General features: G+C 43.5%; 4 protein-coding genes and 1 long non-coding RNA gene across 11 annotated transcripts in view; 2 read left to right on the forward strand and 3 right to left on the reverse strand.

Moving 5' to 3' along the window:
* LOC126998756 (phosphofurin acidic cluster sorting protein 1-like) overlaps positions 1–33274 on the forward strand; it is a 95108-nt gene extending 61834 nt beyond the window's left edge. For 2 of the 6 annotated variants that reach the window (XM_050860766.1, XM_050860767.1), the window contains exons 2-19: positions 11608–12375; positions 12574–12751; positions 13023–13148; positions 13488–13647; positions 15901–15990; positions 17025–17200; positions 17597–17690; positions 17869–18024; positions 20077–20133; positions 25064–25205; positions 25646–25790; positions 26386–26597; positions 26891–27045; positions 27546–27753; positions 28223–28462; positions 28890–29158; positions 29447–29557; positions 30007–33274. In XM_050860766.1, coding sequence (XP_050716723.1) covers positions 11711–12375; positions 12574–12751; positions 13023–13148; positions 13488–13647; positions 15901–15990; positions 17025–17200; positions 17597–17690; positions 17869–18024; positions 20077–20133; positions 25064–25205; positions 25646–25790; positions 26386–26597; positions 26891–27045; positions 27546–27753; positions 28223–28462; positions 28890–29158; positions 29447–29557; positions 30007–30125 — 3303 coding nt within the window. In that variant the 5' untranslated portion in view covers positions 11608–11710 and the 3' untranslated portion in view covers positions 30126–33274. The remainder of the gene's footprint in view (positions 1–11607; positions 12376–12573; positions 12752–13022; positions 13149–13487; positions 13648–15900; positions 15991–17024; positions 17201–17596; positions 17691–17868; positions 18025–20076; positions 20134–25063; positions 25206–25645; positions 25791–26385; positions 26598–26890; positions 27046–27545; positions 27754–28222; positions 28463–28889; positions 29159–29446; positions 29558–30006) is intronic. The other 4 variants (XM_050860768.1, XM_050860769.1, XM_050860771.1 and 1 more) reach the window with 4 other exon arrangements.
* A 9900-nt stretch (positions 33275–43174) lies between these two features.
* Positions 43175–46087, reverse strand: LOC126998757 (uncharacterized). Its single transcript, XM_050860773.1, has one exon. It carries the CDS (start codon positions 45860–45862, stop codon positions 43607–43609), a length of 2256 nt encoding a protein of 751 aa, XP_050716730.1. The 5' UTR covers positions 45863–46087; the 3' UTR covers positions 43175–43606.
* Positions 46088–54287: 8200 nt separating this feature from the next.
* Positions 54288–120212, reverse strand: LOC126998705 (von Willebrand factor A domain-containing protein 8-like). Its single transcript, XM_050860693.1, has 17 exons — positions 120188–120212; positions 119132–119181; positions 64538–64696; positions 63852–63980; positions 63376–63489; positions 62609–62812; positions 62228–62388; positions 61143–61425; positions 60690–60880; positions 60396–60597; positions 59915–60063; positions 59551–59707; positions 58713–58893; positions 58372–58577; positions 58129–58280; positions 57448–57562; positions 54288–56799 (listed from the first exon to the last, which is right to left on the reverse strand). Exons 1-17 carry the CDS (start codon positions 120210–120212, stop codon positions 54382–54384), a joined length of 4896 nt encoding a protein of 1631 aa, XP_050716650.1. The 3' UTR covers positions 54288–54381.
* On the forward strand, positions 94553–96180 carry LOC126998763 (uncharacterized). Its single transcript, XR_007752982.1, has 3 exons — positions 94553–95436; positions 95512–95610; positions 95644–96180. It is a non-coding gene; the product is annotated as an uncharacterized LOC126998763 (long non-coding RNA).
* LOC126998760 (uncharacterized) lies at positions 96318–106918 on the reverse strand. 2 transcript variants are annotated; one of them, XM_050860781.1, is made up of 2 exons: positions 106342–106918; positions 96318–100499 (listed from the first exon to the last, which is right to left on the reverse strand). In XM_050860781.1, exon 2 carries the CDS (start codon positions 99285–99287, stop codon positions 98496–98498), a length of 792 nt encoding a protein of 263 aa, XP_050716738.1. In that variant the 5' UTR covers positions 99288–100499; positions 106342–106918; the 3' UTR covers positions 96318–98495. The 2 variants fall into 2 exon arrangements, with proteins under 2 accessions (XP_050716738.1, XP_050716739.1); XM_050860782.1 differs by lacking the exon at positions 106342–106918 and adding an exon at positions 102327–104092.
* Positions 120213–124288: the final 4076 nt, after the last annotated feature.

A 124288-nucleotide genomic window follows, 5' to 3' on the forward strand; every position in this document is an offset into this window, starting at 1 on the left:
GTAGTAGTAGTAGTAGTAGTAGTAGTAGTAGTAGTAGTAGTAGTAGTAGTAGTAGTGTTGATGTGTTGCAGGTCGAAGGGAACGATATTCTCCTGACAGTGTAATAATTTATTTGTTTACTTATTCATATTACACACAGAGGTCGGACAGAAATGCATAATCAATGGTGGAATATTCTCTCTCTCTCTCTCTCTCTCTCTCTCTCTCTCTCTCTCTCTCTCTCAAATTCTCTTTTCTTCCTTGCATGTCAATAATTTAATCTGAAAACTTATTTGCATTAACTTTCCGGCGCATTCTTAAGCTAAATGCGGTTGAATGTACGTGAAATTAATGTGTTGCGAGAATCATGTCATATTTCTCATGATAAACAGCAAGCGTGGGTGTTAATCCATTAGTCAGATTGCTTTCATTATTGTGGTTTATTAAATTTTCACAGTGCATAATAATTCTTTCATACATAAAAATTCTTTCCCTCCCTCCCTCTCCCTGTTTTCCAGCTTGCTCCTTTTCTTATTTCTTCCTTTCCTTCTTACCCACGTTCCATCGTTTTTTTTTCTTCCTTATTTCTTCCCTTTTTCCATGTTTTCTTCTTTTGTTTTAGTATTTATTCTCTTGTATTTCTTTCTTTCCTTTTTTTCTTGGCCATTTTTCTTTCGACCGGTCTTTCCTTCCATCCTTATTTCCTTCTTTCCTTTCTCCCTTCCTGCATTCCTTCCTTTTTCCATGTTTTCTTCTTTTTTTAGTATTTATCCTCTTGTATTTCTTTCTTTCCTTTTTTTCTCAGCGTTGCTCTTTCGACCTGTCTCCTTCCTTCTTTCCTTCCTTCCTGCATTCCTTCCAACCAACATTTAATTTACTCGTGGTCTGCTTGTTATACTTTCTCCTCCCTTGCCTCTTCACTTATTTTCTTTCTCCGCATTTCTTCATCTCTAAATTGGTCCATTGTGTGAACTGGCTCCAGCGGAAAGTAATTGTTCTCCTTCACGTTCGTAATACAGACACAATACGCCTTCCTACTTCCTTCCTGGCCTCCTTTCTTTCCTTTACTTTCTTCCTCTTCTTTCTTTCCTTTCCTTTCCTTTCTTCCTCTCGTCCTTCTACTTCCTTTCTGGCCTCCTTTCTTTCCCTTCCTTTCTTCCTTTCTTCCCACTTCTTTTCCTTTCCTTTCTTCTTCTCGTCCTCCTCCTCTTCCTTCTTGACCTCCTCTCATTTATTCCTATCTTTTCGTCCTCCTTCCTTTCCTTTCCTTTCTTTTCTTCCTCTCCTACTTCTTATACTCCCTCCTTTCCCTCGTGGGCTGAGCTTTTATTCTATTCCACAGCTCCCAAGGGTATCAAGAGCTGCGGTGTTTATGTTTGTAAATTTCAGTGTTTTCAACGGCGCACGAGACTGGCTGGCTGGCTGGCGGGTGGGCGGGATGGCGACGCAGAGAGTAAAAAGAAATAATGTCCTTTTAATCGAACGTTGGATTGGCCGACTTTAGCGTGCCAGCGAAAACAACTTACGGTCGCGGTATTTTGTGAGACTTGCTTTGAATATATGAATGATAAAGTAATGTGGAGTTGTTTCAAGATTTCTTGTTCTCCCTTGAGGCTCCATTTTTTTTACGGTAACCAATACAATAAAGTAGAATAGTTTAAGGTTTTCCGTTCCCCCTTGAAGCAATGTTTTCATCATAAGTAAAAACAATGAAATAATGGAAAATTGTTTAAGATTTCCCATTTTCCCTTGAAGCTTCTTTTTTTTACCATTACTAAAGCGAAACCCGAAATTGACCTCTCTTTTCGCTACCCTTTACTGTTATCTTTTATGGGAGCGGCGAGTAGCGGGCTTTTTTTGTACTCTTTTTGTTGCCTTTGAGCCGTGTCCTTTGATGTAAAAAAAAAAAAAAGATTAATATAAAGCTGTTTCAGAGTTTCCATTTTCCCGTCAAGTTATATTTTCACCACAGCTCAACAACAAAGCAGTGGAAAGTTGTTTATTTCCGTTTTTCCTTAAAGGTCCATTTTTCACATCATAACTAAAATAATAAAATAATTTAAAGCTGTTTCAAGATTTCTCGTTTTCTCTTTAACATTTTTTCGCCTTAACTAAAGCAGTAAAGTTGCTGAAGATTTCTCGTTTTCTCTTGAAGCTCCACTTTTTACGATAACTGTAACAAGCTGACGCAGACGTATTGAAGCTTTTTTTGTACCATAACTAAAACGATATATTAATGTAAAGCTATTTCAGAGTTTAAGTTATATTTTCACCACAGCTCAAACAACAAAGCAGTGGAAAGTTGTTTAAGAATTTTCCGTTTTTCCTTAAAGGTCCATTTTTCACACAACTAAAATAATAAAATAATTTAAAGCTGTTTCAAGATTTCTCGTTTTCTTTTTAACATATTTTTTTCGCCATAATTAAAGCAGTAAAGTTGAAGATTCCCCGTTTTCTCTTGGAGCTGCACTTTTTGCGGTAACTATAACAAGCTGAGGCAGAAGTATAAAGAAAAAAAAACTCCTTCCTTAAATGTCCCGTCGTCGAGGTGTCCTACGTAAGGCTTTTTAAATGGGCATGTTTTCCTCGAACTCGCTGTTAAGAGAGGGAGGTTCTTTCTTTCCTTCTTTTTTCCTTCAGGGGGCAATAACATTTTCTCGTCTCCCTTCCTCCCTGCCCGCTATCCCTTGTCTCTTTCCTTGTTTCCTCTTTCTGGTCACATGTGAGGGCGGGTACGTAGCCTAATGCGTCGTTGTGACCTCTTGACATCACTAGCGGTCGTTACTTGGCCCAGTCACTTACCCAGTTCTCATGACTCTCTCTCTCTCTCTCTCTCTCTCTCTCTCTCTCTCTCTCTCTCTCTCTCTCTCTCTCTCTCTCTCTCGGTATCGTTCCATTCACCAGGACGTCACTTTGTTCTCCTTTTTTTCCCGCTCTCGGTTATTTATTGGTCTCGAGCTTCGCCATACGTCTTCCTCAATAGATCGAACGCACAGAAATATTCCTCCCCTCCTGCTGCTGCTCCTTTTTACAGCGTGTTGGTGCATCGTTCCCTCCCGCCCGTTCGTCTTACTCTTGCCAAGGTGCCTCAGACTAAAGAGAATGGAAGAATGACTAAATGCTTTCCCGGAGACCTTTGTTCGGTTTAGATTCTTTAGAGGACAATGAACCTTATGGACACCTCACAGAAACTTGGTTATTCGCGAGATAGATAGATATATAGATAGACAGAGATAGATAGAGGGAGGGAATAGAAATAGATAGGAAGACAGAAAGGCAGATGAAAAGCAGATATATAGATTGATAAATAGATAGACAGGCAAGAATGCGGAGAGAGAGAGAGAGAGAGAGAGAGAGAGAGAGAGAGAGAGAGAGAGAGAGAGAGAGAGAGAGAGAGAGAGAGAGAGAGAGAGAGAGAGAGACAGACAGACAGACAGACAGACAGACAGACAGACATAGAGCCACTATTTTATGATTCAGCGCCAACTTTTCCTCATAAACTTTCGAAAAAGACTGATTCTGCATAAACTTCTGGTAAAATTATTGGTTATTCTGATTCACCGCATAATAAACAAAGAAATTGAAACAGATGAGAGACAGGCGGGACAGCCGGCCTCCCGTGTGACTACCTAGCTGACAAGGCGGCTGGCTGGCTGGCTGACTGGTTGGCTCATAGACTAGCGGACCTGGTTGTTCACTTTCTGGCAAGCTGACTGGCTGGTTGGGTGAGTGGTTGTCTGGGTTTCTGGTTGACTGCCTTTCTTGATGGATGATTGGCTGACTGGCTTGTTTGGTGGCTGGATGACTGGCTTTCTGGGTGGCTGGCTGTTGTCGTGTTTAGCTCTTCTTGTTGCCTTCCAAATCTCATTGCATTGGCTCACTAACGCAGCGCGACCTGGAGCTCTTACAACGTCAGGCCCAATCAGAGGCAATTGTAGGGAGCCGTGTTCAGTGACTGCCTGGCCGCCCACGCCCTCGCTGCTGCTGCTGGCCGGGACGAGACTTGCGAGGCTTTAAAATAGTAGGATAGGAAGGCCGATTTATCTTGTTGCACATAGTCTGCTTTTTGTTCTGTCCGCGGCTTCAACATTCGCGACCATCGTTCCTCACTCGATACTCTGGTAATCCTGTGTTGGTGGGGCGTCGTGGGCGAGGCTTGCGAGGCGTGTTGTTTCATAGAGACTGACGTTTGTTTTGGCCGCTGCTTCAACACTCACTACTGCCCTTTACTCTGGTACTTCTGTGTGTGCGGGCGAGGGAAAGAGAGGGGCTTTTAACAGTAGGAGAGGAAGGCCAGTTCATCTTGTTTTATAGAGGTTGACGCTTGTTTTCGCCGCTGCTTCAACACTCGCGACTGTCCTTCATACCTTACTCTGGTACTCTTGTGCGTGTGGGCGAGGGGTTACGGGTTTCAAGAGGCGGGTACGCGAGGCCAGTTCGATGCGTTTTCCCCCCTGGTCTGATGGTTTCATTTCGCCCCCTATGCATATGCAGCGTGTAGGGGATGGGCCGCGTCCTCCTCCCCGCCTTGGTTGTGTTTCGCCCGAACTACAAAAGAGCATTTCTGAAATTGCTCGGCTTGCAGGGGCGGCGAGTCTGTCAAAGGTGGGATGAGCCCTATACTGGTGGTGCTGTTGTTGGTGGTGGTGGTGAGGGAGAGGAGGGGAAGAGAGTTTTAGTGGTGGTGATGAAGTAGGAGGGGAGGATGGTAGTGGTGGTGGTGATGGTTGAGGTTATGAGGGAGGGGAGGGAAGTGTTGGTAGTGGTGATGACGGTATAGTGGTGGTGGTGACGGTGGTGATACAGCTGGAAAGGACACCACCTCACTACCAAAACTCGTGGCGATGGTGTTAGTGGTGTTGCTGGTGGTGGTGATGGTGGTGATGGTAGTGGTGGTTGTGTGTCAGTAATTTGCCAACTGACTCACTGCATCCTTTCATTCCTTTTTCTTTCCTTCCTTCCTTCCTTCCTTCCTTTCCGATATGACCCTCCCGGAAGTTTCCTCAGACAATGATTTTGCAAGGCTTTTCAAAACAGGATTTCGTGATAAACAGCTCGTGAGGCAAGGAAGGGAGAGGAGGAAGGCACAGGGACGAAGGTGACTGTAGGAGTGTAGGAAATAGAAGGGGAGAGGATGGAGAAGGAAAGAGAAAGGAACAGGACGAGGAAAAGTGGGAGAGGGAGAGAGGGAGGAAGGAAAGGAGGGGGGAAAGAGGAATAAAGAAGTTGAATGGTAGAAGTCTTGGCAACGGAAGGAGGACGAAGAGAAAGAAAAAGAAAAAACAAAGAGAAGGAGGAAGAAGAGGGATGAACGAGCATAGAGACAAGATTATGCAAGGGAAAGAAAGATAAACAACCGATAAAGAAAGGTAGAAAGAAAAGAAAGCAAATAACATCATAACGAAAGAGAAGAGAAAGAAAACACTGGAGTGCATAACCAACTAACATACATACGTACATACATACATAATATCCTTCCTTCTCCTCTTCATTCTGGGTTCGTTTTCTCTTCTAATCTCAGTCTTTGGCTAAGCGCGCGAGTCTTGTTGGCCCGGGAATTATTGATAAAGTTTAGATTCTCTCTCTCTCTCTCTCTCTCTCTCTCTCTCTCTCTCTCTCTCTCTCTCTCTCTCTCTCTCTCTCTCTCTCTCTCTCTCTCTCTCTCTCTCTCTCTCTCTCTCTCTTTTCCTCTTTTTCTGTCCATGCTTCCTTTCCTTCCTCCTTCCAATTCCTCGTTCTTTATTTTTAACCTTCCTATTCTTCTTCCCTCTCCTTTATCCCTTTTCCTTCTCCCTTTTCCCTCTCTCCCTTTCCTTTTTTCTCCTCTCCTTTCCCCTTTCTTTCTCCTCCTCCTTCGCTTCTCCTTTTTGCCATTCATTCCTCCCTTTCCCCTTTCCTCTTTCCCCTTCTCCTCTCCTACTCCACTTTCCCTCCCCTTCCCTCTCCCCCTCTCCTTCCCTTTCCTCCCTCTCTCAATACTTTACGGTTCAGCCTCAGACTCAGCCTCGACACACGATCAAAAGGAGAAGCAGCAGGGCGTCTTAGGAATGCTGGAATTGCTTTGAGAAATTCGTATGTTATTGTTGATTTCTGGAGCGTCAACAACAACAACAGCACCACCACCACCACCACCTCCAACAGCAACAACAACAACATAGCCGAAATAAAAACAATAACATCATCACCATCATCATCATCAGGAAGTTTTGTTTTTGTTTATTTATTTTTTCTTGTGATTTGATAGTTGGGTTCTTGTTGTTGTTATTTTTTTTTGTGGTTAAATGAAATATGAGTTGTTTTTCTTAATATACGTGTTTTTTTTATTTTGCGTCCTTGGTTGTTTTTCTGTTTATTTTTCTCCCTTCTAATTTGCTCCTTTAGTTTGGCTTCTTGTCTTCCCTCTTATGACCTTATTTTCTTCCATCCTTATTCTCTTCCCTCCTACCTCCTTTTTTTTCGTTCTTATTCCCCCCTTCTTACTTTTTTCATCTATTCCTTTGTTTCCTTCTTCGTCCTTCCTTTCTTTCTACGTTCTTTCCTATCGTTCCTTCTTTCTCTTCTTCCTTTCCTTCCCTCATTCCTTCTGTCTTTCCTTCTCTCTTTCCTTCTTCCTTTCCTATCCTCATACCCTTTCTCCCTTCATTCATTCATCCTCTTCTTCCTTCCACCCACCTTCTCTCCTTTCCTTCCATTCTCGTATCTTTCTCGTAACAAACTCCGCCGCCGCGTTGTGATGTGTCTCCTTCCAGGTAATACTGTTAATTAAGACGTGTTTTTGGCCCCGGGCGTCGCGGGAGACAGCTGTATAGACTGAGGCCCCGCTGGTGCTCCCTCATTCACAGGTGCAGCAAAGTTGGCGTCACCTTCCTCACCTGCCGCCGCCGCCACCGTCACCTCTGTTTTGCTGTTGTTGTTGTTGTTGGTGGTGGTGGTGAGGGGGAGGGGGAAAGAAGGGGGAGGGAGGGAGAGGGGAGAAGAAGGGAAAGGGTGAAGGAAGGAGAGGGGAAAAGAGGAGTTGCATCATATCTATAGAGTTGTGTGGGAGGAGGAAAAGTAGAGTTGTGTGGGAGGAGGAGGAGGAGGAGGAGGAGGAGAGTTTGGGAGGTAGAGAGGTCGTATTTTTTTTTCCTTTTATTCCTTATTAATTTTAAGGACGAAATTTCTTTTCTTCATTTATTTCTGTATTTTGTATTTTTTTTCTTGTTTTCCCTCCTTAGCAATTTCTATATCTGCTTTTTTTCCCCTTTTATTTTGGACGGCATTTTCTGTGTATATGTATGACGATCGTTTCACACCCACACACACACACACACACACACACACACACACACACACACACACACACACACACACACACACACACACACAAATTTCCCAAACCTGGTGCGAAAGTTTAAACTGAAATCGGAGTTCAAGAGAAGCAACCTGCCTGTGTGTGTGTGTGTGTGTGTGTGTGTGTGTGTGTGTGTGTGTGTGTGCTTGCTCTCTCTCTCTCTCTCTCTCTCTCTCTCTCTCTCTTATAAGTCTCCTGCCACCCCCCTCCGTCTTCCCCTCCCTCTGACCCCCGTTCCCCACTCCTGCCCCCCTCCCGTCACCCACTCCCCCCTCTCACTCCCCCTAACACCCTCCAGAACTCCCACTTCTCCCCCTACTCCTGCCCCCTTTCCCCGTCATCCACTCCTGCTCCTCCCAACCCCCTATTCCCCCACTCACCCCCCCTCTTCCGCCTTTCCCTCAGTCCCCCCTCGCTGCGTCCTTGTTCTCTGTGAATAGTCTCATTAGTATCCCGCACGAAGAACTGAAAACGGAAATTGGGATAGAGTTAGACGGAGGCGAGGCACGGGAAGAGGAGGAAGAGGAACACAAAGAAACACAAACACAAAGGAAGAACAAACAACAGCAGACCTGCTGCTCCTTACGAGGCTGTTTGTGACAAGCTACACTAACTATCTAATTAGAGGTGGAAGATGAAGGATAGCAAAGGCGAAGGAGGAGGAGGAGGAGGAAGGGGAAGGGGGGAGGAGGAGGAGTAAGGTCTGATGATATAAACTTTGAATATCTTAAACTGGTAGATAGAAAGGAGACATAGACGAGGAAGAAAGTGTTTATTTATATGGTATTATGCTTTATTTTTATTTGTAAGTCTCTCCCCTCTCTCTATATCTGTCTCTCTATCTATCTATCTATCACACTCAGTAGATACATTCCATCATTGCCTCAGAATTACCTCGTTCCATCCACTGCCTTTCCTCCTCCTCCTCCTCCCCCCCCCTTCTCTTCCCTTCCTCCTTCTCCTCCTCCTCCTCACACGCTCGTCCTTGATTCTTCTTTTCCAAGGATTTTCCCTCTGAAAGCCGTGACTCAAGCCTTCATCAAGCGTCTTCTTATTTCCCTTCCTCTCAAGGTTATAGGTGTGTTGTTGTTGTTGTTCTCCCTTTCTTCTTCTTCCCTTTCTTCTTCTTCTCTTCCTTCTTCTTCTTCTTCTTCTTCTTTTGCCATCATGCGACATCTTCCTCCTCAAGCCATAAAGTAGGAAATACATGTTTTTTTTCTTGTTTATTTTTTTGTTTACCTGAAGTTGCTGAAGTAATAGGTGTTAGTGTTTTCTTCTTCTCCTAAAAGTTGTTGCCTTAGTGTATATGTGTCCCATCTTGTTTACTTGTTTATTTGAGAGAGAGAGAGAGAGAGAGAGAGAGAGAGAGAGAGAGAGAGAGAGAGAGAGAGAGAGAGAGAGAGAGAGAGAGGGGGGGGGGGTTGTCTAATTCAATAATGGCACCTCGATAATAATATAATTACTTCACGACAGTTAAGCTCGGGATGAAATTAATGATGGATGGAAGTGATTGACCGTAATTGCATTTTTCCCCTTGAGTGATTTATTCGTTCGGGACCTTATTAGTGATTTTTTTTAATGAGAAGACTCTACCGCTAAACTTTTTTATTATATTTTGAGAGGGGAGGGGTAGGGAGAGGGAGGCTTTTTAATGAACTAAGCTTATATGTTAACTATTTATAATCCTCTACTTCTCTCTCTTTCTCTATTTGTGTATTTTTATCTTTATCTTTCTATCTTTCTTTCTTCCTGTTCCTTCCCACCTCTCTCTATCTATTTATTTCTCCCTCCCTCTTCCTTTCCCCCCTTTTCTCTATATCTATCTTTCAATCTCCCTTTTGTCTCTCTTCCTTCTATCTCTTTCTTCCTTCCTCCTTGCTATCTATTTATCTGCATCTTTCTCTCTTTCTCCCTTTTTTCCTCCCTATTTCTATCCATCTATAAATCTCCCTCTACTATTTCTTCCTTCTGTCTCTTTCTTCCTTCCTCTTCCTCATCCTCCCCTGTCTCCCTATCTGTCTAGCTATCTATCTCCCTTCTAAGTCATTATTCCTTCATTCCTCTTATTTACCCCCCTCTATCTACCTATCTATCTATCTATATATCTACGGCAGCAATAAGGGGAGTCACTACTTTAAGCCTTGAGCAACACGAGGGGAAGTATAAGTGAGTGAGTTCGTCGTGGCCACAATGGTAATAAGGAGGAGAGGCTCGAACATCCGGCCTATTGTCTCGACCGCAAGTGTCCCGCGTCTTCAAGCTGATGAATAGGAGAAAGAGGACCAGGAGGAGGAGCCCAGGGTGAAAATGAGAAAGACGAGGACGAGATGATTATGATAAGAATGAGGAGGAGAAGGGAGACGAGGAGGAGGAGGATTAGGAGAAGGGGGAGACCCAGAAAGAAGGAGAAGGAGGAGGAGGTGAAAAGGAGAAAGACGAGGACGAGATGATTATGATAAGAAGGAGGAGGATTAGGAGAAGGGGAGGACCAGAGAGAAGGAGAAGGAGAAGGAGGTGCAAAGGAGAAAGACGAGAAAGAAATGATTATGATAAGAATGATGGTGGAGGAGGAGAAAGAAGACGAAGACGACGAGGAGGAGGAGGAGAAGGATCAGATAAAGGAGGAGGAGGAGGTGGAGAAGGATCAGATAGAGAAGGAGAAGGAGAAGAAGGAGGAAGAGGACGAAATAGTTACGATAAGAATGATAACGAAGAAGAAAGAGGAGAAAGACGAGGACAAGGATAAGATGGTGATGATAAGAATGATAATGATAAAGAAAGAAGAAGAAGAATGATGACGATAGTGATGTACCCAAGCTGCACCCCTCATCACCACACGGCCGTCCCCACCCCACCATCGTCATCACTTTACTCTGGCCTCATTACGCATTATCTTCTCAGCCCATCGTTAGTGAAAGGTTGCATCATCATAACCATCATCATCATCATCTTCTAGTTCACTGCATAACAAAGGCCTTTCCCAATGTACTCCACTTTTATCCTAGTGAACTCCATCCTCCTCCGACAAATGCTCTGAATGTGGAAGGAGAGAAGAAAGTGAGATTAAAAAGAGTGGAAAGGAGGAAAAGGGGAATATTAGCGGGCAAAAGAAGGGAAAAAGGTGGAAAGAAGATAGAAATGAAGGTGGGGAGGGCGGGAAGAGAGAGGAAACTGTCAAGGAAAGGTTAGAATCAGAGAGAAAAGGAGGGAAGGAAAGCGAGAGAGAAGGAAATAATAGACACGAAGCAGGAAAGAAGTTATGGACATGTAAAACTAAAAGATGGAAAAGGAAGTTCTGAGGGCGGACATAAGAGAGGAAAATAGGAAGGAAGGGTAAAAATCAGAGAGGAAGGAAAGAAGGGAGGAAGGAAGCTGAGAGACGAAGGAGAGGAAAGAAATAAAGAGCGCGTGAGATTAAGATAGAAAAGTTAGGTGGGATGGCGGGAATAAGAGAGGAAACTGGGAAGGAAGGGTAGGAATTAGAGAGGAAGGAAGGGAGGAAAGAAGCTGAGAGACGAAGAGGAGGATAGAAATAAAGGGCGCGTGAGATTAAGCTAGAAAGGAAGCTGTGAGGGCGGAGGGTAAGAATCAGGGAGAGAAGGAGGGAGGGGGGGAGCTGAGAGACAGGAGGTAGGAAAGAAGTCAAGGTCACGTGGGCCTCCCTTTCATGTCTTTCAGAGCTCATTATAAGACACTCTTTAAGGCTGTCAACGTGGATTTTCGTGAAAGAGAAAAGAAAAAAAATAATTTCAACGTAGGTACCTCGTAAAAGACTTGCTAATAACCTACTAGCTAATTGTGCTTGTGTGTGTGTGTGTGTGTGTGTGTGTGTGTGTGTGTGTGTGTGTGTTCTTTTCTCTGATTCTTCCTCCCTTTTCCTCTTCTACCTCCTCCTCGCCTTCTCTACCTCCCTTTCCTCCTTTCATTTCCTCCCCTTACATTCCCTCCCCTATCCTTTTCTTTTTTCATCTCTATATCTCTTCCGCTTCGCCTTTCGACGCCTCTTTCCTCCACGATTCCCTAAACGTTTCCACGAAAAGGAAAACACACCTCACATTTTCTGAGAGGCGCCGCTGAGGGAAGGGAACACGTGCTGTCTCCTGGACATCAACGAAGAAGCAATTCCAGTATATATATATATATATATATATATATATATATATATATATATATATATATATATATATATATATATACCTATATATATTTTTACCTAGCAACCATTTTTGTTGAGAGAGAGAGAGAGAGAGAGAGAGAGAGTCAACAGATTTTTTCTTCAATTCCCCATGTAACAGATATAAGAAACACAATAGTGGGCGTTATGTTGGAGCACAAAGCGTAAACCTTCCAGTGGTGCGGACACCTTAACATGGAAGCCCCGAACAGTGGCCGGACGCTATGGTAACTTTCTCGTTCGAGGCCAGCGGTGATAACGTCCCCACCATGGCTGGAGGCTTTCCCCGCAGCTGCTCCTGGTCCGTCACCCCCGCCACCCCGCCCGTGGCCACCCTCTCGCCCCCCGAGCAGCCTCCGCACGCCAGGGAGGGGGGCCACCGCAGCAGGTGTTACAATGACCTCTTCGAGAAGCGTGCCAGCGTGTCCATGGTGATGAGCGCCCTCCGCAGCCCCACGCGCCCCGAGGCCCACGTCCCGCGCTCGGACCGCAGCCCGCGCCGCTCCCTGGGCGCCGTGTGGCGCGTGTCCTCCTCCAGCCCCGCGCGCCAGCTGGGGGCCTGGCTGGGGCGGCGGCCGCGCTCCTTCGCCGGCACGGAGGACACGCACGTGGCGTCCCTCTACAGCAGCGGCCACACCCTCGCGCCGCCCACCTCGCCCGTACCGTCCCTCTGCTCCTCCTCCCCCGAGCCCCCGTCACCCCTGGACGCCTCGGGGGGGCAGCACCTGTACGGGGGGTCGGCCAGCACGGCGGCCTGCCTCAGCAGCAGCCCCTCCGCCACCTCCCTCGCCGCCCTCGCCAAGCCCATCACGCCGCGGCGCCCCACTCGGCTGGTCATTAGTGGGCGTGCGCGGCCGCGGCGGCCATATCACACCCCCTGCGTCACTAGGTAGCCACCCGCAACAAAATTACTAAGTCAGGAGTTAACGTACTAAAACCTCTTCCTTTTATTTAATTAGCCTTTAGTTATCTCGACTTTGATACATTTTTGTGTGTGTTTGTGTGTGTATGTGTGTGTGTTTGTGTGTGTGTGCGTATGTTTGTGTGTGTGTGCCCTTGTCTGACATCCTTGTTCTCTGTGTTCCAGGTTGTGCAATGTGACCGTGACCCGGCTCCAGGTTACGCTGCCCCTTGGAGGTGACCTGAACTCCGTCACCCTCGCCGTCAAGATGCAGTCCTCCAAGAGAACACTTCGCTCAAATGAAATCCCTGTCCCTCCCTGCGGCACGCTGGACACGGAGCTCCAGCTAACCTTCTCCTTACAGGTAGGGGGAGACTCAGACACAGTGTAGTGATGTTATCTAGTCAAGAGATTTCAGGGTATACTACTACATATCAGACCTTCAAACACTGTCTTCTGTGGGAAATTTGAGGTTAGAGTTGCAGAAAATCACCCATCTTGTTGTAGTGAAAATAAGCTTTAATTTTAAACACTGGCTTCTATACATAACATTCCATCACATATATGCATTACACCAAAAGGTATGCATAACCTCGCCTAGTGTTATAATTCATGCCACGTTCTTTCCCCTCAAGTACCCACACTTCCTGAAGCGAGAGGGCAACACCCTGCAAATCATGCTTCAACGGCGCAAGAAGTATAAAAACCGAGCATTTCTGGGGTTCAAGACGCTGGCTGTGGGGATCATCAACATGTCACAGGTAAGAAAATAATGATTGTGCCCATGATCTCATCCTCCGAGTCCTTACGTTGAATGAACAGTTTAGCAAGCAAGTTTTGAAAGTCCTCCATTGTTTCTCTATATTCTAATAAGCTATGACAAGCCGTATAATGTTTATATGACTGAGTTGTTGGTAGGCCATGAAGAGCTTAACTGCAACCATTCATTATTTAATCTGTGCATGCCTCAAAAACAGCTTATTTTAGCATGTACGTACTGTAATTTTGGGGCTAACTCATTGGATACATCAGTGTGTGGGATTGTTATTAGTGTAATTTTAGGACTGAATCATTGGCTTCCTTCCCGCCTTGTGCCCCAGGTGTTGCAGAGGCCTGTTGACCGTGACCTGGAGCTGTACAGTGAGGGCAAGGAGAAGGGCTCGCCCCTGGCCCGGGTCACCATGGTCTCCCTCTCCTCACAGCCGGTGGACACGGATGAGCCAGGAGAAAGAACAAAGACCTTCATGGCTGATAATCCTGGTGAGTCGTAAGAAATTTCACTTTTATCGTCAATGGAAACAGGTCAAGGGCATAGAAAAGCAGAACGTGATGAAAAAGGATGAAAACATGTTCTTACACTACATATACATCTGCATTAAAAGATTATTAGAAGTTTTGTCCTAAGTACTTATATATTGGCATTGAATAGATCGGCTAAGGTTCAGACATAACATGCCTATCATGTCACCCAACAAATTTTTTTTTCATTTGCCTATATTTGCATTTGCCATTGCTTAACGCTGGTAAAGAAACAACAAAGTGGGGTCATTCTTTGTTGATTTATACCATAAGGTGCTGCCTATCATGAGTTTGAAGATACCCTAAACTTAACCTAACCTAACCTAACAAAACCAAAACAAACACGATAGGCCTTGACTCAGAAAATTCATATAAGCTTCCATACTAATGATACTTTCTATACTACAAAGTGAGGTCATTCTTTGTTGATTTATACCATAAGGTGCTGCTTATCATGAGTTTGAAGATACCCTAAACTTAACCTAACCTAACCTAACAAAACCAAAACTAACACAATAGGTCTTGACTCCGAAAATTCATATAAGCTTCCATACTAATGATACTTTCTATACTGCAAAGTGAGGTCATTCTTTGTTGATTTATACCATAAGGTGCTGCCTATCATGAGTTTGAAGATACCCTAAACTTAACCTAACCTAACCTAACAAAATCAAAAACACAGAAAATTCATATATGCTTCCATACTAATGATACTTTCTACACTACAAAGTGAGGTCATTCTTTGTTGATTTATACCATAAGGTGCTGGCTATCATATGTTTGAAGATACCCTAAACTTAACCTAACCTAACTTAACAAAACCAAAACAAACACAATAGGCCTTGACTCAGAAAATTCATATAAGCTTCCATACTAATGATACTTTCTATACTACAAAGTGAGGTCATTCTTTGTTGATTTATACCATAAGGTGCTGCCTATCATGAGTTTGAAGATACCCTAAACTTAACCTAACCTAACCTAACAAAACCAAAACAAACACAATAGGTCTTGACTCAGAAAATTCATATAAGCTTCCATACTAATGATACTTTCTATACTACAAAGTGAGGTCATTCTTTGTTGATTTATACCATAAGGTGCTTCCTATCATGAGTTTGAAGATACCCTAAACTTAACCTAACCTAACCTAACAAAACCAAAACAAACACAATAGGTCTTGACTCAGAAAATTCATATAAGCTTCCATACTAATGATACTTTCTACACTACAAAGTGAGGTCATTCTTTGTTGATTTATACCATAAGGTGCTGGCTATCATATGTTTGAAGATACCCTAAACTTAACCAAACATAACCGAACAAAACCAAAACAAACACTATAGGTCTTGACTCAGAAATTTCATATAGGCTTCCTTACTAATGAGACTTTCTATACAACAAAGTGAGGTCATTCTTTGTTGATTTATACCATAAGGTGCCTTGTTATACAATATTATACAATAAGGTGCTTCTTATCATGTGTTTGATGATACCCTAAACTTAACCTAACTTAACCGAGCAAAACCCCAAACAGTAACTATACGTCTTGACTCAGAAAATTCATATATGCTCACCAATGAGACTTTCTATATAACACAGAGAAGGCTTTCTCTGTTAACTTATGCTATAGGTGTCGGGATATCATGAGTTTGAAAGGTCCTTAAACTTAATGTAACTTATTGGAAATACAATTTTTGTTGCTTAAAAGTTTTTAATTAATATTTATATTAACTAAGATTGGTTTGTTTATTAATACAAATACACATGTGAAAAATCTGAAAATACCCGAAAATTACCCAAATTCCCGAGCCCTAAAAAATCCCATGAACTTTCCTTGGAAAGTTTCTATTTTTCCAGAAACTTTCCCACCCTTTGCAAGCATGCTTTTAGGTACCATCATATGCAAACCCCTCACTACACCAGTGTATTTCAAATAACTTGTATTTTGATTCTTTCCCACATCTTGTTCTTCATCCTGTCTCTCATAGGAATCCGTGATGTTTCTTTATGTATTCATTTAACCCGTCCTTCTCACGCTCCATCAGCATATGACTAATAGCTAGTTGATCATCCTCTCAGAGGTATTTTGATAAATATTTGATTGTTGCCTGAAACATTTGAGATGCTATTGACAAAGTTTGATACAAAAGATTAATGGTGCTCCAGCTCTTGCCCCTCTATTGACTCTGATCTTGCGGAGACTCATTCAAGGGGTACCGCAAGGTGGCTGCTCTCCAACACTTTGTCCTGATAATCCTCTTGGCCAACTTCCATACCAACCCCGGATTCCAGCTCTTGCAGGTTCAGTAGCTATGGATTTGTGAACTACTACTTAGCCACCTGAATGAGGATAACACATAAACATCGTTCGAGTGAGACTCCACTGCTGAACTGTGTGCCTTGTTGAGTGTGACCTAACTTCATACCCTTTGCTAACATGTTCTGTGAACTTCACTATTAACTTCATGAGATGCTTTACCCTCAGAAATTCATTACCATGTGGAATACAGGATAATCACCATTACCAGAGTAAGACATTTACCAAGAAGAGCTGGAAATCCCAACTTGATAAAGTGGAAACTATGTGCATTTTTTTACAATGGACAGTCAGTATAGTTTATTATCAGTCAGTATAAGTACAGAACCATTATCAATATGATTAATGGGACATTCAAACATTTAAAGAGAACAATTGCAATAACCATGAAGCTCCAGTAAACATGAAGCTCACCTAAAAGCTGTGAGCCTGAGTCTCTCCAGGTGGTGTGCATTACTTAACAAATGCTGCACACCAATCAGCAGCATTGTACAGGCATAAGAAAGTATCAGTTGTCTTTTATATAATAGAGTTGCTCATATCCTTATAATATTTATCGGCAATGAGTGTTCAGAAAAAAACATCCCTTGAACCCCTCTAGAATGAGGAATATTCTTTCTCGAATTTAAAATTGTTCAAGAATCGCTAAGCCTTGCCTGTACCCATCATGATGCACAAGTCAAGAGCGCCAGTTTCAGTTTTTCATGTTGCAGGACATTTGTAGCATTGTGTGAAGTAACTATTCATTTTATTAGTTTGAAGTTTGGAGTGTTTATGCATGCACATTACACGTTTTCTTAAGCTAAGTGACATGTGTGTGTGGAGGGGGGGATTTACCAAGTGTTTCTCCCCTCAAACCAAACTGATGATCTATGGAAATGTTTAACTCTTCCAAATATTTTATCCTTTGGTCTTTAATTAGTCTCACACAGTTTAATTTTACTCTTCACAGTTTGATTTTGGATTTTTCTTTTCTTAAGAAATCAGTGTCAGACTGTCAATCCCTATTTTCCTCCAGACCGCTCCGTGGATCTTGTGGAAGTGTACAGTGATGATGATGAGGACTACAGCTCCCAAGATGAAGGGAGTGACTCTGAGCCCATCCTGGAAGACGGCACCAGACGAACTCACCACCACCATCACCACCACTTGAGATCAAACACTCGCTCCAAAAGTTTACCTCCAAATGCTCGAGTAAGGGATTCTGAGAGTCAGAAACTTCCATTGCACTCTCCAAACAGCTCACAGGTTGCCCATAGGTGCCAGGTTCTGCTATACACATACTCTGGGCTGTAGACTCATGGTTGACAGAAAAGCTGAGATTTTTACTAAATACTCAAGTGTTTTCAGAAACTTGGAAAATGCAAACAGTTAACATTTTTCCTTTGATTAAGTAATAACATGATTGTTTGTGTTCATTCATAGTATTGCATACATTTTCAAAAATTAAACATTTTTTTTTTTTTTTTTTTTTTTTGTGTGTGTGTGTGTGTGTGTGTGTACTGCATACATTTTCACAGGTGAAAATTTAAAAAAAATATATTTAAATTACTAGGATGTAATGTTTTTAAATTCTTTTGTTCTTTTCAGCAACGAAATCTAAAGCAAAGGTTTATTGCATTGCTCAAGAGATTTAAAGATCCTGAGGCCTTTGAACAAGATCAAGAGTTGGATCCTAGAACTGGTAGATATGGAGTGTTTTGATTCATAGTTTGAACTTTTAGTTAGGACCTATGCATCTTTAAGGGGCTTCAAGTCTAAATAAGTAATTATTATTCTGTTTGTTTGCAAAAAGAATAGACAAAATCATAAAGTATAATTATTTTTTTAGTGGTGTGTTTCAAAGCTACTTATCTCAACAGGTGCTGAAGTAGATGAAGCTGAAATTGAGGACTTATTTGACCAGCTGGAAGATCTGAGCGACTCTGGACCAGAAGTTGACACAATCTCCATCACCTCCACGCCCAAACCCTCACTCCGGCCATACTTCTCCTCGTCGCGCTCTTTACTTAATGAAGGTTAGTTTAGAGCTACATGAACATCCATATAATTTCTAAACACTTCATTGAAACTATTTCGTTCTATTCATTTTTTTTTTACGACAAAATGTTAATTATTCAGTGACATTATTTTTGCAATGAAAATAATAGAGATGTTCAAACTTGATAGGTTATTCTGGACGTAAATTTCTACCAAGTAAAATAATGTCAGATTTTTTTATTATTATAATTATTATTATTTTTTTTTTCTATTAATATACTGCAAGTTCATATAATGTATGAACATGATTGTAAATGACTGTAATTTTTCAGGATATCAGTTTCTATTAAAGATGCATTAAGGAGTCCTTGGCATTATTTAATATATGTTGATTCTTTAACGAACATGTATCATTAACATCTTTCGTAATTTGTGTTTGTAGTTTATAAAGAATACAGTAACAAGAATAATTCCATGTATCCTGTAGATCAATATCCTCAGTGTCATCATTTACTATTTCTTATAGGAGTATTTAACTCCACTCAGAGCCATGGAGCACTGGTGTGCATGAGCCTGAATGACAATTATTGATATACATATTATTTCTCATATTTAATTCTTATTGTAATTAGATATGCAGACCACCATGTTTGCTGCTCTGAAGCAAACATACCATTGTGTATATACATCATCAAATTGTCTTTTTACTGTGAATCATAAAATGGACTTGGATCAGTGCCATTCTGTGAGAGGAAACAATGACAGCCTGACAGGAGATTCAGATATCAGTTGTTTTCCAAATTCCATAACTTTCCTCTGATAGCTATGGGTTTGCATTAAAAATCCTAAAAAAATAAAAAAAAAGACAACAAATCGTAAACTAAGCTGAGTTTGATTACTTTTTGACGGAGCCGTATATTTCAGCCATCTAAAACATGAATTTCTTTGATACTGTCACTTTTGTAGTACATGATACCATTTGTGGCGTCATGCCACTCGCACATAGCCAGGTTAATCTAACACATGGATAGCCCCATCTGCCTCTACTCCAGTGAAAATATTTCAGTGATTTCAAAGTAGTAATGATTTTCCAAATGACTAAAATAAATAAACTCATTTAGTCATTACTCTTGAGTTTATTTGCCCATGGTTAGAGATGCCAGTAGCTTTTGTTGTTTAATCCATGTATATCTTGAGTGATTAAGAGTTCATCATGTACCAAGAAAGAAAGAAATGTTGATGAGAGTAAAATGGCAAATGCAAGTCAAGAATGTGAAAGTAGGAACTGATTTTAGGTGCAGTGAAGATACAGCAATAAAGAAAAATAAACTGACAAGCTGCATGGAGGTTGTAGAGCCTGAAAGAAGTTGATGCTACTGATTTTTTTATTTATTTAGTGTCACTTTATGGCACCAATCAGCTCAAAGTTATGTCTGGTCTTATGAGTGAATGCATTTTAGATCTTGTTTTCCAAAAGCTAGGAGAGGCACTGTGTGAATGATCTTGTATCCACTTGGTAGGCATTATATCACACTTCCTTACAGCCTGTATTGGATCCAGCAAATACTTTATTCATACATAAAATCTCTTGACAAGTAGAGCCCTATTTACAAAAAATTATATAGCTTTTCACTTCTTCTAAGGAAATGAGACAAACCTGCTCATTGACATACAGAATAATTTTTTTTATTTAGTGTTTGGTGCAATGCTGCTCAGTTTGTAAAATGGTGGTGAGGAACATCTATTACTAAGGTTAGGATAAGCCTGACACAAATTGCTTGTTTTAATAGAGGTTCAAGTAATGCCAGACTATACTAGTTTGTTAGTTTTATTTGCCTGAAGGTAGTGAACAGTGCAGTGCAAACAAGATAGCATTTTTTGCAAACTGTTCGCAGAAAAAGACCTTTGGGGTTGAGTATTTTATCTTAAAGTATAATATAGTTTATTTTAAAGACATAAATGTACAATTTTTCAGTATGTATTGGAAAAAGACCATCATATGATTATATTAGTAAAAGCATAAGTTGTACATATCCTGAGACTGTAGCTTGTGGTATTGTATCTAATGAGCACCTTAATGCCTAACACAGGGGGTCCATACCTGCGATTGAAGGTCCCAGGTGCGTTGCGTCCCCATGGTGTCAAAGGTGCCCTTGGACTGTTTTGTTTGGCTGGTGTGGTGATGCTGTCTGTAGCTTGAGTGACTAACTGTACCACTGGGACCAAACCTACTCTGTTGTGTATCTTGTATATTGGGCATGACAAGACTTGTTCCCTATGGAGTGATGCTTCCCTCTTGCATTGAGTGTAGATATAGACTGACTGGGTGAATGTTTTTTTGTTTTGTTTTCCTTAATCTACTCAGTACTAAATAGAATGTTTTTTTATCAAATAGTTTAGTAATTTCTTTACGAATAATTCTTTGTGTCTTACAATAATGTCTTACATTTCTTCGGGGTATTTTTTTCAAAACTGTAAACCTCATAAGAAGCAAGAAGAGTGTGGTTGCAGATGCGTCATGCATGTGTGCGCGCATATGTGTGTAAAGTGAGGTCACTTTACTTTGAAAAGTTATGTGAAAAATATATTCTCAGGAAAATTAGCATACAGATGAGATTTACACAAAAACAGGTGTCATTTTATTGACTATAGATTAATTGTGTATCATGGCACAATGACAGGTAATAACACACAGGCTCTGGGACAGTGTTATGCACCTGTCAAGGCACTTTCCTAGATTATGATGATAATTGTGATATTTACTCTTATTTTGCTTACAATCCACAATTTGTCATCACTGAAGACAATGAGAAGGAAACCAGCCACAACAATTAGATTTATTGATGAAAAAGATAAACATAAAGCATGTAAAGACTGTGCACCTTTAATTAGTATAATTCATGTAGCCCATCCTCGGACTACCATTTTCGTATTCAAACATTTCACTTGAGGGGCAACAGTGAGGTCCCTAATAGCGCCAGGTCAAATAGTGCAATCCTCAAGCAGTGTGTGCATTCAAATCCCACAAATGTCTGACTGTCTACAGCTGCTAATGAGAAACCAAAGAGTGCCAACATGCTGCCTGTCAGCTCTTTGAATTCATCTATAACTTTGATCAGCTTCATGTCATATTAAGTCCTGACTGACCATTGCATTACTATACCATATTTAGGGGCACCTATGATGCCTCATGCCAATTATAAGGGTTTCATATACCCAGAATATAGAAGGGCACAGTGCTGGCCTATTTTATCATCTGTAGCATGTTCTTTCACCTACAAACTGGACAAATGCCTCTTGGTTGGTGTCTTTTTAGATCATTCAAACCTTATACCTTCAAATGAACACCAGTCTTCTTATTGACACATTGAATCTTTATGCACTGGAGGAGGTGTTGGCTGGACCTTTTTCCCATTCGTGGCATTACTTCAGTGTTAATCATGAATATGGAAAACTACTGCTGAAAGTGATGACTAATCATGGCATTATTATTGTTAACAGCCAAACTGAAGGTGCATATCTAAGACAAGGCTCAGGCTAATGTTTTGGATCACACCCCACACAACTGGTGACTGTTCATGATTTGGTAATACTGAATATGTAATGTTTTCTGAGAATGTAGCCTTACCAAAACATTTTAAATGAGTGTATGTTACTGGTAAGAGTGCCACAGTTAATATGTGTATGTTGCATTCTAAATACTTCGCTAAAGTCCTTTCATTTATATTTTGCTGGCATGAATGGAGAGTAAGTGTGAGGGTGGCCCATTGTGATGAGTGACCTATCCCTTGTCCATCTCATGAATTATTTTTATTTTCATGGTGGGGGCAGCAAAGACCATCCCCACCCATTGTTACTAAGAAGCAGGGTCTTGCTCATGTATGTACGCATATAAGGGGGCCACTGCAATGCTGACATGAGTTGTGTACTGGGTGGAAGTCACTTGGCATCTTTATCAATGTGATGATGATATACTAGTTAAAGGCCAATTGCTTTATTATGAGTTACCATTGTTGGTCCTCAGAGACCGTCTCACATTTGAAAGATACAGAAATAGTTATGAAGCATTGAATGACTAGCACACAACACTTCATAGTTGCAAACAGTTTCCATGAAAATAATTTCTGTATTACATCTTCACCATGTTCTGATCACTTTGGGTTTGTTCAGTTCAGAACACACAAGAAGACATCAGTTCACCAGACACCAGATTATTGCCCCAGTGTATAGGAATAGCTGTTAAATGAAGCCAGGTGTTCAACAGACTCAAATTTTAACTCTCTAAGCCTCTTTTTATTAGAAGCTATACATTTTGCATAAGTTCCCTGCAGCTTAATCCTTCAGTTATTAAAAGTTGTAGTTATTTTTTCATTGAAAACATAGTTGCTTCAGAGTCAGGCACATTATTATATAATTGCACTATTCTGTACTCATTCAGACTTACAAGCTTTGGCCATGCATTGCATTTGTTTTGAAGGGGCAGAGCCAAGCTCCAGCCTTCCCAGATTTTGGCTTTTATGCAGTTGTAACGTTTTTATCCACCATGAAAAACTCCCAAAATTAGATACAGAACTGCATTTTTAATAGCAAAATGATGCAGAACAAGGATATTTTTTGCTAAAAGTGTCCACTAAATGCTTCTGGTTTACAAAAAATTATCTGCAAATAAACTATACTTTGTAAAGTGCATGTCTGTAGTGTTTTCTGCCAGAAGTAGGTTTCTTCAGTGGACTGATGTATTCAGCTTTATTTTGTTATATATATATTCCTGACTTTTCTACATTTGCCCCATTTTTGTTGCCTGACATGTAGCTGATTAGTCAGTCTATGTTTTCCTTCCCTCCACAGTTTTCCTTGCACAGTTAACCACCTGTTATAAGCAGTAATAGCTACCAATCCAATATGAGATTTACAAAGAGGAAAGATGTTTAACACTGAATTCTATCCCTTGACAACATTCAGGAAGCTGCCTCAGTGTGTGTACATGCATGATAGATTACAACACTGTTTCATTGTACTTCTGCATTATTGTCTTCATTTTACTCTGATGATATTACAAATGTTGTGTTGACTCCTGTTTAGTTTGTATGAGAGATCCACGGCTGGACTGAAGTACTTGCCTCTGTGTTGAGTCATCAGGTGCACCTAAGCCTCCACCTTCCTCATGCTGGAAACAAGGATGATGGTGCCATAACATATTTTTTGGTCTAGATTCAGACATATCAAAACTGTAGTCATGCAAGTTTTATTTACGTGATGCTTGTATGTATCCTGTTTCCTTTTCATTTGGTGACACTGACATACCTGTAAATACTTGGAGGAACTCTTTATTCTGCACGTCCCTGTGCCTTGGATCACTACATGAAAACCTTCCTGAACTGTTTTGTCTTTTGAACTGTTATGTATTTCTGTCATCCTCAAGTGCATTGTCCTCTTTGTCAAGGTAATGTAAGACTGTTCTGTCATTTTTTCTAGCTGTAAGTTCTTTTAGTGCTTTGTACTATGAGCCGGTTGTTTGTTATTGTTGACATCTGGCTGTGTTTACTGAATTAAATGTACTCTTGTTGGTATTTTCAAAGGATGATTAGCTCATGCCTATAGCCAGTGTCTACTAAAATCAAGTTCTTTGGCTAAACCAGAAACAGGATACCTTGCCTGTTCCTCTACATGTTTTCTCTTATGTTTTTTCAAGTTTGATTAATCAGTTTGAGTGATATATTTTCAAAAGAATTAATATATTTTCAGAAATGTCAAAAGCAGTTATGTTGTACCAAACTAACGCCTAACATCACTCAGTGTTATGGCTGTGTTAGCTTTAAATTTCGAGTTATCCTCACCAAACTCCTGTAACTGACTTAGGCTTCATGCTTTATGTTTCTGTAATTTATTTTTGTTCAGCTTATAGAATTCATTTAGGAAAGTGCCGCGTATTATCTAGCATCAGAATTATGTTGATTACAACATGTACAAAAAAATAATTATGCACCATGGAAGTGACCTTGCTGCAGTGCTAGATTTTTTTTATCTGAGGCTTCAGCTTTCCCTCTGCTCAGCCGTGAGGAAAATATTTTTTGTTCTGCAACTTTCCCCTGACAAGCCTCTTCATCCAATACAGCTTAGTATTCTGTATTTATAAATTTTGTCTATAGTTTAATTGTTATTATTATTATTATTATTATTATTATTATTATTATTATTATTATTATTATTATTATTTTTATTATCACAGTCAGCACTTCACCAACGTGGTTTTCACTGCTACAGATTCCACCACCACAATAACCCCAAAAATATCCAAATGAAAACCCTCATGTGGAAATCTGGGTCACAAAGTTTTTAATTATTTATTTGTATTTTTGTTTTGTTTTGTTTTGTTTTGTGTATGTCTTACAGGCTAATCTATCAAACATTCGTGGTCAGCCCTCAAGCCCGAATTGTGAATATCTGGCGAGTTGCTCTGATCTGGTCATTTTAATTCATCAAACGTTAAATGCAGACTGCAGGCAGTGCAGGGCAGGAGGAGCAGATTTTTCTGCCAAGGCTGACCGCAAGTGTTGCCAGAAAGTCGCCTGGTGATAGTAAACAAATTCCCTTGACTTTATTACCCTCATTAATATGCACTTAGTATAATATGATATTGATAGTGAAGAGAATTTGGTAACTCTTGACCAACATCAGCTCCAGCTAAGCATTTGATAAGGTACAGTGGAATGTCATCAAGGTGGATTTCACCGCTGTGGTCTGTACAGTGACGCCGCGGTGGTCAGTGTCTGATTGTATCGTTTTTATCACTTTTTGTTACTTTTGGTTATTTTCTTTTACTGTGCTGTCTTACTGCTAATTCTTCAGCATTGAAAATGTAATGTACTTGTTGAGCAGCAAAATGAATTGATAAATCATTCAATTTTATCAATTCATTACTAGCGTGATATGATGTAAACATAGAAATTACATGCCAGGTGGTTGACTGTGTGCAAGAGACTCATAAGGTTTAGCATGTAACGTTTGTATGCTAATTGTACACTTCATTTTGAGGATTTGTCAGGTCAGGGAATTAATGGCAGACTCATATTCCAGCAGACAAGGTGGGAGCCGACAGGTTAAGCGACGAGAGCAGCAAGAGGGCAGACAGCGACCACATGGAGAACTGGACCGACCAGGAGCACTCCGACCCCCAGTGTCTTGCCTCCTCGCCACCACGGGACGACAAGAACAAGAGGTGACCTTATTAAAACTTTTACATTGGCTGTGGATAAAGATAGAGGTGGGGTTTAGGAGTGTACTGTTAGTTGCTAAATGCTTCACCGGGTGGCTTGAGGTTGTCTGCTTCAGAGTCAAGTGTTCCCTGTAATATTTTCTTTGTTGTGTGTTTTTTGGCAGTTAAGTTAGTGTGATAAATGTTGGGAAGGTGTTAAATATGCATCTCCCTCCCCATCTGTCTTTGTCTGACTATTGTGTTTGTCATATTTTGTCTGTGTGGGGGTGTCTCTCTTGCTCTCTCTCCTCTCCTCTCTCTCTCCTCTCTCCTCTCTCTCTCTCTCTCTCCTCTCTTTCTCTCCTTTTCCCTCTCACGCATGCAGAGTTTATTAGCTATAGTCGCTGGAATTCTATCAACATTCTATTTAAAATTTGTGAATAGTATTTAAAATTCCTTTTCAGCAACAAAGCTAAATTGTTCAACAGAGATCGCAGCAACATGTCTCTGAAGGAACGGAAAAGCATCTCCTCCACCGGCGGATCAACGCCGCGGCAAGAAAAGACAGCCGTTGAACGTACCAATTCAAGTGCCAATGTTGATTCTAGTGTAAGTGACTCTCTATGCATTCTACCCTAGCACATATGTGGAGGCTTTTAGGAGTAATGATGAGATATGCAGCTTGTAAATATTTCAAGGTGGATGTGCATACAATACTAGGCATTTAATGAGTGTAATTAATCTACAGAGGGAGTTTATATATACAAACCAGAAACACTACATCCGACTAGTAGATATTTTCTCGTAGATACTTCTCTCGAGTGGATCAAAGTCTGTCAACCATCTGTGAAGTTGTTTATTCAATTCCTGATCTATTTACTTGGTATCCTAATATTTATGCAGCAGTAGCCTGAGTGTTTAGTTAATTGTCAACTTGTTTCAGTAAAAGTACTCAGGCCAGGCTAAAGTCAGACCACCATCAGGTTGCTTCTCTGCTTTTATAGACTGTGGCAGGGCTGACATTGTAACCTTTAAAAGTGCACTCCTTGAAATGAGGAAAGTACTCCTCAGGTACCCCAACAAAATTCAATGAGTGTAAATAAATGGCATAAATGGCATTAGCTGTCTAGCTTGATGGACAGCCACCCATTTGGAGATTAGATGTAAAGAGATAGAAAGAGAGAATTTTATTTTGTCATTGCAGCCGAGGAAAGTATTATTAGAGCAGTTGGCAAGAGTATTACCAGTCGAGGACATCCAGCTCCCCGACCACGTTGTTCTGGTCAACACAGCCGAGTCTCACGGGCCCCTGCTGGCGGCCCACCTCACCGACCACGGCCACCGCGTCATCACAACCATGGCCCTAGCAGATGTCAAGGCAACCATATCTCACCTTGTAAATAAACTACAAAAATTGTGAGTATTCTTTTTTGTTCAACTTGCTGACATAAGTTGATGCTCTGAAATTTTCTAGTTTACTCTGTAGGTCATCTGAGCAGCATGTCCATGATGGTGAGAGAATATGGAATGCTGAATAATGCAGATAGTGAAAGAATATGGAATGCTAATGATGCATATAGTAAGAGCATATGGAATGCCGAGGGAGTGATGTAATGTACATTTCTGTCATGAGAAACTATGATTGACTCTCCGATCAGTATGACAGTTTACCTTGCTGCTTGAAATACAGGTTGCTCTCATGTTTTCAGCTGCAATAGTAATCTAAAAGCACCGGGTCCAATGAAGGTGGTGGTAGTGGGCTCTGATCTGTACATAAGCTGTGTCCTGCGGCCATATGTTGATCAGTTCTCATCAAAACCTCCAGACTTCCAGAATCACATTAGATTCCTTATCATTCCTCTTGGTGAGTTGAGGGCATTAAATGTCTTTCTCATTTATGTTTTTGTTTGTTTAATTATAATGCTACTGTTTCATATACCTATTCCAGCATTTTTTACCTGAAGAAAAGGAAACTTTGGATAAAAATTATGAATAATTTATTAAATTTATAGCCTTGCATCTTTTAGACTTTTGATATTTCTTGCAAACGTAATTCTCTACCTTTATCACAAACCCACTTTACATAAATAAGGTGAGAACAGGGATTGCTACATGTAACTTTCCTTTTTGCCTTGGACTTTCTTTCTTTCACCTACTTTTGTCCTGCATCTCTACTACTTTTGATTGTTTTCTTCTACATTCTTTTGCCTGTTCTTTGCTAAGGGCACAGCGATCATAACCATGTGAGTAACAAAGATTTCATCATGTTATATAAAAAGTCCCTCAGGTTGAGGTGGTGGTAAATCCTTAAAAAGGCAACTTAAGCTTATTAAAATTACATTGGTATTTTTTTCCCTTCCGCAGGTGTAAATAGTTTAGCAAAGTACTTAGGGTCTATCGATTCCGTATACGGTGCAGCTTTTGTCAGTGAATCTTGGAGAGAGGTTGTGGAGCGGTGGGAGAAGCCGGACGTACAGGAAGTTGTAAATCGTGTTCATAGATATCTGACACAAGCACAGCAGACACTGCACCTGCCCATTGCTGAGGCCATGCTGACATACAAGGAAAAGAGGTAAGAAGATTGCACATTCAGATAACTTCATTATTAATGGAATGCATTAGCCATAGTTTTTATGAATACCATATTTTAGGTTTGGTACTTTTAAAAATATGCTTTCTTATATCCCCTGCACATCTTCCAAAAGCCCAAGCAGTGCAAAAAATATTCTGAGTTTACCTAAAACAACTTATCATTCAGATTAATTTTCCCAGTAACCACTTCAAGGAATCTTCAGTGAGCAGCCTTCCAAATCCTCCCTCCCAAATTAAATGTGTTCACCATCACCAATAATCCTTCCATGTCAGCTCCATCATCAGCCTTCTCAAGCTCTTTGAAAGCAAAGAATGTATTACTTTTACTACACGTCATCCTGTTTTCCAAAGTAGAACTCCGGTCTACACACCCCATATCTTTATTATGTAACCACCTTGTTCACCACAAACTGTCATTCATTATCAGAACCCTGTTATTTGTTTTCTAGTGGAGATGACGAGTCCTCACAGGCATTCGTACCGTTCATCATGGATGTGCGGTTAGGAAGTGGCGATGTCACCTCCACCTCTGTTGATCTGGAGGACCCTGCCCTAGCACCCACAGCAGTCATCCTTCCCGGGTCACCGCCAGCAGCCTCCACACCCACCACGGGGCTCAGCATTGACAAGACTCGTGAAAACACCACACCTCCATCATCACCCAACATCAATAGCTCACACTTAGCTAAGTAAGCAATATATAAATATTAGAGAGGGGATTTACATAGATTTAATTATATTTACATAGATGTTCAGACCAAACAGACCCTATTGTTTCGACTAGGTGGTCTGTCCTTAAACCGTATTGAAACACCATCAAATGGCAATCATGACGTTGCATATCAACACTAGTAAATATTAAGGTTTAGGAAGGTATGGTTGAGTTTGTTTTTAAATGAGTCACTTGTGATGCACTGCTGTACACAACACAAGACAGTTCAGCAACGCACAAATTACAACAACAGTATCAGGGTGTGATTTGTCCTGCAGCAGGAGGCTCGTGCCTTGATCCTCACAGTGAGGGAGCCAGACAGGGAATAGAGAGAGACTAAGATACATGGTACATTGCATAGAAAAAAAAAATCTAATACTTTCTCTCAATGTTTCTCTATCCAGTTACAAGATGCTTGCTGAAAGTGGATGGCATGAACCCTTGGACCTCCAGGTTGACTACTGGCTGGTGAGAGGCTCAGGCCGGGAGGAAAAGGAAAAGGACAAAGAGAAGGAGAAAGCCCGCATTGAGGGTGGAAAATACACTCTCAAAACAAGCTTCCGAACATTGCAAGTTGCTCGCCTGGCCCCCCTCGGAGTGACCCAGCCATTTGACCCCAGTTTTTGTCACCACCTAACCCTTTCATATGCTACTAAAGAAAAGAAACAGAGAAGTAAGTGATATTGTACTTCAGGTTACCATCAGATCCTTTATTTATTTTGTCATGATAAATATTAGTTTTCAATAAAGAGCATGGAGCTGCATAGTAACCCTCATCTTTTATTAATTCTTGAATACATAATGTCTTTACTTTTATTTATGTAAATATGGACAGGAAAGATTAAGTGATTTTATGTTTAGAATGAAATGGTCCTCACTCAAATATAAGGAAATGTAATGAAGTAGAAAACTGCCTTGAAAAAATGACACATTAATACATGTACCCAATTTTTTTCCCCAGTCATGAGACTTGGCAAGAAGAAGGAGAAGGAGAGGGAAACAGAGAGCCGCCGAGAGGTTGTTGACGGCGTGAGCAGGCTGCTGGGCAGCGCCAAGAACCAGCCCTTCAAAGGTTGGTCAATGGGAAAATTAGCTAGCAAAGTTTCCCTTGCTTTTTTGTTTATGTAAGGCTGTTTTTAAAACATCGTATCTTCAATGTATAAGATGCAGTTTTACAGAAGGTAAATTCTACCTCCCTCGACATACTATTCCTTATGCAGAAAGGACGAAGAACTAGCTTGACCAGTTTTTGCACTTCTCCCAGGCTGTTTTCCTTCTTGCAGATGTTGAAGAAAATAGGATATGAAAAGAAAATTCTAGAATGATGCTGAATTAGAAGGACTTTTCCCAAATAATATTATGTATTAAATATCATGTCATATTCGTGTTGCTTTGTTTGTTGATTATTTTTAATTGAGACATTTGTTTTTACTACCACATTGTGTGGCTAAGAAATTGATAATATGATGATGATGATAAACTAATGTATTCATATTTTTAATGTATAATGTTTATTTTCAGTGAGCATAGACTCTGCTGAGTGGATGAATGTAAAGTTCTTCCAGTTGTCCTCGCAGTGGCAGACACAGATCAAGTCCTTTCCCATCTCTCTTTTCACCCTGCAAGATTCAAATTTGTGACTCAGTCCTCCCAAGGATTCAGAAAGTTAGTCTCGTTTTCTTTATACATTGTTGAACACTTTAGAAATGGGCTAGAAATTTAGAATTGAAGCACAAAGATCAGGAACATCAAACAGTTGGTGTATTAAATAGTGAAAATTGTCAGTTGTGAAAAATGCAAGTTTCTCTAGCACTGTGTACTTAGGATTTTGTCATAAAATACTACTTAACTGTAAAGGACTTCATGTTGTAAGTCGCCTGGGAAGTTTTCCTTTCTATCAGTTTGTCACAGAGAATGAGGGCTTGAGGGCTCGTAAGAGGAATGTTACCACCAAAGAGCAAACTGTGGCCAAGGATTTCTTGTCCCCCAGAAAGGAAGGAGCAATGCACAAGGATGGAGAGAGCACTATACCATCCATTCCTTTAATAGATTTAAATAGGTACTTGTTTCTTGTTTCAGATATAAAGTATCTTGAAGAGATATGAATGTAGTTTTATATGCAGATAGAAAATACCTGAAGCAATTTTCATCTTCACTTGAAAAGATTACAAAGAATTTCTTTTTGCTGTAGATATGTTTGATGTCAACCTTGAGTCAGTTTGGCGAGGCACGGGATGTGAACTTTTGAATGCTCAAAGCCCTTTTCTGTCCACAAGTTAGTAGATTGCTTATTCAGGAGCAGTTGCTCAATAGAAGAGGAAGCCAGAAATATGGATTATGTTAATATTGCAATTTTCTAAGTCATAGCTTTTTTTTATGTAATTTTAAGTTCCATTTTGGAATGTGCTAGAATGATTTTTTTCATATTATTTAAATGTTGTCAGTGATTCTTGATAAAGTTCTCCGCCTCGACCTGTAGTGCTGGTGGAGGGTGATGGAAAGCTCTGTTTTATACTTTGCAAGACGCCAAGGGACTCTGGTGCATAAATGTAGTGGAATTGTAATCTCCAGTGAATGATAGACACATTTTAAGTTGTTTTGCATATCATACACAAAGAACACACACATGTGAACTACACGGTTCCCATATAAGTTGAATCAGTGTCCTCTTTAGAAAAAGGTATAGGTCACAATGCTGTGTTGATCATTCAAGCATCTTGGTGAATTCATACTCAGTAAAACCTTTTATTTATGAGTTAGTAACTTTTTTTTTTTAATGGAATGCACACTATTTTTTTCTGTCATATCACATCTAGGGTGAAAGTTCCTCTTAACTTAAGAATTATTTAGAATATTATTTTTGTAAAAAAATATAATTTAGCTGTGGCATTTCCAAAAGTTTTAGTAAGTTTAAATCAGTGAAATAAAAATAGCTTCAAAGGAACCAATTGTGGCTTCTAAATATTCAATAGTCTTCCTTTATGACTAAAAGAAAAAAAAAAATTGGCAAAAATCAAATAAATAATATATTTTACATAATGAGGATTCACAGAAAATGCATTCTTATATGACTGGCTTATTATTGTTATTATTACTATCATCAACATCATCATCGTGAGTAACACAGACTGTATCAAAAGAGATATTCCTTGCACGCAACAGACCGCCTTGTGGTGCGGTGCACAGTGAAAGCCCTCCTATTGGGACTCATTACTCAAAGCATTCCAACTAAATGAATCATCTTTGAACACCTCCAAAACTTACTTCATGCAGACGTGGTACTCAGCTTCCTGTAGTGCTGTCCTTCACGCTTCTCAGCCCTTCCCTCCCTGTTTTACAAACTGAGGCATCCTTAGGCCAGTGGTAAGATAAAGGGGTTGCAGTTTCATTTTAAGGTTTCTACACAAGTCTGCAATAAGTTTTTTTTCCCTTCATTATATGAAGCTTTCATATTGTGTATATATTTAGATATTTTTTAAGTGCTAAAATTGTAAGCTGAATAAAATAGTTTAGTCTATGATTTTCCAATAGTATTTTATTCACTGTGCAGTGAATGAAAACATTATTTTCATCATATTTGATGACAATTTGAGCCTGTCAAAACTAAGTCACAGATGGAGTCATCAGGATGGGCTGACCTTTGACATGTTTTTATGTAACTTTCTGTCTGGTTCCTTCAGTGTTCATGAGTGTAGGTCTGTGCACTGCTGCTTGTCTTGAAGAAGTTACATTCATGGCCTTTCTGGTGACAAGCTTTAAGTGCAGCAAAGTGCAGTACTATTCAGAAACAGTAAATGGCTCATTGCCTAAAGCAGCTGAGCTGAGCACTTAAATTTTAGTTTGGATTCAGTGGGCTGCATAATGTTCCTCCTTTTTCCACGTGTGTGAAGGCTTCATTGCCTAAGGATTACAATACCAGAATATTAATATCTATAAAAGATAATCTATAGTCATAAAACAAAACTATTAGCCAAGTAATGTATACCATGCTTAACCTCTCACACCAATTTGCCATCACTCGATGAAAACTGCACATCTCATGTTTAGGAAAACACTGCGGAAAGAAACCCTCCATATACTATTTTTGATTTGGCAGAACTTGGGTAAGCAACTAGTAGCTGATTTGTAGCTATGCCTCTAGAGGTAACAACTGGGCAATTATTACTCGTATTATTATCATTATTATGATTATTATTATTATTGTTTTTATTATTATTATTATTATTTGGATCACACACATCCCACTTTGTCTAGATGGAAAGGCTTTTAGTGCATTGCTCCATCCAGTGCACAGTGACCCAGACCTGAGGGGCCCAGCACACACCCAGCACAGGTGTAGATGTAAGGCAACAAGCTCTTGAGCCAGACATGACATGGTTCCATTCACTATTCTGTGCCTCACATATAGATGTTTTGCCAAGAAAAAAAGAATTTATATCACAAAAATTTCAAAGTTTTCTTTTACTTTGCCTTTCTTTTTATTTTTTTATCATCACCTATTTTTCATGTTGCCATCTTTTCACATCAACAAAAATGTGACTTGTGTCGTGCTTCTCTGTGCCACTCTCTTGGTTTTGCTTCAGTGTTGTCATGAAAGTCTTTATCTCAGCTTCCTGCTGCCACCTCCACACACCTGACCCTTGCTGCCACACGAGGTCAGTCACCAAGTCCATGAAACCATTGAATTGTTCATACATTGTTGTCTGAAAATTGCCTCCCAGTTTAGTGTGAGAGCAAAACCTGCCTGTTACTGTATTTTAATGTTGTAAATAAAGAACTTGAAACTGAAGCTCAAATTACTAATGCATCTTAGTAACAGAATACAAGATATATTATATAACAGCTTGTTAAGCATCCTGGTTAATGGAGAGAGGACTCATAATTTGTTGTTATTCGGAAAAGAGAACTTATGATTGGTTATTATTCAGTCTTCACAACACCAAGTAACTTTGCAAGGCTGTGGTGAGTGTTCTACTGTTGTGAACCGTCTGTGGGCTGCTTCTGTTTCCCTCATGTACTTCCTGGCTATGTTAAGTAGAGCAGAAGAAGGATGAATAGAGTTTTGGAAGTAAAAGAAGGAATATATTTTACTACATAACACAAAATATGATCATGAATTTATATGTAACATCTCTAACTGAAGAGGTAACTATTATTTACAGCTATCAAGCCAGCAACGGTAATCCCATCTGCCTAAGTATTCATGTTGGTGATCACTGACTCTGAGAAGTAAGAGGTTCATTTCCTCATGAGTCTGGCACCAAAAGTAAGACCACTGAAGCCCCTTACATAGTGTAATCTCATAGTTTAAGTGTTGATGAAGGGAATATGATCACTTCAGAGGGTTGCTCTCAAGAGAAATATATTCTGCTCATGTGAAGAATCAGTACTTTCCTGTAAGGGTTCATTTCTGTGATCCATTGCTTGATAAACTCATTATTACTGTTATTATTATCATTATTATTATTATTACTTGTAATTTTTTTTCCATTATCCTTATTTTTACTAAGACAGTGATGATGATAAGATTATCCAAAGCTTCAGCTACAAAACAGAATAACATTGTCATGTTTTATCATTCATTACAAATCCACATGTAGACTAGGCAGACATGACGGTGTTGAGGTTACTGTGTGTAGTACATTTACGTCTCACACGAATGTGTGATAAGAATCTGATATTTTTGTTGAGATGATAAGTACGTCATCAACCCAAACCCCTGATATTGGAGTCTGCTGATGACCGAGTATTAGTGGCCTTGTGGGGCCAAAAACCACTAGTCTTATGCTTGTCAGGGTCGGGAGCATCCTGTGAGAGTCTTACAAGAAATATCCGTCGGTTGTGGCGTGTGACCTGCGAGGAGAATGCACTGTAGTCACTGCCTTAGTTTTTTTATGATGTCATTTTGTAAATGCAAGCATCTTTTAAAACATAGTAAATATGTAGTTAATTTGGTAAGAACATAGTTACTGTTTTAAGAGGTAGAATTCAAAAGGGAATAAGCTAATGGTGTATGTTAAGTTCTAACAGGGCTTTCATTTCTTAGCTTCAATAATTCTTATTTTTAATATTTCTTTCTTTTCCTTTCATGTATTCACCTAAGGGATTCATAATTCTTTTCTAATGCATATAAATGTACACACATTGGATGTACACAATAAGAAATATTTTGCTGCTTAACATAAGATTAAGATAAGGAAATATTTTGCTCACTTCTTGAAGGGAACAACTAAAGTATGTTAACAAAATTATTTTGTTGGTAACTCTAAAAGTTGTTAGTATGACTTAGGTGCTCTGGAGAGGTGTGAGGGTGTGTAAGGCACATGCTCTCTCTCTCTCTCTCTCTCTCTCTCTCTCTCTCTCTCTCTCTCTCTCTCTCTCTCTCTCTCTCTCTCTCTCTCTCTCTCTCTCTCTCTCTCTCTCTCTCTCTCCTCCTCCTCCTTTAGTGTTACTTGTCCTGCTGTTTGGGAGAAATTCCACTCCATATGCTTGCACATAAAGATGATTTTATTTCAGGGAAATTGTCCAATATATAAAATTCTGTGGCTATAATGAATATTTGACTGTGTATTGCAAGTATAGTGCAGTCTGTGTGTGTGTGTGTGTGTGTGAGTCAGTGTGCGTGTGTGTGTTTAGTGTGAAGAGCCGTCTTGTGATTCGTGGTTCAGTGGATGATGCCCCATATCCCCGTTAAATATATGTGATGTGATCAATATGATTTTGCATTTGTAGGTATACATACTAGGTGACTAAGATAGCTAGACATTAAGATTAGAATGCTTGGATGTACGTACCAATAATTTTTTATACGATGTTGTTTATGAATTTTAAAAGTAACCGTTATGACATTTTCCATTATGTAAAAAAATTATGGACCATAACTTACAAAAGAAAGTACAGCATATTACCTATATTATACATTGCATAAATTTTCACTTTTGTAATGCTTAATATTGAGAAGTTTTATAGATGTAATATGTATTGGAGGAAACTACTGTACTGACCCCGGGAGATGTCAGGGGCACTTTGTTTGGAGGGTGTTTGTCGCCGCCACAGTGGAAGGCTAATGGTGGAGTTTGTCACCCTCACAACAGTGAACTGCAGAAGCTGGATGCCCAAACAGGGTGAGAGGACGTGTTCTGCAGATGAGTGGCTCTTGGCTGCTTTACAAGGACTGTAGAGGATGAGGCTAAAATTAAACCTCTCGTTGTAATACTGTCTCGTTTTTTATTTTGAAGACTAGCACTGGTTTTGAGGTGTATTGTTACATGCATCTTGGAATCACTCCTGTGTCCATTTGAGTAATGCTTTGCCAGAATTCTGACAGATGGAATCCTGCAGCATAAATAAGAATTTCATGTGATAGACTTAATAAGGAATTCCAGATTGGAAGTCTTAGGGGATATGAGAACAATCTCAAAAAACTCACTTAGTTCACAAGAATTCTTTTCAGCTTTCACATTAAATATGAAATTAAAATTTAATTAAACTTGCAGAAAGAGTTAAGTTAATAATCAAATGTTTTACAGAAATGTAACATTTGATTTCAGCTCTGGTTTTGATTTTGGCACTGCAACCTTGAGGAGCTGAATTTTAGTTTGACTTGTTGGGGGTAGCCCAGCACCACGATGCCTCTCTATGCTTTGGTGTCACCCTTCGGCAGTTTGTGAGAATCCATCAAAGCTGAACTCCCCGCCTGTCATATATGTGATCCCAGACATTTATTTTTCTGCCTTCATGACAGCCAAGAATATGATTTGGTACTGACAGCCTAAATTTTTGTAACATCAAGTCCTCAAACAATCACTATTTTAAGTGTGGGACTGTGAACCATTTGCTTGTTTAGAGTCACCTGCAGTTTTCTATGAAGGAGAAACATGTATTCAGTGAGCTGCCACTTTTATAACCTTTGAAACATATCAATTGTCATTGTGTTTTAAGTATTTTTTGACAATAAGTAAGAAGTAAGTGTATGAACTTTATGAGTATGTATTATGATATAAAGTCATGACACTTTGCTTCATTTACATGACTTACTTCATGTGCTTTAGTATTTGTTGTCAATTTTTCATATCAGTAAGGAACATTATAAGGCATCTAGATGTTTTCTCTACCTTCTATGTTTCCATAAAGTCTCTTTGCTACTTTTAACAACTCACATTTGGCTCAGAGGTATTGTACGCACAGTGCACAGTGCCACACAGGCCTCGTGAGCAGCTGCAAGTCATTAAGAGCAGCAAAGAGGCTTCTGTGCCGGCAGGGCCTTATTCAAAAACCGTCTTTGCTGTTTTAACAACTCGTAGTGGCTCACAAGACTTTAACTCTTAGGAATTCACAAGTTCTATCATCCACTATGGGTCTTTAATAGTGGCAAAGTGGCATCATGACTACAGGTCCTGGCAGAGCATCAGCCTCATTGCTACACATAATGGCTCATAGCTGTTCCCAAGGCTTGTGAGTCACCGTGAGTAAAAGTCTTTTGAGTGGCAATGAGTCGTTAAAAATAGCAAACTGGATTTATGCTACAGACCCATTTTTCCGTTAGCCTCAGAGCTGCTCACCCTATTTGGAAGAAATGATTGCTTCATCCATCATGCAATTATAATAATTATGGAAAAGGAGGAGGTTAATTATAAAGTGCAGAAAATGTCCTAGAAATTGGCAACACAGTCTTTCATTTACAGCCATCAAATACATGCATAGTAGCAAAAACTTGGCAATTTGTTATGTCTGTAGTGCTACACAGAGCTCATCAGCTTTGATAAGTATGTAAATTTCATTATGTCAAGATGTGACAATGAACAAAGTTCAAAGTCTGTTCCCTGAGTATCACCCAAGTCCTTTCACACACTGTCTGCCCAGCGGCACTCCCCACCGCAGCACAGTTCCCGGCAGAGAATGCATTGCGTAGCCATTTTATATTATACACTATACTTGATATGAAGTTAAACTGAATCTTTACAAATTAGAATTTTATTGGAAATTTTAATTTATTTTTTTGTCACTTTGTGAAGTCAAATAATGTTTGCAATTAATATAGGATCAAGTAACATTATTCTTGAAACACCAGTTGCCACACATTTATTAAGGTATATTTCAACAAATAGTAAAAATATTAAGGAAAACAAAAAGAAAACAAAACCTCACCTAAAATTAAGATATTTCAGAAAAAGCCTCAAAAGATTGTCAACCTCTTTACTCATTCCCGCAGCAGTTTTACCGTCAAGGCTGTACTTGTGTGTAGAGAGTAGATCAATATTGTGCTTCAGTTTGTTGTGTGGATGAAGGAGTATTTTTATGTAAATTTGATCAAATGTTTGTTAAATACTAAAAAAATTCTTTTGTTCATCATAACTGTAACAGAAATATACTGACCAAGAGGAAGGAGTCCATTCTAAATGTTCTCCCAAATGAGGGTCATGAGAGGACCTCATGTAGTATACAGGTTGGTTTGCTTCAAAGTAACTGGGTGGTTCGGATAATGTCATCTAGCGCATTACAAGAGTCAAGATACACATTTGTGGTTTATCGGTATTTATTCTACAAAATATTAATGTACTATATGAGGCAGAAAACTATAAAGCTACCAAACATTTAGTCTAAAGGTGTTCTCAAATTATTCGTGTTCATAGTGCATACTGGTCATTGTGTTCTATTGTCAGGTTCACTGTGTCCTTCCCTCGAGTGTGGAGAACACAGCTGCATTGCAGCCAACCGGCTTTGACTAGAGAAAAGTAAATCATCAAAAGACTAGCACTAAGAAGTCTTACACTATATGACAAGTGATTGGTAACACTGTCAGTCTTTGCTAACATTACAGATGAAGTCTGCAGGAATTCTGGCAATAAGCTGCATGAATCCACCTCTGAAAGAGCAATAAATCCTTGTAAGTATATTTGAATCACAAGTCTCACACTGTACTTCAGACTCAAACTCTTAAAATAGCTGTGACACTACTTTTGTCAATTATAATTGCTTTTTCAGAACGATGGGTCCATTATGATTACTGTAAAATTGTCTGATAGAAATGTGCTACATTTATGCATTGTCTCATATGTTATAACTTTTGTATATTATATATGAATATATATTAATTTTTTGATAGAGTTGAGAGTTTAGGTTCATACTTATATCAGAGAAATAAGATACTCATGCTTTTTATGTAAAGGATAGTTTTTGTACACACTACAGTAGGGTAAGTGTTAGACTACGACTAGTTCACTCTCGTTTCTCTTGTGTTCCATTCATACATGTCTGGAGGTCCCGTAAGAAGTCCTATACATATCACCACAAATTCTGGCACCAATGTTTTGTCAGCAAAAAAAGTTTTCTTGCTTTACAAGTCTGGCCTCATGTATAGGTACAAAATTGCAACCAAGTTCTGACAACTGATGGAACAGTCCTGCCTCAGTGTCTTTTGTTCATTCATGAATCTGGAAATATTGATAATATTTCTGCTGGGATTTTAAAGCTAAGTCATTTTATATTTGATACTTTGCTGTCCATTATTATTAATATTATTATTACCATTATCATTATTATTGTGTGGTTTGCATATTCATCATAAGAGGGATGTTTGTATGCTGTTTTTATCAGCCAAATATTAATCACTGATTTTCTTTTTTCTGTAAAATAGGTTTTCAGGAAGACTGTTAGCATTGTTTTGCACACAAAATCATGCTTCCAAACTGTAATTATGCTTCATGATGACATTTCCTTCACAGTTTCCTCCCTCTTTCCTCTCATAATTTCTACCATATAGTGAAGTTAGAAATTTGTATATTGTACTTTATGTGCCATGATATGTTTCTCTTCATATCTTGAAGCTTCATTTTTCTGAACTTTATCATGTTTGAGATTTTTATTTTCAAAATCTTATACATGTTATTCCATTTCCATATATATCACTGCACAATTTGTACCCAGCATTAGATTTACATTCATTATTTGTACATCCTGATAAGAATATCACCCATTTTATATCAACAAACCAGCCTCAGTAAAGGGCAGTGTAAATTGTGGTGACGGTGATGTCACTAAATACATGTTTGAATAAAATTTTCCTTTTCATTATCAAAATCAGCAAAAAGTCTGCAGTAGTTTTCAGGAGAGCGCGATCTCAGCAGCCATTCCTGTTGTCATCATGGAGAAGAGGATGGAGGGACACAGAGTATTTGAGAGACTAGCTAATGGATGCTATTTACGGCACCTCTTGCTTTCAGTCACTCTACCTTCCCAGCCACATCCTCACCCACCACCTCCTCTACCTTCAAATCTTCATCCTGAACCCAAACAACCTCATCCTCCAGACCTCAACCCCTCCACCTCCGCTATCTAGTCTCCTCCTTGTTTTGTGTAATGTCAGTTGATAAATTTCCTTTCTTCATACGTTCAGCCTAACAAACTCGGAATCATTTTTTTTTTTATTTGTTGATCGTGTGCTCCATCTAATTTACTCACGCGTGTATTTGTTTGTTTGTTGGTTCGTTTGTTGAGGGGACCAACTAGCTGCTGCATATTTCAGTGTTGATAAGTGTTACTTTTTTCATGTCTTCTTTATCTTGACAGCTTTATTTATGTTATGGGGTCGCTGTATTGAGGTTGTGGCTCGGGGTTTGAATTAAAGACCCGATTGCCCTTCCTAGTGTCACGCAGCGGCACGGGGGTTCGAACCGACTCACCCCGCCGCTTCACTTTCATGCCTCGATTCTCCAACCCACTTGACCACCGACACCAAGACCGCTATCCTCCTTCTCATCATTCATTAGTCACAGATTTATCAACTAACCCGTACCAACTGAGATTAGTGAAGCGAAAGGCAACCATAACGAGCTTGTCAAAAGGCTAACGAGAATTTACTGGAATAAGAGAGAATGAGAGAGGAGGGGAAGGAGGGAGGATATGGCAAGGTCAGCGGGCAACCCATATGGCAAATGTGCGACAATTACTGTTAAATATGGCACTTTGGTCCTTTGTACAATATGCGAGAATCTTAATCACGTGGCTTGCAAATGCAGTTCACACGGAAACAAGTACATCAGTAAAACCTGCCATAATAAGTTTGCTCTGCGACAGAAATCGTTTATCTAGTAGTGTTACAACCACTTATAAACAGCTTCAGTGACGTTGATATACCCTCTCTTCATGTATAAGTATATCAGTAATTAGGCTAACAACGAAAATGAATACCGCTGTGTGTGGATGCGATATTTTTTTATTTGAACCTGAATGAAGAGCTCGAGTACGACATTGTAATATAGGGCAACGGTGAGTGCATGGGCATTGTCAGACGCTGCCACCTCCCGCATCAACTATTTTCAAAGGCCGGAAACGAGGTCAATCTGGCTCTAATGATTGCTTTTTTCACATTCATGATTCAGAAGAAGGGTCAAAGTAACAGAAGTGGTCATAAAACTGCCCCTGGAAATGCCCAAAATACATACGAAAGCCTTGTCAAAATAGGTGTCCTCAGCAACGGTGCCAAGTTATTGTATTTAGATCCTCGTATTTACCGGTTTCTGAGCCGTAGCTATTGCCAAAAAACACCAGTCATTAACCATTTTAACGATAACTATATATGAAGGCAGTTATTGGGGTCGAGGAGGCAGCTTTTGGGTCGGATATCAGCAAAAATAGGAGGCTGAGTACGACAATCTGGCAACGTTGATCCTCAGTGTGCCCTCAAGTCCAAGGATCCGTGTTTCTCCAGGGCGTGTGGTTGTGTTGCAGGATCAGTCAGTCCAAGGATCCGTGTTTCCCCAGGGCGTGTGGTTGTGTTGGATCAGTCAGTCCAAGGATCCGTGTTTCCCCAGGGCGTGTGGTTGTGTTGGATCAGTCAGTCCAAGGATCCGTGTTTCCCCAGGGCGTGTGGTTGTGTTGCAGGATCAGTCAGTCCAAGGATCCGTGTTTCTCCAGGGCGTGTGGTTGTGTTGCAGGGTCAGTCAGTCCAAGGATCCGTGTTTCCCCAGGGCGTGTGGTTGTGTTGCAGGGTCAGTCAGTCCAAGGATCCGTGTTTCCCCAGGGCGTGTGGTTGTGTTGCAGGATCAGTCAGTCCAAGGATCCGTGTTTCCCCAGGGCGTGTGGTTGTGTTGCAGGATCAGTCAGTCCAAGGATCCGTGTTTCCCCAGGGCGTGTGGTTGTGTTGCAGGGTCAGTCAGTCCAAGGATCCGTGTTTCCCCAGGGCGTGTGGTTGTGTTGGATCAGTCAGTCCAAGGATCCGTGTTTCCCCAGGGCGTGTGGTTGTGTTGGATCAGTCAGTCCAAGGATCCGTGTTTCCCCAGGGCGTGTGGTTGTGTTGCAGGATCAGTCAGTCCAAGGATCCGTGTTTCTCCAGGGCGTGTGGTTGTGTTGCAGGATCAGTGTGCCTCAGGGTGTGGTAGTGTTGCAGGATCAGCCAGTGTGCTCTTCACCCAGGGGAGATGGCGCGTGGTGGCCCCTGGATCCCACACCTGCTGTACTGCCTGGCCAACTTTGTCAAGGTAAGATGGGATGTTCAGTCTTAGTATTCATATTTAACTTGGGATTGTGTGGATGAAAGGAGGGAGTTAGGAGTCAATATTGTTACCTTGGCGGGAGGGGGCGGGGCATATGGACCAATTTAACGTGTACGATATCGTGTATACTAATGGGCACATGTTAGGGCGCGGTGGGTGGGTGGGTGCAACGGCCGGCGGGTCGGTATTGTCAGACGCTTCCCCCTCTCACATTAACTATTTCCAAAGACCGGAAACGAGATCAGTCTGGCTCTAATGATTGCCTTTTCATATTCATGGTACAGAAGAAGGGTCAACGCCACCTCCGGCCATACGGGCATGTGGCACACTACCCAGGAGCCGAACCTGCTCATCGGGTCGAGGGTGTTGAGGAAAGGGTAGCCTACTAGTTTCGAGACACTGACTTTATTTCTGGGCAAAATATTTTTGCTTTTTATTATGGAGAATTTTCTTTTCCGGAAATCACTAAATGATTGACATAATTTTCAATGCTTGGGGTGCACCCGCCGCCGCCGCCCCGCTCCCACCCGTTACCACCAGCACGCATTAACTATGACTGTGCTTGGTTCGTGTGTGGTAGCGAATTTGATTTGATGGGGTCCGCATTTTCCACTTTTGTTAGCCAATATCGAGGAGTCCATGCGTTGAACAGTTCAGCACGCTAATTGGATATATTTGAGATAAAATCGTAACAGTTTAATAAAATACAAACAATATATTCCACTTACAGTATTGTGGGTGTAAAAGGATGATAATAGGTAATAATAATAATAATAATAATAATAATAATAATAATAAATAAGTACACACACTCACACACAAACTAAACTCTGTAGTGCAGTGGTTAGAATGCTCATTTTCAACTGAAGGGTCTTGAGTTCGATTCCTGGGCAGAGCGGAGATGAAAGGGCCGTCTCCTTCAATATGTTTCCCTGTCCACCCAGCAGTCGGGGGTTGTGTCCCGCCTCCGGGGTGGGTGTGGGTGTGATGTGCTATCCCAGGTGATCTAAGACGCGTCACGAGCTCCATAGCCATGTCGGGGAGGGTGCTTGCCGGCGATCGCGAGTTTAGAGAGTGATCAGGCCGTGGTCAATGACACAGACTTGGGGTTGCTGCTCAAACGTACACAAGACAAGTTTGCCCCAACAGCAGCCTCCACTGATTATATCATGCAAGCTTGAGGTCAAGGAAAAAAGTTTTCAGGCAATACCCATTGATTATTTGTGCAGCACATTGAATAATAAATAATTGAGCATTTGTACATTATATTGAATATTAAAGCTCTGTTAATGATAATGTTTTTATGATTAACACGGGACATTTACAGGTGAGCATATACGGGTTAGTTACAAAAATAAATACTATACATAACAATAATTGTCTCCAGTGTTTTGGCTTAACGAACACTGGTGAGCTGCAAGACTGCGACGGGTCCTGTGTGGCGGGCCTCCTCGCAGTGTTGCGGCGGTCACCTGCCGCCCTGTGGCCTGCTGACATGCTGACACACTGCAGAGGCCGGACAGATGAACTATCGGCAGCAAGTCGTGCAGAGGCCTGGCCAATAAGCGTTTTTTTTACCTGTTTGCAATGTCAAGACTGCCGCCATGTTGCTCCGCGGCCGTGGCAGGTCAGGGATGTGTCGTGGGAGGTGTTGTATCATCAGTAGTTGCCAGGGAGGTGGTGGGGGTGAAGGAGGAGATGTGCTCGGGCGTCTGACTCAGCTCGAAGGCGTGATTGTTGAGCTGCGGTGGGCGGCGAGTCACTCTGGACAGGCCTCGCTGCAGCAGCTTGCGGCTGGCGGCACCCACGCCCTGCCACACCCTGGTCCTGACGGTGAAGGCGAGGAAGATGAAGACGCCCTGTAGTGTGTTGAGCATCACAAAGACATACCAGAGGGGCTCCAGGGAGAGGTAGCCCGCCGCGATGCCGGTCACCCAGGTGAAGCCCATCAGCACCGCCAGCCGCAGGTACACCTTGTAGTAGCCCTGCTGGTAGCCGCCCCGCGCCGAGGTGGCCGCCGCCGTGCTGCCGGCGTGCGTAATTATGGCGGCGGTGCTGACGAAGAGGACGCAGTTCACCACGATGATGACCACCATGGGCGCCGCGAAGAACGCCAGCAGCGCCTTGCGATGGGAGAACCAGCACCACGTCCGACCCAGGCGGGGAAGGAAGTCCTCAGGCACTCCGTGGGGCTCGAACTGGTCCACCAGCAGCAGGGCCAGCGTGGCAGCGGCCGGCAGCAGCCAGCTGTACAGGGAGTAGGCGATGAACCGCCGCCACTGGCCGCCGGTGGATACCCGGAGCTGGCGCTGGGTGAGGTGGACGCTGTACCACACGTCGAAGGCGATGACATTCATCCAGGTGAAGGAAGTGACGAAGAAGTAATACATGGCGGCGGCTAGCACGAGGCAGCCAGAGGGCCCGGGCCGCAGGACCGTGTTCACCATGAAGGTGACATAGGCGGCCAGCAGCGCCAAGCTCAGTGACGCCAGGTTTTTGCCAGACAGGTTCCTCAGCTCTGGCAAGAGAGCGAAGACTGCCAGGTGTAGCAGCAGGGCCGTGCATGACAAACCCAGGCCCGCCAGGGACACCCACCCGAGCACCGCCGAAAACTTGCGCGAAGAATCTAAGGCGTCGTCATGCAGGCAAACCAGCAGGCCTCCTTCGCCGCTGCCCGCATATTCCCCCGGGCTGTAGGAGCGATCATACTCCGCAATGTATGCGCTGCCGTTGTCCAGGAAAAGGAACTCCCCTTCCATGAGGACGACCTTGTGGCACTCTAGGAACTCTGACGTGAAGTTCGTCGAGGGAGGAGCCTCATTGGATGCCGTGTAATTACTTGTTAAATCAACATCTCTCACGTCCTCGCATTCTCCGTACCTATAGTCCTGGTGAGGCTTGGAACACACGATGCTCCTGCACCGCTTAAAGAATGGATCCCAAACCTGCGTGAGACTGCAGGGTGACGAGGAACCCACCAAGTTGTTGTCGTCGGCGAAATCTAATATTTGGGCGAAAGACACTGGCCCAAATCTAACACCTGGACTAGCTTTGCCGAAAGCAATGGATGGGTGCGGTGGAATGCAAGTATAGTAATCCGTCCTGTTGTTGCAGAGGGCACAGTGAGGGTTCCGGTACGTCTTCCAGTCGTAATATACCACTGCGGTGTAGGACTGGCACTGCGCCGCCACCTCCTGGTCAGGCCAGCCATCAGGGCACGTCGTGATTGCGGAAGAGGAAGGACATATTCTCGTCAGATTCTTTATATCCTGGGGGCGTTCCGCTTCCAGGGAGCAAGTACGGAAATCCCCATCCTCGGGGCTCCCATAGAAGACGCCCCATGCATCACCGTTGAATTGTAAGTCCGTTAGGTTAACTTTTGCGTCACGAGGCACATTGCAGGAAAGCTTACCTTTCCACATTCTGAGGTCCAGGATGTCCTCGTTGCAGATGGCACAGTAATAGTTCTGGTAAGTGATGCCGCTGATTCTGCTGGTTACTAATAGGCCAGAGAGGGGGTCAGTGTACGTGTTATCCCTTAGACACAGAGCCTCTGCCTTCCTTTCGGTCCATCCCTCCTTACACTTAGCCTGCTTCACGTAGGACGGGAAGGTCTCACCACCAAAAGTGCTACACCAGAAGTCACTGTGCCTGTCGATTTTCTGCTGGCTCGCGTTCCTGTACTCTGCATCAAGGCAACAGTCGGCGTATGTGTTGCAGAGAGCGTCGCAATAACACGGATCTTGAATGTCAGCGGTATAATCGGAGACATTACGCAGCTGACATGAATTCCTTGAAGGACACGCAGGTACCTGGGAGTCTAGCTTGGAAGGAGTCACCCACGCGCACCATGCCACCAGGAAAATGATTATACGTATGTCCATGGCTCTCACTTCTCTCCCGTACGCTACAGTAACATCACAGGCCCTCAATTACACCAAAGTCCTTCACTACAGTAGCAGTTTGGGTAGACCGGACGTCGCCTCTACCACACACAAGGATGTCTGGAAGATGACTGGGCGTGAGAAAGGAAAGTGAGAGGATACGTGTGGGAGGAAGATCTTGCTGCCTCGGCCTCCTCCCCGAACCCCGCCCGCCCATGGTTCCCGCGCTGCCAGACATTGCTGCCCGACACACACACACACACACACACGAGATTTTTCGGTGTATTTGTATTTCTTTTTCTCATTTGCTCCACTCCTTTCCCTCTCCTTGCCGCACGTGGTGGTGGTAGTGGTGGTTGTGGGTGGGAGCACGGTCTAGATAATCCAGACCGTGGGTGGGGGAGGAGACAAGGCGATGTGACGGAGTGGTGGTGGGGAAGGATGGGAAGGGGAAGGACAGGTGATGTGACAAGGAGTGGTGATGGTGGTGAGGGCCAGGGCAGGAGGAGGGGGGGCGGGGCGGGTGTTGTAACAGGGTGATTTTCATGCCCAAGGGGGAGGCATTTCCACATTTCCTCATTACGTCACGGTCCGGATCATGGATGGAATACTCGTAGTCGATATTCGTATTCGAATGCCGTATCTGGGCGTATTCGTATTCGTATTCGAATAACTTTTGGTATAAATCAAAGTATTCTGATTCGTATTCGAATAATTATAAGGGAAAGGTATTCGTATTCTGCGAATAATCTGACAAATACTTAATAAATTATTATCAGAAATAACAGCCGTTGCGTCTCACTACCCTATAGCCTCCTGGGCGGACGTGACGTTATTGTCGTGTAGAGTTGTACGTACAAGTTCATGGGCTCGTTTTACTGTTGCATAACTTTGGAACAGTGCTATATACATGCAGTTACGTCAAGAAAGTATTTTTCAATGAAAAGTAGCTATTCACCAATGTACATAGGAACATAAGAACATAGGAGTCTGCAAGAGGCCGGTAGGCCTGTACGAGGCAGCTCCTCTGAACCTAAGCTCCCGTGTAGCGCCCGTGTATCTAACCCCACCTAATATCGCTGTCCATGAATTTATCTAATCTATTTTTGAATGTGACAATTGTATTGGCACTCACCACATGACTGCTAAGCCTATTCCACTCATCCACCACCCTGTTTGTAAACCAATTTTTGCCTATGTCCCTGTTGAATCTGAATTTATCCAGTTTAAACCCATTACTTCTTGTCCTACCCGGTTCTTTTACCAACAAAACCTTATGAATGTCCCCCTTCATCCATTTATAAACCTCGATCATGTCTCCACGCACCCTTCGCCTTTCTAGAGAATGCAAGTTTAACTGATTGAGTCTTTCCTCGTATGGCAAGTTTCTCAACCCCTGAATCATCTTAGTCATCCTCCTCTGCACCGATTCTAACATTTTGATATCCATTCTATAGTAAGGTGACCAGAACTGAACCGCATCGTCAAGATGAGGTCTAACTAATGCTAAATATAGTTTGAGGAAGACTTCGGCGCTTCTGTTGCTTACGCTCCTTGAAATAAATCCCAGTACCCTATTTGCTCGATTTCTAGCTTGAATGCATTGTGCCCTTGGACGGAGATCAGAGCTCACTAAGACCCTTAATCCTCTCGCACCCAGACCTGCTTATGAGTGTCATTTAAGCAATAGTTATGTGAGGGGTTGTTCCTACCTACACTCAGAATACTGCACTTCCCTACATTGAACTCCATCTGCCATTTATCCGCCCAGTCATACAATCTGTTTAGTTCACCCTGGAGAATACTAGCGTCCTGATCCAACTCAATTACTCTACCGATCTTGGTATCATCTCCAAACTTACTGACATCACTACTAATTCCTGTATCTAAGTCATTGATATAAATAATAAACAAAAGTGGACCTAATACCGAACCTTGTGGGACCCCACTCGTAACACATCCCCAGTCAGATCTTTTACCATTGATTTGCACTCTTTGCTTCCTATTGCTAAGCCACGCCTTGACCCAGTTCAAAACTTTACCATCTACTCCATGAGCCTGTAATTTAAGCAACAGTCGTTGGTGAGGAACTTTGTCGAACGTTTTACCAAAATCAAGATAGATTACATCATAATTTTCATCTCTGTCTACCGCCTCAAATACTTTATTGTAGAAGGACAAGAGATTGGTGAGGCATGACCTACCTTTCGTGAACCCATGCTGCGAGTCGTGAATTAAGCTATGTTTCTCTAGATGCTCCCGAATGTTCCTGGCTATTATGGACTCCAGCATCTTGCCTATAACCGATGTTAAGCTAATTGGGCGATAGTTAGAAGCAACTGACCTGTCCCCCTTTTTAAAAATCGGCGTCACATTAGCTACTTTCCATAAGTTCGGCAGCCAGTATTTACCGACATCTTAAAGATGTCGGTTAGTGGGTCACTGAGTACATCCCCTAATTCCTTTAATACCCTCGGAAATATCCCGTCAGGACCAGGCGACTTGTTCTTCTTAAGCTTCTCTATCTCATCCTGAACTACTTGCCTGGTAATGATTATATCCCTCAATTTATCGCCATCCCCGCCCTCGTACACCTGAACCCTTTCCGGTATAGTCGTTCGATCCTCCTGTATTCATGAATACTTTCACTGCTTTCATGAAGTATTCGGGGAGAAGAAGGACGGGCAGGTGATGTGGCAGGGGTATTCTTCAGCCCCAAGGGGGAGTTATTTCCACTAACGCCTGACGTCACAGGGAGTCACACGGGCTGCGTGGCACGCGGACACACTGGGGGCAGGCTGAGAAGACCACCAAACCGGCGCTTGAGCCCTCGCCTCCCAAAACAGGGCATCTCCGCCCTCCACACACACACACACACACACACACACACACACACACACTGATAAATGTTATTGTAAAGTGCAAGCTGCTGGGTGTGGCGTGTCCTCTGGTTTTGCTGCCGTTATCCCCAATCTTTTTGCAGCAGTGTTCTGACCTTATCTCGATCTTGCCGTGCGGTTTTTATTATATTATAGAGTCAGCCAGAGGGTGTCTAAACAGTCCTCCGAGACAGGCGTTGAAGGCCGTGCAGCCTTGAGCGCCGCCTCTCCCCGACGTTGCAACGCGCCGCCCGCACCAACAGAAAGGGACTCTGCAACAAAATGTATTCATGAACTTAACGCTGAGCTGGATAAAATGAGATTCGGAGACGGATCCCACGATTGTAACTTTCTGCATATCACAACTAGGTAAACACACACACACACACACACACACACACACACACACAATGTAAATTCCCTTTAACTTTTCCTTCCCTCTTTTTTTCTCTCCCCTTCCCATATAATAGGATCCTCTCTCTCTCTCTCTCTCTCTCTCTCTCTCTCTCTCTCTCTCTCTCTCTCTCTCTCTCTCTCTCTCTCTCCCACACACAATTTTTTTTCCTTCTTCGTCTTCCGCCTCCTCATTCTCCTCCTCCTACCACCGCCACCATAAACACCACCACCACCACCTCCACCATCACCATGATTTTAAACAGTGCGAGGGAGACACGGGAACAATCGCAGAGCTGGGATAAACAGATGGCCAAGGTCTGTCGTGGGAGTGGTAACACCTAAAACTTTTATATCCCAGACAGTGCAAAGAAGGGCGTTTGTTACATTGCTACCTTTTTTAGTCGCCCTTGGCTGCTGCGTGGTGACATTGCTTATCATCCGTCCTCTGAGAACTAAATAGTGATTACGAGGAAATATATATAGTGCATAACGAAAGGAAAGAATGAAGGCGTGAAGGAAAGGGCGTGAATGTTAAAGATAAATAGTTACGAGGAAGAAGTGCATAAGAAGTAAAACAATGAAGGCGTGAATGAAGGAATGAATGGATGGTGAAGAGACGAAATGAATGAGGGTGTGAGTGAAAGTATGAATAGATGAACGAAAGAGTGTGAATGAATAAAGAAAAAGTTACAAAAAAGTGCATAACGAAAGGAGAGGCTGAAGGCGTGAATGAAGGAATAAACAGGCGAAGGAAACGGAGTGAATGAATAAGGATATGAAAGTATAGGAAGGAAAGGATATGAATGCATGGAGATATAACTATTTTTTTTCTTCTTTATAGCAAGGGAAGCAACTCAAGGGACAATAAAAACAATAACACCAACAAAAATGCCCGCTATAGACGCTTCTCAGACGAAAGGAAAAAAAAAATACGAGAGGTCAGAAGAGAGGTCAGTTTCGAATGCATGTATGAATTAATAATAATAATAATAATAATAATAATAATAATAATAATAATAATAATAATAATAAATGGTTTATTCATTTGTAGGCAGCCATAAGGCTGAAAATACACAAAAATACCATACAATGAGTTTCATGTGGTGAGTAATGCGGGAAGTGGGGAAGGGTGATGTGTGTGTGTGTGTGTGTTGGAGTGGAGGGGTCATGTGATCATGGAGGTGTTAATGACCCTCACAAGTGTCGGTATCGCACTAAGCCGATACATGTCCGTGCGAGTTTTGACCGGGACGAGAATATTGTGGTACGTGTCTTGTGGGTCTAGTGGCGGGTGGGAAATGAATGTATAAATGAATGCGCGTTTGTATAATGCGTATAGGAGTAGCTGACCAAATAAGAGAACGAACCAAAACACAGATTGGTATGGATGAAAGCAAACATGTTAGGCAAGGAAGACAAAGAAAGGTTCTGTGAGTAAAATCTTTTGCAACACCTGCAGAGAGAAGCTTTACCCGAGTGATTTGTTAAACAGTCACGACGTAGTTTCTCTCTCTCTCTCTCTCTCTCTCGAATATCCCTGAAGGAAGGATGAACAGCTGGGTGGGATGCACGTCGACTTCCCAGGGCGGGATTCGAACCCGTGCCCGCAGATTCGTAGCCACGGACGCTATTCACTGCACCGCGGAGGCGTATGAAGATAAACAGAGAAGTGAAAAATTTGGAACTTTAGTTTTATTCCAAAATTATTATATATTTGAAAGACGATTGAAAATATAAAAGTGCATGAAAGTGAAAAGTATGAAAGGCTAATTATTGCACAGATGAACAACACAAATCAAAACAGGAGTGCATAAAAGAGTCGAGTATTTATTATTGGTAACAGACTCAACATAACTTACAGATAGCTTGGTGTGTAGGTTCCCAGATACAGTTACAGCCGAACAGAAATATTTAAGGTAACCAAAGATGCTGCGTACAATTGTCCTGTTGGTTTCGTAACACAATCTTCCCCGCCGACCAGCCAGCCGAGACGAGGGAAGGAGGTGGGATGTGAAAACAGGAATCCATACTCATTTCTCTCTCTCTCTCTCTCTCTCTCTCTCTCTCTCTCTCTCTCTCTCTCTTACACACACACACACACACACACACACACACATCATGCATGGACGCAGCAAATAAAGCCAACATAATACTGGGCTTCATTAACAGAAACTTCTCATTCAAGTATAATGAGGTAACACTTCCATTGAATATCTATGTGAATCTATGTAAATCTCCCTGGCGTAGAGTGTGTGTGTGCGTGTGTGTGTGTGTGGGGGGGGGGGGGGGAGGCAGCTGTTGTCGAGGTAGGACTTCCCTCGTCTGCGCTCCTCTTCTACCTCCTTTAATTCTACTGAAAGGGAATAAGGCGAAACTAGAAGCAACTCCAGCAAAACAACGGCAAACTTGACTTGTACTAACACGGTGAATTAGCATTATCAGTCCCGGGAGAAGTCCATAAAATGAGTAATCCACGGCTACAAAGCGCTATTACCACGTTAAGTAAATACTGCGAAGTCTGATGAATCTTCGAACGCCGGTCTGCTCGAAGACATTTAAAATATGAAGCAACGAATCTCCTGCATTAAACAGAATCAAGCAGACAAAAAGACAAGGCGTTGTTATAGATCAGCAACTGTACCCTACTTAGAGACGTGACAAATGTGGCGGAAGATGTAAATAAGTAGAAAGAGACTGAGGAGGACAAAGTGCAAGGTGGTACAAGCAATGAGTTTCGAGGAGAGCTCCGACACGGCCACTCGGAAACAGGAGCGGCAGGGTCGGCAGGATAAGCGACAGTAGCGGCCGAAACTAAAGAGGCTGTGGGCGTGCGCGTCAACAGAGCTGGATAATGAAGAGAACCAAGCACTTGAAAGAAGGACAAACAGCCTCATCATCTGGGCTCCTTGGGAAAGAGATGGCGTGGCAGCGTGAGAAAGGCTTCGTGAGAGAGGAAGAAGAAACACAAGACGGACAATATTGGTCACCTCGTATACCTGGACAAACGGTGCTCCCGCGGGATGGTGATTGACAGGTATTGCTCATAGTTTGCCCTAAAATAAGGCCCAGGTAGTGTTGATAAGCTGAAATATGTCCTTGGAATACTTGTGGTGGAGAGAATACGGTACGGTGCAGAAGTCATATGTATTTAGCTTATTTTAACGATGTGCTTGGAATACTTGTGGAGGAAATAATACATTACAAAATTTAGTCATATTTAGCATCTGTTTATCTATATGCTTGGATTATTGGAGCAAATCATACGTTACAGAATTTAGATATAAGTAGCGTTTAGTTGAGTGTGTTTGTGTATTCAGAAATGTTGATGGTAGATGAATGACAAGTGAATTTTATTTATATAGATATTTTTCCTCTGATTTAGTGCTTATTGAAGTGAATATGATTTTCTGTACTAAAAAATACACAAAAAAAACAAAAGAAGTGTCTTTGTATAAAGTGCCCCTGCTGTATTGCCTCATTAATAATAACCCCACACACACACTTGCTACGCCACTGCTTGCTTGGCCGTCGAAATGTTTAATAATATGGATTTGATGATTCCCTAGTCTCATAGTTACTTCTGGTTAGACCTTCCACTTGTGTTACCTAACTACTCTAACTCCTCCTCGTACACTGGAGACCATTCTTTCTTTCCTCTGCCCTGAACCATCTCTAAGTACCATGTTTCACCCATTTGACCACTCTACAGGCCCCTTCCCATACCAAAACTGCTCCCCATTCTTCGCTTCTTAAATGTATTGCCATTTAAGTGAAACCTTTCTGCCACTTTACTCTTTTGTTTTATTCCATACATATTCTTGAACCATCCACTCAGTCACAACCCTCTATGCTCTTTTTTTTATAATCCATTCTACGGCTTGGGACTCCATTACTACCCTCACCAGCCGTGGCTTATTCAGGAAAAAAGATAGTAGTGTCACTTTTTATTATAGCATAGTTTTCTCAGTGATTGACTGTAAGATGAGAAAATGGAATTAAAGTCACATTTAAATTTACTTCATATTAACTTTTATCTTGCTATTCAATCATATTCCCATCATCTGACCTCTCCTTTACTTTCTTTGTCATCCATTGAATTTATACTTCAGCTGTCTGCATTACAGTTACTATATATTTTCATGGTAAATGCATATTCCACATGTAATACAAATTAATCTCAAGCCTGCACATTAACAAGCATGGAGGAGCCTTTGATTTACCACTATTTCTCTTGCAGACGTGAAGGGCGAGGAGACATGGGAGACAGCCAACTATACCCTTTCATCTGTAACAAGGAGGAGTTCAGGGGAGACACCACCATAGATGAACTACCATGAGACGCCACAATGTTACTAGTGGACTTCGGTGCTGTGGAACTTCTCTCACTCTGTCCTGCCTTCAGCTGCTGAGGGCTTGGCAAAAGAAGTAAGGTGAATGATGAGGTCTGGAAGGTATGTAGTGAATGATATTGTTAGGAGGACAAAAGGGAAAGAAAGGGAGGTAGGAAAGTAGAGAGTGGGAAAGAGGAAAGTAGAGAGTGGGAAGGAGGAAAGTAGAGAGTGGGAAAGAGGAAAGTAGAGAGTGGGAAAGAGGAAAGTAGAGAGTGGGAAAGAGGAAAGTAGAGAGTGGGAAAGAGGAAAGTAGAGAGTGGGAAGGAGGAAAGTAGAGAGTGGGAAGGAGGAAAGTAGAGAGTGGGAAAGAGGAAAGTAGAGTGGGAAAGAGGAAAGTGGGGAGTGGGAAGTAGGAAAGTAGTAAAAGGTAGTAGAATGAAAGGACCAAATTAGTCTACAGAAGTTTGCAGTTTTCCTTGTTTCAGCAATACCTCTCTGCACTTCCATCCCTTGCTTGCCAAATCTTTACCTCCAATACTCGTCCACCCTTTTGATCCATTTCTCTGATTGGCCCCTGTGACACCCTCTCCCTCAAGCCTGCCCTCATGTAATCTTCACAAAGTCATCTGTATAAATTCCTCTTCCAAACCATCGCAGGGTACCAAGTCTCACCCACTTAACCACTCCATCATCCACTTCCTACACCAAAACCTTGCAACAGATTTCATCTTGACACACCACATGCACCTCTTACATAGCTCATTTTGTGTATTTGTGTTTTTTTTAAAGGCCCAAGTATGGTAAATCAATACAAATTTTTATATAAAGTAAATATATTCATATATTTATTGTACAGGGATATAATTATATCTGCATAGGTAACTGATTTCCACTATCACTATTTGCTGAAGAGTTACTTTAACATTGCTGAGGTAAAGATTTGTTGCAGTATCTGGGGAATCCTCTTGAGGTCAAGACACACAAAGGAGTGTCCGGCAGGCAGGGCTTTTGTCAGCCTGTCGGCCTGGTCACCGAGAGAACCAATGAATATGGCATAAGTGTTGACGGAACTCTCGGAAGTGAGAGCCTTGGCCAGCTCGCTTGGCCGAATTCCATACCTTTCAAGATTTGCATCAGAAAGTAAGATAACAAACCTTTCATCAGCCTCCTCTAGAGCCACCTGCTTCACAGCACTCATGGCTGCCTCAAGAGTGTGGTCACCACTGAGACAGAACTGGGAGTGAGCCTGCATTGTCTTCAAGATATCTAGACGTTCCTTGTTGTTGCTGGGAACGCTGGCAGACTCTACGAGGGGAACAGCATAATCTTCACCTGAATGTCCATAGATGTCATATTTGAATTTGGTTTCAAACCCTTCAAAGGCCTCCATCACCATGAGCGTTGCCTCCAGCTCACGCTCCAGGCGGCCGTCATGACCATTAAATCTGTACATCGACCCTGAAACATCAACAACCAGACGCAGACGCTTTGGGTGTGTCTGCGGAGCGCCAACCTCTGGCTCTTCTTCACGCCTCTGTCGATAAATGTTTCTTTCCCCGGCCAGCCCCTCGATGAGCTTGGTGTCGTCCAGCTCACCCGAGGTGCGGTGACGAAGCCACTGCCTCTCCTTTCCCTTGGCCTGAAGAGTACTGATGATGCCGCGCAGTGCTCGAATTTGAGGCTCCACACTCTTTGAAAATCTCTCATAAAGCGAAGCATCATATTCACTCATTTTGATCTGTCGCAGTCGTTCCTTAAAGGCTCTTTGTGCCATCTCGTGTGCGGCTCTTCTCACTTCCTCTGGGACAGCATCCTTCTCTGCCTGAGACACCTGGTGGACATCGTGGCCAGCGTCCAGGCGGTAAGGCCCACCTTTGCCCCCGAGGCCAGCTGTGTCTCTCCCCCCCGTCCCTCCAGCCCATGTGTTTCCTCCTACATGAGGCTCATTGTCCGGATCTTCCTTTCCATGCTTGGGCTCGGTGACATCCTCCCCACTGTACCTCTCAATATCCAATCTCAGGTCTGCGCTGTCTTCGCCGATCATTTTTCGCCACTCTGCAAGAGATCTCTGTAATCCTTCACTTCCTGTTTGCCAGAGACGTAACACTCCACTTGAGTCAACGGAAGCCACTCCTTGGCCAGAGGTTGCTGCCAGGACAAGTGGAGTTGTGCGGGCTGCTGCTGCCCAGGCCCAGTAAGGCGATGCTTGAGAAGCTCTTGGCACAGGAACGTAACTTACACTGTGGTTGACTAAATCTGTCACCTCCAAGAAGTGACAATTTGTTGCTGGTGGCTGAGTATAGTGAAAAGCATCATCTGGAGCATCATTCACACACCTCACAATCTGTCCACAATCTTTGAGTGTGATGGTGACGCTGGCCGAGTCACAGAGTGGGAGAGGATCCTGAAGTGACATTCCCTTGCGATTCCAAACATAGACTTCATTTTCACTGGCGTCAAGTTCAGGAAAACCTACAGCAATGGCAGCTAAAGCATCCTTTGGGGCAATCAACCGGCTTGGAGCACTGATCTGTTGCTTGAGAGCCGAGGATAAGACAAAGTCTGTCAGGTTGTGTGGAGTAACAACTGACACAGTGACAGGCTGACTATCATTCTTTGATAATTGAGTCATTGGGTGAAGGACAAACTCTGAGCCATCACGTTTCAGCAGCCACTTCCCACCATCTTCATCAGCAGCCAGCCACTGGTGGCCATCATCCAGTAGGTGGAATGATGACAGAGGGAAGGGTATGTCTATAGAGTGGAGCATCTCATCAACCAAATCAATAAAGATTACTTTCTCACCTCCAACTTCCCACAAGGCAAGTTGACCCTTGTCTGCTCTGTCCTTACACATACGGAGGTACGTCTGTTTGACAGATCCAATCTTTTTCCAAAGTTTTTCAGTAGCAGCCTCAAAGATGGAGCTGAGCTGCACCTCGGAAACAGTGCCCTTATCCATATTCGTAATCATGAGTGTGTTGGAAGCTTCCTCATGAAGTGCAACTCTGCCATCATGTAGGCTTGCCACCTTCAGCCTGGGCTGATAGGCAGAACGATAGCGGGGCAGCAAGTCATGGAGGAGCATTTGCTTTAAAGGTTGTCTGGTGCCTTTGGGAACCAGAGAGTAAAGGGCTGAGGGGGCCACGGTGGTGACCTGTATGGTGTCATCAAGGGCATCGTGAGTGCCTCCCGGGCTGACAGCAACATCAGACACTAGAGCTGTCTCATACACAGGGAGCGGCCAGTAGCTCTGCTGCTCTGTAAATACTGAAGACCTCGACTGAACAGCATCAACTTCCAGGAAGGATACATTCACCCTCTTTGGACTCTGAAAAGTAAAAAAAAATACAATAAAAAAAGATAAAATCTACTTTCAACAATCTATACCTCTCATGCCCTATCTTTCCCCCCAGAACTAACCCCACATTCCCTCTGTATTGCGGCATTCCCTTAGCACATTCAATCCCTCGCCTGCAATTTCTCCAATACTCGTCCACCTTTTTTCATCTTCCCCACACCTTCAGTCTTGCTCTCATATGCTCTCTGCAAAAAGGCCTCCTCATTCATTCTCACTGTGTCCAGATAATCTCAGAGTGCCATGCTTCACCCATTCAACCACTCCACAGTCCACTCCCTTGGCTGTTACTCATACAAATTTCAATGCTTCATCTGACTTTCACTCACAACTTGCACCTCTTGTGTAGCTCATTTCCTATGCAAGTATTTGGAACTTCTTTGCTGCTCAAGAAAGCCTTTGTTCCCCATGGCTTCCTTCTTTCCTGATGAGACTGTCTAGCTATATACTTAGTTCAATCTAACACTGCTCCCTCAGTTTAACCTCCCCCAACCTTCTGCTACAAGCAATGCCTTCAGGTTCAAGTTTAAAATTATGCCAAGAAGATTTGCTGAATTATAGGTTGTGGCAAATGGTTAAAATCTGGCATATCCAGCATATAATGTAATTTAATAACCTCACCCTGATCTTTAGGTAGGAGGAGTCGATGGGGAGCCTCATGAGCCCCGTCTTCCCCTGGTGCCGCTGGGCCATGACTTGCCAGGTGGCTGCCAGGGTGGGCTCGGGCAAAGGAATTCTGACAATGCAGAATATCCAGGTTAGTAAAACAACAGTTGTTAATCTATTTTTATTCTTGCTCTTCAAATTCTCATTAAAATTTGAAAGTTTTATTCAGTACTCTAGGTTATATATTTTGTGGTTCTGTTTATTGATAATATAATTTGTCAGCACTCAATGGCTAATGTACATCATGAGAACATTATATTTACAATATGTCTGACTAATTATAAAAGTTGGGGGCATATTCATAAGCTGCATATGGCCTAAGTGCTCATCTCAGTCACACTGGCCTTTGATTTGAGCTTGTGATAGGAGGCAACCCCTTACCCTGGGACAAGACTGGTCCTGACATCCAGATTACCATTTATTCATATCTATTTATCGACCAGCCTCATCAAATGCAACCACAAGTGTATAAAAGTGCACTTAAGATACCATTATAATGCTGCCCCCTAGCTTGTCTCCTTTATTGAAGGATGAAAAATATTATAATTCAAAATTGCATTGATTTTAATCTTAAAACCTACTTCAAAACAATAATGGCAAGACAGTGGTGCATGAGGCAGTCAATCTTGTGCTTACTTCTTGGCCAGGTTCACATTCCTGGGTGAGGTGTCGATAGGGATGCCGTGTCGGTGCATGACTCTCACCAGAGTTTCCTTGGCATCGCCAGACCAGGAGTCAAAGTCAAGGACATTGCGCACCACACTGGCCACGCCATCATCCGGGAAGGCCTGGAAGAAAGGTTGGGAATGAGGTCTATGTGTTATATAAGGCACACTAGTATGTGAGCACAGCATTCACTGGGCCATGGGCGACCTTTACCTGGAGGTGCTTGATAATGTTGACAACTTCTCTGGTTGAGTACGGGTACTGGATGAGCGCCTGGTCCGCCAGGTCCCGCAGCTCACCGAACGCCCCCACCAGGTGCCGCATGATCTCCTCAGGCACATCGGGACCATAGGAGCGCAGGAGGGCTATCTCAGACTCCACACTCGGGTTGTCGATGGCATGACAGCTGAAGAGGTCACCTGAAGCCAAAGCACAATGTAGATAATGCTGTATTGTATCAATATGCATTTTAACCATGTATACTGAAATGCATGCAGAGTTACATTTCTGGGAAGTGAGGTCATAAATAAAACCACAAATACTACTAAAGTTACCTAGTGACCCAAAGAAGTCATTGCCAAGGAAGGGGAAGCCTGGACGGTTGGCAAGAACAATCATCCGGAAGTCTGGGTGAGAAATGATGACGTTGGCTGTCCCTGAGGCGGCCAGCGGGTGCGTGGCAGGAACAATGCGGCGGCCGTCAGAGAGCAGCATTTCTCCGTTCTCCACTAATGTCTGCAAAGATGGCACAGTCTATCAGTCCCTTATGGCAATATATGGAGTGTTGGGAACTCAATCATGACACAGCTATAATTCTCACATTTGCTTCATTTACAGGTAATTAAGCAAGAGGTGGAGCTCACATTAGAGTCCTTATGACCCTTGAACTTTTATAGCATTGTATTCACCTAGCCAGAGAAGCTACGACTTATGACAAGTGATTAATTGTGATGATGATGTTGACCTTTATGCGTCATTCTGGAGTCAACAAAGAGCTGTGGAGCCTGCAATAAAAAGTGCAGGCCAAAACTGTCATTGCCTTCCCTACTGTGATGTTTAGAGTTTATTTTATTGGGATTCATATATATTTTGTTGTTAAATGAATTCTTGACTGTTACATTGATTTTAGTGATTTGTATTTCAGATGCCTTGGAGTTTAAGGTTCTCCTGCTCCTCTGAAATGCTGGTGGACACCCTGAAGACATCAGTGCAATGATATGGATGTGCAGTTCAAATTTTGTCCCCCAACACTACCTCCACCATCCAACCTGTGGACTACTCTTCACTGGACCAACACAACTTTTGGCAGCTACTATATTACTACTTTCAGATCAAATGTTTTGGCAATAGTGATGAAAGGGACAACTATTCCCTGCCCCTCTGTCCCCTCACCTTGAGAACACAGGTGACGTGGGTGGGAGCCTTGTCAGCCTCGTCCACCACCAGCACCCGGCCAGTCTTGACGGCCACCACCAAGGGTGAGTCCTCGTGCTGAATTCGCCCCTCACGCACGACCGGCTGGATGGTCAGACTCTGGACTGTTGTGTCTCTGAAGAGGGAGAAAAAATGCAAAAATCATGACCACTTTCCTCGGTTAACAATAGTTTTACTGGTGTTCAATCTATACTTGATGAACATGAACAGATTAGTCTACTTAAACCAAGTGGTAATGCTGTAACAGAGCAATTCATAAACTTCAAACATTTAAGTGATGCACATATTACTGTTTGCAGAAGATAAAAACAGCCAGGCTTACCTGTGGAGTTGAATGTATTCCCGTGGACGAGACAACAGGTAGAGGAACCTGTCGGCCAACTTATTCTTGCCAACACCTTGATTGCCCACCAGCAGCAGGTGGTCCCCTAACAGCCAGTCCTGCAGCATGTTCTCCAAGACTGCGATATGCTGTTAGGCCAAGCAATGATGAAAATAAAAGTAATTATGAAAAGGGTGATAGCATCACTGCCACCTGTGACTTGTTTCCCACAGAGGCTTGTTGTAACCATATCAAGAAATGCTTTGAGCAAAAACATTTGAGAGGTGTGACATTTTCTAGCTCCAACCTTCAGCAACAGAAGGGCTATGCCTCTATTGGTTGTCATTTTAGACAATGATACAGAAAACTGTGTTCTTTGTAATTATATTCATTATCAATATAGTTACCTGCTCAAACTTAGGAAGGCAAATGATGTTAAAATTACCTCAGCTAATAAGTTGTCTCAACCTGGTTGCCTTACCTGATTGATATCAAAGAAGAGAGTGTCAGGAATCTTAGTGGAATTGTCAGGCTTGTACACCTGAGCATGAGTGTTTCCAATCCTGAGAACCCCGTCCTGCACCTCACACGCCAGTTCTTTGTTCCCCAGAGGAATGCCTTTGGTGATGCCTCGGTTCTCCAGTGTAACATCCAAAGCTTGCTTGGCAAGTGGTGGAAGAAATCTGGGGAAAAAAAATTGTAACATTATACTTCTATGTTTTTCACACAATTGTTTTCACTGAGTTGGATTCTTTTAGTAAAGGCCTGACATTACCTTGCAAGACAAGCTTTGTATACAGCAGTGCGAAGGTCAAAGTCTGGGTAGGCCCTGAAGCGCTTTGCTATCCTGATGACCTGCCGCAGCGAGAGGGACTCTGCCAGGGAGCGCATGGCAGGGTCGCTGGAGACCGACAGCTGGGACGCCAGGGATATCAGCTCCTTCACTGGAGGATCACAGCCACCAACCTGCACAAAATTTCATGTATAGATACAGTGTGTGCGTGTGTGTGTTGTCAGTTGTCAGGCAGAGAAATTAATTTTTTTGAGGCATTAAAGGACATTCTGCCCCATTCAGAAATTATAGTGAGGCTAAGCAATATGCAGCATCCAACCTTACGTTATGTTATTCCTGTTGTGAGGGTCTTTTGTTAAGAATGTTGACTAATGCAGATAACAAGTATGTACTACTTTAAAACACAAATTGTGTAACAAAACTCTTACGACTCACCAATCTCTGTACAAGATCAATGGTTTCCTGAGAGCTGAGGCGCCTCATGTTGTGGTAGAGGAAGAGAGTGAGGGCCTCGGGGGTGAGCCACTGCCCCTGAGCTGCACCAATCACTGGGGGCTCTGCCAGCGCCACAATACGAAATGAGGGATGGATGCGGTGAAGACCTCTGGCTAGCATGTCCTCATCTGACAGACCACTCTTGTCCCTGAGTGTGTCATAACGGTCCGCTCGCAGCAACCTCGACCCATCATACAGCTGCATTTCACGGTCATGTACTAACCTGAAGCCAAATTACATGTTATTAATGACTGAGTATTTGGTTAGCTGCGGTGAAATACTGCACTAGATGATTAAGTCACATTGACTAACCATAACTGATTTTCTCCCAATAATAAAAAAGGACATTGTACCTCTTGAGCCAACCTTAACAGTCTGTTACTGATCATGGCATGGGTGCTTTTCTGGGTCACATAACACTGAACTTCATGTAATGCCACTAAACAAGTGCATGAGGTCACCTTTTCATATTTTGTGGGGTAGCACTAAGTCTTAATCAGTCAATTGGGGCATATGCCAGAGTGAACGTTGCTTTGCCCATCCTATGACACTATCCATGGGGGTTCCAGAACCTTCAGTGACTCAGTGAAGAATATGGTTTCTTTTCACCATACACCTACTCTTGTAAAGTCCAGTAAAATGTAAAATATTTTCATTGGAGAGTTCTTTAGAACTAATCATTGTGGTACAGGCCTCTGAGGAGTGCTGGGGGTAGTGGGCCAAAACCAAGAGAAACTCAAGATATTATTACAAAGGGCATTCACCTCACAAGTCAGATAACCAGAGGGAATTTAATGCTCTCTTTGGAAAAACATTATCACAGGCAACTGTTGTTTATGTGCCAAGATCACTAACTGAAATGCTGCATACTTCGGTGGGGTGGGGTTGGCTCAATTCTCGTCCTTTAACATGGTGAGAGTCCTCTTGTGCCACGACCAATGATTGAAACTGCATAAAACCCACAAAAAATCTACAGGATTCTGATGCCACCCCAAACAACACAGAGCACACAGCCCATTGCTCACCGATGTAGCACAGCCAGTGTGCCATGGTGGAGTCTGTGGATGCCGTCCAGGATGGCCATCTTGCCCTCCAGCGCCGCCATCACCAGCGGGGAAAACTGCCAGGTGGTGTCTCCACTTGGGGAGGTGACACGCTGCTGCACCAAGTCACGCGAGGTCATGTCCTGAGGGGAGAAGGTGCAGTTTTCCATTAATATCTTACACCTATGCATGCAACTAGCATTGTTCCCCTACCTGTTGCAACACCACAGTTTTTGTTGTAAAGCCAAACTTTGTAGCTTCTGGGCAAAAACAATTCCCATTAAAACCCAAAAATAGGAAAAGTTATAAATACTTGATGGAAAGGAAAGAAAAGCTCACTCAATATTGGGATACAACACTTGCCTGATAAACAAGAATAGGCTCAGTCTGGTAGCCCAGCAGGTGTGCCATCTTTGCCACGGCTGCAGACTTGCCACAGCCTCGGGGGCCAATGATGCACGTGTCGGCAACGCTGTGGCTCTGCAGGAGGTCCGTCAGAATCTCGTGGTGGTAGGGAGTGAACACGAAGGGCGGCGGAACACTTCCCCAGCTGGTTCCTGATGTCACCTAGGAGGAGAATAACAACCTTAATATCTATCCGCTTTAAGCAATAGTATGTATATGTAATTCAAATAAAGGAGCCAGCTTTTGTGCCCCCATTGCGACATAATGAAGCTGTCACAAGTGTTAGTCTGTGAGATACATGGCTTGTGTAGCAAATTTTAGACATGCATACTGATGGTACTTGATATTCTCTACCTGTTTGCCTATTTATCAACAGCATCATTCTCTCAGGCAGCTCCACATTTAGGGTGACCTAAGCACAGTTCTCCGTTTCTCACTCTTCAGAAACTGCCATGAACAAACCCTTTGCTTAACACTTCTTTCTTCCACAAATTCCTGAATCAAATCTTCCTAGTGGTATCCCAGACTTCCTGAATATGACTATTAGTAAATATAACATGTATTCACACAATTTATAAAGTACACTCTTGTGGGTAGGTATTTAAAAAAATCATATATATGGTATGTATATGACTTCTGTGGCCACAATGCTTTGTTTATGGGACGAATGCAATAAACAGGTACGCAGTTTTGAAACCTGGTCAGTACCAAGGCTCATTAATTACCTGGGCTGCTGCCTCCCTCCCCTCCACCTTAAGCACCACCTGGGCTGTGTTGGGAGCGCCCTCCTTGCCACGCACCTCCTGGACCTCGTTGACGCCTGCGGGAGTGTTGCTGCACTGAAAGAGCCATTAGTCTGTTACTGATGCCGAGTCTATGCTTTATGTATGTGCCTTATGTTTACACAGACTATCAAGTTGAGGGGAATATTACATAAAGTATCAGAATTTATTTTCATATTTAAAAAAAAGAGCATGACATTTTTTTGTTTTTCTATTACATACACCAAATATACAAGAGATACTACAAGTTTCATAGTGCAAGAACAACTCAATTACTTGCCAAGGCTGAATGAGTAGATGTATGATTGTGAAAATAGTGAAAATGAAATTGGACTGAGTAATTAATTCAATGTGTTTGGTATATACATATATAGACTATTTGCTATCCAAAGTAAGTAGTATCAAACTGGAGAGGATACCAGGAAGGAGTTGAAGCCAAACGTTGACAGCACATCCTCGACAGACTTGAAGTTGTCTTGTGCGAGGAATGCTGGGTAAGGGTACAGCCGCATCACCAGGCGGGACGGGTCCGTGGCAGGGAACTTGTCCTGGAGGAGAGAGTTACAGTGAGGGAATGATACCAAGAACTTGTCCTGGAGGAGAGAGAGAGCTTGGAGTGGGTGAATGATACAGTACCAAGAACTAAGGAAAGATATAATGAACAAGATACAGGGAGAATTAAATATAGCTAGCTAGCTATATATAAAGAATTATTAATAAAGTCAATATAGCATGTTCAAAGAGGAACAGAAGAAAAGAAAACCTGAACAAAGAGAGAAGTCCATAATACCATTTGATGATCATAATCTTCCACTTATATAAAAAAAAAAAAAAACATGAAGACTGTGACAAAAGTGGAGAACTGAGGGAAAACCTAAAAAAAAAAAAATAAATAAATAAATAAATAAATAAATAAATAAATGCAACAAGAGGCTATTACAGAACTTTTATAATCTTAAAATCTTAAAAATCATAACTTACAATAACTTCATAAACCTAAAACATCTTGCAACGATAAAATAACATCTAAATCCACTTATACAGACAAGAATAAATCCATCTATACAGAAAAGAACGAGTCCAGAACCCCCAACGAGCAACTGACCAGGATGGAGATAACTGAGCCCAGGTTGTCGACGGGGAAATCCGGCAAACCCAGCGACTTGGACTCCGGCGTGAGCAGCGTGTGGGCGAGGGAGAGGCAGCGGGAGGTGACGTCGCTGTCCACTTCGGGGTGCGCCTCCAGCAGCTGCCCGAAATGCTCCTGTGAGGGGGAAGGAAAGGGAGTGAGGTGAGGCGCAGGTAGAGTGTGGTGCACAGATGATAGCGGGGGAGAAAAGGGAAGGGTCAGGTGAAGGGTAGGTACACGAGGATGCGGATGAAAAACATGTTCGTGAGGTTAATATACTTCACTTACGGGGCAGGAAAGGGAGGAGTGAGGTGAGGGGCAGGTACACGATGATACACTGATGATAAGTTGATAACCGTGTTTGTGAGATTAATATACTTCACTTACGGGCGAGGAAAGGGAGGGGTGAGGTGGAGAGAAGGTGGGATGCACAGATGAAAAATGTGCTCGTGAGTTTAATATACTTAACTCACGAGGCAGGAAAGGGATGGGTTAGGTGAGGGACAGATAGGGGAATGCACAGGTGATATAACGTGTTCGTGAGATTGATATACTGTCACGGAGGGGAATTTTAATGCAAGGACTCAAACTATGAAAGGAAACAAGAAAAGGAAAATTAAAGCATATGCCGTTCACCCATACAACCACGATCATGAGATTAGTAGATCATCAAGGAGGCAACTGCAAGAAGTCAGAATATAAAAGGAAACATGAAAAGGAAAAAGCATGTCATCCACCTACCCATACTCACATCTCTCCCATTGCCACCCTTCTCCACCCCTTTCCCAACTCCACCCACTCACCCTCACCCATCAACACCCACTTACCTACACCCCCACCCTCACCCATCAACACCCACTTACCTACACCCTCACCCCGACTGACTGCAAGAGTACTTTATTGAGGAAGGGACGAACGCGTTTATTTTTAAGAAGTTTATGTTAGCGCACTCCCTCCCCGCCTGGGCTGCAGAGAGAGCTTGTTAGCGTCTCTTAACGACTTCATTAGTGATGCGAGGAAACTGCGACTGATGGGGTTTAATTGCACCCGAGAGAGAGAGAGAGAGAGAGAGAGAGAGAGAGAGAGAGAGAGAGAGAGAGAGAGAAACTCCTTAACTCCGGTTCGGGTCAGTTCGAGAAGCCGTGAGTCATGGGCGTATTTCTGCGGACGTCGTGTGTGTGAGTTTAAGTCCTTCCACTCAGGCAAGCAAGCAGTCAATAGGTAAGTGCGATTCTATGCTGAGATCGCGCGGGAAAGATCGTCTCATCTCTCCAGCGACCTAATACAAGGGTCCTCAATATACGGGTCACGCTTAAGAACTGGTACCTGATAACCTGTTCAATCTCTTCACTACTGCTTCACAAATAGACGGCGAGATTTTAACAAGTCGTGAGGGTCATACTTTAATTAAAACTGGGTTGCGGTATGAAAATTTATGTACACTACAACTGTTTAAGTAGCCATGAATCTAGTTAGTCAGTCTGGGAGAACTGAAGAAGACGCACTCCAGTCAGTCATCCAGTCATCCTCCTGCTCTTCATCAGATCTGTAAGAACTTAAAAAAAACTCCAGTCATCCAGTCTGTCAGTGAGTCATTCTCCTACCCTTCACCAGATGTTTCAAATGTTTCAAAACGTCTCACTGACCAAAAATGTCCCACTCAAAGGTATTTTCGTCCCATGGAGACAATTTGGGCACTTCCTACGAACAACCCTCACAAGTTGCGTCATAAACATAATAAACAACCCTGAGATAACAACGAAGGCAGTGAGTGAAGAAGACCTACACCAATCAGATAGTTAGTCAGTCAGTCAGTCATCTAGTCAGTCAGTCAGTCTCATGCCTTACATCAGATCTCCGAGGACTGAAGATGACCCGCTCCAGTCAGTCAGATCCTCAGCCAATAAGTCAAGTCAGTCAGTCAGGCATCCTCTTGCCTCCCAACAGATCTGTGAGGACTTGGAAGACCCGCCCAGTCACCCAGTCAGTCGGCCAAGTCAATCTCCTGCTCTTCCTCCCATCCCCTCACCGGCCGCTCGCATGCTCATTAATTTTCCGTTATTAGGACATGCGGGAATACTGATCATCACGCTAATTGACGTTAACGATCCCCCAAGTTCTATTTTTCCCTGGCGCTAACAAGGGCGTTGAGAGGAGGAGGAGGAGGAGGCGGTAGTGGCGAGGGAGAGGGTGAGGAATCTTAGGCAGCGAGGGGTCGGCGTCTTCATTATCCCGCTAATGACCGTAATCGCGGCTCCCAAACAAGATTACACAGAAGGAGTTGGTTTATTGAATTATTTTATAGCTGGTGCGGCGGCGGCGGCGGCTACTGCAGATGCGTGGCGAGGCGAGGTGAGGTAAAGCGAGGAGTGGAAGAGCGTGAAGAAGGAAGGCCGATAATAGTGAAGAGAGGAGGAGATAATGATGGTGATGAGGGTGGTGGTGGTGGTGACTGGCTTATTCCTTGCGATGCTTAAATAAGAGGAGGGAGAGAGGGACGGGGGATGAAGTGAGTGGAGGAAGTGAGAGAAGGGAGGGAGAAAGAACAGGAGGAAGGGTGAGATGGATAAGGGGTGAAGGGAGTGAAACAAGAGGGAGAATTAATAGGAGGAAGGGAGAGAGGGGTGAAGGGAATAAGAGGAGGAGAGAAAAGGAAAAGAAGGAAGGAGATGAAGTGGATGGAGGAAGTGAGAGAAAGAGCGAAGGAAGGAGAGTTAATGTGAGTAGGTGATGGGGGGAGTAAAAGGTCAAGTGCGTGAGGGCGTGTATGGGCTAGTCTTGAGGAGCTTTAATGAGTGTGTGAGTGCATCGGTCAGTCAGTTTGTGAGATTTATAACGAGGGAATGTGTGAATGCCAGTCTGTGAGAGAGGATTAATTAGTGTGTATGAGTAATCCTATCAGCTAATCTTTATGAGAGTTTCAGTGCGTGTGAGAGTGAGTGAATGATTGTGAACGAGTGTGTGAATAAGTGTGAATGAGTAATAGTTGGCTACTCTTTACTGTTATCTATTATGGGAATGGCGAGTAGCGGGCTTTTTTTTTTGTACTGTTGCCCTTGAGCCGTGAGTGTTTCTTTAGGCTATTGCTACTGGGGAAGGGTCAAACTACCACCAGGGTCACAAGACTACTCCTGGAAATGCCCTCAACACATACGAAAGCCTTGTCAAATATGTGAACTTGGGCGACGAAATGTTTTAAAATACGACCCTTAATGTGTGTCAGAGGAGTGAGTGAATGATTGTAAACGAGCAAGTGTGTGAATGAATAAATGTGAATGAGTGAATTATTGTAAGTGAATGAGTGACTGTGAACGAGTGAGCAAGTAAATGAGTGACAACGAAAAATGAAGGCCAGCTTGATCCACGCACTACTAACCAGTCTTTGGGCCCATCCGCACGACCAGTAGGCCCTTCAGGTGACGGAACAGGATAACGAAGAGGGTATGGGAACACTCGTTTTGACGTGTAGAACTGAAGCACCATTCCAGGTAGAGTAGATTCAGATGTGACACAAGAATCCAGCATAAACATCCCTGTCTCTTGATCATACGATGCTGCGCTCAATTCCGCGACAAACAGGACACGAAAGCTCAGTACCACGCCCCTCCTGACACACGGCACAGGGCACACTGGGCACCGGGGAGTCAGTACGCGTGTGAGTAGCCTCCTTGCCGAACCTGAACCCCGCCCTCTACTTCTCTGTGCTTCGAAACTGACGTGTAATAAGTTCGGACACTACAGATGCCCAATTATCATGTGAATGGGCCTTAGAACTCTGCTTGTGTGTGTGTGTGTGTGTGTGTGTGTGTGTGTGTGTGTGTGTGTGTGATGAAGATGGCCAAATAATGATTCTCCTTAATGGAAAACGAGATGAAGACCAGATAAACACACGAAATAAACAAGAAAATAACTGTAATTGTGGGTTGTTAGCAAATCTTTTATGTATTTCGGCTGCGGGAGGAATTTTTAGGTCAGGGAAACTTAGAGCTCCTTAACTCTCTCTCTCTCTCTCTCTCTCTCTCTCTCTCTCTCTCTCTCTCTCTCTCTCTCTCTCTCTCTCTCTCTCTCTCTCTCTCTCTCTCTCTCTCTCTCTCATCCGCCAACCCTTTCAACCCTCCCCTGACAAGCCATTCACCCGCTAGCTACCACATGAACGTAACTATAATCAACACGTTCATGCCAATGCGACAGAGATGAGCACTAAGGCCACGCGCAGCTATATCGTATACCCCCAATTTTACCAGGTGAATGGGGTCGCGATACCACCACCACCACCACTACCACCACCACCTGATAATGACTCTGTTAGGTGGACGGGAAGGAGGGAGGAAGTGATTAAGAAGCGATGGAAGAATAGGGAGGGAGAGAGGCACGGGGGATGGAGTGGGTGGAGGAAGTGAGAGAAGGAGGGAGAAAGAACAAGGAGAAGGGAGAGATGAATAGGGGGTGAAGGGCGTGAAAGAAAGAGGGAGAATTAATAGGAGGAAGGAAAAGAAGGGTTAAGGGAGTGAGAGAAGGAGGGAGAAATGGAAAAGGAGGGAGGGTGGAGAGGGAGGGGGATGAAGTGGATGGAGGGAGTGAGAGAAAGAGGGAGAAAGAATAGGAGGAAGGGAGAGAAGAAGTGGGTGGAGGGAATGATGAGGAAGCAGGGAGTGGGAGAGAAAAGAAAATGGCAACTTGAGTGGCGGATAGAGAAGGAGAGAAAGAGAGGGAGAGAAAGAGGGAGGACGGAAGGAGTGGATAGAGAAACGTAAAGAAATAAGGGAGTATAGCAACATGTGGCAGCGTATACTCTCCCTTCTCCCTTCCTCCCTTTATTCCTCTCTCCCTCGCTTCTTCCTTCCTCTTCCTCCTTTGCACTTCATAATAATAGAACACGGATTTTCACCTTGAGTATAGTGAGCTCAGGTGAGGGGGGAAAGGATGAAGCAAGGGAGGAAGGAGAGGAAGAAGAGAGAATGGAAAACGGAAGGGTAGGAACATGAAAGGAAGGAAGGAAAAGGAAAAAGAAAAATAGAAAGAAAGGAGAGGGAAGGAAGGAAAGAAGAGAAAGAATAATAGAAAGGAAGAAGGTTAGCCGGAAGAAAGGAAGGAAAGGAGAGAAAGATAGAAAGGAATAAGATAACACAGAAGAAAAGAAGGAAAGGAAAAGAAGAAAGAAAAATAAAAGGAAAGGGGGAAGGAAGGAAGAAAGGAAGGAGATTAAAGAAAGACGGACGGAGGAAAGAAGGAGGGAACGAAGGAAGGAGATCAAGAAAGACAGAAGAAAGGAAGCAAGGAAGGAAGGAAGGAAGGAAGGAAAGACAGAAGGAAGGAAAACAAGACAAATAATAAAAAAGGAATCAAGGAAAACGAAATGAAAGAAAAAAAAAGGAGATTAAAGAAAAGAAAGACGAAAGAAAAGAAGGAAAGAAAAAGACAAAGAAAAAAAGAAGAAACTCGCAGAAATGAAAGACCAACTGACCACATAAACTTTCCCCCCTTTCTTCTCCCCCTCCCTTCCTCCTCCTTTTCTTCCCCTTCCCCCTCACTCCCCTTCTCCCCACCAACCTTACGTAACTCAGTGGCTCGTAACTCTGCCTGGCGCGCCCTAAGAACAGTCTTCGCCACTCGGGAGGAATTTAATGGTCACCTCCGGGTCGCCTGTCCGTGAAATATCTCCCTCGGCGGGGCTGTGGTTGGGCTAATCCATCTTTTGCGATAATCATAGTAAGCGCGTGACATTATCGTGTTAGCACTGCCTCCTTCTTCTTCTCTTCTTCCTCCTCCTCCTCCTCTTCTTCTTCCTCTTCCTTCTTCTCCTCCATCATCGGTGAGTTATCTGCATACCTTCTGTCCGGTGTGCCTTGGGAGAGTGTAATCTGGTGAGGCATATATTGAACCTACCCCTTTTCTTTTTTTTTCTTTTCTTTTTTATTTCTCTTAATCATTGTTTAATCTCTCCTCTTTTCTTTTCTCTTCTCTTTCTTTCTCTTCACCAGGTACTCCATACTCTTCATTTTTAATAACAAGGTAAATATTCGATGGTTCACCTGCATTCCTTAATTAACCCAGACTGTATACTTGTTTGCCATCTTCTTCACTTGATCTTAATGTGCTAGCTCCAGCTGTTCCTCTTCCTCCTCTTCTTGCTCCTTTTCCTCCTCGACGACTCTTATATCCTCGTAAACACCTCGCTTCTCAACTCAACCACCTCTCGTCTCGCACCATCCTCCATGTCCCTTTTGAGAAGACAGGCTTTTCACGACTCGCAGCGTTCAGGAAGAAAAGTTGTCTTCCTCCTATACCTTCTCTCCTCCCACCCTTTCTTATCTCCTTATCTTCTTCTGCCCTATCATTCCTCATCTCTCTCTCTCTCTCTCTCTCTCTCTCTCTCTCTCTCTCTCTCTCTCTCTCTCTCTCTCTCTCTCTCTCTCTCTCTCTCTCTCTCTCTCTCTCTCTCTCCGTTCCTCATTACCTTCCTACCTTCTTTTTCCCTTTTCTTTCTCCTTCTCCCTCCTTCCTCTACCTTCCTATCTACCTATTTTCCTTTTCCTCCCTTTCTCCCTCCTTCCCTTACCTCCCCGTCTCACCTGCCTGCTTGCTTGCGTTCATTAGTCACCTGTCGCCACCTGTGTGCAGCGGCAGCGTCCACCCGCGGCCTTGTCTTTGTCGCCATGCAGCTCAAGCCTCGCGTGAATAACTCAAAAGACGAAAGGAAGTGAAAAAGCAAGCAACAAAAAACTTTTCTTCGAGTCCAAAGGGAAGCCGCTATGGATTTTGTTATCTTTGCTACGAGGAGAAAAAAACATGTATCGACTATGTGTTATTTTTTTATTTATTTCCATTATTTTTCTCGTCAGTTAGATTTTTTTTCAGGTGCTGCCTGGACGACCCCAGCCCGTTAGTGGCGCAGGCGAATCTACTATATAAAGGGCGACTCTCATCCGTCTGTATGTCCTTTATAGACGTCCAAACGGTGGTAGCTACAGACATAAGCTTTATATGTTTTTATGCTCCCCAGTAATCGTGGCACATAATATTAGGACATTAATATACAATTTTTTAAGTTATTTAATAAAAAAACTATCAAAAATGGTCCAAACGTTGGAACCATCGGCGTTTTCTGCCGATGAGGAGCATGACTACTGTGATAGTTGTGATGACTACCCTCATAGCTGTGATGACTACTGCAATAGTTGTGAGCACTACATCAAGTCCTAGCCATCCTATATATAGCTCCCAAAAACTTGGAAGTGGACTATATAAAGGGAGAACGTCCGTCTGTATGTTGTTTTTCTGGGTCTTATTTCTTCCGGGCAGCGCCGGGTACTTCAGCTAGTTATTATAGAGGGTTGATTGAAGATCTGAGCAGCATGTGGGTAATCTTGCACCCCTCAGCGATGGTTTGGAAAATCATGCAGCGTGTTTCAGTGGTCCACGGGCTTACCATGCACGACCTCACGCTGACCACTCGGCCACCGCCTCACCATATAGATATAGTTATTTTATGTATGTGTTGTTTTTATTGTTTCTTTGTTGTTGTTGTTGTTGGTGGTGGTGGTGATGTTGTCATTATTGTTGTTGTCATTGTTGTTGCTGCTGTCATTGTTGTTGTTGTTTTGTTATGGACCGTGAGCATTTTTTTGTGATTTTCTTCCTTTTTTTTTCCTATATCTCCAGCGTTTTTTTCTTCTGGTAAAGGATAATTTTAGCAAGGTTATTATTCTCTTTCTTTGCTTTTACGCCTTTTTGCACGACGTTCTTTTTGTCTCATTTTTCATCCCTTTTTTTATTCTGTTGATAATCTTTTACGCTTTTAGTCTATTTTCCTTTTTCTCCTCGCCTTTAAATTTCAAACACGCTACAGTTTTTTTTTTTTCCTGTTTTTTGCTCTTTTTCGCCTCAATGGTTTCTCACTTTTTGCTCTTCTTTTCGTCTGAGGTCATGCTTCTCTCTCTCTCTCTCTCTCTCTCTCTCTCTCTCTCTCTCTCTCTCTCTCTCTTAATTCCTTTCTTTCTCTTTTGTAATTACTTTTTTCACATCGTTTCTTAATTTCTCTTTGTCACAAGGTTTCTCTTTTTCTACATTTCAGTATTACCGGTTTTCCTTCTCTTCCTTAATCATCACAAGTTTTTTTCCTTTCATTTACAAACCTTATTCTTGTCTTTTTCTTCAGCTGCGATTATTTTCCCATTACTACGATTCTTTTTTTGTCTTTTTTTACCTTCCATCACGCGTTTTTGTATTGTCTCCTCCCTTCCTTCCTACGACTTTCTCTTTTTTGGTAAGTTGTTCTCTATTACCAAAACAAAAAGTAATCCTAAGGTGACCCAAACCTCGTACAGTTCAGCCGGGCCACGAGAGAACATTGCATTACCAGAGCCGTAGCATAAGAGAGTTTGACCACCTTCATCACAAGCTTCGTCACACCGGCATCGAAGGAGGGAAGGGGGATACGGAGGAGGGGGCGTAGGAATGAGGGGAAAGAGGAGGGGAGGAATGTAAGGGAAGCAGGAAAAGGGGAAAGGAACATAAACCTCCATGAGTGGGAGGAAAGGTAAGAGGAACAGTAGGGAGAGACAGAAAGGAAGACTGGAAGAAGGAAAGAATGGTTGGGAGGGAGGAAAGAAAGAAGATAAATGCAAGGGAAGGATGGAAGGAAGGGGGAACAGTAGGGAGGGAGGGAAGAAAGAAAGGAGGAACGAATGGGAGGGATGGAGGGAAGGAAGGAAGGACGAAGAAACGGTTGCATGGGAGGAAGGGAAGAAAGAAAAGAGAGAAATGCTAGGGAAGGATGGAAGGTAGAAAGAAGGGATGGTAGGGAGGGATGGAAGAAAGAAAGGATGAAGGACAGTAGGGAGAGATGGAAGAAAGAAAAGGAGGATGGACGGTATAAAGGGAGAGAAGAAAGGGCGGAGGAGCGGTAGGGGGAGGCAGAATAGAGGGATCAATGGCCGACACCTTTTAACTTCCGCCACAAGTCGATGGATAAACACATGCACGGCGCGCGTCTTGCCTCGCCAATCGCCGGAGATCAAGAGACTGTGATGAAAGGAGGGAAAAAAAAGCAGTCGATGATGATGATGATGATGGTGGTGGTGGTGTGGTTATACTTGACGAGGGAACAGATAACTACTTCATGAATTACTCTTTCGATAATACTAACCTAGATCATATTGTGTTTAAAAATAGTAACCTAGATCACAGTTGGAAAATATTAACCTAGATTATATTGTGTTTAAAAATAGTAACCGAGATTATATTGTGTTTAAAAATAGTAACCTACATCATATTGTGTTTTGATAAGACTAACCTATATCATAATGCTATCGTGTATTAAGGTGCATATTAGTGAGTTTTGACCTCCTTACAATAGCTGGTTAATTAAAACAGACCTTATATGAATGACCAACGCTGTGAAATACAAAATTGGGTTAAAAAGAATGATTCCTGAGAGGGTGAAGAAGGTATTTGCAACTAGCACTGAATGGTTTAGATAATATTCTCTTGCGTGTTTTAAAGGAAGCTAGACATATGATTTCTGAACCCCTGGCCAGCGATCTTAGTTAGTCTCTTGACAGTATAGTAGTGCTGATAGGATACAAAAATGAGTGTACTAAAGAAGGGGGTAATTAGCGACGTCAAAATACCGCCCTATTAATCAGACGTCGGTTGTTTGAATATTGTTGGAGTCCATTATGGCTGAGAAAAATCATCACCCTTCAGAAAAACAATCTGATAAATGACTTTCAGCATGGGTTTATTAAGGGACGAAGCTGCAGATAGAGACGAGAATCATGACATTATAATCATACCTTGACTCTAGTAAACCAATCGACAAGGTGACTCATCAACGGCTTTTAAATACACTAATAAAGGCCCGGGGGGTAGAGTATACAGTGCTGAGGCGAATGAAGGGCGGCTTAGTGACATGACGCAGAGATTTAAAGTCAAAGTTGACGAATCTACTTGGGTTCGCGTTGAGAGGGAGGAAGGGAAAGAGGTGGTAACTTGAGGGAAAAGTGGAAAGAGGGAGGAAAAGGGGACAGAGAGGAGGGAAAGGAAGGAGATAAAGGGGGAGCAAAGGGAGAGGAGGGGTGAGAGGGAGGAAGGGAGAAGATAACTTGGGGGAGAGTGAGAAGGAGGGAGGGAGGGAAAGGGGACAGAGAGAAGAAAAGAAGAGGTCAGGAAGGGGGACAGATAGGGAGAAAAGAAGGGAGGGAGGGAGAAGGTAACTAGGGAGAAAGGGTGGAAGAGGTAGGAAGGAAAAAAGGGAGGAAGGAAAAAAAGGGAAAGAGGAAAGAAGGGAGGGAAGTTTGGAAGGAACGAGGGAGGGAAAGGGGACAAAGAAGAAGGAAAAAAGGGGAAAGAGAAAGAGGGAGAGAGGAAAGGGGATTAAGGGAGATAAATTGGGGAAAGGGTGGAAGCATGGGTAGAAGGAAGGAGTGAGGGATGGGGGAGACGAAGGGAAGGAGAGAGAAAGGGAGAAGATAACTCAGGGAAACGGTGGAAGGAAGGAGGAGGAAGAGAGAGAGGAGATAACGTGTGGGGACAGGGAGGAAAGAAAGCAGGGAGGGAGGGAGAAAAGAAAGAAAGAAAGAAAGAAAGAAAGAAAGAAAGAAAGAAGGGAGGGAGGCAACCGTCTCACTGAACAAAGGTGGAGGTTCTTTCAACACCTCAACCGCCGGTCAACAAAGGGACTGAGTTTTTTTACTTTACTTTTATAATCTGCCGCAATTTACTTATCGAGGCAAGAAAAATGTGGATACTGAGGCGAAAATGGAAGGTGGTGGCGGTGGTGGTGGTGGTGGTGGTGGTGGTGGTGGTGATGGTGTGAAAGAAAGAACGCAGGAGTCATCACCGCCACCAACACCTCCACTATCTTCATCACCACTATCATTATCTTTATCACCACCGTTTTCATCACGAACATCACCACCACCACCACCATTATCTAGACCAAGACCACAAGCAACAACAACAACAACAACACTGCTATCTCCAACTTACTTTTTCCTTCTTATTTGTCTTCTACTTTTTCTAATTCCTCCTCTTCCTCCTCTTCATTCTCCTTTTATCTTTCTTTTTCTTCTTCTTAATTTCCTTCTCTCCCTCCTATTCTTTTCCTTTTTTCTTTTTCGACTTCCTGTTTTTGTTTCTTCCCCCTCCTCTCCATTCTCATTTTATCTTTCTTTTTCGTATTCATATTTTCCTTCTCTTTCTCCTATTCTTTTCCTTCTTTCTTTTTCGACTTCCTGTTTTTGTTTCTGCCTCATCCTCCTTCTATTTTTCTTTATGTTTTATCTTTCTTGTTCTTCATGTTTTTGACCTCCTCCTCCTCCTCCTCCTCCTCCTCCTGACTAAGCTAAGCCATGGAGGGGTCGAGCAAGGCGGAAGGAAGGCAGACAGACACAAAAGGACCATAAGCCACACTACATTGCCAGGTTTTTCCTCACGCCACCTGACGAACGCTTGCTGGACTCACACGCGGGCGCTCACACCACCACCACCACAAGGAATTACACTAACACCACATTCACCACCACTATCTAACTACTAACATCACCACCACTTCCATCACCACAAGCAATTATACTGACACCACATTTACCACTACAACTTATACTACTACTACTACTACTACCGTCAATACCATCATCTTGCTACTATCGTTAATATCATATACACTACACCATCATCATCTTCACTATCACTAGACGTATTATAATCATCACCTCATCATTGCTCTTCATTATTAATCTTGAAAACTTACTATATTACTGTTATAAGCACACCACCACCAACACCATCATCTATACCAGTACTATCAACACCGTCAACGTCAATCACAATCATCGCCAATGTTAGCACGCCATCACCATCATCATAACCACTTCTTCACTATCAGTCACCATAACAAAAGTCAACCCGTCACCACCACTATCACATCGCCTTACCAGCACCAGCACCATCACCACTACCACCACCACATAGTATCATAGTCACCACAACACCTCACTTCACCACCACCATCACCATCACCACACACATGAACAACAACACACATCACCACCCCACCCTCCTCCACCTCCTTCACCATCACACCATCATCACTTCGACCTCAAAATCATCATCACCACACAACTACCACCACTATTTTTTTCTTCCTGTGTAAAGGTAAGCCATTTTTTTCTCACCTATTACGCACAGGTGAGTTAATTAAGGTTAACAAAACAGTGAAGGAAAAAAGAAAAAAAGGAAAAGAAAATAAGAAAAGAAAAAATATATTCGTGTCATGTTTGGGGTGAAAGATGAACAGGAGGGAGATTATTTTTGTCTTTTTGTGAGTGTGTGTTTCTAATTTCATGTTGTGTTGTGTTGCTAATTAGGTGTTGCTTCGTTTTTGCGTTGTTTTAAAGGAAGCGGTTAGTTCTTCCTCTCTGTAAAGGTAGGTGTGAATGTCTCGATTAAACATTTCCTCATACATTAATTAATTAGATACTCATGCACAGGTGGGTATATATGCGTTAATTAGATATAAACACAAGGTGAATGCACAGCTAAAGTCAATATATATACGCAGGTAGAGTGTGTTCCTTCCAATATAAGTAATCATGATCAAAACTAAAACCAAACAAAACAAATGACCTGACGAATTAAAATGAAAAATACGGCCCAAATAATTTCATCCTCATCCTTTTTTGGGGGTACAATTTTTCAGGTCTTTACTTTTGATATTTTTTTGTATGCGTACTAATTGGAAAGGTAAGTACAAACTGGCAAACACCCTTGAGTAAATTGCAAAGAGATAAAGTGGAGAGGGATGCGGGTTGGATGAAGTCAATGTTTTGGTTTCCTTATTCCGATTCTCATTTGTTTTCCTCTCTTTCTGAATCTTACTCAATATTCCATCTTATTTCTCATTTTATATATTCCTCTGCATGTGAAACTACTACTACTACTACTACTACTACTACTACTACTACTACTACAATACTACATCCACCACTACTACTACTGCTATTACCACCACCACACACCCTCCAACCACCACCATCAACACCAGTTAGCTATGCGTGAACCAATTTCCACTCTACATGTCCACCTCTCGTCATCACCATCATCACCATCATCGTCATTGCCATCGGGTGTACTCTACAGAATTACCGTGTCGGCGCCGTAAGCTGTAACACGCCAGGACGCACGCACACACACACACACACACACGCACGCACACCAGATAGTAATTCCCCGGTCACACAAGCACACAATCGCCGTAACAATCATGCGGCGGCGGTGGCGGTGCGTAGTGTTACATTCACGGGTCGATTAATAAAGAGTCGCTATTAGCCTGGATAATAGTCACTCGGGGAAGCTTTGAGGAACTGTAATTGACCGCGGCTGTTAATGCATCGCGGGGTTGGTTGTGGTAGTAATTAGTGAGTTAATAAAGTACTGTAATTGAGTGACGGAGATGGTTAGTTAGTGTGTCGTGTGTGTGTATATGTGTGCAGTTAATGGAATGAATGCACTGCCTAAACGAAATTAACTGACTAATTGCAGGGCCGGTTAATGTATTCTGTTATTAAATGTTATTCCAGTCGAGAGCATTTCATATTTATTATCATACAATACCGATCATGAGCCTCACAGAAGAGCATAATTACTATTGTACATTACTGAATTGAGTAAGTCCACGGTTTTGATTGGCGAGTTTCAGTAATTCAACCACATAAAGTCATAAATGCACGCTTGTTAATCACTCAGCCAGGCGTCAATGCAGTCACAACGAATCTTAATAGAGTACGTTTCATACTGTCTAATTAGTCACGGCATTGATTTGATAATTTTCGTGTCGACCAAACTGACGTGCTGACTGCGAGTTTATATATCAGCCAGCCAGTCATTCAGTCAGTAAGTCAGTCAGCCAAGCAGTCAGTTAGTCAGTCAATTAATTACTTAGTTTGTCAGTTACGTATAAGCAGGCAGGCAGACATTATCGCAATCTATAAAGTGAACTTGCCGGTAATTTGAAGTAATCGCAATCAATGAATTCACAGAGACAGACATCATTCATAACCTTCCCAATTCAGAAGTCAGGCAGTTACTCTTTAATTAAATACTTCGCCAGTCATTCTCGGAGACAAAGACACATAACAGGCGTAATAGCGTAGTTTGTCTATCTTACTTGCAGGGGACAGGGAGACATTACCGATGGAGTTCAGTTGTCTTATGCTTTTATCGCTAATACGGACACACCAACAAAGACACAAAACAGGCGGAATAGCGTAGTTTGTCTGTGTCTTACTTGCAGGGGACAGAGAGACATTACCAATGGAGACAATAAACAAGACTGATCCTCCGTGGTGGCTTGTAACAGAAGACTTGCAGCTGCACTCTATAACAAGTAATGCCTTTCTTCCCTTCTCCCTCCCTCCAATTTCTCTTGATTTCTTTGACCATCACTCCATCATGCCTTCCCTACACATCCCCCATTGCATGCCTCCTTCCTTCCAGTCTTCTTTACCTTCCCCCAAAACCATAATAAATCCTGTTCCCCCTCCTTCCCTCCCTCCGATTTCTCTTGACTCCCTTTACTTTTTCCACTCCATCTTCCATTCCCTTCCTTATACATGTCCGTCACTGCATCCCCCCAACCTTCCCCAAACCGTAGCACCCATTGTCTTTACCTCCCTCCCTCCCTCTATCTTATTTCTCTTGATTCTCTTTATCTTTTCCTCTCTTTCACCCATTTCCTTCCTTACATGTCCCTTGTTGCATTCAATCTTCCCTCTAGCCTTCCTTATCTTCACTCAAACCGTAGCAAATGCCGTCTTTCCCTCCTCCCATTCTTCCTTCATTTTTCTTGATTCACTCTACTTTCTCTACTTCTTCATCCGTTCTTCATTCATTCTTTCTTTACCCTTCCTTCAAACCGTGACTCTCCTACTTCCTCTCCCTCAAACTATTCTCCCTCTCCCATCTCCCGTTTTTTCTTACACTTTCAGCTCTCCCGCTAGCCTAACTTGGTCAACACAAGGATCTACCCCTTCCCCTCTCTTCCTCTTCTCCCTCTTGCCCCCTAATACTCTTCCCCTCTCTTCTTCTCCCTCTGTCCCCTCCCCATTTTCCATTCGCTTCCCCTTTTCCCTACTGCCCCCTCCTCCATGATCAGCTGTTCCCCTTCTAACCAATCCACTCAAAGCCGTTAGCCCATTTCCTTTTAGCCTAGCGCCCTCACCCCAACATAAGATAACCTCCCCCTTCTCTTTGCTCTCCCCCATCACCACCACCCCTTCATCCCCTCCCCAGTGTCCCCGTGCGCCGCAGTTGTTACCGTGGACAAAAATAATAGGAAAAAGAGGTAATCGTGCGGCCGCTGAGCACCTGGGTTTCTGAAGGTAATCCCCGCGAGGACAGACACCTGATTGAGGGGGAAACAGGTGGCGTGAGGCAGGTGAACACACACACACACACACACACACACACACACACACACACACACACACACACACACACACACACACACACACGGTAAATTATACAAGGTTTCCGCATTCGTTTCCTACAAGCATTCATTCGCCATTAATATGAATTGATGACGTGCCTCTGAATATATATGCATCAAATTGAGCTCTCCTTTGACCATTCATCTCTTATATAGGAAGAATGGTTAGTGGGCTTATTTTTTTCTCATTTTCTTTCGCCCTAGAGCTGCTTCCTTTGCCGTAAAAATAATAATTAAATAAATAAAAACAATAAAAGATCGAACCTGTACGAAATAAACGTTAAAAATTAAGAAAATAAATACAAACGATAAAGAAAAATAAACTGTATATTATAAAACAAATAAAATAAACGGTCTGATAAAATAAAACTAAATATCAAAAACGAAAAAAGACCTTAAAGTTATCGACTCGGCAGTAAGAAAAAAGAGTAACCAACACTTACGCAACACAAAGAAGACATTGACCTAAAACAGTTTTCTTGTCCTCCCTCGCCTGCACGCCATTAGCACAAAAAAGAAGACACAAACGCAGCTTAAAAGACAAAGACACTAATAACTCCAGGTGGCAATTGTTCTGTTTTCGGTGTGAACAGTGACGACGCTGAATTTTCGTGCAAAGGGAGCGGAAAGCAAGACCAAACCTCCCCAATCTCGACATATTTTTCCTTACGTTAAAAAAATCCTTACTAGACTACACAGACACATATATATGCAGAAAAAAATAGCAATCAGATCAAGTTCAGGGGGTCTTGTTTTAACTATTAGCAAATCTGGCAAACCACACAACAGGATCTCATACACATACATATTATACATACAACCTTCCTACATACCTATAGTACATCCTTTATCTAGCTAAATGGCAATAACAAAAATAGTAACAAGAACAACGATGATAACAAATCTAACAATATACCCCAGAGCTTCATCCCCCACACACGTACCATATATACAAGCTTCCTACACGTCTATATTGCAACCTTTACTCAGCCTAACCCCGAACCAATACCGGCTCCACGCATCCCACCTCTGCCTCGCGTCTACACACCTATATTCCAGTCTCTACCCAGCCAATCCCGCAGCTTCAAGCATCCCAGCACTGCATCGCGTCTACATACCTATACTCCAACCTGTACCCAGCCCAACACAGCACCTGCACGCATCCCAGTACTGCATCGCGTCTCATAAGGAAGTGCAGTGGATGGACCCAGGACGGACGCAGGGCAAGGCATATGTACAGGACAATGATTCCTAAATACGACAGTCAAATCAGCTTAATTAATTCTGGCTTATTCTTCCCGCTCCGTCAGAATGCATAAATAGTTCAGGTTTAGATGAGAAGTTTAACTGAATACCGTCATAATTTAGGTTTAGATGAGAAGTTTAACTGAATACCGTCATTTGAGGGAGAGTGATAGATTTTAAGCAGAAAACAATGAATGCAGTGTTCTGAGGAGGGTCTGGTAACACTGGACAGGGAGCTAATCTTTCCCTAATCTTTCTGTCCTGCCACTGCCTGCCTCGGTGTGACGAACGACTGCGTGACCTGCCCGCGAAAAGTCATGAGCTTCCCATTAAAAGTTTTATTCAATTAAGAGAAACTGGATACCTTAGGGAGACGGGGAGAAGGGAGGGAGGGAAGGGGGAAGGGGAAGGAAGGAGGACAGGTTTGGGAAGGGAAGAGAAGGGAAGGGAAGGGAAGGGAAGAGTTTAGGAAGGGAAAGGATGGGAAAGGAAGGGAAGGGAAGGGAAGGGAAGGAGGAGTAGAGAAGATTAGGGAAGGAGAGTGGAAAGTGAACAGAATGATAAGGAATAAGAAAGAGAGGAGAAAATTGAGAAGGATTGACAGAGAAGAAAGCAAAGATGAATCAGTAAGGGAAAAAAGAAAGCGAAAGGAGAGAAAAAGGGGTGAGCAGAGGGGGTGAGGGAGCAGAATGATAAAGAATGAAGAAAAGGAAGAACACTGAGAGGAACTGAAGGCAAGAAAAAAAGGCAGAGGTGAATCAAAAGGCGAAAAATAAACTGGAACAAAAAAATGAGAAGAAAATGTAATGAATGAGAGTAGAGGAGTGGAGGGAGGGAGGAAGGGTTTGGGAAGGGAAGGAAAGGGAAGGGTAGGAGAGAAGGAAGGAGGAAGGGTATGGGGAATGGAAGGGAAGGGAAGGGAAGGAAAGGGAAGGAGAAGGAGAGAAAAAAGGGAAGGAAAGGGAAGGAGAAGGAGAGAAAAACGAGTAGGAAGGAAGGACCGAGTGAACAAAAATAACAATAAACAGCAACAACAACAACAACAACAACAACAACAACAACAACAACAAGTCACCGTAGCAGCAGCAAAGACCCGTGAGTACCTTCAAACACCATTCCTTGAACTTTCTCCTGAGGTTTACTGCTTCCAAGAACAGAGTACCGTCGACGCCAAGCAGTACTCAATAAACACACGCACGCAAGGAACGCAAAAGGGAGGAATGAAGTACCGATGAAGAAGACAAACATTGAAAATTACTGTTTATTTTTTTTACTCTGAAATAACAAACACGACGCACGGATCGCCAAAGGGACTAAACTATCATTGAAGAAGACAAAGATTGGTTATTATTTTTTACGCTATAACAAACACACGAACGAAATAACGATAGGAGGGAATAAGTACCGTTGAAAAAGACAAACATTGGTTACTAGTATTTTTTTTACTCTGAAATAACAAACACGACGCACGGGACGCCAAAGAGAAGGAAGAAGTACCTCTGAAGAATAAAAACATTGGCTATTATTTTTTACTCTATAACAAACACACGAACGAAATGACGATAGGAGGGAATAAGTACCGTTGAAGAAGACAAACATTAGTTATTTTTATTTTTTTAATCTGAAATAACAAACATGATGACGGAACGCAAAAAGAGAGGAAGAAGTACCGATGAAGACAAACATCAGTTATTCTTTTTTTACTCTGAAATAACAAAAATGACACAGAAAGCCAAGGAGAAGGAAGAAGTACCGATGAAAAATACAAACATTGGTTATTCTATTTATATTTTTTTCTTTATTTTTACACTGAAAGAACATAAGGTCAGTGTGCGTGTACTGTATATATCATCTTGCTGGCTGGTAACGACTTGGGTATATAATTTGTTTTTAGTCTTTAAACGTTTAAATTTATGTACCTATTATATTATTTTAAGAAGCAATCAACGTTCATGGAGCTATTAATTTATTTGAAACAACCAAGATCTATGGAACATTTTTTTTTATGAAGCAACCAGCATTTATGGAATTTATATATTTAAAGGCAACCAAACTTTATGGGACTTTTATTTTTTAAGAGGCAACCAAAATTTATCGAAATATTATTTTATCTAGAAGCAACCAATATATATGTAACTTTTATTTCTGTAGAAGCAACCAACAACAACCAACTATTCTTTATCCTCACTGTCTAACTCAAAATCCATTACCCAATTTTCCTTCCTACGTTTCCTTTAGCAGCCAGACACACATAAAACTTCCCTTACAAACAATTAACAATTTTTTTATCCTCACTGTCTAACTAAATCCACTACCCAGTTTTACTTCATACGTTGCCTTTAGCTGCCAAACATACACATTAAACTTCCCTTACAACCCCAAATAGCTATCCTGTACACAAGCTTTACTTCCACACACACACGAAAAAAAAATCAACTAAAACACTGGTACGTTCCCAAAACCCTAAGTCCAGCGGCGCATTCCATTCACAAGGCTCGAGGAAACCCGTAGTATCGCTCATCTTGATTTACTCGCCCGCCGTAAACTGGTGCCGTTGTCTCCGTGATGGCTGTGTGTTGGGGAAGGCTTAGGGAGGACGGCTCACGGCATTCCGCAACTCCTCCCTTCCCCTTCCCTTCCCCACTCACACACCTACTGCGACTGCTGTTGTGCCTTCCTCAGAGGACAGATATGGCAGTAGGGAAAGAGAAGGATAGAAAAAAGACGGGAAAAGGGAAAAAAAGGGATGAAAAGGATGAATGCCGGAGGGGAAGGAAGAATAGGAGAGGGAAAGAGAAAAATTAAATAAAAGAGAAGCAGAGGGATATAGATAGAGATAGAGAGATAACAAAAGGTATATAAGAGGAAGGAAGGAGAGGGGAAAAGAGCGATAGGATAAAAGGGAAGAAGAGAATGTGAGTGAGGGGTTAGGAATCTTGCAGCTCTTTCTCCACAATGGTACCTCATTAAGACCATGATGGGAGTTTACTCAAGGTGGTGTAATCTCTCTCTCTCTCTCTCTCTCTCTCTCTCTCTCTCTCTCTCTCTCTCTCTCGAATTGCCAAACGCAGTAGCTCAATCCTGACACGCAACATGTCGCCCAAACAGCCTGGTCGTCACGGTGGTTCTGGTGTGTTGCAGACGACCTGGTGTGTTACAAGACGACCTGCTGTGTTACAAGACGACCTGGTGTGTTGGTGGTGTGTTGATGAGGACGAGGACCTATTTGAGTTGCAAGACGAGCTGGTGTGTTGAGAGACGACCTGGTGTGTTGCGGACGACCTGCTGTGTTGAGGGACGACTTAGTGTGTTGAGGGAAGACTTGGGGGTGTGCTGAGCGAGGACGACGAGCTGGTGTGTTTACTAAGTCGTGGTTATTGAGGCCATTTGTAGTCGTAGCAGTAAAACCGTGACTCAAGCCTGACAGGTCTTACTTAGATGTGGGAAACTACATTTTACGTTACTTCTTTTTTTCTACCTTCTTTCTTTAGTTTCTTGTTCTCCTTGTTCTTTTTTTCCTCTCTCCCTAAATTTTTTTTAGTTTCTCCTTGTTCCTATTATTATTTGTGTTCTTTTTATACTTGTTTTTATCCTTTTCTCTAGTCGAGTCAGCCGTCATTAAAACAAACTTCCAGCAATTTTCTTTCTTAAATTCCTGAATAATAGATTATCAACCACTTAAGCAGCTCAGTCAGCCTCATTATTAACCGACTGGCTGTCTCTTATTTGCTCTTCCATGCTTCTTATTCTTCCTCCTCCTCCTCCTCAATTTTCTCTAAACTCTACTCGTCTCTTTTTCTCTCCCTCTCTCGCCGTCAAATGTACACCAGCTTACTGAAGGCAGGTGCGACATCCGGGTTACCGCAGTTTACCTTCCCCAGGTTTCCACAGGTACCCATTTCTCGACCTGACCCTCAACTTTACTTTTACCTTTTTACTGAGAGCCATGTCCTAATCCCCAGACGTCCACCACCAACACCCCCACAATCACCAACAATCCCTCGTCAACATCACCACCACATCACCACCACCACCACCAAAGCGCGTCCTCCCTCCTGCCCCATCCTCGTTTTCCGTGATGGAGTCTCGGAACAATAAGAACATGACTTACTGGAGGCAATCTTCCCTTCAGGCCGCGGTCAACCACAGGCCACGGCGTGTCGGACACAATACGACAAAACTCTTAAGTCCCCCTGACGACCCTCAAACGGGCGCTCCATATCGAACTCCGACACGCCCGAATCTTTTTGTCCTTTCCTCGCTCACGCCACGCTCGGACTCAGGCAGGAAAGAATAAAATGTGTTTGTGTCTATTAAAAAAAAAATCAGTTCCCTTGAGGTATTCACTTTTCCGTTCCATTCGCTTATGCTTACTCTTCTTGCGTTCTCATATAATCTTTTATTTGTTATGTTCTTATTCTGATATATTTTTTATTATCTCATTTTCTTTTCTCACATATTTCTTATTCTAATGTATTTCTTGTAATCTTATGTTTCTTGTATTCTCTTACATTCTCTTTCCTTAGGTACTCCTCCGGCCTACATCAAAATTATGAACCTGTTTATATTCTCCTGTCTCAGCTACTATATTATGGCCTAGAGAGAACGTATTTTGAAAAGAATATCGTCATTACACCAAGCAGTTCCTCAGCAAACCAAACAACTGACCTCTCTTTTGGCCATTCTTTACTTTTGTCTGTTGTGGGAGCGGTGCGTAGCGGGCTCTTCTTTTCTACACTCTTTTTGTTGCCCTTGAGCTGTCTCCTTTGTTGTAAAAAAAATAAAAAAAAAATAAAATGTGCATGGAGACTGAAAAACTGCTGATACTTTGCTCTTCCTCCAAAACGAAATCAGAGTTGAGTCATAAACGTATAATTAAATGGATAAACTTGTGCTAGTAGACAATAAAACCACTGAAAACAAATGAGCATAAAACCTAAAGAAATAGAAATACATATAAAATAAGAAATTACTGAATCGTAACCTACAGAAAAGGAGACAGTTCAAGGGCGTAAAAAAAAAGAAGAAAACAATAATGAGAAAATAAAGCGGAAGCCTGAACTAATTTTTTTTCCCCACCTTCCCATAAATCCTCCCTGGTTAGTTTTCCGTGATGCAAGAGTTTTACAATTAGGATTTACGTCTATTGAGCGGACGATTCAGGGAACGGGAGGTTGTCTGCTCGTCCGTCGCAATGAATGGGTTTGGCCTTGCACTTAATCTTGTCTTTGGTACAGCAGTGGGTCTGGTTTGGGTTCGAATGCAGAGGAATCGATGAGAAGAAATGATCGAAGTTAAAGAAAGAAGTGAGTTTTCTTGTATAGCTGAAATGCCGTAGAAATTTAAGTATACTGAATGATGATGTAAACAAATAAACAATCTTTGGTCATCATACTTTGGCGCCAATCATCAACGAACCCACAAATAAACAAACAAAAAAACAAACATAACATTCCAGACAATTAAAAAGCTTGACCTTGATTGCACTAATAGTAATAACGTAAGACTTTCATTTTCATTTTGGCAATACGATCTTTCTCTATTATTTACTGAGGTTATTTTCCGCTTTTTTTTTATCTTGGTATTCGTTTCGTTCTCAGTTTCCATCGGTTTTCTGTGCATCTCACGTTTACTTAAGGGTTAAACTTTGGTCTTCGTCTCCTTCTCCAGCCTTACTCCTTTTGCTCCACTCTCCACGTTACCGGAAACTTGGGTGACGCGAGGAAGCAGAGGCGTCAAGGAGTCTAGCAGTGCGGGGCGTCCACAGCTTAGCACGCCCCACACGACACCTCTTTATCCCCCCTCAAGCCCCCCTTACATCTACCTCCCCCCCACACACACACATCGCTCTCACGTTTGCCACCCCAGCAGACTGAGGTTCGCGGTTAGCTCAGACCGCAAGTTTTCCTGCTGACGAAGAATTGTTATAATGTGAGCAAGGGGGAATGGTGTGTGTGTGGTGTGTGAAGTGTAAGTTTTGGCTGTATGTCGGGTAGTGAGGTCTCCAAGGGTTTATTTGGGAGAGTACTAGTTGGTGATAATGAGTCCAGCACGTGATCAGACCGTGAATGAATTACACGCGCACACACACACACACACACACACACACACACACACACACACACACAATATATACAGACGTGACCCTCATACTTGCGTGAACGTTTATTTGAGAACGTTTCCTTTCATGCGTGGTGTGTTTTTAATTCAGTATTTTATGCGTTGTGTGTTTTCTCATTCTTTTATTTCTCACCACAGCGCTTAGTACATGCTTCCTGTATTCACCCTTCCTGGTTCTTCTTTCCTTTTCGATATTTCAAAGCTCCATGCAAGCCACTCACCCACACCCACACCCATACACCCACCCACACACACATACTCACATCAACCAACCCACCCACCCACCCACACCCACACATCAACCCTCCCACACCCATACCCACACCAACTCACCCCCCCTACATACATACATATACACAAAAAAAATAAATATCAGGCAATCGAAACGTTGATCAGATAAAACGGTATTTGCTCAGTACAGTTCCACGAGGCGATGAAGGAAATCAACTTTGGTGTTAGAAAAGAAAAAAAAGTGTGTGTGTGTTTGTGTGTGTGTGTGTGTGTGTCTGTGTGTGTGTGTGTGTGTGTGCGCGTCACCAGCTAGCTTTATAAATCTTCCACACTCTAACATGCAGCTTAGGAGTAGGTTTAAGTGAACGTTTTCCTTTCTTTTCTTTTCTTTCTCTCTTAAGCTGCTTCCATTAATAAAAATAAAAAAAAGCTCCCCTGATCAGGCGTGTAGTGCAGACAGATACTGATGTGAAGGAGGAGAACATGAAGAATGAGGAGAAAAAATAAAGAATACTGATAAAGTGGTAAGTGCAGGAGGAAGGAGAAGTAAAGAGGAACGAGAGGAGGAAGAGGAACAGGAGGTAGAGCACGAGGAGGACGAAGAGCAGCAGTTGAAGGAGGAGAAAGAGAAGGAGGAGCAGATAGAAAAGGAACAGAATAAGGAAGAGCAGTATAAGGAGGAGAAGGAGAAGAAGAAACAGAAGGAAAAGGAGGAGAAGCAGCAGGGAAGAGGAACAATAGAATGAAGAAAGAGGAGGAGGAGGAGGAGGAGGAGGAGGAAAAGGGAGTAGGAGGAGGAAAAACAGGCAGAGGGAAAACAGAAGAGGAAAACAGGAAGAGAAAAGCAGGCGGAGGCGGAGGAGGAGGAGGAAGAAGAAGAGGAGGAGGAGGAGGAAGAGACGGAGGAGGAGGAGGAAGAAGAGGAAGAGGAGGAGGAAGAAGAGCAGGTGCATGAGCTGTAATGCGCACTGAGCCTCAGCAGCGAGCTCAGCATGGACGTCAGACCCTAATTATATGACCTGTGACCCAGCGAGTTCACATTAAAATATTACGACTCACGCCACCACACGCACACACGCACACACACACACACACACACACACACACACACACACACACACACACACACACCGTCTCTTCCTCCTTGCCTTCCTCTGTTTGTGCTGTTTGTCATATTCTTCAAGAGGTGGCGACCGTGTTTGTTTGCTTGCTTGTTTGTACAGGACCGATACTGTTTGTTTTGCTCTCTCTCTCTCTCTCTCTCTCTCTCTCTCTCTCTCTCTCTCTCTCTCTCTCTCTCTCTCTCTCTCTCTCTCTCTCTCTCTCTCTCTCTCTCTCTCTCTCTCTCTCTCTCTCTCTCACACACATATGAATGAAATGCTTGACCAAAGGAAATCGTGCGTGTCAAAAGTGTATGTAATTTAACGAATGATACGATTGAAGGTGAAAGACTATCTAGACACACCTGACTCAAGCTCATTAAGAAAACCAGTACGAACAAGCAGGTATGGACACATTTCTCTTTTTGGTCACCCTACTCTATTTAGGAGCAGCAAGTAGCGGGCTTTTTTTTTTTTCATTATTTTTTTTTTACGCCCTTGCACTGTCTCCTCTGCTGTAAAAAAAAAAAAATCCCCTTGCCTATCACTAGTGCATGTGTAGATGTGCTTGGTGGTCTATCTATCTGTCTGTCTGTATCTTTTTTTTTCATCAAGGGTACAGTATGAAGAGGAAGTGGGTTAGGGGTGAAGGTACAGGTGGGGAGAAGGAAAGACAACAGGAGTGTATTGTGTATGTTTTTATCACCCCAATGCAGTTCACCCCCATCCACCCACACCATGCACTCCACCCGGCCACCTACCCTCCCAACCATTCATGCACCCCTCACCGTTTCCTCCTCACTCCCCACCACCCAAACTCCCGTGGCCTCGCTCGCTCACAGCCGAAGCACGCGGTCCTCCCAGCAGTACATTCTCCTTAGCGAGTCGCCGGTCGATAAGCTGTAGTATGTGTGTCTTGGGAAACCTGGGTACCGTGAACTGAGGCAACCAGATGTCCCAAAGCGTCGGTCTTGTGTGTTCTCGGTAAGTCCTCCTCACTGGCCACTCAAGTGAAGTAAATGATAACTAGTGACTTTATATGACTTAGATGGGTATTATAAGACACTTTGGCTTTTCACATCAGCTATTTCTAAAGGTCAAAGAGGAGGTCAGTCGAGTTCTAATGAGTGTTTCTTTAGGTTTACGGTACAGAGGAAGGGTCAGACTATACCACCAGGGTCATAAAACTACTCCTGGAAATCCTCACAACTCCTACGTAAGTCTTGTCAAATATGAGTTCTTGGGCGGCGAAATGTTTAATAATACGACCCTCAGATTAACATGTGGTCTTAAACTTGATATTTGCTAACCATTCCCAAAGTATCAGTCGTGTGTTCTCGTAAGACTTCTTCACTGACCCCTAACGTTAAGTAGATTAGTAGAGGAGTAACCAACGCACTGATTTGATTAAGTTTAGCATATTCTCTTAAACTTAACATTAGACTGACGTTTGTACTATCGAAGTCTTAATGGAGCTGAAGTAGACAAAAGGAGCTGCCGATTAAGACCTCTTCTCTGACTACTCAAGGAAAGTAGATGAGTAACTGGAGCCTTGACATGAATTAACTTAGCATATGGTCCTAAACTTGACATTTCCTTGACATTTGTACTATCGAAGTCTTGATGGCGCTGAAGTAGGCAAAAGGAGCTACCGACATGACCTCTGACCACTCACGTTAAGTAAATAGTAAATAGCGTCTCCACATGATTTAGCTAAGCACATGCCCTTAAACTAGATACTTCCTTGAAACCTGTTCTATTTAAGTCTTGATGCCACGGAAGTAGACTAAAGGAGCAGCCGGGTTAGACCTCTCCACTGACCAGGTAAAGAAGGGAAGGAAAAGATGAAGAGGAGAACAAAATATAGAAAAAAAAAGAACATCGTGGAGAAAGATGAGCACCAGGACAGACAAAGGAGGAATACAAGACGTTAAGTAGAAAGTAATTAACTAACTAAGGAAGAAAAATATGAAAAAAAAAGAAACAAAGGGAAAAAACAACAACGCGGAGATAGATCAGCAGGAGGACGAACAAAGGAGGAATACAAGACGTTAAGTAGAAAGTAATTAACTAACTAAGGAAGAAAAAGATGAAAAAAAGAAGAAATAAAGAGAAAAAAACAACAACAACGTGGAGATATATCAACAGGAGGACGAACAAAGGCAGAATACAAAAAGTTAAGTAGACAGTAACTAACGCTTTGACATGATTCACCTTAGCACACGACCTTAATTTAAACGCCACACCTGCTTGACTTCTGTTCTATCTGAGTCCTGACGCCGCTCAAGTACCAGGCCGAGGGAGCAGCCGGGAGCATATTCTTGAGCGGAGGAAAGTATTAGCCTCGCGGGTCGTCGCCTTAGGCCGTGTGACGCAACATTAATCTCCACAATAATGGCAATCAATATTCGTCTTCGTTACTCGCGTGAATCCGCCTCCCCCTCAAGAGTGTGGGAGCAGGAGGCGTGTATGGGGGAAGGGTTGACGGGGACGGAGCGAGGAGAGAGCCGGGTAAACAGGAGCGAGGGGAACCATAAAACGAAATATAAAACTGGGTAGGAGAAAAGTAGCGAGTAAATTAAGTGTGGCGTAAGAATTCTAGTAAGGAAAAGTAAAAGAAATTGTTAATATGAGACTGGTAATGAAGAAAAACAGCAAGATATATGAGAGCAAGTAAATTAATGTAGTGAGAAAATGGTGGCGAGGGAAGGAAAGTGGTATTAAGTAGGACAGAATAGGAGACTGAGGAGGAGTGGCGGAATGAAACACACCGAAGATATTTATACTACGAATTTGTTAATGAAAGAATAACGAGTGGAGAGGAATTAATTACGAGTCTGTGAAGGAGTTAGTGATGATCTTTTCCGGCACCTGTGAGTGTATGTGTAGGTCTTGTTCCACACACACACAAAAATTATGGAAAATGAAAAAAGCAAAACGGAAAAGATAAAAAGAAACAGGAAATCAAGCTAAACAGGACTGTCTTACTACTACTATTACTACTACTGCTACTACACCATCAACACCACTTCTATATCCACCACCATTACAACTTCACTGACCTACTCACACTACCTCTTACAACCACAACACCACAACCCCACTAACCTACACACACTCCCTCTTACATCCCCATCACCATCACCACTACCACAACCTCACTGATCATCACCCTCATCACCATCACCGTCACCACCACTCCCATCCCATCCCACTCACTCCACACCACTCCACTCCCTAATCCGCCACTTCAGCGTCTGGCAGGAGTTTCCATAATCTTGAAAAAAAGTTTCTTGCTGGTCAGGGTAATTGCACGGCGCGCGGAGTTGAGCCATTACGTGATTAGGACGAAAAACTGATAATAAAATGATTTCCGTAACAGCCACGAGGGCGGGAGAGTTACGAGCTGGGTAATGGGGAGAGGAGGTGAGGGAGTGTGGTGGTGGTGGTGGTGGTGGAGAAGGAGGAGGAGGAAGTATGTAAGATGTAAGATGGGAAAAGGAGGAAGAGGAGGAAGGGAAGAGGGGGAAAAGAAAAAGGAGGGAAAGAGAAAGGGGGAAAAGGACGGAGGAGGATGGGAGGAGGTGGAGGTTAGGGTGTGTGGTGGTGGTGGTGGTGGTGAAGGGGATGAGTTAAGGAGGTGTGGAGGAGGAGGAGGAGGGAAAAAGGATGAAGAGGAAAGGGAAAGAAGAGAAACAGGATGATGAAGACGGAGGGAGGAGGAAGAAAGGGGTGGGGGAGAGAAAGGGAAAAGGAGGAGAGGGAGGAAAAGGAGGAGGAGAAAGCAAGTCACTAACACAACTATAGAAAAAAAAAAGATGTAGAAGGAGAAGAAAAATGTCACTAATACAGCTACAGGAGAGGAGGAGCAGGAGGAAGAGAAGGAAGAAGAGGAAAATAAGGGGGGAGGAAGAAGAGGAAGATTAAGAATGGCGAGGAAGAGGAAGAAGGAGGAGGAAGAAGAGGAAGAAGGGGGGAGGAGGAAAATTAAGAATGGCGAGGGAGAGGAAGAAGGAGGAGGAGGAAGATGAAGAATGGGGAAGAGGGAGAAGAAAGGGGAGGAGGAGGGGAAGGAAGCAGGGCACCAACACAAACACAAGAGAGGAGGAGGAGGAGGAGGAGGAGGAGGAGGAGAAGACCACTACCCCCCCAAAAAAAAAAAAAAAAAAACGGAGGAAACAAAAAAAAACAGAACAAAAAAGATAAACAAAACAGGAAGGAAGTCAAGCTAAAAAGGACCATCTTACTACTACTGAAGACACGCTACACCACCACCATCACCACCACCACCACCACCTTCATCACCACCACCATCACGTCTCCTTCGTCATATTCACACTCTCTGAACAGTTCATTTTTCATCACTTTCTCGAGGTTACTTTCATGTTTTCTTTTCTTTGTCTTCCTTCTGTTGATCCTCCTCCACTTTGTTGATTTTTTTATACATTTTCTTCTTTTTTTTATAATTTTGTGCTTCTCTTCTTCTTCACCTTTTACTTTATTATTTTTCTCTCCTTCTGTTACTCTCCTTTTTTTCATCTCTTCCTTCTTCTCCTTCCTTTGTCCTTCACTTCTTCCCCTTTCACCTAATTTTTCTCTCCTTGTTACTCTCCTATTTTTCATCTCCTCCTCCTCCTTTTCCTCTTTCTTTTATTTTTCTACCTCTTCCACTTTCACATTCTCCTTCAGCTACTCTCCTTTTCATCTTTTCCTTTTTCCTTTTTTTTTCTTTTCATCTCCACTTTGTCCTTCTCTATCTACTACTACTACTACTACTACTACTACTGCTACTTCTACAAAGGCATTTTCTCCCCAATAACAATCTCAGTCATATACTTTTAGCTACAAACATTATTCTTATCACCCCAAAGCAGGTCACCCCCATCCACCCCACCACGCAATCACCCCACCCCACTCCTCATGCACCCCTTCACCCTTTCCTCCTGACTCCCCACCACTTTCATGCCACCTTTCACACACCTCCCCCTCTCCCCATCCCTCCCCCCCTCACCCCAACACACGAAAAATAATTCACACCTTTCCCTAAGTCTTACCTGGGTATTACAACAACAGATGGTTCCTTGGAAAAAATCTTTAGCCGGCATAATTCCAGACGGCATACTTTTCTTCACATTCTCGCGGATATAGATTAATTATTTTTTACTACATTGTTATTTTCTTGCATGCCTCGACAGACCTAATAATCCAGTGATTGTGAAATGAGCATCGAAATTAATAGGCAAGTAATATTCTTCACTGGCAAAGGGGAAAATAACATATATATCAACGTTATTAAAATTCAGTTAGGTAAAGGAAGAGAAGGAGGAGGAGGAGGATATGAGGATGTGGATGAGAGGGACCCAACAACCTAAGAATTGATGTTACATAAATCCTGCGACGCAAAATTAGTATACTCAAGGATGAATTACCGTGAAAATGTCTCTCAGTGTGTGTGTGTGTGTGTGTGTGTGTGTGTGTGTGTGTGTGTGTGTGTGTGTGTGTGTGTGTAAAGGCTAAATAGCATGTGTGTGTGCGTGTATGAGTGTGTGCGTGTGTGTATGTGTGTGTGCGTGTGTAGTGTAAGTAGTATGTATACACGAGTGGAAAGAGGAAATTAAACGTGCATGGCTGAATTTGTGTGCGTGCGTGTGTGTGTGTGTGTGTGTGTGTGTGTGTGTGTGTGTGTGTGTGTAAATAAAGTGGAGACCAAGATGAGTTTGTCCTTGCAACGTGTGTGAGAGAGAAACCAACACACACACACACACACACACACACACACACACACACACACACACCAAGGCAAGGAAAACATAAAGCATCTGAAGTATTTATTTCTCCTTCGCCTTCTTCCTTCTCCACCGCTCAGCACTTCAATAACCACTTCCCTTCCACCTTTACAAACACTCTAGTACACTCTATGACTAAATCTCTGGCACGGCATAAAGAACATCTCTCTCTATATATTATGTACTCTATGTAACATGGAGATAGATGGATAGATAGATAAAGATAGATAAGGTGAGGTAAGGTGAGGTAAGGTACAGTAAAGTAAGGTTAGGTAAGGTAAGGTAAGGTTATGTGAGTTAAGGTTAGGTAAGGTGAGGTAGGGTACAGTAAAGTAAGGTTAGGTAAGGTAAGGTTAGGTAAGGTAAGGTTAGGTAAGCTTAGGTAAGGTACAGTAAAGTAAGGTTAGGAGAGGAAAGGAGAGGAGAGGAGAAAGGAAATGAGAGACAGGAGCGAGGAAAAAGAGATGAACATATAACTGAGGAGAGGAGAGGAGGAGAGGAGAGGAAAAAAGAGAAGAGGATAGAAGAGGAAAAGAGGAGTGGAGACGAGTGGATAGGAGATAATAAGAGATACAGGAAATAGAGATATACATACAACTGACAGACAAAGAGAAAGAGAGACAGACAAACAGAAAAATCAACATAGCAAGACACGGACGGATCATAAACCTCTCAATATAGTCTATACGAATAATAATAATCATCATAATAATCATAATACTCCATAACATTCATTTCCTATAACACGTAGTACAGTACATGGTAACATATCACAAGCTGCACCACACGACAGCAGGCGGAGGACAGCTAATTAGAACTCCTCTCAGGTGTATATACAGGTGTGTGAGGGAGGGAAGGGGAGGAAGAAGGGAGGGTGGGGGGCTGCTGGACATGGGTGGGTGGGTGGGTTGGGTATGGGTGATTGGGTTGGACATGGGTGGGTGGGTGGGTTGGGCATGGGTGATTGGACATGGGTAGGTGGGTTGGACATGGGTGATTGGACATGGGGAGGTGGGTTGGACATGGGTGATTGGACATGGGGAGGTGGGTTGGACATGGGTGATTGGACATGGGGAGGTGGGTTGGACATGGGTGACTGGACATGGGGAGGTGGGCTAGACATGTGTTGGTGGGTTGGTTGGGCATAGATGGGTGGGTGGGTTGGACATGGGTGATTAGACATGGATAGGTGGGTTAGACATGTGTTGATGGGTTGGTTGGGCATAGATGGGTGGGTGGGTTGGACATGGGTAGGTGGATTGGACATGGGTGGATAGGTGAGTGGGTGGCTACGTCGATGAGATGGTCTTAGGATTTCTTTCCCACATGTTACCTTTTCAATTGAGAGCCGGTGGATTTACAATGGTGAAAGTGGAAGGAGAGATTTAAGTGACGAGGTCGGGTGAGTGGAAAATAAGTGGAAGACTGTATATTTGAGTGGACAGTTAAGTGGATGAGAAATAGAGGTAAGTGGGTGAGAGGTAGAGGATGATAGGAAAGATTGAGGATGAATAAGTAAGTGGATGAAGGATGAGCGTGTGTGAGTGAGTGGAAGGTGGATGAGTTTACAAGTGTGTGGAGTACTGAATGGGTGAAGACTGGTGTGGGTGAACGGAAGATGGTTGAACGGAAGGTGTGTGTGTGTGTGGGGGGGGATGGATAGGTGGATGAGTGAGTGAATATGTGGAAGAACTTTTATGTTACACGATACTGACGCACAAGAATTTTCAGTGTTTCTTCTGTTTTACTATTTTTTGTTTTTGATAATAGTCTTCCATGTGTGCGTGTGTGTGTGTGTGTGTGTGTGTGTGTGTGTGTGTGTGTGTGTGTGTGTGTGTGTGTGTGTGTGTGTTCAAGCAATATTAAAGGCACCACCCCGGAAGGCACGCACGCCAAGCTTCTCATTGCAAGGAGCATTTGCAGAACAAAGGCATGAAAATATACATGTTTTGGGGTATAAAAAGAAACAGAGCAGCGTGTCCTGGGCGAATTTTAAGATGTGGAGGAGGAGGAGGAGGAGGAGGAAGAGGAAGAGGGAGAGGAGGAGGAGGAGGAGGAGGAGGAGGAAGAGGAAGAGGGAGAGGAGGAGGAGGAGGAGGACAAGGACGAGGAGTTAGAATTATTCAATCGCTCGAAAAGGACAAAGAGGAGGCAGAGGAGGAGGGGGACAAAGAAAAAGAGGAGAAGGAAGAGGAGAAAGAGGAGGAGGAGGAACAACTAAAGAGCTCGAAAAGGACAACGAAGAGGAAGCAGGCGAAGACGAAGACGAAGACGATGAAGATAAAAACAAAGTGAAGATGAACGAAATTAAGAACGAAAACGAACAAAAAAAAGAGGAAAAGACGAAGACAGCACAATATAGGAAGCAAAGGATGATGAAGAAGAAGAGGACCAGTAAGAGGTTGAATCATTACGAGGGAAGAATGAGGAGTAGAAAAGGAAAAGGAAGAAAAGAGGAGGAGGAGGAAAAGCAAAAGAGAGTGTGTGTGTGTCTGTGAGTGTGTGTGGATGGGCGGGGGGGGGGGGGGAGGGTGAAGAGTACGCACGCAAAAACACTAACAAGCACCGTGACAGTAAGTATTAATTTATGAATGAATGAGTGGGGGGGAAGGAAGGGAAGGGTGGAGGGCAGAGGACAGAGGAAAGTACAGTGATTACCCGCATGGTGTGTTTCCTAGTCATGAATCACCCATGCACTCACTCACACCCACACCCACATCCATCAATGCTTGGGGTTGAGAACGGGGCCGGGAAGGGAAGAAAAGGAAGGGAAGGGAAGAAAAGGAAGGGAAGAGAAGAGAAGGGAAGGGAAAGTTAGGGAATGGAAGGGAAGCAAAGGGTAGGGAAGAGAGGGGAAGGGAAGGGAAGAGAAGAGAAGAGAAGAGAAGAGTAGGGAAGGGAAGGGAAGGGAAGGGAAGGGAAGGGGAGGGAGGAGGACACTTGGGTATCTGAATCCACAATAGCAGTTCTGACCCCCACTGTTTGGCCCCCACAAGCTACGGGACGCCGCGCCACGCCTGCAAGCGGTGGCCGGCTGATTCGCCTGGTCCTTCCCTTCCATTAAGCAGTCCTCGGAGGCACAGGTAAGTGGCGGTGTGTGATGGAGAGCACCTGCGTGACGCCCATTACGCTTTAAGGCTCCCACTTAGGCACCGCGCCGGCCCGCCCTCGAGGCCAGCGCGTATCCCTGTATCATATGTTCGGCGCGTACTCCCAGTCACGAAGAGGGACCGGCGATCGTCTTTAATTTGCGTAGCAGCTGTAGTGTTCCTTCGCCCCTCTCGTGCGCACTGCCATGACGGAGAGGGGAGGGGTGGGGAGGGGGTGGGAGGGAGCCGCGTTGCTTTAAGGTTACATGTACTCTTTTCCAGAACAAGCGGCAATAATAGTTTCACGTGAAGTCTTCCGGTGCGTTGGCCAGCGGGGAGGTGAGGTCTTCGCCAGGCCAGTCACCGCCTCAGCCTCCCGCCGCGCCGCGCACCGCTCGCACCACCCAGCGACAGGCTAAACACAGCTCAAAACAATAAACATTCTCCGCGAGGCTGCCGGCACACAAGATATACAGCTATTTACACGAGGCGGTAAAAACAACTAAACGTCTCGCCCTTGATAGCAAACGGTCTACAAAGGCCATTTCTCAGGCCATGGCCAGCACACATGGACCAGGGTAATGGTAAAGGTTTACTGATGGTCATAATTTTGACTGGGGCTCAACATGTCAATACTCGTCCCATGATTTGTTGCGTGTTGTCGCCTCTGTGTGGCGGCCACGGCCGAAACGTCCAGCATGACCTCTTGATACAAAATTATCGGTACTGACGAGACGCTGCTCAGGGCTGCTTGGGCTGAGGCGTTAATACTGCTGGGCCGAGTCACACGGACAGCTGGAGTTTCGCTACGCTGACTAACGACGAGAGCAACGGACGGGAATATACAGTCTCGAGGAGCCGCTGCACTCACGCTCACAGGGGAGCGGAGCCGTCCTCGTCGTGAGCGGCGGCGGCAGCGGCGGCGGCGGCGGCGGTGGGCACGTAGATGTGAATCTCGAGGCGGGGCGGCGAGGGCAAGCGGCCCTCCAGGGAGTCAATGTCGTCCATATCCGACTCCGCCTGGCCGTCGGGGTGCGCGGCAGCCGCATCAGCGTCTGCTGCCTGCTGAGCGGCCGCCTTGCTCCGCTGGAGGGCCTTCCTGTGGGCGGCTGGCAACTTCTTGAGGCGATGATAGAGGGAGGCGTAGCCCTGCAGGGTGGACGAGGGCCGCGGGAACAACGTACGGTTCAGGTATTGCTTCACCTCCCGCGCCGCTGCGGTGGACGTGCCCCGCGGCCCCTCGCTGGTGCTTCTCGGGGCCCCGGTGGCCATCCTGCTGCCTACGAAGGAGTTCCTTGCCACGTACAGCGAGGTGGGACTCAGGGAGAAGCGGCCAGTGCTGGAGGAGGCCTCCTCGCCGCTAAGGGTGAGGGAGTCTGTGGTGAGGAGGCTCGACGAGTCGGTGTGCCACGACGAGGCGAGGGACGGCGGCGCCGCCTCGCTGGAGCGTCGCGGCCACGGCGGAGACTCCCCCGTGAAGTGTCGCCGTCGCGGCCGGTGGTGGTGGCGGTGGTGGTGAGGACACGGATACTGGGCGTGGAGGTGGGTCACCCCCGCGGGCTGGTGGTGCGGGGAGGTGGCTCGGTAGGCGCAGCGGGTGAGGGCAGGCTTCCTGGCACTTTCCCAATGAAAATACCTGCTGGCTGGAAGAACACCTACTGACATGATCTGCGACACACCGAGAGTGGCTGGCGGCCCTTTGTCTTCCTCGGAGCCGACGATCTGCTGCTCTTGGGGCGCCAGTCCACCGTTCAGGGTCTCTCGCACGCTGCCTTGCACTGCAGCGCCCTACACAACGCCACTACTTGTCCACTACACCAGTAGGTCACGTTTGAGCCGGAGTGTCGTGTCTCTCCTCGCCCTCAGCGCTGCGGCGAGCCCCGGGGCCCGACACAGCCCTCGTCGAGCAGCAGCTGCACTAGTCTTTTTCGTGCACGCCGAGCCGCAGTAATGGTCCGCCGAGACCCACACTGGCGCAGAGTCACGACACAGGGCGTGCGGGCTGGCGTGCGGCGGACGAGGAAGGATGGCGTGAGAACGATAATGTGGCTGCAAACGTTAGCTGGCGTCGAAGAAGCCGCGAGTTGGCGTGACGAGGGCGACTTGCAGAGTCAGGAGGCTCACGATGCCACCAGTTAAGTCGAGCAAAAAATTAAATGAAAGCAGAATATTTCCAGGTGCGAGGTCAGGGAGTGGGGACGGGGCGGGGCGGGGCGGTTGCAGGCGAGTCTTGCTACAGGTGAGTCTTTGTGTGAGGGATGAGCGCACCTTGACTTCGGGGACGCTAGCGTGACCTGACCTTCAGAGTCTTCATGGGTACCTCCACAACAGTAGCATCTGTTTCAGTCATGCGTGAGTAATCGGGTATAATTGCTATTGACAGATCAGCTTCCTCGAACAATAAGAATCATCGGGCTAATAATGTTTATGTCGTTGTTGCATGGAGCGCCGCGTCCTGGAGGCGAGGTGCTGCAGCACGTGTGGCGGCGGCGGCCAAGGCTGGAGGGAGCAGGCGGCCCGAGTGGCACAAGGTCTGCGGAGGGAGTGCGGGGCGCGGCGGGCCGGGCGGCGGCGGCGGCCCTGTGGCTGAGGCCGCCGCCGAGCCACACTAAGCGTGACCCGTGACGTCACCGGCACGCTGTACGCAGACACAGCGAAGCATCGCCGTCAGGGCCTCGCCCGGGTCACGCCTCGATCAATGCTCGACGTGTTCCCGGCACACGACATGATAACGGTGCACGTCACCGCCGCGAGTCCTCGCTGCTCACTTGCCGGCACCTGAGGGCGGCGGCGGCGGCGGCGGCGGCGGTGGCGGGCACCTCACTAAGTTACTCTGCTCCTTTGTCTGGCCCGCATCACTCACCATTAAATCATCACCTGTAATTGCCAAAACATGTTAACAGTATAAATCAGGCGCTGAGGAATCCCAATCAATGGCCGCCAGCAGGTGACATGCAAGCCTCGTAGTGCTGCCTCCGGGCGGCGGCCATGCCACGCGGCCACGGCACATCCGCGCCGCACCTGGCCACGGCTCACATAACCACAGGACACACACGCACTCGCACACGCACACACACGCCTTCCCTTCAACGCGCCACAAGTGCACGAGCACAACACGCCCACAAGACGGCCGTCGCGGTCCTGGCCGTGGCAGGGTCGCGGCGCCCCGCTGGCGGCGGCGTGCGTGGCAGTACCCGACCTGTGTGCAGCAGCGGCGAGGCGACACTGGCCAGCACACAGTGACTCCCGCCGCCCCTCAACACTCACCAAGGCTTTTCCGCGTACTGCAACGCCAGTCTCGCCTCGACACCCGGGCTCTGGGATTGACGGCGCGTCATTTTACACTATTACTGCCTCCCCGCGAAGTTTATAGTCAAAATAAAAAGAAAATGTGATAAAGATTATGAGCAGGATTGATTAACGTAATGCATTGACATTAGGTGAATATTCGCTTCATGCACGTTTTTGGCTAAACACAGTACGTGGCACGCACCCAGCAGTGTGTGCGGCGGGGGAGGGGGCGCTTCCGTGTCTTTTCCTCCACACGACTATTTAAGATTACGATGCACACCACCTCACACCTAGCCTGGGCCAGTGACACACACACACACACACACACACCTGGTCCCAATTTACCTGACTTTAATTAATCTATTTAATCTATTACTTAAACACAGTCTCACCTGACCGTAACTTTGCACACATTTAATTACCACAAAGACTGTAACGAATCACGTCACAGAGCTCACCTGACCCTTAACTGTTTATCGATAGTATTCAAGCGCAATGAAACTATTAATGCACATCTTTTTACTTGTCTTTTCTCTAAATTCCCACCTGCACATATGACCGACTATACACCTATTTATTATTATCATTCATACTTATAAAAAAATAAAAAATCAACATCCTGACCCTACGCAAAACTTTCTCCTGTTGGTTATGTTTATCCTAAGTTACCTAAATATTAGAAAGTTGGTTCCCTAAATTCCCTAAAATCCTCATTCTTATACAAATGTCAAACTGCAACAAACTTTACACACTTCCGCCCAACTGACTGACACACACACACACACACACACACACACACACACACACACACACACACACACACACATCCCTCCCTCCAACACACACGCAAAACTAACATTACTCCTACATTCCTCGACCAACACTACAGCACCAAAACGTCATTCCACATAGTTCTAACACAATAACAAAACCCTCCCTTACTTTCCCTTCACTTAGACTTCTTCACACACACAATGATTTCCACCCTTCCTTCTTTTCCTCTCTGTTTCACTCCCACACTCTCCTCGCTGCACTGACACTAGAACGAACTCTCCCTCCCTTGCTTTCCCATCATTTAGACTCCTTCACACACACACACTGACTCCCACCCTTCCTTTTTTTCCACCCCGTTTCACTACCACACTTTCCTCGCTGCACTAACACAGTAACAAACTCTCCCTCCCTCACATTCCTCCCTTTCTGACCCCGCACACACACTGATTTCCACCCTTCCTTCTTTTTCTCCCTGTTTCATTCCCCAACACTTCCCCAGAACGACCTTCCCCTCACTCGCTTTCCTCCCCTTTAGAATATCTCCCCTCTCCCACGTACACTGACTTTCACCCTTCCTCCTTTTCCACTCCGTTTCACTCCCACACACTCCCCGCCGCACAACCCACGCCATCGCCTCACTAGCACAGCGTAGCACAGCACACGCAACCGTCCCTGTACCCTCCTTAGCGGACACTAACCCTCTCCTCGCTTGTCCTGAGTGAGTGCAGCGGCGGGAGGCGCGACACACACACACACACACACACACACACACACACACACACACACACACACACACACAGAGTTAGTTATCTTGGGTGTTTCCAAACGCACACACGCTCAATATCGCCTTATCATTTTTGTTTACTTATTTTTACTTTTTGTTCATTATCACCGGCGTCCAACACTACCCTAATTTCAGGTTTATACGGTCAGGATACAACACGGTCTTTTCTGCGGTACAATGGGACAATTCTATAAACGTACTAATGAATCTTTTAACGCTGTGAAGAGACGAACTAACATTCCTATCATCAAACGTTTGTGGATCTTGTTACGATTATTTCTTAGCGCCAGAGAGGAGCTACGTCTGGTTGTTATGAGTGTATTTCCCGTTCACGACGCAGAAGCCTTCCAAAACTACCACCAGGGTCATGAAACCACTCATGGAAACACCGACAACTTCTGCGAGAGCCTTTTCTAAACAGATGGACTAAGTAAATGGACTAGTAAGCCTTCGAAGGGTTTAATAATACCGACCTTACAGCCTTTGGGACAAGCTGAGGTTATCTTCGTAAGGTTAGTTAAGTAGAGACGCGGAGGAGGCCAGTTCATCAGCCTTTGGGACACACTGAGGTCATCTACGTAAGGTTACCCAAGTAGAGACGCGGAGGAGCTCGGTCCCGCCCTCCGCGTAAGGCTGAGAGCACCACAAAGTCAACACACTACACATGCACCGCCGCCAGGGCCATAAAGCAGAGGGCCGCCGCCTGAGCCTCGGGGCTGTGGCGTGACCCGCGTCTTCCGCCACTTTGCATGCTACGGGCTACTTCTTACCCCGGTCCGGAGGTTTCGGAGCGCGGGGAACAAACAGAAAAATAGTAATGTGCCTCATTCTGACTACTTGGGCTGGACTGCGAGGTAACGTTAAGAAAAGAGTAAAACATAACAAAATCAGTTTATCTCGAAAAATGTTAATAATGTGCCTCAGTCTTGCTAGGTGTGCTGGACTGCGAAAGACAAGAAGATATAACAAAAAAAGTATAAAAAATGACACTAGAGAGCCTCAGTCTTACTATTTGAGCTGGACTACGAGGAAAGGCAAAGAAGAAAAGGATTAAATAAACATAACAGAAGTATATCGTAAACAATAAAGCGTCGTCTGTCTCCCTGGCTAAGCTGAATTACAAGGCAACAAAGAAGAGAACGTACTCGAACACGTAACAAAATAAGACAGCGTTAGATTTATTACTTGTGACGAACTGCTGAAACTCGTTGAAACTCTTTATTATACATGCAGAAGAAAAATGTAACAATATAATGTAACGTAAAGAACAAATAAAAACAAATCATGCCAAAAAAATGTGTCTTACTAACTCAGTGGAATTACGAAAGAATAAAAGATGATGAAAAGAGAGGAACAGCTCAACAAAGAAATACTGTACTGTGTGTCTAACTACTTGGAATGAACTGCAAGGTAATGTGAAGGAAGAAGAAAGGGAAAGTAAAAAATAAAAACGTGCCGCCAGTCTATGTCTACCTGGACTGACGTGTAGAAGGGAAGGAGGGAAAAGATGAAGCTCGCAGTCATGGAGTTTTAACCAGAGAGTAGAAGAAAACAGATGACAAGGAGAGTATAAAAAATAATCATCGTCAGTCTAACTATCTACCTGGACTGAACAACAACAATCTGGCGTGTAGAAGGGAAGGAGGGAAAAAATGGAACTCGCAGTCATGGAATTTTAACCAAAGAGTAGAAGAAGGAAACAGACGAAAGGGAGAGTATAAAAAAAATAAGCACCGTCTGTCTAACTATCTACCTGGACTGAGCAACAAACAGACGTGTAGAAGGGAAGGAGGGAAAAAATGGAACTCGCAGTCATGGAATTTTAACCAGAGTAGAAGAAGGATACAGACGAAAGGGAGAGTAAAAAAATAAGCACGATCAGTCTAACTATCTACCTGGACTGAGCAAAACAACAAACTGACGTGTAGAAGGGAAGAAACGAAAAGGCGGAACAAGTAGCAATGAAAACCAAGTCACAGCGAAGAGGTAGAAGAATACAGACGAAAGGGAAAGTAGTAGAAAGGTGTCGTCAGTCTAAAAATCCACCTGGGCTGAGCAAGAAATTGACGTTTAGAAAGGAATTGACGTTTAGGAAGAAATGAATGAAAAGGTGAAACAGAGAGTAGTGAAAATCAAGCCAAAGAGAAGTGGTAGAAAAATACAGACGGAAGGAAAAGCTTAAAAAAATGTGCTTTCGGTTGATCTGGATTGAACAATAAACTGACGTAGAGAGAAAAAAAAGGAAAGGTGGAACACAGTAATGAAAACCAAATCAAAGCGAAGTGGTTGAAGAATACAGAGTTGACAGATAGATAGATATAGAAAGACTGAGATAAATAGATAGATAGATAGATACAGAATAAAATTGCCCCATAAACCAACCAACAATGAAACGAATATAAACCTGAACTACCTCGTCATCAACAAAGGCAAGGTGAAGGAGAGACAAAGATAAAAGATAAAAAGTAAAGTAAAAAATAAAAGTAAAGTCGTAAACACATACCAGCTAAGTCCTCTTCACGTAGTTTTACAGCACCAGGACGAAAGGCAACACACAGTTTACTACGACTTAAACGCTCTCTCCTCCCTTGACGCCTCGCATATATACGTTATAAGTTCCTCTTCCTTCAAGTGTATATTACGTACGGACAAGAAGTGAGTCATGAAAGTAAAAAAAAGTTATGTCGTGTGTGTGTGTGTGTGTGTGTGTGTGTGTGTGTGTGTACCGATGATATGTAGGCGGAAAACAAGTCGACACGCGGAAAATTCTTTATCAGTCTTAACGCAATCCTGTTAAACGCCCTTCCGTCTGTCGCACACACACACACACACACACACACACACACACACACACTGAACCGTGGACCAGTGGGCGACGAGGCAGCAGCACGGAGGTAGGCCAGGGGAGGTCAGAGCAGGCCAGAGCAGGATGGGCAGGAGAGCAGCAGGATGGGCAGGACAAGCAGGAAGGGCGGGAGAGCAGAAGAATGGGAAGTTAGGAAAGAAAAGCGGGTAGGTTAGCAGGTAGGTTGGAAGGGAGAATCGAGGCACCAGGACATTAGAGAAGGCAGGACATGGCAGGCCGGGCAGTGAAAAAAGCAGAAAGTGGGTATTAAAAGGCACGGTAGAAGGACAGAGAGGTCAGTCATTAAGGAAGAAGACAAGGTTATAAGCTGTCACATTATTAGGGTAGGTCAGGAAGAGGGAACGGTCATTAGGTCATTAGGCAAAGGTTATAGATAAGGAAGATGGAGAAAGGAGGAGAAGAAGGAGAGATCACTTGAAAGGGAGGAAGGAAGAGAGGAGAAGAGGGGAAGGTTATGCATAGGACAAGAAACGAGAGATAGAGACAAGGCATAGAACAGATCCGAAGTGCAAGAACAGGCAGGTGAGATAGGTAAGCTTGTGGACAGGGGAAAAAGACAGTACAGGTAAGGTCACTATGAAGAAGGGAATAGAGAAAAGGTCAAGCATACGGTCAGGGAACGAGCCATAAGACAGGCTAAAGAAAAGGTCTGAAGGGCAAGGACGAGAAGGACAGGTGGGTAGGCTTGTAGGCAGGTGGGAAAAATCAGGACAGGTAGGTCAGGACACAGGAAGGGAAGAGGTCAAGCATAGGATAAGGGAACGAGACTGAGGACAAGCTAAAAATCAGGTATGAGGGCACGAAACGAAGAATAAGTGGGGAGGAAAACAGGCAGGTGAGCAAAGCAGGTGGAGTTAGTATGAAGGAAGGAAGGAGGGACAGGTCAAGCACACGGTGAGGGGAAAAAGAATGAAGACGAGCTAAAGAACAGGACTAAAGGGCAAGAATAAGCTGGGGAGGAGGGCAAGGCATATCAGAGGCACGGAGGGGACAACGATGCTTACCAGGGATAGCGGCGGAGGAGGCGACGGCGAGCGGGAGTGAGTGCGAGGCGGTGACGTGAGGGAGCAAGCGTTAGGCGCCACTCACACCTCCACCCTCACTTCCACCCGACTGCTGCTGCTGCTTCTCCTCCTCCTCTGAGTCTCCGCTGCTCCCCTCCACCACTCTCTCTCTCCCGTGCCTCTCCTCCTCCTCCTCCGCGTCCTTCTCTTCCTCCTCTCGCATTTTCCCTACCGAGTTTCTTTTGCTTTTTCAACCTCCCCTTCCTTCCTTCCTTCTAATTCCCTGGTTCTTTTTATCTTCTTCTTTGTTTTTGTGTTGTCTTTCTTACGGTGGTTGTATGACTCATGGCCTTTGTGTTTCCTCCTCCTCCTCCTCCTCTTCTTTTTCCCCAAACTCCACCCCCCGAACATCCTCACAAACGCATCCTAACATCCACCATCGGCATATCACCGACGTCTCTCTGCATACTTAACACAACCAAAGATTAAGTCGCAAAAAAACTCGTCCCCTGCACTAATATAAGCCCCAGGACGACCTTGCGTCACCCCAGAACCTCCCCTCCCCTTCCCCTCCACCACCAGGGCATCACAAGCACGAAACTCTCCCTCTCTCTCCGTCCTTCTCCTTCTCCTTCTCCCTCGCCCTCTCTCTCCCTCTCCCTGCTTTACATTACTCGCCAAACAAGAGGAGCACGAGACGACGTTCCTTGCGTTCTCGAGTGTCGATGTCTCTCCGTCTCCCCGCGTCTGCATATGTGTGAACGACAGTGCATAATGAAGGGTGTGTGTGTGTGAGTGTGTGTGTGCACGATCAATAGTTTGTTTGCCTGGAAGGAGAATGCCTGAATGTTTGCGCTTCTTGGGAAAAATAACTGTGATCCTCTTGGTTTGAGGTGGATTTAGAGGTGCTGGTGATGATGGGTGTAAGGGGTGTGTCTAAATCCTGTCTATCTATCTGTCTATCTGTATGTCTGTCTGCTTGTGTCTGTCTGTCTGCTTGCCCCTAAATAAGTATGACTAAATAAATATGTCTGTCTGTACGTCTGTCTGCCTGTCTGTCTGTCTGCTTGTCCCTAAATAAGTATGACTAAATAAATATGTCTGTCTGTACGTCTGTCTATCTGTATGTCTGTCTGCTTGTCCCTAAATAAGTATGACTAAATAAATATGTCTGTCTGTACGTCTGTCTGTCTGTCTGTCTGTCTGCTTGCCCCTAAATAAATATGACTACATAAATATGTCTGTCTGTTCGTCTGTCTGCCTGTGTCTGTCTGTCTGCTTGCCCCTAAATAAGTATGACTAAATAAATATGTCTGTCTGTACGTCTGTCTGCCTGTCTGTCTGTCTGCTTGCCGCTAAATAAATGACTTGATAAATATATGCATATCCAATTATTTTTACGAATGACAGTATAAAATAGACGCATTAAAGGGGAAAACTTCACCTGAAATTGGGTGAAAATTGTCGAATGCGTGAACCTAATTTCTTTTTGATTCATGAGAAGAACCAGATATATTTTGACCGACAGACGAACATGTTGCGAAAACTGAGAAGAAAAAATGAGAAGAAAAAACTGAGAAACTGAAAAAGTGAAACTGAAAATATGAAAAAAAAGAAAATGAAAAAAATGAAAAACAAACTGAAAAAAAATAAACTGAAAAAAAAAATAAAAAATGAAAAAAACTGAGAAACTGAAAAAATGTCTGAAAAAAAAGAAAAGAAAATGAAAAAAAATGAACCTGAAAAAAAGAAAAAAAGAAAAAAAAATGAAAATACTGAGAAGGAAACGTGAGTGCAGTGAAAATTCCAGATCGTCAGAGGGTCGAGGCAAAGCTAAGAAGTTGCTAAGCGTTCGGCGGCAAGGCGGGCGGTACGCGATTGGATGAATGAGCAGAGATAAGCAAAATAATAATGAAAAACTAATCGAGCAATCAACAGGCAAACAGACGGAGAGAAAGACACACACAGAAGGACGGACAAAGAAAGAGATCCAGACACAAAAGAGTGACAGACAAACTCAATTACATACATGAAACACGAAACGAAAGAATGTAAATGAACATGAGCGTAGTTACGTCACACAAAACACACGTCAACTTAAGCCCCCACCCACAATGTCTACTCCACCTGCCCAACCCAACCCCCACCCACCCACCAGCCCCACACATACCTGAGAGGAATGTGGCTTAATAAGTGAGCGACAGTATAGAGCAAGCTTATGAGGGAATCCAAGGTCACACTAGATGAGCAGAGGCAGAAAGTAAGTAAATTAAGGGTCCTCGGCGCCCTCGGGAGAATGAACTACGTAGGAGTACAAGGTCAGCGGCGCGATTAGAGGCGAGACGGGGTACAGAAAAAGAAAAAGAGAACTTGCAGCGACCTACACCTTGGAAAAAAATAATTAACGGTGGTCCGATCTATTTTCAAAGCTGGTTCGAATTTGACGACAGACAGAAGGCAGAAGACAAAAAGGATTGTTTGGGGGATGTAGGTCTGCAGTGATAATCGGGTGTAGGCAACTTACTATAGCTTGTAAGAAACGGAAATTAAAGAAATCGCTGAACGTGAATCGATTAGGATATAAGGCTTTTTTTTTCATTATTGTCTCCTTCTTTTTTTGCCCTTGAGCTGCTTCCTCTACTGTAAAAAAAAAGAAAGCGGTGAGATAGAAATATGGGGACGGTAAAATAATTGTTAAGTTGATGCGGCATGTCAGGGAAAGAAATATCGAATGCTGTATACACGAAGGCAAACGTGCACAGCGATTCACATAAAACCTGTCGTTATCTATTGGATCAAAGAAAAATCAACCAACAGAACTAAGACGAAAAAATCAAAGCAGCCTCCTCATTTTCCAACACTTAATTTCAACTGCTAACATATCCTTGAATATTATAATCATGCAAGTTCGGGTATTCCAGTTCTCATCTTCTCGAATCACGGATAAAAGAAAAATACTATCACTCAAAACCTACGTTAACCCGGTAGCTGCGGGGATCATGTTTCTTAATGGTCCCTCTAAGCGATTTTGACCTTGCTTTTGGACACCTCTTTTGTTTCTTTTTTAGGAGCAGCGAGTAGCGGGCTTTTTTTTATTATTGTTTTCTTTTTTTGTGTGCCCTTGAGCTGCCTCCTTTGTTATAAAAAAAAAAGCGAGAAAAATGAAAAAAAAATCATCACTCGCACAAACCATTTCATTATATATATCAAAGCATTTCTGATTAGTCTATGCATCATCTATTTTGGGGGAGGGTTATATCATGGCACAAATTTGGCCCGTCGCTGCTAATGGGTTAAGGAATTTATGAATACAAAATACAGGGAAAGAAGAGAGTATTACTAAATTAACACAATCTGCCCTTCCAACCAATCATCAGGCCATCACCTCGCTCCTCCAACCATCACAATCACGAAGAGGACGTTACCAGAAACCTCACTCATTTCCTAAGAACATTAATCTAGGGATGAAATCATTACAGTAATTCTAATAATCATGAGTCAGGACGATAATAACTAGAATACCCGAACTTGCATGATTCTAATATTCACCACACAACGCATTATAATTTTTCTTTCACGATGTGGGTTGGATAGTAGTAGTAGTAGTAGTAGTAGTAGTAGTAGTAGTACAGTAGTGAGTGTATGTAATGAGGATCTGAAATTCGACTCTCCATTATAATAAAGGTTTGCGTGTCTTTCTAAAGGTAAAAGAAAAAATCCTTTAACACTCTCTCTCTCTCTCTCTCTCTCTCTCTCTCTCTCTCTCTCTCTCTCTCTCTCTCTCTCTCTCTCTCTCTCTCTCTCTCTCTCTCTCTCTCTCTCTCTCTCTCTCTGTGTGTGTGTGTGTGTGTGTGTGTGTGTGTTAGGGGAAGAGGTAGGGGAGTATCTGTCCGGTGAGGTGATGGCTAGAGAGGTGATCAGAGTCCTGGTGGAGGCTGTCAAGGGAAGAGGTGAGGAAGGAGGGGATGGTGATGGTGATGGTGAACAAACAGGTGAAAAAAAAGGAAGATGATAGTGATGATGATGATGAGGAGAATGATGATGCTGATAACGATGAGGAGGAGGAGAAAAAGGAGAATAGCAGAGGAATACATAAACAAAGAACATACAGAGAAGACAAAAAGGAGGAATGGGAGGAGGAGGATAAAGAGAACAACGAGGAGGTTCACAATAAGGAAGAGGAAGACGAAAAGGACAACAAAGGAAGACATAAAGAGTACAAGAAAGAAGAGAAGAAAAAACGAGAAGACAAGTAGCAATATACATACATACAACAAAAGGCGCACACACACACACACACACACACACACACACACACACACACACACACACACACACACACACACACACACACACGGGAGCACGCACATTTAGCCCATAATTCCCAGCTCAACACGCCCGCGAAATAAACGCACACGCACCCGGATCCTACACGACAATTACGCACACGCGGCCTCGTGCACACACCGTATACTTACACGCACCGCAGAGAGGCATAGAGTGATACGTACACGCCAACAGTGCACACGTTTCCTCGAGTGTGTGTGTACATGGCGGGACCTACACATCGCCTTACGTGTGTATACATAATAACGTACACACGGAAAGGACAGAACTTACCTACATGATATCGAACACGTACAGGCGGAAGTATGTAAGTGTGTACATGTGTATGCATCGAGAATGTGTACGTACATGACTTTTGGATGTATTAAGTAAGGAGATACAAATACTAGGGCTGTATATAAGTTAACATTCATACATACATACAAATTCTAACATACACAGAGCAACAAAAGGAAAGAAACACACACACACACACACACACACACACACACACACACACACACACACACACACACACCTGAGTCTCCCGAGGCTCTCTGACAGGCACCAGGACGCCCTCAGAAAATTCGGCATCTCCCTGCTTCACCATCCTCGCCACCGCCACCTCCTGCCACCCGACGCGCCTCCCCCCACCCGCTTCACCAGACACCACAACAAACTCACCCTCTGATAAAGAATGCCCAGCAGTGATAGTCAAACCCAAAGAGCCGCGGTGGAGATTAGCACCACCCTCCCTCTCCCTTTTGTCTCTATTTTTAGCTCTCCCAAACCACCCCCCACCCTCTCCCTCCCTCTAGTGTAGCCTATTTACTATTAGTTTATTGTATTTTTAATTTTAATATTTTCAGCCTAACTGCTCCCATACATTAATAAACCTGTTATTATTATTATTATTATTATTATTATTATTATTACACACACACACACACACACACACACACACACACACACACACACACACACACACACACACAACACCTTTCCGCATAGATTCGTTTCATTTAATTACATAAACGTATAACCCTCCCCCCCCCCCCTAAGAAAAAGGTCAAGCTTACTAAAGATGCGCCAAACACGCACACACACACATGTACGTCCCCTGATAAGGTCACGGACACACACGGACACACACACACACACACACGAGGTGGAAATTATATCGGAGTTTCAATTAATAATCTAACAATGGTATCTTGACTTCCTTCTTGCCTTTGTTTTTTGTTATTATGTTGGAAAGGAAGAGGAAGAGGAGGAGGAGGGAGAAGAGGAGGAGGAAAAAGGAATAGAATAACAAAAAAAAAAGAACAAAAAGGACAACGATAACAAGAAAAAGACAAAACAAAGAAAAGAACAAGAACAAGAAGAGGAAGAAGAAGCTGGAGAATAAGAGGAAGAGGAGGAGGAGGAGGAGGAGGAGGAGTTGAAGAATATTACTTTTTAACAATGCAATAACCAACCCATACACACTCACCACGCACCACAACCACCACCACCACCATCACCACCACCACCACCATCTCCTTGCCTTTCTCCCTCACCTATCACTCACCTCTCCATCCATCTCCATTATATTCCCCTCTCCTCTGTCTCCACTTCTGAACTTCCGCGAACTCTCTATACATCATCATTTCAGTATCCACCTACAGTTCTCCTTACCCAATCACCTCTCCTCCTCTCTCCTCCTAGTTCCTTTCACCTTTCTCCTTGTCTTACTGTTTTCGTTTTCTTCATTTATCATCATTACTAAAACGTTTTCCATTCAGATATTCTTCTTCATATTCTACAGACATGCCCTTCCTTCTCCCTCCTTCCTCCTGTTCTACCCTCCTCTACCTCCCCACTCATCCCTACCTCTCTCTTCTCTTCTCCTCTTTCCCTCCTTGTCTCCAATTCCCCAAACGAGGGAAGAAAGCCTCTCCATCTCTCCTCAAGGTCACAATTGAAGCTATCGAGGGAAATTGAAGATATCGCTCGCTTCTTTGTCTCCCTTTCTTTCATCTTAGCGGGCAAGAGTGTGTGTGATTGAAGGTTAGCATTGAGAGAAAAAAAGATAGATATAGATAGATAGAGAGAGAGATAGACACAGAGTAACACACACACACACACACACACACACACACACACACACACACACACACACACACACACACACACACTCAAGGCTGCTCTTAGTTTGGACAATGGCGTGAGAGTGCAGGACAATTTTCACTAGTCCTTACCTGTCGAATTTCCTCATTTCCTCCGTGTTCACCTGCCTTCACGACTCCTCCTTACCTGACATTCCTTTCCTTTGAGATTACCGAGTTCTCTCTCTCTCTCTCTCTCTCTCTCTCTCTCTCTCTCTCTCTCTCTCTCTCTCTCTCTCTCTCTCTCTCTCTCTCTCTCTCTCTCTCTCTCTCACACTTTAATTTCACTTTCATCCATTCCCTTTTGCTCTCTCCGTAATTTTCTCTCTCCCTCCTGATTTCGTGTTCACCTTCCTCTCTCCTTATCCACTTTTCTCTCCTCCATGCTTCACATTATCCCTGTTCTCCCTTCCATTCATCTTACCCGCACTGCTCTCTCTCTCTCTCTCTCTCTCTCTCTCTCTCTCTCTCTCTCTCTCTCTCTCTCTCTCTCTCTCTCTCTCTCTCTCTCTCTCTCTCTCTCTCTCTCTCTCTCTCTCTCTCTCTCTCTCCCTCTGTTCTTCCTTTCTCCTCCTCTTCCTCCTTCTGTCCCTTGCTTTTCTCCTCCTCCCTCCCTCGCCCCTTTCCGCTATTAAAGGGATAGAGAGAGAGAGGATGAGAGATAAATAGATAAACAGATGGATAGATATATAGAGAAATATTTATCTTGTTTACGATATATTCTGAGCTTTGATTAAGTATTGGTCAAGAGAACAGGTGGTAAAAGTGATTAGTTAGGTAGGTAGAGGTGTGTCCGTGTGTGCGTGTGCGTGCGTGTGTGTGCGTGTGTGTGTGTGTGTGTTAGGGAGAGGGTGAAGGTGTTACTGCAGAGATAAATAAGAGAGAGAGAGAGAGAGAGAGAGAGAGAGAGAGAGAGAGAGAGAGAGAGAGAGAGAGAGAGAGAGAATTACCCTGAACCCTTACACTGCTATCTCCCTCCCTGCGGACCACTTTCTTGGCTCGGAGCTCCATCAAAATTTAGCAACAATCCCTCCTGCAACGATCCTTCCCTCCTGTCATTTTATTGTTATTCCTTTAGTCTCCCTTTTATTACCCTTTAATCCTTTTTCTCTCCCTTGTGACTCCCGTTTTTGTTGTTGTTTTGTATTTTCCTTCTTTCTCCCTATTCTTGTATTCTTCCCATTCTTCCACTTCCTTTTGCATTTCTTTATTCACCCTTTTTTATTACGTTTTAATCCTCTCTCATTCTCTCTCTCTCTCTCTCTCTCTCTCTCTCTCTCTCTCTCTCTCTCTCTCTCTCTCTCTCTCTCTCTCTCTCTCTGTCCTTCCTTCTAGCGTGCGCCATGCAAGCTTGAGACTCGAAGGAAAGGAAACAAAAACACTCAGCAATCGACTATGTAACTACAAAGGGAAAGAACTGTGATGCGAGGCGTAATTGCAAATGAAAGCTGACACACGGTTCAAATGCCAGCCCCTCCCCCTAACACACACACACACACACACACACACACACACACAAGCACGCACGCAAACACATACACACGTCCTCTCATCTCTTCGCTTGAACTCCCTGTATTTAAAAAGCAAAGCCACGCCATACTCTCACGTTGTAATAAGTCACTCTCTCTCTCACACACACACACACACACACACACACACACACACACTCGCTTCACGGTAGTTATGTGCTGTCTCTCGTGTTCTTTGTATTTTCAGTGAGTATTCGTTCTTGGAAATATTATCTTTCGCTCTCTCTCTCTCTCTCTCTCTCTCTCTCTCTCTCTCTCTCTCTCTCTCTCTCTCTCTCTCTCACCAATTAGTAACATGAAGGAGTGTGGATATTTTTTTAACGTTAGATTATTAAGAGAAATAAAGAGAGGGCAGAATTTTTGATACAATGGAAAGAAGAAACGAAGAAAGGACGGTAAGATAATGGAGATAACAAAGAGGAACACATAGGGAATAAGCAACCAAAGAGAAAAACACACCTTCCCTGGCATACGTAATCCCACTGCAACAGAGATATGTTTTAGAAAGAGAAAGAGAGAACAAAAACAAAACTGAGATCACAAACAGACTAAACTATCACCACCATCACCATCACCATCATCATCACCATTACCACCACCACTGCCCTTCCTTACCTTACCCTTCCGCCTATGTAAACAAAACACCATACCCTACCTGTCTCGCCCCTGCATCCATTATTATTACTACCCCTACTACTACTACTACTACTACTACTACTACTACTACTACTACTGCCCTTCCCCTCACCTACACATCCGTACTTGCTCTTTGCTGGTTCATAAGTCACGCTAAACAAACACGGATACACGTTAACCTTGCTTCCAGTCTCTCTCAGCCCCTTTTTGCTCGCTTATGTGTGGAGGAAGAGGAGGTAGAGGAAGAGGAGGAGGAGAAAAGTTAACCATGCTGGAGGAGGAGGAGGAAGAGGAGAAAAAAAAAATTAACCGTACTCTTGTTTAGTTATGAAAAGAAACACATGTAGATTTTAGTGTTTTCCTGCATCCCTCTCTTTTATTTCTGTTTATCTACGTATTTATTTACTTATTTATATATCTATTTTTTTTTTATTTCTACCTTCATTTTTTTCATATTTTCGGTCTGTGTCTATCTGTCTGTCTCCCTATCTGTTTATCTGTCTGTTTGTCTGTCTATCACTGTCTGTCTGTGTGTCTGTCTATCTGTCTGTCATCAGGGAACACGGGCACAACAAACAAACAGCGTAACAACAACACCGCCCATAAAGACCAACAGTTCGCCTCGATTATCTCTCGTGATTGGTTCTGACAGGCGGATTGGTGGCTTACTAATGGCTACGATAATCTCTCTCTCTCTCTCTCTCTCTCTCTCTCTCTCTCTCTCTCTCTCTCTCTCTCTCTCTCTCTCTCTCTCTCTCTCTCTCTTTTCTGTTCTTTTCTGTTCTCTTCTGTTCTCTCTCTCTCTCTCTCTCTCTCTCTCTCTCTCTCTCTCTCTCTCTCTCTCTCTCTCTCTCTCTCTCTCTCTCTCTCTAGAAGGTTAATAAGGTGTTTTTTGTTTTTGTTTTTTTGTTCTGCGATTTCCTTTTTTTTCTTTCTTTCGTCTAATCTTATTCATTTTCATCCCTTCCCTTCTTCCTTTCCTTCTTAGTGATCGATAAATGCAGCAGCTTCGAAGACTTGCTATTTCTTTCTTTGTTCCTTTCTCATTCCTTCTTCGTCTCTTTTCATCTTCCTTTTCTTAATGATGGCTGGATACGTGTTATGATTTCCTTTCTTCTTTCATTTCTCATTTTTTCCCATCTTTCTATTCTTTGTAGTGATCAAGAAATGCAAGCAGCTTCAGAGACTTGCTATTCCTTTTCTTTTCTTTTCACTCTGCCCTTTTCTTCTTCTTGTAGTGGTTGCTTGATACGAGTTATTTCCTTTTTACTTATTTTTCGTTATTTCTCATGTTACCAGCCTCCATTCTTGCTATCTACCATTCTTCTTAATGATCGGGAAACGCACACAGCTTGATGATTCTTTCCTCCTTTCTCTGTCCTTCCTTTTTCATCTTTTTTCCATCACTTTTCTCCTTTATCTGTCCTTCCTTTTCCATCTTTACCTCATCTTTCCTTTATTATCGACCGGGGAACGTAGCAACACAGAAACCACGTCCTGCTCACTCCCTCACAGCCCCGCCGCCTACAAGTTTTTCCCAGCAGCCTTGACGAATCGCAGCGCTGACTTGCTTCTCGGAAAGGGCGAGACATTAGCTGAGTGGCTGCTGCAGCGTTTACTTGTGGATGGATCGTTCAATAGGGCAGACGTGACACTCTGAGCTGTCTGAATAGTGTTGTGGCCTCGTGTTCCGTGCAGGTGGAGTCTCCGGAGATGCGTGTTTGTGTGTTAATTAGTGAGCTCTTTAAAGGCATGCTGGGTGATTCTCCTGCTTAATGGATGATAGTTCCTTGGTGATGTCCACTGTTGCCTTTGATGGAGTGGTGTGTTCCATGCAGGTCGAGTCGCTAATGATTTCTTCCTCTTTACATAATTACTGGATACCTCTGTTGTCAAATGCGAGTGATAGCTTCTTTGTAATTTGCATTCTTGGCTGGCTCTGATGGAGCGATGTAAGATGTAAGAGCGATGTAGAGATGCATTTTGTGTTTTTATCATTTTCCCCTTTTTACTTATGGGGAGCATACGCCTTGGGGTGCGTCCCTTCACTCACTCGCCGCGTCCACCCCCGATGCCGACGGTATTCCCGAGCAAGCTCCCACGCAGCTGGCCTATCCAGCTCAAATCCTTCCCGGCAGGATCGGTCGACTAGCCCCAGTCATGAGTTACGTGGGTGTCCCCTTGGTCTCTTCCACTCAGGGTTGTCGCGTACATAAACAAACCGGCCTTACTGAGTGTTTCTGGTGCTTGTTACTCACGATGGAGTTCCTCTGTAGTTTGGTTTCATGGCCGACTTGGACGCAAGAGGACACAAGCTGGCGTGGTGCCGGGTTGGGCAGACATGACGCGGCGTGAGCCATCCTCCGACTAATGATGATGAACGTTTGGCATAAGCCGTTATTGACTGGGAGCAATACCTTGAACATGATGACTAAGGGCTGCGCTAAGGGGATAAATTATGGATGCGCGGGTGTAAAGATACGTAACACGATTAACTGACAACCGGTGGGCCATCAGAGCAACATAGTGGGCCCCAAGAGAGTGGGCAAAAGGGAGTGGACGATCAAATATACGGTGGAGAGATGACCTGACCCGCCACCTGGGCCCGCGTCAGATTGATGAGGCAATCCTTCGGGGGTGAAATAAGCTCTGTATGAATGAATGATTGAATGAACGGATGAATGAATGAATGAAGGCGAAGAAGCTGGCCTATGGGAGAAGGAGTAAGAGGAGAGTATGGTGTTTGACAGAGGAAGAGACTCATCAAAAACAGCTTCACATCTTCGCATTCAGTCCTTTCTTTCCCTGACATCACGTTCCTCTGTGCCTCCTTTTGCCTCTTTCTTTTACTATTTTTCCATACGGTTTATTTTTTCTTCCATTCCCTTCTTTGCTTCTTCTCCTGTCCTTTCTATTCCTCTTCCTTCCATACGGCTCACACCTCTCCATTCAGTCCCTCCTATCCCTTTCCTTCCTTCCCTTCCTTTCTTTACTCCTGTTCCCTTCTATTCCTCTTCCATCCACACGCATCACACCTCTCCATTCAATCCCTTCTTTCCCTTCCCCTCCATACCTTCCCCTCCTCCTCCCCCTTTACCCCCAGCCACGTCCCCAGACCATTACGCGGAGACATTACCTCCCCACGCATCTCGCTGATTGCCTGCCGCCCGTCACTATAAATACCTCGGCGTCACGGAGCCCCACACGACAATAAGACGAAGCGGCGGGTAATCCTGAATTGACAGCCGCGTCCTCGTTATTAGTATTACCGTCGCCCCTTCTAGCCCACCTGTACTGTTCGGGACTATTCTACTATCCTATTCTCCTACGCATACAACACATCCCTCTCCTATCCTTCCTCATGTCCCGTTCCGTAGGTTTTATGCAATCACTTATCCAGCGCCCCCTCCTCCTCCTCTTCCCGTCCATTCTTGTACTGTCTGGCATCCTCTCACCTATTCACCTATTCACCTACGTATACATCTCCTCCTTCTCCTCCTCCTCCCTTTCCGTAGGTATTATGCACTCACTCCTCCATCTCCTCCTCCTCCTTCTTCTTCTCTCGTCCCTTCCTGTCCGCCCTCAAAACTCAATCCACTGCTCACCCACTCATCCGCCTCCTCCTCATCCTTCTCCTCTCATCCCTTCCTTGTTCCGTCTACTCTACACCCATTCATCCATTACCCCGTCCACCCTATCACCCACCTCCTCCTCTTTCCCACTCACCCATTTCATCCAGTTAATCCCCACTTCCTTCTACTGCCCTATTCCACCCTCCACTGACTACTCACACGCCCATTCAACCCATCACCCATCACCTAATATGTTACTTCTATTTTTATTACTCCTCTCCCTTCCCGTTCAACCTCCTGTCCATCCGCTCACCCATCAGCTCCTCCTCCTCCTCCTCTCCCTTCTCTGTCAGGCTGCTGTGGGAGAGGACGGAGCAGGACGGGTCTGAGCGGGGTAAGGTAAGGTAAGACAAGATACGAGTGTCCACATGAGAGATACAGCGCTTCGATTATCCTCGACAAGGCTAGAAACAAATCCGGCTTAGCACTCGGGACTTGAAAGGGAACAAAGGCGGGCGATCATTTGGTTGGTCAGGCGAAGAGAGAAAGAGAAAGAAACGTTTTGAAATATTGCACTTACCTTACCTGCCTGTCTGATGAGGGGACGCGGCCGCACCTTAATCAACTCACCTGCGGGAAGAATAAGAAGGTGAATTAAACCCCAACAGTCAATAGCATCTGGCAGGTTACTCTTAAGATTAGCACACTTTTGCCCTCGATAACACTCTGCTATGTGAGGTTTCGGGGTGATAACAGGTGCTGGTAGTGGGGGGGGAGGAAGGGAGGAGGTAGCGGTGGAGGTGGTGATGGTGGTGATAAGAGGTAGTGGAGGTGGTCGTGGTGGTGGTGATAATGGTGGTGGTGGTGGTGATGGTGGAGGCGCTTGCTGTTCAATTACGTTTGCGTGTAAAGGTGTTCTGGGGCGGTAAACGGCTAGGCTCTCCTGCATTCTAATCTGCGCTGTTTATGCTGTTTGACAAGCATTGCACCGCGGCTGAGTGGAAGGTTCGGGGTTATGTTCGACAAGACGCGTGCTGCCTACCTGATGACTCTTTGCGTCCGTTCCACGAAGCTAACACGCCAAAAGAGATGTGGATGGTTCATGACAGGGTGGATGAATTTAAGCCTTCCGTGAACAAAGTGGAGCATGTGGAGAAGGAGGAGGGAGATGAGAAAGAGGAAGAGGAGGAGAAGAAGGAGAGAGAGAGAATAAGAAGGAAAATGAAGAGGAAAAAATAGTGACGATAATAAACGGCGACGACAAAACAAATGGAAAACGAGATATAATTATAGTGAGGATACAAATTCAATAGCAAGGGAAAAAAAGGTATATCCATATAGACTATTTGTATAGAGATCAATGGCGCGGTGACGTGTGAAAAAATAGATGTGAAAAAAGAAAACGGATAGAGCATATTTACACGACATTTGCACAGGGTTTATACGGATGATGAATGACAAGAAGGGAAAGGAAGGAGTACAGTGAGGGGTGACGTGCCTGCTTCCGACTCTGCAGAACATCAATCCGATGCAGACACGGGCGAGATAGAGGGCTCAACATGTCATTATGCAGACACACACACACACACACACACACACACACACACACACAATTGGGCAGCATACATATACGTACACGAGAAGCACAGGCACACACGCATCATGTACGGAAGAGAGATTCGTAACAGAAGCAAAGGCATGAAGATTCTTGACCCACGCGCGGCGGTCGACAGAGTAACACCACCGCGTTCAGGAGGACGCGAGTTCAAACATGCTGTCCAGAAGACCACCTATCAACCCGGACTCTAGATTCTAGGATTAAAGATGAGCTCCGGGAGGGCAGCATGAGCCAATGCAAGATGGCGCCACTATAAACACTCGCCTGCGCCAGAACGGGCTGGGCCGACCATCAGGACGTAAAAAAAATAAATAAATAAAAAATACACACACGTACACAAAACAAACAATATAAACTTATCAATTATTTACAAGTGTGTTTACTTTGTTCATTACGCTTTATGTAACTTTTCTTATGTAGCAATCAAGTTTACGTACAAAAATCAAAGGATAAATATTTAAGTACAAAATTTATCTGCAGAGGCATTTGTAGAACTCTATGGATGTTGCTTGTCACGTTTCACTAACATCTCTAACTTTCAAGCGCAGGTAAGACAAATTAAAAGGAGAAACATTTGAGCATATATGTTTCAGCAGAGCCTTTTATTAAACTCTGCGGGCCTATCTTGCCACGTTTCACTAACATACTGACCAAACGGAAACTATACCAAAACAAAATCAAGTGAGGAATTTCTTTTTCTTCACTCTTAAAAGTCGAGACTTATATTTTACCTACGTGCAATATATGTTGTGTTATATTGTTACTTTACTGACGTTTATTCTGTCTGTTGAAACTTGGAAAGATAATTACTTTACTGCGTGTGTGTATTTGAGAGAGAGAGAGAGAGAGAGAGAGAGAGCGTGTGTGCGTGCGTGTTCGTGCTGTACTAATGTAATGTTTATGACCGACCTGATTTATGGGAGTTGAATGACCCAGGGCCGTATTTGTTTTGGTACGCACACACACACACACACACACACACACACACACACACACACACACACACACACACACACACTGACACACTAACACTAACACATACACTTTTACACGCCTTTGGTACCCATAGGAAACATTACATTATATTATTAGAATCGCTGATTGATTAAGAGACAAACACATAAATATTTAAATAATCAAATAAGTAATGAATTATGGAAGGATGAAAGGCTATCTAGAGCTCTATTTGCATATTAATTTTCGCAGAAGCATAACACGAGAAAATGGAAAAGAGAAGAATATTCATACAAAAAACTTAAGCAATATTTTACTCCACGAGAAAACTACCTAAATAAATAAATAAATAAATAAATAAAGAAAGAAAGAAAGAAAGAAAGAAAGAAAGGCAGGAAGAAAAGGGAAAAAGAGAAGAGTGAAAGAAAAAGTGAAAGAAAGAAGGAAAGGAGGAAAGGACGAAGGAAGGAAAATTAATGAAAATAAAATGAAAATGAATAAGAAATAGCAAATAAACATTGGAATTCAACATTTATCCTTTTTTCCTCAGATTTCAAGTACGTGTTATCAATATGTAAACACCACATGATAAATAATAAAATAAATAAAGTAAGTAATAAATAAACAGTGAAGATATACCTTAATACACTCTTTTCACCGCGGATATCAAGTACGTGTTATCAGTATATAAACACCACAACCCTCACACCACCACCAACAACACCACCACTACCACGTGCATTTCCTCCTTACCTACTGACCGCACACTCCTCTTAATCACAGGGAATACCGTTACGATCAAGATTACATTCCCGGAAGGCGTTACTTGTAGGTCCCAATATATTCTGACGTTTTGCGTCAAGCTGAGTTATAATTTCGTGGTAATCCGAGACATACGCCGTGTGCTAGTTTTGTTTTTATAAAGGCGAGATTCTTCAGAGATAAGATACGAGTTTTGACTCTTCATTTGTTCTCATTCTCGTTTGCTCAGTAACCTACTTTTCTAGCTAAGAGTAAGTTCCTGTGCAGTGTTATCTACCAACCTGCCACTTAGTCTATTGACCTCATTACACTTGTTTATACACTACACTAATAAAGGATTCAACTGAGTGCTTTTGTTGAATAATCATATGCAAATGATTACTTAAGAAATTACAAAGTAATTTCATACATGCAAATAGTGGTGAAACACTCGCCTCTCCACTCTGAAATATGTATTATCAAACAATATATTTTCTAAGCAGCAAGCAATTCCCTACAACGCGATTAACAGCACTACAGAACACAGAAGTTTTTGTAGTCACCCTAAACAAGCAGAGAGCAGCCTTTTAAAACAATTGCTTAAACCTACGCAATCTGCAATATACTCTTTCTTCAAGGTATTCAATCAGCATATTGCGTCCTTAAAAAATGTAATGGAAGTTCGCAGAAATAATAATATTGGGGACTCGGGAGAGTGCACACAATCATCCTGACCCACTCTCTATAACCCAAGGAGGTAGAATTGGTGGAGACGACATCAACCCAATTAAGTGAATCCGCCCGAGCTGTCATTTTTACGGCCAGGTGTCAGGTGTGGCTCCCTCTTAATGGGCTCGGCCAGGCTCGCCCACCCCCATCTTTTGGCAGTAAATTTGACAGTTCGTCGGCTCACCTCAATGAATGGGATTAGCGGGCCGTGTCGACTCCACCAATTCTACCTCCATGCAAAAACCCGCCAACACCCCACCCCGAGTACTGACATGTTTCTTTCACGGCACCACAAAAACTAAGAAAAATAGCAACGATAACCATGAAAACATCGACAACAACAACAAGGAAGGACACTGTCAGTTATCACCATCACCACAAGAAAGGGTAACACCACCAAAGTTACCAACGCCACCGCAACCCACACCAATACTCTCACCACAACCATCTCCATCCCCCCCTCCCCCCCCACTACCACCACCACCACAAACAAACAAAAACAAAGATAAGCAAAAACATTCAACAACACGAACAAAACTATTTTCTTTATCCCTTCTAAGTTCAGATTTCCGTTCTTTTTGCAATTTCCAGGAGCTTCGTGTCCCCTCCCTCTTCTCTTCCTGTTCTTAAATCCTTCCTTCCTTTCTTCCTCCGTTTTCTTACTTCAATACTTTCGTTTTTTTCTATTTGTTATTTTTCGTTTTCTCCACCTCTGTTTTCCTACTCCTGTCCTTTTATTGTTTGTGTTTGTGTGTGCGTGTGTGTGTGTGTGTGTGTGTGTGTGTGTGTGTGTGTGTGTGTGTGTGTGTGTGTGTGTGTGTGTGTGTGCGTGAGTGCGTGTGGTGTCGGTTAACATGTAAGATAAGCCACATATCTCCTCCTCCTCCTCCTCCTCCTCCTCTGCCTTTCCTTCAGTCTCATTCCCCACCTTTATCACTGAAGCAAAACATTTCTTATCTCAACTGCAGGGGACACAGAATAATAATAATAATAATAATAATAATAATAATAATAATAATAATAATAATAATAATAATAATAATAATAATAATAATAATAATAATAATAATAATAATAATAATAATAATAATATAATAATATAATACTACTACTACTACTACTACTAATAATAATAATAATAATAAAAGAAAGGATCGTATTTTTTGTTCATTTTGTATCAACCTTCAACAATCCTTTTTTTTGTTTGTTTGTTTATTTACGCGAGTCGGTCACTTTTTTCGGTAATCTTCGTAATACCTTTTTTTTTAGTTGACCTTGACGCATCTGAGGATAAACAAACAAACAAAAAAAACGAAAAGACGATAAGAAACGCAGATACCGTGTGTGTGTGTGTGTGTGTGTGTGTGTGTGTGTGTGTGTGTGTGTGTGTGTGTGTGTGTGTGTGTGTGTGTGTGTTTCAAAGCCCATGATTCTCCTGAGTCATTGTGCTTTCTGATCCCCTCTAACCCATGTTGTCCTCTTGTCTGCCACCCCAACACACACACACACACACACACACACACACACACACACACACACACACACACACACACACACTGCAGGAAGAGAAAAAGAAAGGAAGGAAGAAAGAGTCGAGACTATAGTGTTGCGTTGTTTATGTTATTGAGTAGTTGCTGTTATCATTATTGTCGTTCTTATTGTTGTTGCTGTTGCTATTGTTGTTGTTCTTGGTGT

This window comes from Eriocheir sinensis, chromosome 15 (assembly GCF_024679095.1).
Source record: "Eriocheir sinensis breed Jianghai 21 chromosome 15, ASM2467909v1, whole genome shotgun sequence".
NCBI classification, from domain to species: Eukaryota; Metazoa; Arthropoda; class Malacostraca; order Decapoda; family Varunidae; genus Eriocheir; species Eriocheir sinensis.

Coding starts and splice junctions, on each gene's coding strand:
- LOC126998757 (XM_050860773.1), bottom strand. CDS start 45,862: ATGGACATACGTATAATCATTTTCCTGGTGGCATGGTGCGCGTGGGTG.
- LOC126998760 (XM_050860781.1), bottom strand. CDS start 99,287: ATGTCAGTAGGTGTTCTTCCAGCCAGCAGGTATTTTCATTGGGAAAGT.
- LOC126998705 (XM_050860693.1), bottom strand. CDS start 120,212: ATGCGTGTGTGCCTGTGCTTCTCGT. Junction 58,894..59,550: donor ACGTCACCTGTGTTCTCAAG/GTGAGGGGACAG, acceptor CCATCTTTGCAG/ACATTAGTGGAGAACGGAGA. Junction 57,563..58,128: donor AATGTGAACCTGGCCAAGAA/GTAAGCACAAGA, acceptor CTGCATTGTCAG/AATTCCTTTGCCCGAGCCCA.